This window comes from Dendrobates tinctorius, unplaced genomic scaffold, assembly GCF_039654945.1.
Source record: "Dendrobates tinctorius isolate UK_male_01 unplaced genomic scaffold, ASM3965494v1 ptg000015l, whole genome shotgun sequence".
Classification (NCBI taxonomy): Eukaryota; Metazoa; Chordata; class Amphibia; order Anura; family Dendrobatidae; genus Dendrobates; species Dendrobates tinctorius.
The window spans coordinates 20,250,434-20,394,612 of NW_027361683.1; the positions used below are offsets into that span (position 1 = coordinate 20,250,434).

A 144,179-nucleotide genomic window follows, 5' to 3' on the forward strand; every position below is an offset into this window, starting at 1 on the left:
GCCAGAGAGAGGCAAACAGCATGTTGAGCGGTGACACAAATAATGCGACCGTTCAGCACACCAGCTGAAACACAGTGACAGTAGAATGAAAACGCACCTGCAGTTGTAAGGGGCTGATATTGCTATGGACAGCAGAGACACACTGCCCCTCTAAGAGACAGCACCCCCTTGGCTGATGTGATGGTACATTCGATTCTACCCTTCAAAAGACTGCTTTGGTTTGCTTTTCCAGCTATGGAGAGTGGAGGGGCTGTTTTTCCCAGTGAGTGTTTGGAGCTGGGAGTCTGCAGGAGACTGACGCGAGGAGAAAAAAGTGCAGCTTAGAACTGACTGAACTTGTGGGATTGTGTATACCCTTCTGGGGATAACAAAGGTGGTTTTCCTGTGTTACTGCGAGGAGCCATGAAGATCTACAAGGAAGGAATTCAGAGGAGAGAATTCACCGCTTCTAGGAGCAGGCTTGAAATCTTCACACAAGGACAAGACCACTTTGCACAGAGCTTCCAGGGAGGACATTGCATCATCTTGCAGAGAACTGCAGGGGGCCTCCAGGAAGGAACTGAGACACCAACTTTACCGTGAGTGTTAAGCCCGTGTGCACACATGTTTATGGCTTAGGATAGGCTGCAATAGACAGCGCACAGTAGCCGTGCGGCCAGTGTAGCAGCGGCCAGTCAGGCTATAGTTAGAGTAGCAGCATAGTGTATTTTATGGTATTGTTTTGCCTTTTGAAAGAATACACTGATCTGTAATAGTTGGTGCACCGTGCCATTTGTATGGCCCAGCTAGAGAATATCACTTTTGTAAATTGTTTTAGGTCATTGCATATCCCTGTTTACACTTTCCTAACATTGCATTGCTTGCCTGTAAATAAATTAACCCTTTGTTGTTTGCACCTCATCTTGTGTACCATAGTCTCCCTGCATTGTGGTGGTCCCCCAGCCATCGCTTCAAGCGGCGCTGCGAGCAGGGTGACTATCACCAGTAGAGTTGAGCGAAACGGGTCGAAAAATTTCAAAAGTCGCCGACTTTTGGTAAAGTCGGATTTCATGAAACGAAACCCGACCCTAGGGTGAGGTCGGCCACGAGGTCAGCGACTTTAGCGCCAAAATCGCGTTTCAAAAGTTTGTTTTCCGCCCTTTTTCAGCCAATCAGGATCCACGGTCACTGTGGGCAACGTGATGACATAGGCAGGGGTCACCACCATCTTTGAGAAGGGCATGCAAGTGATTGGCTTGTGTGTGCAGTGCAAGTGGAGGCTATATTTTGCTGGATCAGCTGTGTTGGTTGTTAGGCTGCCTTATAAGGCTTCCTGATAGCTGCATTGCTGTTTTCCCACTGCTCTGCAAACTGCTTTTTTAAAAGCAATCCAAATTTTTTTTTTTTTGCCCTGGTGAGGTACTGAGCGTGCATTTTTTCACACCATACAGCGGTGTACGCTCCTCACACAGTACCGTGTAACGGCTGTTATCACGACCACAGTGAAGCTATCTGTGTGTGACTCTGTAAGGATAAGTCGAGGACCTGTTCCGTTCTTACAGACCTCCACCTTCTAGTTTTGTCTGGTTTTCAAACAGTTAAGTATATTTGCTGTTTGATCACATTCAAAACTATAGAGAGACAGCGTGTGTCAGTCCGTATACTTAAAAAACACGGAGCTTGACAATTTTATGGACACCGGACAGTGGTGTACGTGCACGCTCCTCTCTCAGTACCGTGTAACGGCTGTTATCACGGCCACAGTGAAGCTTTGTGTGACTCTGTAAGGATAAGTCGAGGACATGTTCCGTTCTTACAGACCTCCACCTTCTAGTTTTGTTTGGTTTTCAAACAGTTAAGTATATTTGCTGTTTGATCACATTCAAAACTATAGAGAGACAGCGTGTGTCAGTCCGTATACTTAAAAAACACGGAGCTTGACAATTTTATGGACACCGGACAGCGGTGTACGTGCACGCTCCTCTCTCCTTACCGTGTAACGGCTGTTATCACGGCCACAGTGAAGCTATCTGTGTCACTCTGTAGGGATAAGTCGAGGACTTGTTCCGTTCTTACAGACATACACTCTAGGGAGATTCCTATTCTGCCCAATTCTATATACACCTTGTAGTTTGTCATACACTAGCCAATTTCTGCCTGTGACATAGCGGTGTGATATTCACTGGGCCTCACACAATCCAACAGTGTCCACAAGTGTGTTCAGAAATTCTACATCTCCCCTGTCCTATAGTGACATTTTTCACAGCTGCGACATTGAGCCTGTGACATAGCGGTGTGATATTCACTGGGCCTCACACAATCCAACAGTGTCCACAAGTGTGTTCAGAAATTCTACATCTCCCCTGTCCTATAGTGACATTTTTCACACCTGTGACATTGAGCCTGTGACATAGCGGTGTGATATTCACTGGGCCTCACACAATCCAACAGTGTCCACAAGTGTGTTCAGAAATTCTACATCTCCCCTGTCCTATAGTGACATTTTTCACACCTGTGACATTGAGACTGTGACATAGCGGTGTGATGTTCACTGGGCCTCACACAATCCAACAGTGTCCACAAGTGTGTTCAGAAATTCTACATCTCCCCTGTCCTATATACACCTTGTACCTTGTTTTACATTACTATATAGTTTGTGGGATTTTGTGTACATTTTTAACAAAAATGAGGAAGGCTGGTGGAAGAGGCCGTGGAATTGGGCGGGGGGTGCCAGCTGGTAATGATGGTGTTGGTGGTGGGGTGGTGGATCTAATGGTAATGGCAAATGCAAAATAGGACCGAATGCAGGAGGTGTTGAGCCTGCGTCATCGTCTGGCTCCACAAGGCCTCAAAGGCTTAGTTTACTAGGAGTTGCCAAACCGCTTTTAAAGCCAGAGCTGCAGGAAAAAGTTTTGTCTTACATTGTTGACTCAGCCTTCGGCTCTATCTCCTCCTCTTCTGAAGTTGTAAAAAATAAAAGCACTGAGTCGTCATTGGAGGCTCATGTTCATGAACCACACCTTTTCTTGTGTCCTTCACCCCAACCAAGATTGAAGGATGACGCAGGCCATACTACTGATTACTCCATGGAGCTGTTTTCACATACCATGCCTGGATTATCAAGTGAAATGGTGAATTACCCAGGCCAAGATGAATCTGACATGGAGTGCACTGATGCACAGCCACTGATAGATGATTCTGCTGGTACATTCACTCAGAGCACTACATTGTCCTTGCAGTTATAATTCAAAAGGAAAAATAGAGTAACCATAAACCACAATAGAATATAAGACAAATATATAAATCTTTATTAAAACAATTTAAAAACAATATCACACATATGTCAACACATAATAGAGGTAGATATGAAAGGAAAAATCCCAGTATAGCACAGAATAAAACCCCCTTACATATAAAGTGGCAGCGGGCAAAAAAATCTTATACCGCCAATATAAAGCATAAACTGGATCATCAGTTAATGTACATGCCACTTACCCATAAGGGATATAAATTGCTCAAGCGCAGTATCCTCCCTGCAATTTATATCCCTTATGGGTAAGTGGCATGTACATTACAGGTACTGGGTATGATCCCAGTTCTGATTGATGCAGTATTTGTCCGATTTTTGAATTATTCATTACACTTTGAGCTTTATGCTTCATTTTACACTCGGATGCCTCAGGCGTATAAGGACTTTGGTCTCTGATATTAACTGATGATCCAGTTTATGCTTTATATTGGCGGTATAAGATTTTTTTGCCCGCTGCCACTTTATATGTAAGGGGGTTTTATTCTGTGCTATACTGGGATTTTTCCTTTCATATCTACCTCTATTATGTGTTGACATATGTGTGATATTGTTTTTAAATTGTATTAATAAAGATTTATATATTTGTCTTATATTCTATTGTGGTTTATGGTTACTCTATTTTTCCTTTTGAATTATATGTTACTTTGAGTACTCCACTATTATTTAATCTGTCCTTATCAATGGGTGGGGGAATTATGATGGTTATTTATCTATCTCCCGACCACATTTAATAGCTATGAAGGTTTTGAATTGTTTTTCAATATTGTCCTTGCAGTGTACAGAGCCAGATTCTGACCCTGATGAGACTCAGGTGCCCCTTCCCGCACACTATACCACCATACACGGTGACACAGAGGAAGGTGCACATGACATTGAAGAGGAGGTGATGGATGACCCAGTTGTTGACCCAGATTGGCATCCATTGGGGGAAGAGGGTGCTGCTTCCAATAGCTCAGATGAGGAGGAGGAGCATCCACAGCAGACATCGACATCGCAACAGCTGTTATCTGGCAGGCCCGGAGCACTCCAAAGACAGGTTCCAAAAATCAAAAGAGTTACTGGACAGCTTGTCCAGAGGGTCAAAATATCACAGCGTGCTAGGCCGCAAAATGTCTTCCAAAGTAGGAAGAGTGCAGTGTGGCACTTTTTTGAACAAAATCCTCATGATCAGGCCAAGGTTATCTGTAAGAAGTGCGCAAAGACCTTTAGCTTTAGGGAAAAATCTGAAAAATTTGAATACCAGTTGCATGCTTAGACATTTAACCAGCATGCACTTGCAAGCGTGGACACAACACCAAACCTCAAGTACCACATGTGCAACTGATCACAAAGAAGGTAGTAAGCAACGCTACATTGTTTCCCCCACTGTAAGCCCACCGGTTAGCACAGCAGCAAATGTTGAGGTGTCGTTGCAAGGCCAAAGCAGTCAGGGAATCCCACTGTTATATCAACGAAAGACTGAATCTAGGCCAACAGAAAGAACACCAACTCCATCACCATCATCAACCCTCTCTCAGTCCGCCCTGTCCACCACTACTTCCACCATATGCAGCTCTCAAGTCCAGCTCACCCTCCCAGACACTATGAGTAGGTCAAGAAAGTACTCAGTCTCTCATCCGCGTACACTGGGTTTGAACGCCCACATTGCCAAACTAATCTCGTTAGAAATGATGCCCTATCGGTTGGTGGAAAGCGCAGCTTTCCGCGAACTCATGGCCTATGCAGTACCACGCTATGACCTACCCAGTCGCCACTTCTTCTCTCGCAAAGCCATCCCAGCCCTCCACCATCATGTGAAAGACCACATTGTCCATGCACTCAAGCAGTCAGTGAGTGGAAAGGTGCACCTCACAACTGATGCATGGTCCAGTCGGCATGGCCAGGGCCGTTACGTGTCCATCACTGCGCACTGGGTTAATGTGGTGGATGCAGGGTCCACAGGGGACAGCGGTGGTGGGACAGTGCTGCCTAGCCCACGGTATAGGAAACAGTTGGCTGTAGGCGTTCGACCCTCCTCCTCCTCCTCCAGAAGCGAAAGCTCGTCCACAGAGCGCAGTCGTACGAGCACTCCATCTGCAGCTGCCACTGTTGCATACAAGGTGTCCCCCTATCGAGCAGCTAGTGGAAAGCGTCAGCAGGCTGTGTTGCAGATGATGTGTTTGGGCGACAGACACACCGCGGAGGTGCTGGCCGAGTACTTTCAGCGACAAACTGAGTAATGGCTGGGCAGTGTACATCTTGAGGCAGGCAAGGTAGTTAGTGATAACGGCCGTAATTTTGTGGCAGCCATAGCCCTTTCAAAACTCAGCCACATACCTTGCTTGGCTCACACCTTGAACCTGGTGGTGCAGTGCTTCCTCAATAATTATCCGGAGTTAACAGCCCTGCTCCAGAAGGTGCGAAGACTGTGCGCACACATCCGCCGGTCGCCTGTACACTCCATTCGTATGCAGAAGCTGCAGCGATTGCTCCACCTTCCCAACCACCGCCTCATTATCGACATTGCAACAAGGTGGAACTCCACCCTGCACATGGTTGAGCGGCTGTGCGAGCAGAGGCAGGCCATAATGCATTTGTGGGAGGATACACGGCCAGGCACTTTGAGAGCAGACATGGAGTTGACAGGTGTGCAGTGGTCAAAGCTGAAAGACCTCTGTAAAGTCCTTCAGTGCTTTGAGGAATGCACACGGCTGGTAAGCGCAGATGACGCCATCCTAAGCATGAGCATCCCACTTATGCGTCTGCTCATGCAAACTTTGACGCACCTTAAGGGGCAGGCGTCTGCAGCCAATGTTGACGAGGAGGAAGAGGTGGAGGGAATCCTTGATGACATTCAGCCATTGTCTTGCTCAGGGACCTCTCCTGGACGAGGTGGAGGAAGAAGAGGAGGAGGATGATGATGGGGATGATTACTTAGGGGAGGAGGATGCATCTCGTGGGGCAAGTGAAAATGTTGGCGTGGCAAGGTCTGGTACAGGGTTTGTGCATGACTGGAGGGATGTGGATTTGCCAGAAAGTGCTCCTCCACCCAGCACTCGCAGTGCATCATTGACACCGGGAACATTGGCCCACATGTCAGATTATGCCTTGCAGATCCTAAAAAGGGACCCACGCATTGCCAAAATGATGAACGATGATGACTACTGGTTGGCCAGCATCCTGGATCCACGCTATAAAGGCAAATTACAAAACATCATGCCACAGGAGAACCTTGACCTAATATTGGCTACTAAACAAGCAACTCTGGTTAACCGGTTGGTTGAGGCATTCCCAGCACACAGCAGCGGTGATGGTTCTCACACGAGCCGTATGGGCCGGGGGAAGCTTGGCAGAGGTGTTCGTGGTGCACACAGCAGAAGTGGCGTTGGAGACAGGGGTTTCATGACAATGTTGTGGACTGATTTTTCACGGACCGCTCACACAACTGGTAATACTGCATCGATGGAAAGTGACAGGAGACAGCAGTTGTCAACTATGGTTAACAACTACTTTTCCTCCCATATCGATGTTCTCCCACACAGGTCATTCCCCTTTGACTATTGGGCCGCTAAACTTGACACCTGGCCTGAATTGGCACAATATGCCTTACAGGAGCTCGCTTGCCCAGCTGCAAGTGTGCTATCGGAAAGAGTCTTCAGTGCAGCTGGATCAATCCTGACAGAAAAAAGGACCCGTCTGTCAACCCAAAATGTGGATGATCTAACCTTCATTAAAATGAACCATGCATGGGTTTCCAAGGATTTTGTCCCACCTTCCCTTGATGACACATAGGTTGCCAGAAAAATGGCTTGCTTTGGTCCTCCTCCTATTCCGCGAACTTGACCTATTTCGCCTTTTGCAGCAGCTGAATGACCCACATCTACATATGCCACTTTGTAAACCTCCCTAAGTGGGCGGCCCCCCCCATGGCCGGGGTCACCACCTAGCGCACAAAACCGTGCGAGTACCGTTGCCCTGGACATGTGGGTAGGCCGACTCTTGGGCGTGGGCACTGGTATAGGGTCCCTCATAGTGCAATCAAGTGTCTCAGGCAGTGGTGGTGCACACCCGCCGTCAGACACACCGCCATACTTTGAGGGGCCCAGTGCCAGTACCGATGCCCACGAGTGTGCCCCCCTTGCTTGGGCAGGGCCCCAGCATTTGCAATGTTTACCTCTCCCTGCTCCTCCGCTGTGTAGTCTGGGCTGTCAAATCCTTCACTGGGACTGCCACTACAAATTGATTGAACTAAAAGATGATAGTTAAGATGTAGCTATGCCCTGTCCTGCTGGCCGGGCTCTAGCTCCAGATGATCAGTGGCTTCTATTTCTTATGGACGTCGACTCACAATTACATGCAGTGGTGGTTTATCATCAGCTTTCACAGTTTTCCTACTCACAAATGTGTGACATTCCGGCGCACATTTCAAAATGTGCAATCTCATGCCAATCAAATAGAATCACCTACGGCCTGTGGCTTCTGTCTTTTGCACTGCAAAGTTACGTGACAGATCATGATAGCCAGTGAGTACCATGTTTACGTCGCTCCCTGTGATAAAAATTGGATTGAAATGAGTAACAGTGATGGAATCAACGGAAGTGTGATACAGCAAGACTTTATTCACAAAAAAATGTTTTCACTGTCTCAACACACAAATTAATTGAGGGTCAGCATCGCCTATGAGAATTGTGACGGAAGTTTTTCCCGTGAATAATAATTCCTAGATTTCTGCAATCAATAGCCTTTATGTCACTAATTGTATGCATCTCATTTCCTATTGCGGAGAGGCTGGACTGTATTACTGAGACAGAAATATATATGAAGATTTAAAAATAACACCAAAGTATATAGTTGTGTACGCCTCAAATGCATTTCCTTTTTTCCACTTTTTAGATTGCTGTGTAATCCATACTGAGAACACGGAGATTTTACATGTTTAAACTATGCTATATATACCTGCTATCCAGTGATAAAGTACCCTTTCTCAACTTTGTACAATCTGGTCCAGTCCATACTGGGCCTGAGACCATCTGAGTCTGCCTCCTGATCTATAGACATATATTTTTAATGTGTAAACTAGGCTACATATATACGTGTTATCCGGTGAAACTGTACCCTTTATCAACTTTCTACAATGTTGTTGAATCCATACTGGGCCTGAGAACGGCTGCCGAGCTGTTAAGCAAGCTACAGCACCTGTGGTTTGGACACGTAATTTTTTCAGGAATGACGGTTAGGCCTAACTCCGGAATTGCGGTTGACCTGAACTTACTGGGAAATCATCGTTTGCGGGGAATAATCTGAATCCCAGATCCCCATCACTAACGGAGTTCAGCAGGTTATCTGCACTTGTAAGCGACAAAAGCTGGTCCTTTCAGTGTAGCGTGCATGCAGCCCCGGACATGTACTGGAATGCTAGACCTGTTATTGCTCGATCTCACGTGCCACAGCCTTGCGTATCCCTCTAGTAAGCTTGACGCGTATTGCGGGGCCATGCCGGAGTCTCGGTCGTTAACGGAATAAAGCTGAGAAATCGCTAGCACAACTACAAACGGACATACCACACCACACACAGAATCGACAAAGCTTGCAATCTGTCCATCTTTTCTGTAGCTTGTATGGTAGTGGTTTCCCGGGTGCAGTCCAATTAAGCCACAGGCTCCACTCCTGGTGGTGTCCTTTTGGACATTCCTTTAAGGTTCAGCTTTGCAATCATACTGCCCCCGGAAACCAAAAACTTTGCCTTCAGGGACGCTGTTTGGAGGTTCGTGGGAATAACGCCGCCCGATCAGCAGTCGGCGTATGGGTCACCCTCCCAGGGCTGTGGGGTACTCAGTACCGGGCCGGTGTCAGTGGGATGTGTCACAGCAGCGGTGACCCAGACAGTGGCCCTGGGTGCCCATGTAAATGGCGTGGTATAATGGTAAAGAGTTTATATAGATAGTTTGACGCCACCTGTGGTGTTCGGCAACATAGATGTTAGGCCGACGCTGCATGCAGATCCTCTGGGACTGATGGTGTTGTGCAGGAAAGATGGTGAAGCTCCCCACAGGTGGAGCTGGAGTCCAAGGGAAGTGTAGATGTAGTGATGGGGGAAAGGCACAGGCGGTGTAGGTGCTAGTACCCAGATGTAGCGGTGCTGGAATAACTGTAGGACACCAGAGCGTGCAGTTCCAAAGCTTTACTCACAGTCTGCAGGTTACACAGATGCCTGCCTCCGTGCTGTGTCCTCCGGGTCAGGACCTCTGCCAACCTCCGGGACCAGAATGGAAAGCTCCCTTCCAACACTCCGCCAACATGTACCTTCCTGAACGTCTCCTTTCTAGCACTTGTGGGGGAAGCACTCACAGGACCGTGGTTCACTGAAATGCCTCCTGTCTAACAGATGTTCCTCAGACTTTACTTGTATGGCAGACAGCTGTAGCCTTTTCCTTCTGCCTCGCACACGTCGATGCTGGGGCCTCCGAGCCTTAGTTGGGTACAGAGCATTTATAGCTGCTACTTCCCCCGGTTTCTGCTGCAGGAACGTCAGTGTCCCTACAAACTCGGAGACCGGAATCTGGACCATGCGCTCCAGCTAGGAGTGAGCCTTAACTCTGCTCATCCTCCAGCTCCCCTTCTGACATTCCACACACTTCCCCTTCCCTACACAGAGTGCCCTAACTTACCTCCTCCTGACCACAGAGAGCAGCTCCTCAGCAGTCAGGTTCAGAGGTCTCCCTGCTGGCCTGGAGTGGGAAATGTGTTGTGTGTTGGTTTCACTGCTAGAGAGATCCTTCGTTGCTCCCAAGCTTGACAACACACTCCCTAGGAGGAAGGCAATACCACAGTGGCGACTGTACTCTTGGGGACGCCACAAGTGTGCTGAGGCCCAGCCACTGCTGGATGATGCTGCTGGTACATTGACCCAGACCACTACATTCCCCTCGCACTCTACACAGCCAGAATCTGACCCAGAGGAAACTCAGGTTCCCCTTCCCGCATACTATACCACCTTACACGGTGACAAAGAGGAAAGTGCAGATGAAAGTGCAGGTTCCTTGAGCAGGTGGGGAGCATACTCATGGGCGATGGCACTGGCACAGGGCACCGCATAGTACTCAAAAGTGTCTCTGCCGGTGGGAGGGCCTAAACAGCCAAGTGCAGTGAGATGGAAGATGGGGACGACAAGGAGTTCAGAGTAGTGCAGGGATTCCCTAGCAAGGAGACTTATGTAATTGTTTTCAATGTTGCGACAGTAATTTTTGGGGAGCACTATACTCTGGTGAATGATATATGGGGCCCACCATACACTGGAGCATTCCAAAGGTGGACATCAGACACTGGAGCAGCATTTACAGGGCCCATTATACACTAGAGCAGTAGAAATGGGGCCCATTATATATGGAGCATTATTTGGGCCCATAAGACAGTGGAGCTTCATCCATTGGGACCAACATATACTGTAGCATTATGTGGAGGTCATCATATACGGTTTGAAACATTATATGGGAATAATGATTCCGTATGGAGAAATATATGGGCCTCATTACTCTGCATAGCGCACTAAGCGCTGGCCATAATACTGTATGGAGTAATATACTGTCTGTTTTTGGAGCTATTGGAGAATTTAAAATGGATATCAGTCATGAGATGTAAGAAGTGAAGTATTTTTCATTGTACTATACTGCTATTTCTCTGCCGTATCGGAGCATCATGAGTTGTGGTATGTGTTAAAGGGGCACTCTTTGGCCCTGGGCCCACGAAAACCTGGAGCCAGCCCCCCCCCCACAACTGTAGCCAAATAACCCCCATTTTTCAGTGCGTAACTAGTATTATGAAGTTAATTAAGGTTGACAAGCTTCAGTAACAAGAATTTATGCTTTTGGCATTCAAATGGGCACTGTTGGTGTGTTTCCTGTCCTCCTCTCACTGCCGACTTTAATTCTCCATTGACTTACATTGGGTTTCGTGTTTCGGGACGACCCCGACTTTTCCCTATAGTCGGCCGATTTTGCTCGACCCGACTTTTGGAAAAGTCGGGTTTCATGAAACGAAACTCGACCCTAAAAAACCAAAAGCCGCTCAACACTAATGATTAGTGATATCTCATAAGAACTAATTGGCAGCATCGAGGTTGGTAGTCTTGTTGGAGTAGAGATTACTGTAGAAGTCGCTGATGACCCTAATCACATCCTTCTTCAAATATCATATGTTTCCGTTCTCGTCTGGCAGTTCATTTAGGGGCGTGTGGTCGGCATGGAGTTTCCTGAAAAGGAACAAGTTACATTTCTCAACCTTCTCCAGGTTCTCCATCTTGGAACAGAAGATGATTTGCTTGGACTCCTCCTCAAAGTGCCTTTTCAGGCTCCTCTTGGTCTCCTCCAGCTCGTCACAACTGCAGTGAAGAAGGTCCTGCTGTGACTGCAGCTTGCGCTGCAGTCCTCTGAAGACCCTCCTTTTCTCACACACCTGCTGTCGACTCTTGGCCTGAAAGAGACAGTGAACCTCAAGTTTAAAATACTCCCACCAGTCACAAACAGTTCAGAAGTTAACTTTGTAGGACCGCCACGTTGCGTAGGAGACTCTAAATTCCTCCACAACCTCAATCTGAGCCTGCAGAGCACAATACAGCTTCCAAGAGCCAGGGCCAGATGGGAAACCGTGGTCAGGGACACCTTGTAAGTGAATGGCTCTGTGGTCAGAGAAGAAGCAGGGGATCATAGAGTGCCAAATCTGCCTGACTGCTCAAGATGAACACAAAGTCAATCCTGGAATGAAGCAAGCCATTGTGTCGGCTCCATGAATAGTTCACGGAGCCGCTCCCCATGGAGCCCACCATGTCCTCAAAAGAGGCCTCGGTCACCATCTCGATGAGCAGCTTGGACGTAACGTCAAACTTTGAAGATGTACCAGAACTACAACCGTTCTCCTCAAGGGGGCAGTTGAAATCCCTGGCCATCACTAAGATCCTCGTGGTTGCAATCTGAAGCCACAAGGTCTGTAAAAGCTCCAAGCACTTTCTTCAGAGGGAACGCATACACATTGATGAACCTGACAGGCTCCCTCGCACAGTTGCTGTCTAGGACAAGAAGTCTGCTGCAGATGAGCTTCTGGACAGATTCAAGTGTGTAAGCGCCCTTATATTGATACTACGTAAATGCTCACCTTCAAAGTACCTTTCTATAACTTCCCATTCACACACGCACACTGGAGCTCTGCTACATCCATTAGGTCTGTTCAAGACACGCTGGGGGTTTTCGACCCACTTCTTCTCCCCCCCACTGTTGCAGTTACAGCTCCTTCTCTCCCCCTGCCTGCATGTAACCCAAAACCCCTCCTGCCCCTCCCTCAGGAATGTGTTAATTAACAGAGGCCAGTTCTTTGCGTAGAAACATGTGCTCTGTGTCTAAGATAACGTTGATGTAAGATCTAACTATTAGGGCATATCTTGACCCCAGTTAGTGTTACAAGTAAGAAAGTTACATATTTGGGATGTGTTTTGATAGAGCTACCCGCCCTGTAGTTTTCTAGACTGCAGCTTCAGCAGAATCCAAGAAACGGATTCCTACTTAGCCGATTCATGCTGGTACCTCGAGTTTAGACTTAAATGAATACCAATGTCATGCTGAGTAAGATGATACTCTGTTAGTCACTATACGAGGTACCCTCCCCGAGATATGATACATATGAGCTATTAGGCATTTGTAAAAAAAAAAAGGAGGGCTTCCATAACTCAGCCTCTTCAGTGATGTCACGACGAGGGGGTATAAGATTGTGTAAGCCCATAATGCATCAGTCTTTTGCCTGGGAAAGCTGAGATACAGAGAGGCTGTGATGCACTGTGATGTATCACCCATTCCACGCACCGCATGGTCTGCCTGAAATGGCTTAAGCAAATGTAAGTGTTTCCTCTTCTTTTAATCCCTGCTATTTTGTAATTGTCTTGTACATATTTCAGTTGTCTCCCTTTGTAATATCTTTTATACCTTTTGTAAACACTGCCTACCTTTTGGAGTAAAATATATAAAATTACTAGTTTCATTTCTCCTTGCTCTATAACGTATCTGCACGCCCTCTGAAGTGAATTACGCTAATTTGGGTTTGCTCCGGACCCATGATTAATTATGAATCAGAGCTGGTGGCAGCGAAGTGTGTTCTGGGCTTGTTGGGTAAAGCTGGCAGTGACGGAACGGGTTTTATAAGCTTCTTGTCTGGCTGCGGCTGGGAGTAGTTATATTTCCCTCACTGCAGCTCACCTAGCAGCCAGTACACATCCAGGCAGCCCGTCCGGTGATTACTTATCCTAGGTGCAGTTCCCTGACTGACCTGAGGGTAAGGGGGCGCTAGAGAGCTGTGAGTTCCCAACCGGAACTGGAAAGCGGGATATACATAAATCCCTGCAGTTGGTGACATATTGGTGGCAGAGGTGGGATAACTAAAATAAGCCTCCCCTGTGATAGATATACAGTATATATCAGTATTTTCATCTCACCCTCCCTGAAGAATGGCGACCCCTGCAGACTTGCAGTCACCCCCTCTGGACCATTAGGATGGATAAACCACCTATATTTTGTATATACCTCATCAATAGGAGGAACAAAAATTTTTTTGACGTGACAAAGAAAAATCTTTTTTTTTTAAATACTAAATTTATTAATCCATAATTAAAATTAAGGAAAACTGTACTGGAATAAATAGAAGCTGCTAATGAAATCCAAAAATTGACTACTTATGGTAACATATCTTTCAAAATTTACAATAGATGGTAAAAAAGTCATTAAAAAATAATAAAAAATAATGATTGATCAATAATATTAAAGTGCTATCGTGCTGTAATTATTCTCCAGTAAATAAAAATCAGTACAAAAAGTGCACGGTGTCAAGCTAAATTGCTATTCATAATAAATTATAATGAATTTGAAAAATAATTTACAATTTCACAAACAAACCACTAGATGGTGCTATTATATTGTGTAACTACATGAAGATTTCTTAATGCTACCAATTGCGAGCACTGACAAAGCAGGTATTGATATGCCAGACAGTGTATATATTATCATCTGTCACTGATACATTGCAATCGGCATCATATTAACCACCAGGGTCTTCATATTGCCATAACCATGAATCAAAGGTGAGCAGAAGAAAGGCATGCAAAGTTGTTCAAAATGATTACATCTTGTGAAAACACATCAATTAGGTCATATACTGGATTTACAGCTTCCTCCTATTAATGAGTTACATACAAAAAATAGGTGGTCTATCTCTTGTTAAGAAAGTGCAACCCGTGATAAACGGGGAATTGATATTTGCAAGGACCTTGCTGTATAAACCATTGGGATGGACCATGGGGCCACTCCCTGGCCAAATGTTTGAAGGACCCAGAGGAGGGGAGAGAACATTCCTGTAATATATAGGCATCACACAAGTGAGCTGTAAGAAAAGTGTAAATGGCCTGACGTCTGACCTTGTCCTTGATGCTCCTAACATTAATGGAAAATTAGCCATCATTTAGGGAAAAAGGAAAAAGTTAGTGCAGGCAATACACCTTAGTTACCAATCAGGTTGCGTGAGTCCTCTTCTATGGCCTCTGCTGGTGATGGAATCCTCCATCTTATTAAGCAACGTGGCCTTTAACGCAGCGACCACCCGCTTCTCCTCCTCCGAGTCAGCCACCAGGGTTTCAATCACATGCTCCATCTTCTCTAGCTCAGGAAGGATGTTTGATAAGAACAGATTTTTTTTTTTAGTTCTCTTTTCGTAAGCTCGAATTTGTGTCTAAACCCGGGACTGCACTTAAAAAAGTGACTAAGTGCCACAAAAAAAGTGCACTAGGATGCTAGTCATCTTGAAAACCTCTCCAAAAGGAGAAGGGTCCCCCAAACCATTCCCGTCCCTCCGAGCCAGAAGGCCACAGCGAGGAACAGGGACAAATAGCCTCTTCCAGCCGAAGTCAGAGAAGACCGAATCTTACCCCCCAGCATCTGCCCAAGTTCTCACACAAGCAAGACATTGGGATCCTAAGACTGTGCTCCCCTTCCAGAAGAGGGGAGCCAACAACGCTCTCATCCCAAAAGAGAAGAGCCAAGGGGGTCAGGAAGGATTGGAACCTGATGGCCACACACTTCCCCTAGACCTGTCAAGAAGGGAAGCCATGAGGGAACCGCATCCTAACAAAAGTTCTATTGACAAGTGGACACACATGAATAGGTGACAGTGACAAAAATATAATAAATAAAAATAAATAGTGAAGGTTTTTCAGTGTTGTAAAGAGGAAGACAGGGTTGCGGGTACCTGCCTGGAGCCGGGTCCGGAACTGTCAGGCTGCATCTCATGTTGCCTGGGGGAAGGAAAAGGGGACCGGACAGGTCCCATGACCTGGGAAGATGGGGCGTGTTTAAGCCGGAAGCAGAGCTGGAAGCGCGCAAAGCGGCAGTTTTTCCCGCCATCAGGGAGAGTGCAGCAGGGTGAGCAGCATGCTCCGCAACCAGCGCAGCAGACCCGAGATAGGCCGCGACAATGCTTACCCGCATGCTCCAGCGGGACTGCAGCTGAGGAGAGCACCGTGCGCACGGATAGACGTCGGGCAGCGCTCGTACGGAGAAGTGTGGGCCGGCTACAGAACACTGAGGCATGTTTCCCTCTGCTGACCAGTGCGCATCAGCTCACGCTTGTTACAGGGACTCCTGCAGCTTCCCTCACTTTCTCTGCTCAGGCTTATGGACTAGGGGCTCAGTGGGTAAAATTGGAGACCGCCTGCAGCTGCCTGAAGTTGGACTGTTGACAGAGGACCCCATCTGAGGACTCCATGCCGGCCATTGCTGGTTCTACAACCCCCATCAGAATGTATATCAAGGAGGACCAGCAGGAGTCACGCTAAGTGCTGTTTAAACCTCAGACTGTCGCATTAATTCTTACTATTCCTTTAATTCTTGTTCACTGTTTATTAACTCCCTGCGACGAGATTACTTTATTCTTTCCTGTTAAATAATATTGTTATACCACATTGCTCTGCTATCCTTGCGTACTGCATCCCAGTGTGGCGCCCCTGAGGCTCAGTCGCCACAGAGGTACTGCACCTTCTCCTAAGGTGTAGTGCCCCACCACTTAGGTAAGTTGGGAACTCCTTTCCACACTCCAACACCTTCACCCCACACACAGGATAGTTCAGCAGGACCACATTGCGGCTCCATGCTTAGAGGGTAGCAGAGCACCTTTCGTGGGTCCTTGCTTCGTAACACAAGAAGTGCTGGGAGGTGGGTGGAGTTGAGATCATATAAAAGTTTTGGAAGGTTTGGAATTACAGATCAGTCTGGGAGGTGAGTCTGATGGGAGGTCAGGCGGGAGAAGGACAGTCAGTCAGGAGAGACTGAGGACGGGTCCGAGAAAGAAGAAGGGGTGTTGCAGCTGCCTCAGTGATCTGAGCCAGCTGGCACAGGAAAGGAACAGAAGGAGAAAGACGTAGAACTGCAACGTAAGCTTCCATAAGAGAGAGAAGGAACAGTGCGGAACGAAGGAGTAGGAGAACAGAGAGGAGTTGTGGGTTGGAAGAGGAACCCTGCCTATAGGTTCTCAGCGCAAGGCCGGGGCCCGGTCCCCGAGGTTGTATGGACACTTATGGTTCTGCAGCAGACACCGGTGGAGTAGTTGGCTGTAAATGCACTACTCCCATCTAAGACTTGGGGCACAACAGCAACTGAATAGAGAGCCAGTATTCCGGAGAAGGGAGTCCCCGAGAGAGGCTACAGCTGTCTGTCATACAAGTAGAGTTGTTAGGAACATCTGACAGGAGGAACTTCAGAGTACCACGGTACTAGGAGCTCTTCACACTAAAAGGCGCAATAGAGGAGTCGTTCGGGAGAGGTACATGTTGGCGGAGTGTTGGAGAGGAGAATCCTGACTTGCCCGGGAGGTTGATTGAGTCTCTACCCCGGAGGACATGGCATGGATGCAGGCACCAGTGTGTACCGCGAACTGTGAGTAAAGCTTTGGAACTGCAAGCCCTGGTGTCCTCCATTCATTTGTGCGCCAACACCGTCAGCACTGCTACATCTGGGTACCAAAATTCCTCTCACTGCCTGCGCCTATACACTGCCCTGGGGTTACAGCTTCACCTGTGGGGTGCTATATCATCTATGCTGCAACACACCATCAGCCCCAGAGGATCTGCACGCAGCGTTGGCTTAACATCTTGCTTGCCAAACACCACAGGTGGCGTCACGAACTATTCCATTCCATTAACTACAAACCACCATTGATTTGGGCACCCAGGGCCATGGACCAGGTCACTGCTGCTGTGACACATTCCCCTGACACCGGCCCGGTACCGAGTACCCCACAGCCCTGGGAAGGCGTCCCACCAGCACCTGCTTATATTTGGTGTAGTCAGCGGGGGGCAGTCTACGAGCGCAGAGGCAGCAGACCAAACGGTCATGGGTGCCTCGAGGGCCAGCTTACCCCTGGGGCCATGCTCCGCACTCTCGCAAAAATTACAGGGATTAATTCACTGGTGTGGGACTGGACTGAGTGGGTTAAAGGCATGCTGAGGATGCACCCTATGACCCCCGCTATGCAAGCAGAGATTGCTGTGATGGCCCTGGACGGGGAGGCTAGATGTTCTGTAATGTTTTGGCCCCCTCATTGAATGGAACACCTTCACCAAGGTGTTGGAAATTTTATAAGAGATGCATGAGGATCCCACTGATGTCGAAGAGTTGTGGATGCGATTGTTTAGCCGTGTTCTGAGAGAGGGAGAATCCATGACTCAATAAAAGAATGCGCTTCAAGAGGTGCATGCAGCAATTGCCAAGCGAGATGATGTGGGCGTGGGACCCCGTGATGTGATCTTGCAGGATAAATTTGTAGCGGGCCTAAGAGACCCGTCACTTAAATGTAAGAAAATGGATCGGACCTGGGGTACCTCTCTTCCGCTGGTTCCTGAACTGTCGGAGCTGTCACCATTGTTACCCAGGGGAAAGCTTTCCAACCCGGACCGACCTTTGCACTTGACAGCAGGGGTCGTGACTGAGATAAAAGGGCTGGTGCGCGGGATAGGGAGAAGTGACTTGGTGGGAAGACAGAGCGCACAGCAGGGGAAGTTTGGTGCTCTGTATTTGAGCACCGTTACAGCGCAGGTCCGTGCTATAGATCCCCTGCATCCAGGTTCAGTGACTATGGACAGAGATTTACCATGGGCCCATTGGCTCCCGCAAAAGAAAGTGCCAAGCGCTCTGGACCAGTTGTTACCGCACGCGAGCTGCCTAAGACTGACCGGGTGACTCATCCTGAACTGTGCCCTTCTTCACCCGCATACTACTGTCAAGCTGAGTCAATCTCTGGCAGTGTTACAGACTGCACTGTACTATGCCCGACGAACCTAGAACACAGGACCCTGCACAAGTTAACAAGGACTCATCGCCATCGCTGGGAACCGGACCTTCCACTTCTCCAGGACGACATCTGACTCATCACGCGCCAGTTGCGTAGGCACCACCGTTGGAACCTAAGACTCTGCAGTCAGGAAGCCGTCGAACTGATAACTTAACTCTTTCATGGACAGTTACTTTACCTTTTACAATTATTACTTTACTCCGCACCCATACTGTGCTAACATCACTTGCCACATCCGTGCTAAACGCAATACCTCCCTGCATGGAGTATAAGAGTATGTGTCCACGCTGCATACTGGCAGCACTTTGGACGGAGCAGAAACCCCGCTCCGCCCAAAGCACCACCCTCTGTTGTACGCGCGGTGATTCCGGATGTGTTCATTGAACACATCTGGAATCATAACATCGTATCCATAGACTGGGTTATTTATCTTGCGGAGATGGTGCGTCTCCGCCAGATAAATAATTATGCTGCGGTCTGGAAAGAAGAACCACATTTCCGGATACACAGGGCCGCCGGATGCGGCCCTGCACGCATAGTGGAGACGGGATTTCATAAAATCCCCTCCACTATGCTGTAACATCTGGACACTGCAGATTGGACGTGGCGTCTGTACACAGCATCCAATCCGCAGCTGTTGAACAGAGTGGTGACAGTTGCGGGGAGCGGTGATCAGCAGCCTGGTACTGGTATTGTACTACTACTGTCGGGCTGCAAATATCCCTCACTGCTGCTGGAACTCATCTCACTCCGAACCTCTACGTTACTCGCATCCTGACATCTGCTGTGACTGACTGCTCACACTGAACACTGTGGGTGGTAGCAGGTGGAAAGAGTAGCTTGCAACTTGGCAGCAGGCTTAAAAAATAAAATATTGCCCACCTCCTCCCATAGCTGTAACCTGGACAGCCCAGAGGGCATGCCCAGGTAACAGCTGGAGGCAGCCACAATGGAGATGAGGTCAGACACTGACCACAGTCTCCTGTGTACAGGGGCTGTCATATTTAATGTGTGTAAGGCAGGGGTCACACTTGTGAGAAACTTGCACGGGTCTTGCGTCTCAATACCCAGCACTGCCGCTGGCACTCGGGACCGGAGTGTGTGGCTGCATGTAGTTCTATGCAGCTGAGCGCTCCGGTCCGAGTGCCAGCGCCAGTGTCGGGTATTGAAACGCAAGACCTGTGCAAGTTTCTCGCAAGTGTGACCCCAGACTAAGTGTTCTGCTCAGACAGTTTAACCCCTTTACTCCCAAGGGTGGTTTGCATGTTAATGCCCGGGCCAATTTTTACAATTCTGACCACGGTCCCTTTATGAGGTAATAACTCTGGAACGCTTCCATGGATCCTGGTGATTCTGACACTGTTTTCTCGTGACACATTGTACTTCATGTTAGTGGTAAAATTTAATTCATATAACTTGTGTTTGTGGAAAGAATGGAAATTTGGCGAAAATTTAGAAAATTTCACAATTTTCCAACTTTAACATTTCCCACATGCTTACTTTACATCAGCACAATTTGGGAACCAAATTTTTTTTTTGTTAGGAAGTTATAAGGGTTAAAAGTTGACCAGCGATTTCTCATTTTTACAACACCATTTTATTTTTACGGACCACATCACATTTGAAGTCACTTTGAGGGGTCTATATGATAGAAAATACCCAAATGTGACACCATTCTAAAAACTTCACCCCTCAAGGTGCTCAAAACCAGATTCAAGAAGTTTATTAACCCTTCAGGTGCTTCACAGGAATTTTTTGAATGTTTAAAAAAATGAACATTTAACTTTTTTTCACAAAAAAAATATTTCAGGTTCAATTTTTTTTATTTTACCAAGGGTAACAGGAGAAATTGGACTGGAAAAGTTATTGTGCAATTTGTCCTGAGTACGCCGATAACTGATATGTGGCGGGGAACCACTGTTTGGGCGCATGGCAGAGCTCGGAAGGGAAGGAGCGCCGTTTGACTTTTTCACTGCAAAATTGGCTGGAATTCAGATCGGATGCCATGTCAAGTTTGGAGAGCTCCTGATGTGCCTAAACAGTGGAAACCCCCACAAGTGACCCCATTTTGGAAACTAGACCCCCCAAGGAACTTATCTAGATATGTGGTGAGCACTTTGAACCCCCAAGGGCTTCACAAAAGTTTATAACGTACAGCGGTACAATTAAAAAATCATTTTTTCCACAAAAATGATCCACCCCCAATTATTTTCCCAAGAGTAACAGGACCCCAAAAGTTATTTTGCAATTTGTCCTGAGTACACTGATACCCCACATGTGGGGGTAAACCACTATTTGGGCGCATGGCAAAGCTCGGAAGGGAAGCAGCGCCATTTGACTTTTTTGGCTGGAATTGAGATCAGATGCCATGTCGCGTTTGGAAAGCCCCTGATGTGCCAAAACAGTGGAACCCCCCCAATTCTAACTCCAACCCTAACCCTAGCCCTAATGGGTAAATAGAAATAAATACATTTTTTTTTATTTTATTATTTTTCCCTAACTAAGGGGGTGATAAAGATATTTTTAGCGGGTTTTTATTTTTGGCAGCTGTCATACGCTAAAAGACGCTTTCTATTGTAAAAATAGTTTTTGCATCACCACATTTTGAGAGCTATAATTTTTCCAAATTTTGACCCACCGAGTCATGTGAGGTCTTTTTTTTTGCGGGACGAGTTGACGTTTTTATTGTTATCATTTTCGGGTACGTGACTTTTTTGATCGCTTTTTATTCCGATTTTTGGGACGCAGAATGAACAAAAACCAGCGTTTCATGAATTTCTTTTGGGGGGTGCATTTACACCATTCCGCCTGCGGTAAAATTGATAAAGCAGTTTTATCTTCGGGTCAGTACGGTTACAGCGATACCTCATTTATGTCTTTTTTATGTTTTGGCGCTTTTATGCAATGAAAACAATTTTATTTAAAAAATAATTTTTTTGCATCTCTTTATTCTGCGAGCTATAACTTTTTTATTTTTTCACTGATGATGCTGTGTGGCAGCTCATTTTTTGAGGGACAAGATGACATTTTCAGCGGTACCATGGTTATTTATATCCGTCTTTTTGATCGCGCGTTATTGCACTTTTTGTTCGGCGGTATGATGATAAAGCTTTATTTTTTGCTTCTTTTTTTATTTTTTAAGGATTTCAATAAAGGGGTTAACTAGTGGGACAGTTTTATAGGGCGGGTCGTTACGGATACGGCGATACCAAATATGTGTACTTTTATTACTTTTTTTATTTTCAAAAAATGAATTTATTAGGGAATATTCTTTTTTTCATTTATTTAGCGATTTTTTATAAATTATTTTTAAAACTTTTTTTTTAACTATTACATTGTCACAGGGGGGACATCACTGTCATGTGACAGATCGCTGATCTGTCACATCACAGATCGCTGTGACAGATCAGCGATGCTGTGGGGGTCTCAGGGAAGCATGGAGGAAGCCCCCTCCCTCCCGATGCTTCCCTAAAGTCCCGGTACACTGCGATTGTGATTGATCGCAGTGTGCCAGGGGTTAACGTGTCGAGGGCGGTCCGTGACCGCCCCTGACACATAGTGCCGGGTGTCAGCTGTGATAATCAGCTGACACCCGGCCGCGATCAGCTGCACTCCCCCCGTGAGTGCCGCTGATCGCTGTGACGCACTATTCCATCCTTGGGACTTAGGTCCCAGGTCACATGGACGGAATAGTACGTCTAATGTAGGAAAGGGGTTAAATACCAGCAAATGGCAGCTCCCAGTGGCTGAAAAAGTTAATAAATAAAAAAGTTAAATGAGTGAATTTAATTTTTTATTAAAAGTAACTGATTGTTTAATCAAAAAATATTAATACAAAAATAAAAATTGCAGCACCTTCCCTGTATAGAATAACTATTTTTTAAAATAATTTTGTGCAGTCTGGAAAGTGTATAACACTTTTCAAATAATTTTATTAGGGATTTTGTCTTCATTCCTGGAAAAAATTGCATGCAAGTGGCTTCCAAACCCCTGCTTTTCCCCAGTCTGTTTGCCTGCCTTCAGCTGGCACTGATATCAGAACGTACTCATGTGGAGTACTGATGCTGGCAGTGAAAGTGTCAGCACCCGCCTCCTCCTCTGTGTGTCCTGCTTATCAGGACAATCTCCTGCAGCAAGCATGTTTGTCCCCAGAGCTAGGGAGACACAAGTGTTGACCCTCCCACTGCCAGCATCTGTACTCCAAACTTTCCATGCTGGACAATATTATCAAAAATAATTTAACATTTGCTCACACTTTACACTATTAAAACTTCTTTATCTTGTTGTGTCTTGTTGTGCATTAACCAGTGTGGCCACAATGCATCTTCTGCATGTTAATGTGACAATTTTTTAAGCTATAACAAAACATTTTTACAAAAGGTTTTATTTTTTTACAAAAAATAGAATTAAAAAAATTGACGAAATCACACCAAAAGACACCTTTTTTATTTCTCAATTAGCTTCAACACAATGAAATTAAGTAGTATCGGTATTTCTTTTAAGATATCGCCATCTGTAAAAGGAGTAAAAGAGCAATCAGCAGGTATTTAAAGGGCGAGCTTCTCCCTGGACTGTGAAGCTAGCCTGCAAAACATTGGATGGAACTTTTGTGACTTGAAAAGGTTGCTGGCCTCCGACATAAAGGCTGAATTTTCCTGGTTCAAGAATCCAGTAATTTGTCCAAATAGCTCGCTGTCGAGGCAAAACTGACCAAGAAAACTTAACAGAACCATTCTGCGGAATTGTTACTCGTTGAACACCTACTAACTGCCAGTGGGGAACTGGCACAGATGCATTGGACCAGCTCATGTACACTTGTATTACCTGGAGAAAAGATGTAGAAGTTAGGCAGCCTTCAAGGTCCTGCGTAATGCATCTGTCTGCTTATGTTCTATAGACATTATTGTGGATAGCGTCAACACCATTTCCACTCCCTAGAATCGTCAACGTTCTAGAATATCATCTAAGTCTTGGCATTTAATATTTCCTACTATTTTAGGTCTCATAAGGAATTTGTAAAGGTGTACTAATATGTATGTCACGACCCTCTGCTGGTCCTGTTATCTTTATCTTCCCCCTGGGCCGTGGCAGAGCCGAAGACCCTAACCACAGTCCTGCCCCAATGCACGAAGCTATGATTATTAGAAAACTTCAAACGTTGATCACACAAGAACCACAAAACAGATTTCTTCACCCCATGTCATGTTTTCATCAGTATCAAAGGGCCAATATGGCCATGAGAGTTCTTTACACAAATCTGAGCACTTTGGGCAAGTGTAAATTCAGTTCCCGTACCGTGCTCTCGTGGCTGGGACACTTCTGTGCAGTCAGACTTTCTGTTTCACTCAGTAGCTTTTCATAACTGTTCTCAATTCTCTACTCCATTTTGAATGCTTTTCACTATATTTTTTTTTATCTATGTGTTACTTAGCAATCGGGTTACAAGATACGCACATTGTGCTAAACCTATTGCTCCTGATTATATAAATCTGTGTTTTAAGAAATAAATGATGAAGGTTGTTTTATTCTCACCTCATCTCCGGACCTTAATCCTGAATTTTTCACCTGTACAGATAAATCAAGGGTTTCACAAAGCTTAAGGATTGGGGTGACCACCAAATCGCTGTACTGAAATGTAGTATAGGAAAGCCCATACCCAAATGGGTAAAGAGGGATCTGATTCCCATAATAGCGGTATGTCCGACCATACATGGTGTAATTTTCCATTGCTGACACCTTAAATAGAGAGGAAACATTTAGGCACTTTTACCTTCTAGTCCTAACGCTACTGAAAGGCATCCATTTGATACATACTTGGTCCATCCCTGCTGGCCATGTGGCTGGAAGTCTGCCACCTGGATTGGCGCCTTCTGCTCCAGTTAAGACTTTAGCAATTGCAGTCCCGGCAGCTTGGGCAGGGAAGAAACACTCTAAGATAGCATGGACACCGGCACTGTTCTGAGCCCAGGAAACATCCAGAGGTCCGGCATTAAACAGCAAGAGGACGGCCTGCCGCTGGGAGGTTGTACAAGAGCAATAAATTCACTGACAACTGAATATACACATTAAAACATGGACACCAGCTACCATGATGTCAATACTAAACTAACCAACAGTGCTCTTCACTATTCATTCCCAATGCCAGCCTAATAGCAGATCAATACAAAGAAAATGGGAACACCAAAAAGATTCAGCTAATGTAGTCATGGAATAGGAATAGATAGGAATAAGGGATGAAAACCCCACTGCCAATCTCATGACTGTTCATATATATCTCAACTAAATGCAGACAAAGCCTTTAAGAAGCTTTATGGTCTTTATAATGTATATTGAGAGTTAATAATGATAAATTATAAGACAATGGCTACATTAACTGGTCTATTTGGATTTTTTTTGTATAATGGCTCGATCAGACGAGCAAATTATATGTACAGTGGTAAGCAAAAGTTTGAGCAACCTTGGTCAGAATTACTATTATTGAGAACAGTTAAGCAAGTTAAAGATGAAATGGTCTCTAAAAGGCCTAAAATTAAAGAAGACACATTTCCTTTGCATTTTAAGCAAAAAAAAAAATCTATATCTATATACAGAGCAAAAAATTGGAACAGCACACAATATTAGTGTAAAAGTACTATGGGTGCAGGGCCTCTCAGCAAGGAGTCCCCTCTGTGCAAAAGGATATAAATTCAGAAAAAAAGAGGCAGCACTCCAGTATTTTCAAAAATACAAAAGGGACTTTAATAGCCCTGGTGGCATGGCAACCAGGGCTATTAAAGTCCCTTTTGTATTTTTGAAAATACTGGAATGCTGCCTCTTTTTTCTGAATTTCTCTCTCTCTCTATATATATATATATATATATATATATATATATATATATATATATACACACACACACACACACACACACACATATATATATATATATATATATATATATATATATATATATATATATACATACATACATACACACACGTTCTTGAAAAATTACAAAAAGGAAAATGGGCTAATGCAAAAGTTTGGGCACCATACATGGTTAGTACCTAGTAGCACCCCTGTTACAAGTATCACAGCTTTTAAACACTTTTTGAATTTTCATTTATTTTTCCTTGAAAAATTCTTCCAGTTCTCTGAGATTCCTGGGTCATCTTGCATGCACTGCTATTTTGAGATCTAGCCACAGATTTTCAACGATGTTCAGATCAGGGGACTGTGAGATCATTGTATAACCCTCAGCTTGCACCTTTTGAGGTAGTCTATTGTTGATTTTGATGCGTGTTTAGGATCATTATCCATTTGTAGAAGCCATCTTCTTTTCAACTTCAGATTTTTTACAGATGGTGTTATGATTGCATTAAGAATTTGTTGAAATTTCATTGAATCCTTTCTTCCCTCAACCTGTGGCTGCAACACAACCCCGGAGCATGATTCATCAATCATTCTTAATTGTTTGCAAGATGTTTTTTTTCTTAAATTTTGGGCCCTTTTTTCTCCACACATGCTTTTGATCACAGCAACCATAGAGTTCTATTTCAACCTCATTGGTCTACAGGACTTGTTTCCAAAAAGCATCAATCTTGTTTATATGTTCTTTTGCATACCTCTGATGCTGAATTTTATGGTGAGGAAGCAGGAGAAGTTTTCTTCTGATGACTCTTCCATGAAGGCCATATTTGTTCAGGTGTCACTGAACAGTAGAACAATGTACCACAACTCCAAAGTCTGCTAAATCTTTCCGTAGATTGTTTGCAGTCAAGTGAGGTTCTGATTTGCCTCGCTATCAATCCTACAAGCAGCTACAAGCAGCTGAAATTTTGCTTGGTCTTCCACACCTTATCTTGACTTCCACTGTTCCCGTTTATTGCCATTTCTTAATTACATTTCGAACTGAGGAAAGCACAACTTGAAAATACTTTGCTCTCTTCTTATATCCTTCTCCTGCTTTGTGGACCTCCTCCATTTTCATTTTCAGAATGCTAGGCAGCTTCTTAGAAGAACTAACACATGCACTTTTTTGGCAAAAGGTTAGAGGAGGGTGGATCTTTACAGAGCTACAAAACTTTCATCACCTGATCTTTCCTAAGGATGATAGTGAACAAGCCATAACCCTAACAGGCCTGTCTGAAACATTCGTCAAAGCTATCGGAGTACACAATTCTCCAAGGGTGCCCAAAATTTTGTATCGGCCCATTTTCGATTTTGTAGTTTAAAATGTAAAAAATGACAACATACTTTGCCTAAAATACAAAGTATATGAGTCATCTCTAACTTTAGGCCTTTTATAGATCATTTCATCTTCAACTTGCTTAACTGTTCACAATAGTAATTTTGACCAGGGGTGCGCAAACTTTTACATGCCACTGTAGGTGTGCTGTCAGTGGATAGCACACAGATCAAGGTTATTCAATATACACTAGCTGTTCAGATGATAGTTTTATGACAGAATGAGTGTCCGTGTAGAAAAAAAATGAATGCAGCATGTACTAGTCTGTCTTTTGGACGACACTCGCCTATAGGTGTGGAAAAAAAAAATTAGATCCGATACAATATACGTATCATACTTACTGCATCTTATTTTTAACAATAGATTGCAAATATTAACACAGGAAACTGTATTTGATCAAGTACATGTAAGGGCTTGCTCAGACGAGCGCTATACAGATGTGGGATATCTCAGTGCATCATTCATAGAACACATAGGCGTTATAGCCGGTGTTCCAGTGCACTTGGCTGATTTTCCACATTGACCATAGGTATTTGTGGAAAAAAACCACACAGTATGCACTATTATGGTCAAATATATGGCCTAGACTAATACATATAAACAGCCCCTGCGCTCATCCGCTATGTAGACATGTACGCAGAGCCAGTTATGGTCTCAATTATGGAACATGACTGACCCCGGCCTTAAACTGTTGATGTATAAAAAGATACACTACAGATATAAAAAACGGCTGCATGATATGCGGCTACTTTGACAGCCTGAATACATGGGGGGATTTCCTAACAAACAGGCATTCCTCACATGTATTCAGGCTGTCAAGTAGCCGTAAATCATGCAGCTGCGGCGACAGAAACTAAATCTCTGAGCACTTTCAAATACTCGGGAGACCACCCAAGCATGCTCGGAAACCCCGAGCAAAGAGTATACTTGCTCATCACTAGATACGACCAGTTTGAGCACAATTGTTGTGTAAGTGGGACAGAAAGTGAATACTGAAGTGGTCCAAAAAACTGGATCACTGAGCAGCGAGTTCCCACCCGCTGACCATAACTAGAAAGCCTTTGCTTGCGTGCGTGTAAAGGCAGGGGCTTGCCATTTAGTGTCGGAAGGTAGAGACATGCCACCAGCTAGTCAATACCGTGGCTCAGTACCCAGCAATTAAAAAAGGAAATTAGACCTACCGGTAATTCTGTTTCCAGTAGTCCCTCAGGACAGCACCATGGAGGAAGTCCTCCCTTGACCTATAGCGGGACAGGATCACAGAGAGGTTAAAAGGTCCCTCCACCCTCCAGTGTTTTTTCAAAGTACCACCGAGGATGGATGGAAATGGTCTAAATGTGCCCTTACAAACGCATCTATAAGAGACCATTTAACAGCTTCATCTTAGTCTGGAGCCATGGCGACCTGACGGACGAACAATCTGCCGGAAGATTGATCCCGTGCAAGCCTAAAGACAAACATAAGGGAGGGAATTAAGGGTGCTGTTCTGAGGGACTACTGGAAACAGAATTACCGGTAGGTCTAATTCCCTATTTCCATTTCGTCCCTCCGGACAGCACCATGGAGAATACCAAAGGAAAGATCCCAGGGTGGGTACAGAAACCCAAGGACCAAAGTCCCAGGCAAGAACCAGGCCAGATATAGAAATGATCTGCAAGATCAAAGAAATATAGATATCTAAAGAAAAGCACAAAGATAAACACCGTAGTGAGTGTCTGATCTATGTCTATAATGGCCAATTTCAGTATGAATGTGGTAAACAAGGTATGCAGCAGAAACAGAGAGTGAAACATACTCTTCTGCTCCCGCCGTCTACTAACCTCCCTAAATCTGACATTTCCTTCTCCGTGGGTGGTACCACAATAACACCCCGGCAGCAGGTGCGCTGTCTGGGTGTTATGTTTGACACCAATCTCTCCTTTACATCCCATATACAATCTCTTGCCCGCTCTTGCCGCTTACACCTAAAGAACATCTCTAGAATCCGCCCTTTTCTCACTATGGAAACAACAAAAACCCTCACTGTTGCATTGATCCACTCTCGCCTGGATTACTGCAACGCTCTATTAATTGGCCTCCCCGTCACTCGACTATCCCCTCTCCAGTCCATACTCAATGCAGCAGCCAGGATCGTCCATCTGGGTAATCGGTACTCGGACGCGTCCGCTCTTCGCCAGTCCTTACATTGGCTGCCCATTCATTATAGGATCCAATTCAAAGTACTTGTTCTCACCCACAAAGCTCTCCACAGTGCGGCACCCCCTTACATCTCTTCTCTCATTTCTATCGGCCTAGCCGATCGCTGCGCTCTGCAAACGACTTTCGACTAACCTCTGCACTAATCCGTACCTCCCACTCCCGACTCCAAGACTTCTCCCGTGCTGCTCCTATCCTCTGGAATGCTCTACCCCAAGAAATCAGGACTATCCACAATTTGCATAGTTTTAGGCGCTCCCTCAAAACACACCTGTTCAGAGCGGCCTATCACATTCACTAATCAAAGTCATTCTCTGTGTAAGTGTGCGTGCGTAGCCCATTCACTATCTCCATCCATCCGTCACTCCTGCAAGATGGCTGGACCTTCATTGTAAATACACCATTGTAAATACACACCTGTACTCTGTATCTCCCTCACCTCATTGTAGATTGTACGCTCTCACGAGCAGGGTCGTCTTATTTCGTCTTATTTTGCTTTAATTATTGTATTGTTAGTGTTGTTATTTATGACTTGTGTTTTGAAACTGTTAAACTGTAAAGCGCTGCGGAATATGTTGGCGCTATATAAATAAAGATTATTATTATTATTATTATTATTATTATACCCGCCGTACCCCAATACCAATAACGAACAGCCGTGAATTATAGTTGTTGTGATAGATACTTATAAAACCCCGCAGCCACAGAATAGGTTTAAAAACCTTATTGCCCAGCAAAGTATGGTGATAGCCACAGCCACAACACCATGAGGACTGTACAGACCAGTAATCCGCTGCATGTGGTTAACGATAAAAGACTGTTCCTTCGTTGGTCCTCCTGGGCTCAGGTTAAACCCTGGTTAGAGATCAGCTTACCAAAGTACAAGGAAACCTGCAAGACAGAGACCCTGGACTGCGGGAAGATCAAACCAATAACAGTTAGTACATGGATAATGGGCAGAGCATTGGGATGCACGTACACTACTCATCCAGGAGATCACGTCTATTCCAAACCCTTTGATGTCTAAACCCCCAAGTAAGGGTTGATTATTATTGAAACTAAGGAAATATGCTATCTGGCAGGTAATATCTCCTGCCATTACCAACATAGGGCTTCTTATTAGAAGCACTGAAAGGGAAACGTGGATCACGCCTGTTTTACCTACAGTATGTTAGACACAGGGTGTCTGGACTCTGGAATCGATGAAAGTGGTGTTGGTGGGGGGGGTTGTTGGTAAAAAACCTGTGATACGAGAGATCATTTCGAACTGCCTCTATACGAGTCATTAGTCCAGACATTATATATAAGTCAACTTATCTATATATAAACACATATATACACGAGTAGCCTAAATGCAATTTTCTCAGTGATATTTATACACCCAGACTGCCATGGTGGGAGTAACCATACCCTATAGCTAGATAGAGTAGTTTTCTCCCCATCACAGAGGGGGATTACCTACTGTGAGGCAATGGGACTATGGGTTCTCAACTCTAAGCGTCCAGGTTACAGATTCTTTATCTCAGGAGCCCTGTCTGCTGTAAGGACAGTGTGTGTGGTATCCTCTGCCACCTGACGCAGTGCTGCTGTTTCGCCACAAGGTAATGAAAAAACAATGTTCAAGAGCCGTGTTGCTCGAAACGCATATGGTCTCATTACACACCACCCCCTGTCATTGCTGTGACATCTGAGATGTCTGTTTCATCATTTTGAATTTTTTAAGGATCATCCAATACAATTTTTTTAATTTTTAAATAAGCCTTGTGATTGAGCTGGATCCACTTCTATTTTCCCTACTGCCTGGGACGCTGTGCAGCAGTGAGGAAGCCGTGCTCCTTCTTGTGCTTGGAATTATATCTCGCGGGTGAGCTGAATGTTCTCTTTTGTTTTTACAAAGGCAGTGATGCAGTCCCTGGTAAACATAATTCAACAGACTTATGTGACAAAAATCTGTCTACTGGATGTTGATCAAGGCAACTAGTCTGATTGCCGTATGTGGAGCTGGGAAAGATTCTTTCCTTCCACCTCATGGGATTTACTGCTCCCAGGACCGTAGTATGTCCTTTGTAGGATGAACCCAAAGATGTACATCTCCCTTTAAAGCTAATTACGAAAGAGACTTGCCCTTAGCACTCAAGGCATTAGCTCCTTGAGAGTTCTGTTCCAGACGGAAGAAATGCTATTTTACTAGGCCAATTCAAGCGTAGGTGTTTTTTTTTTTTGGCTAAGCTCGGATGCCAAGAATGAAGCAACAGAAGTTGGATCTCGGTCCAAACTGAAGGACTCTGGGCCTGAGACAAAACGTGAAGTGGTAGACCAACAATACAGGGTGCGGCCACACCACAAGGCCCAAGTCAGATGGTCTAAGCCAGTGGCCCACAGCCAGCGGCAGAAAGCCACAACGTCCGAAGTGCTATGAGGCACCATGATGTACTATGAAGCCTTATGAAACAATAATGATACACCCTGAGGCACAGGGGCACCAAAGCACTATGATGACATATGATGCACCAAAGCATTATGACGCGATATGATGTATAGAGACGCTATGAAGCACTATGATGCCATATGAAGCAAAAAGGCACTTATGAAGCGCTATGATGCACGAAGGCACTCTGAAACACTGATGCAATATGATGCATAAAGGTACTATGTTCCAATATGAAGCAATATGAAGCAATATGATGCGGGCAATGTGAAGCAGTATGATGCAATATGCACAGAGGCCTATGAAGCACTATGATGCAATATGATGCCTAAAGGCAATATGATGCACTATAATGCGATATGATGCAGCGTTGCTGTGAAACACTATGATGCAATATGATGTCGAGTTACTGTGAAGTACTATGGTTCAATATGCAGAGGCACTATAAAGCACTATGCCATATGGTGCAACCTGATGCACTCAATATAATTCCTAGAGGCACTATGATGCAATATGACATGCATAGGTATTATGATGCACTATGATGCAATATGATGCAATATGATGCACAAAGGCACTATGACATAGAGGTACTATGATGCAATCTGGTGCAACGTGATGCACTCCATAAAATGCATAGAGGTACTATGATGTAATATTATGTACAGAGGCATTATGATGCCATCTGATGCCCCGGACACTATGGATGCAATATGATGCACTATGATGTAATACGATGCAGAGGCATCCTGAAGCAATATGATCCATAGAGGCACTCAATAAAAAGCATAGAAGCACTATAATGCAATATGACGCGTAGAGGCACTCAATATAGCGCAGAGAGGCAATATGATGCATAGAGATACTCAATGTGATGCTATGATGAAATGATATGCACAGAGACACTTCCATATAAAGCATAAAAGCACTATAATGCAATATGAAGCATAGAGGCACTCAATGCATAGAAGCAACCTGATGCATAGAGATACTCAGTGCCATGCATAGAGGCACCCTGATGCAATATGATGCACAGAGGCCCTCAATATAAAACATAGAAGCACTCTAATGCGATATGAAGCATAGAGGCACCCAATATAATGCATAGAAGCTATATGTTGTAGAGAAACACTCAATGTAATGCATAGAGGCAATATGGTGCACAGAGACACTCAATGTAATGCGTAGAGGCAGTATGATGCAATATGATGTCCGGAGGCACTCAATATAAAGCATAGAAGCACTATAATGTAATATGAAGCATAGAGGCACTCAATGCATAGAAGCAACATGATGCATAGAGATACTCAGTGCCATGCATAAAGGCACCATGATGCAGTATGCCGCACAGAGGCCCTCAATATAAAACATAGAAGCACTCTAATGCGATATGAAGCATAGAGGCACCCAATATATTGCATAGAAGCTATAGTTGCACAGAAACACTCAATGTAATGCATAGAGGCAGTCTGATGCAATATGATGCACAGAGGCCCACAATATAAAGCATAGAAGCGCTATAATGCAATCTGAAGCATAGAGGCTCAATATAATCCGTAGACCCAGCCATTGGTCTCAATCCTGTTGAGTGGTGTGATTTCCTTTCCCTCTGTGGCTCTACGGCTAGGGCCATGAGCTGCCATTCTGAACGTAACATCTCATTTGTCACCCAAAGGAGCTAATTACTGAGCTGCAGCTGGAGGGCCTTCATGGAGACACTGTGCTGCATTAACTCCCTGTGTCCTCCTATGGATGGAGTAGTTAAGTCAAACCATGAGATGTAACCTGGACATATGGCCTTATTATAGCCTAGAGGTCCAAGGCTTAGCTGCATATATGTGAACAAATACTTCATCACCTGAGCAGCTTTCGGCACAAAGGCATGAGACTAGCATCCGTCCACAGACCTAGGCCATCAACAGCATTCCACCATGCACTTACCTGTGCTGGCTCCATACCTGCTAGAAAACAGGGGGAGCTGGTAACGCCGAGAGCCCACCATGGAGGGAAGCGGAGTCCCGTCAGGTATGCTGCATTACTGCCAATGATTTCCTCTCCTGTACCACACGAGATCCAGGAAACTCGCCTGTTGCCTGTCTCGTTCTGCACAACTGCGTTCTACAGTGGAACGCACGCTGACCTGCTCTGGCATCATCGGAGGAGTGACGCCTTCTTCTCCACCCAATTTCCGTAAGTAGCAGTGGCTTGCAGGCCGGTGTCGGAGCCGAGAGCCTCCACTGTGGGAGGAAGCGGTTCTACCCAGGAGCCTCGTCTGCACCCTGGTCTCTGTGGCTGAGGGACCCCCCTAGGAGGGTTTCAGCCCCGGGCTGCTTGACAGGGGGAAGGTTTGGCCAAGCCGCCTGATCCCCCTGGGCCCCGTCAAACGTTCACCTTCTATCTTCACTCCTCCTGGAGCAACCTCTCCTTCGACCGTCCCCTTTGGGACAGGAAAACCACTGGAGGGTGGAGGGGGGAGGGACCTTTTAACCTCTCTGTGATCCTGTCCCGCTATAGGTCAAGGGAGGACTTCCTCCATGGTGCTGTCTGAAATGCCGCAGCGTCTCAGAGACAAACATACATGGCTGTGGTCATACAGCCAGTGGCTGACACAAGCTGCCCGTGGTTTAGGCAGCATGTATCATCTGACAGGTTTCCTTTAGCTAATCAATGTGGCCAACCAAGTTCTTCTCTTTATGGCAGCTGGACATTTTCAGTAGGGCAGAGCACCATACTACAAGAGGTACAGTGGGGAAAAAAAGTATTTAGTCAGTCAGCAATAGTGCAAGTTCCACCACTTAAAAAGATGAGAGGCGTCTGTAATTTACATCATAGGTAGACCTCCACTATGGGAGACAAACTGAGAAAAAAAAATCCAGAAAATCACATTGTCTGCTTTTTTTCATTTTATTTGCATATTATGGTGGAAAATAAGTATTTGGTCAGAAACAAAATTTCATCTCAATACTTTGTGATATATCCTTTGTTGGCAATGACAGAGGTCAAACGTTTTCTGTAAGTCTTTACAAGGTTGCCACACACTGTTGTTGGTATGTTGGCCCATTCCTCCATGCAGATCTCCTCTAGAGCAGTGATGTTTTTGGCTTTTCGCTTGGCAACACGGACTTTCAACTCCCTCCAAAGGTTTTCTATAGGGTTGAGATCTGGACACTAGCTAGGCCACTCCAGGACCTTGAAATGCTTCTTACGAAGCCACTCCTTCGTTGCCCTGGCGGTGTGCTTTGGATCATTGTCATGTTGAAAGACCCAGCCACGTTTCATCTTCAATGCCCTTGCTGATGGAAGGAGGTTTGCACTCAAAATCTCACGATACATGGCCCCATTCATTCTTTCATGTACCCGGATCAGTCGTCCTGGCCCCTTTGCAGAGAAACAGCCCCAAAGCATGATGTTTCCACCACCATGCTTTACAGTAGGTATGGTGTTTGATGGATGCAACTCAGTATTCTTTTTCCTCCAAACACGACAAGTTGTGTTTCTACCAAACAGTTCCAGTTTGGTTTCATCAGACCATAGGACATTGTCCCAAAACTCCTCTGGATCATCCAAATGCTCTCTAGCAAACTTCAGACGGGCCCGGACATGCACAGGCTTAAGCAGTGGGACACGTCTGGCACTGCAGGATCTGAGTCCATGGTGGCGTAGTGTGTTACTTATGGTAGGCCTTGTTACATTGGTCCCAGCTCTCTGCAGTTCATTCACTAGGTCCCCCCGCGTGGTTCTGGGATTTTTGCTCACCGTTCTTGTGATCATTCTGACCCCACGGGGTGGGATTTTGCGTGGAGCACCAGATCGAGGGAGATTATCAGTGGTCTTGTATGTCTTCCATTTTCTAATTATTGCTCCCACAGTTGATTTCTTCACTCCAAGCTGGTTGGCTATTGCAGATTCAGTCTTCCCAGCCTGGTGCAGGGCTACAATTTTGTTTCTGGTGTCCTTTGACAGCTCTTTGGTCTTCACCATAGTGGAGTTTGGAGTCAGACTGTTTGAGGGTGTGCACAGGTGTCTTTTTATACTGATAACAAGTTTAAACAGGTGCCATTACTACAGGTAATGAGTGGAGGAAAGAGGAGACTCTTAAAGAAGAAGTTACAGGTCTGTGAGAGCCAGAAATCTTGATTGCTTGTTTCTGACCAAATACTTATTTTCCACCATAATATGCAAATAAAATGAAAAAAAAACAGACAATGTGATTTTCTGGATTTTTTTTTCTCAGTTTGTCTCCCATAGTTGAGGTCTACCTATGATGTAAATTACAGACGCCTCTCATCTTTTTAAGTGGTGGAACTTGCACTATTGCTGACTGACTAAATACTTTTTTTCCCCACTGTATGTCTAAACCAGCAGCATCCAATAAGACAAAACTCTCGATTATAGTAGTATCAGCTGATCATCAAATGTGCATTGGCGTTTCCTGACTCTCCTCCAACAGCAGATGTTAGGAGAGCATAAAACGATTCTTGATGTCCATATGGTTCGATGTTTTGTCCACATGAAAGCTATGTGGTAGTGACTTATTCTCATGTCTCCATTAAAATAATCAAGCATGCTGATTTATAGTAGACCTGGGAATAATAGCCATCAGCTGAAGTTACTTCATGCTTTACCAGGTTTTCTTCCATTCACCGTCTATTTACTGTATTCAACTATTTTCCGTATAGAGGCTATTGCACGATTTCATTCTGTGTGACCTATGCAGCGTCGGACTGGAACACCTTGGGCCCACCAGAGAAAATCATTCTTGGGGCCCACTATGTAGCTGCATAGAGTTAAATACCAGACCACCAATTATGCGGTAAAACACGCTAATATCCGGGTATAATATAAGGTTGTACATGTCTTAATTATGTAGCAGGAGTTGGGGTAGCCCCCTCATAGAATATAAAGCAGCCCCCTCACATAGTATAATGCAGCCATCTCATAGAATATAATGCAGCCATCTCATAGAATATAATACTGCCCCCCTCATAGGGTATAATACTGCCCCCCTCATAGGGAATAATGCACCCCCTCATAGGGTATAATGCACCCCCTCATAGGGTATAATACTGCCCCCCTCATAGGGTATAATACTGCCCCCCTCATAGGGAATAATGCACCCCCTCATAGGGTATAATACTGCCCCCCTCATAGGGTATAATACTGCCCCCCTCATAGGGTATAATACTGCCCCCCTCATAGGGAATAATGCACCCCCTCATAGGGAATAATGCACCCCCTCATAGGGTATAATGCACCCCCTCATAGGGTATAATACTGCCCCCCTCATAGGGTATAATACTGCCCCCCTCATAGGGTATAATACTGCCCCCCTCATAGGGTATAATACTGCCCCCCTCATAGGGAATAATGCACCCCCTCATAGGGTATAATGCTATATAGATATATAGATATAGAGTTAGATAGATATAGATAGAAAGATAGATGTAGAAATAGATAGATATAGAGATAGATAGTAGATAATGGATAGAAAGTAGATAATGGATAGATATAGATAGATAGATATAGATATAAAGATAGATAGAGATAGAGAGAGCGGTAGATAGAGAGAGATAGATATAGAGAGAGATAGATACAGAGATCGATAAATAGATAGAGAGATAGATATAGATAATATATAGAGATAGATAAAGATAGATAATAAATATAGAGATAACAGATAGATATAGAGATAGAGTAAGATAGAAAGATATAGAGATAGGTAGATATAGATAATAGAGATAGCTAGATAGATAGACATAATAGATAGATATAGATATAGATAGAGATAGATAGCAAGATAGATATAGAGATAGATAGAGATAGAAAGATAGATATAGAGATAGAGCGATAGATAGAGATAGATATAGATAATAGATAGAGATAAATAGATAGATAGATAGATAAAGATAGATAGATATAGAGATAGATATAGAGATAGAAAGATAGATAGATATACAGAGAGATAGATATAGAGATAGAGATAAATAGATAGATAGATATAGAGAGAGATATAGAGAGAAATAGATATAGATATAGAGATAATAGATATATATAGAGATAGATAGATATAGATATAGAGATAGATACAGAGAAAAGATATAGAGATAAATAGATAGAGAAAGATAGATAGATAGATATATATATATATAGAGATAGAAAGATATAGATAGACCGATAGATAGATATACAGAGAGATAGATATAGAGATAGATAGATATATAGATAGATAGCTAGAGAGAGATAGAGATAGAGCGATAGATAGCGAGATATATAGATATAGAGATAGATAGATACAGAGAAAAGATATAGAGATAGATAATGGATAGATAAATAGATAGATAGGTATAGAGATAGATAGATAGATATAGATATTAGATAGAGATATATATATAGATAAAGATAGATAGATATAGATGGTAGCTAGATAGATAATAAATATAGAGATAATAGATATAGAGATAGATAGAGTAAGATAGATAGATATAGAGATAGATAGATAGACATAATAGAAAGATATAGAGATAGATAGATAGATAGATATAGAGATAGATGTAGAGATAGAAAGATAGATATAAAGATAGAGAGATAGATAGATAGAGATAGAAATAGATAGATATAGATAATAGATAGAGATAGATATAGAGATAGATAGATATAGATAATAGATAGAGATAGAAAGATAGATAGATATAAGAGAGATAGATAGATAGAGACAGATAGAGAGAGTGAGAGAGATATAAAAAAAACAAAACAAAACACGATACTCACCTCTCCTCCTCGCTCCCACGCTGATCCCGGCCTCAGTGTCAGGAGCTGTCCCCTCTGCCAGACACACAGCGGGTGCGCGATGTAGTGACGTCATCGCGCACTGGCTGTGAGTCAGGAGCAGAGAGGACTGAGGGCGGCGCCGGCCCTGATGCAGAGCAGCTTACTGGGCTGGGGGCGGGGCCTCTGGGGGTGGAGACCTGAAATGATATTCACTGCTTCACAGTGAATATTCATTTCTCTTTAGCAGCGGGGACAGGGGCTCCTGCCTCCTCACACCCGCTGCTGCTCCGCTGGCAGGGGCCCCCATAGCAGCTGCATGGTGTGCGACACACCATTGGCTGGGGGCCCCTGGAGCAGCGGGGGCCCTAGGCAACTGCTGGCCCTGTATGCCAGCAGGTGCCAGGGCCCACCAGATGCCAGGGCCCACCGGAGAATCCTCCGGTTCTCCGGTGGGCCAGTCCGACGCTGGACCTATGCATTGCTAATTTAATAAGTACAAATGTATATGATGATTTACCTGAAGCAACAGCATCTTTTAGTAATGTAGCCTGGAGACCAGGGAGTAACAGATTCTCCCTGTCATTGCTCTCCATCTCCACAGATGTACCTAAGAGACAAGAGTGAAGATACTGAAATCATTTTATTACCACTGTTCTCTTTTTTCCAGTTAATCAAAATTACTAATTTAGTTCAGAAATTCCTTGCAAAAAGAAAGAGGCAAGCTGTCTATGTTAAGAAACTAACTTAAAATGACTATGTATTTTTGCTCCTGACTTCAATGTTTGGTATTGTATTCTCGTTCTCACACTCAATAAGCATATGCACATAATATAAATGAGCTCACACTATCATCCCAGTATGACACTGCCCAATCATGAAAAGAAAAACAACAAGGGTACAGTAAGTATAACTGACCTCTGTAATCCTCCCAATAAGTAAAGCAGAGTTCAGTAAGGCAAAGGAGATTAATAAAGTATAATTTTTATTGCCATAAAATGTACAGTATATAGCCAATAATAACTCATAGACAACCAAGACAATACATAAAGTGCTAGTGCTCAATGTTTCCAGTGCTCATCGTAAAAAATTGATTTGATCTCACCAATGTAGTGCTTTGTGTCATAGGTTCACAAGACTGGAGCAGGAAAGGAACAATGGTAGTTGGAGGGGGAGAGGAGAAGTTACCTTTTTCCTTTAAAACTCCGAGGCATGCCCCTGCATGGCTCCTTCCCTTACAATGGCAGTCCCCAAGTATATAACTGCTCACAATTTACTCAAAAGGATTGTATAGCCTCCCAACACATTTCCTCCTCTGTTAGAGGAGTTCATCATGAGGGTTTAATAGTGTATGGGAATATTGAAATAGATTGTATTACTTGCCACTGCATGAGTCCAGATTAAGTCTGACCAGTTGTGTCAGTGCCCCTACATATTTTACTACCATTCATGTAAACCCACCTCATAAGACAAAAAGGCACTCCCTCCAACTGGAGAGAAAAAAAACATTCAATCTCTATGGAGGCAAGACTTCTTTACCATGAGAAATATTAGTGGCACAGCGTACCTCAGGAGCTGGTCACAGCAGTAACCAGGACCGCCATCAGGGCATTACAGCCCTTACTGCTTTATGGGGCCTAGCGAGCAGAAGTCCGCCCCCTTGTGCTTCTGCTCACCGGGCCCCAGGGTATCAAGATATCATGCGCCGGCGCACTGCCATAGGAGACGCACATCTTGCCACAGAAAGCCTTCCTAGTGCTGCACAGCTGTTAAAAACTAAATGGCCATGCAGCTCCATTCTGTGACACGCGGGTGACGGCAAATGATGAAGAATAGTGTTAGTTGTCAGGTTTCTGCGTCTGCTCTGCAGGAATCCAGAGCCTCACATTCTGCGGTCTCCTGCTGTCTTTCTACTGCCAAGATTACTTTGCAGCAGACCGTTCCAGAGACTAAGTCCCTCTGTATTCCTACTGGGCATGCTCACGAGACGATCTCCCATTGGAGATCGGGAGTCATGTGCCCAGGTCCTGTTCTAGATCTCATTGGTCCATCTCGAAGTTCTGGAAGTTCCCGCACGGCTATAAAAAGCGCGCATGGCCGTTCCGCCATGCGCTAGTATAGACTATACTTGCTATGTGTGAATGGTGACGGATGTATGTTTCTGGTGACTGACTCATTATAAAAACCCCTTCCCTCTGATATTACGCATGTGGATAGGGAATTAGTTTAGCAGTCAGCGCCAGTCAGTGGCAAGTCTTAGGCCACTGTGCACACCTCACCTCTACGCTAGCGTCCGACATTGCGCGTGCTTTCTAGCTTTGTCGTCGAGCGGCAGTCTCCTACGCCGCGCTGCAGTTGCAGTCCTTCTTGGCGCTCGTAGCAGCGACGCCACACACACGGTAGGTCTAGATGGACGCAGCACCTCTGTCTTAGGTCCTGCTCCTGTGACCAGATACCTTGTGTGCATTTTCCTGAGGCCTGTGACACTAACAGGCTCAGCGTTTTTGCATGTTTATGTTGCAGCGCCTCTGTGTGTGAACAGAGCCCGCTCTGCGCACTTCGTGTGAAGTCTAACCCGTGCGCATTATACCGCCATATTGCTCCTCTATCATTACCTAGCAGCGGTGTAACACCTACTGCACGGTGGACCCCGAGCGGCGAACGCACTTTCCAAAGACATATTGATAGGGAATTTAGATTGTGAGCCCCATCGGGGACAATGATGATAATGTGTGCAAACTGTAAAGCGCTGCGGAATATGTTAGCGCTATATAAAAATAAAGATTATTATTATTATTTATTTTTATTTAGTGCTTTCCGCCGTTCCTGACGGAATAGAGGATAGGGGTAGGAGAGAGAAAGGACATGACATAATGAATTGGGGCAGGGGGGGCATGTCAATGTAATGAATTGGGGGGAGCAGGAGGTACAGAGTTGGAGTGGGCACAGTTTTGGATTACAATTTATATTTAGAATGGTAAGTTGCATAATAACTAATAATATATTAATGGTGGACATCTGTATTCAGTTGTGTAGTGTAGAAGAAAGGGAAAAAGTGGGGAATGTGCTCTGGAAGCAGTACTCTAGATAACTGTGTGTTATTTTATACAGAGACGAGTCCTGGCTGGAATAATTGATGGCAGTCTGTGCTGGATGAAGAAGAAAAGTGAAGATGAAGGATTTCAACTAGAGACATCACCGGTGAGTCAGTGTGTTACCTGTACACTGACACTAAACACTGAATACTATGTACAGAGCTCCTGAGTATAATGGTACTTATGGTAATATTAGCATTGTGGTTTTTTAATAATGATCAGTATTGTAGTATTGTCTGATTATGTTGTGGTGGTATTTGTCCCTTCTATGTGGTATTGTTCGGTCACTATGTGGTGGTAATACATGGTGGTATTTGTTCCTTGTATGTGGTATTATTGGTCACTATTTGGTGGTAATATGTGGTCTGGTCATGGTTTGTTGGTGTAACTGAGCTGTGTGTGTGTGTGTGTGTGTATGTAGCAGTTATGTGTGTGCATATGCAGCAGAGCTAAATGTGGTTGTACTGTGCTCAGTTACACCAACATATGCTACATCAACACACACAGCTCTGCTATACCAACACACACACACATAGCTCTGGTACAATAACACACACATATCTCTGCTGCACACTGTGTAAACACTGCTACATTTTGAAACTCCTTTCAGACACGTGACTGATCATATGACCTGAAAGGTCCTTCAGCTACTCAGAACTTGAAGCATCCTTGCAGCTTTAGTGATGTGACAGTTCTGCGAATGAACCAAGTCCTGGTTGCTATCTCCCCTGCCTGGCACATATCATAGATCAGTGTAGGGTAGAAGGGGTGAACAGTGGATAAGTGATCAGTATAGATGCTATACCAGCATTCTCCTTGATCACAGGAAGCTGACTCAGGACTATAAGATGCTCACACTTTTTAGCAAGATGTTTTCTTGCTAAAAAGTGAGTCTCATGGTAAAAAAAAACAATATACATTTATAGAATTTTTCTAAAAAAATTATCCTGTATCAAATATACTTTTTTTGTACTGTCTGCACCTACCAGTCCCAAGGCATACAATGGTTACATCAACAGTCTCGACCAATCCTTTAATCTCTTCGGAGGAGTACGTCTTACATTTTGCATCACTGCATCCTGCAGCAAAGCTCACCTTCATTGGAAGCTGCGCAATGCCATCTCTGAGAATCAGAATGGATAACACTGATGTTACTGGTGTCTTAATAACTTCATGAAAGACAGAATTTGCAGTTGTATTGATATCCCGTAAAAGTTAGTGACTGCTTAAAACTAACAGTAATATAGCCCACCAGTGGGAAATGTTGTCACTTATGGTGGACTTTAGCACAACATGGCCGTGCAGTGAATAAGTATTCAAACAATGAATGGTTTATGTAAGAACAAAATAATACCTGAACTGATATTACAAGAACAGCATGTTTCATTCTAGTGGAAGTCCAATCTTACCAGTGACTAACTCACACATAAAAAGGGGCACCATAGCAAAGAATATCAGTGGCCGTCATATACCGTGCAGGACAGAACGGCTTACTGTTTGTTTCATTTATTTTGCCTTTGTACCCTACAATATATATTTCTATTAAAATATAAAAACAATGGTACCTAGAATCATGAGATTTATATGTTACAACAATCTTTATATTTTCAGAATTTTTCTCTTCCTACCTGGGAGTAGAAATGTATTGAGGATCAGGATGTGGCTCATAGTCTCCAAACAGCTCATGTGCATTATCAGCGAAAGGACCAATTACCTGGAGGTATAAGGTTAGGACTGTCAGGTTTGTGCAAAGGAACAGTAGGAGTCGCTAAGGCACCATATGTTGCAGCGACTGACACTCCATGTGACTGTGGCACCACACGCTGAGCCATGGACTCTTCACGTGACTGCGTCATGCCATACAGTGCAGCTATAGACCCTACATGTGACTCTGTATGTCACCATACAGTGCAGCCATGGACACTTCACGTGACTCTGTATGGCACCATATGGTGCAGCCATGAAAACTCCACGTGACTCTGTATGGCACCATATGCTGCAGCCATGGACTCTCCACGTGACTCTGTATGGCACCATATGCTGCAGCCATGGACACTCCACGTGACTCTGTGTGGCACAATACATTGCAGTCATGAACGCTCCATGTGACTCTGCCACCATAAATAGCAGCCATGGACACTCCATGTGATACTATATGGCACCATACAGTGCAGTCATGGACACTTCATGTGACTCTATATAGCACCATACGTACCAGCCATGGACACTCCACGTGACTCTGTATGACACCATATGGCAGATCTTCATACGCAATCTGTCCTACCTATCTTCTAGTTGACATTAATCAAAGTCATGCTTAGTTAAAACTTTTCAGACCCAGGGAATCCAAATACTCTGTTCACTGAATTACAGGGTTTATCGTAGAATCCACTATTTTTGTCAAATTCCCTGTATGTACTTTAATAACCCCTCTAAAGTAAACCATTTAAGGCTTCAGATACTGGTGATTTTTTTTCAGCTTCTCCATAATTGTGTCTGTGCACAGTGTGAAGTACGGTAGGTGGTCTTTCAGTGTTGACCATATGACCACTATAAACTACATTTCCTGCAACCACCTTACTCCTCTGCTATCTAGTGATGCCACAGGGCAGCGCTGACAGGAGATGCACAGTTTCTAATATTATACCAATAAATATACGGCAATTCTTGTCCATCCTATAGTGCGGTGGTGTTCACACTGTGAAGTAATGAGGCAGTGACCCTGTAAGGTTCAAAGCAAATGTATTTAATGTCCAAAAGAACTCACTCACAAACTGAACAGCACACGTTATCCTCCGGATCTCAGCCGAGGAGTCAAAACAGTCCATATCCGAGACCGGTTGCCATGGGCGACTACACCACCATGCTACGTTGAGGGGCGCCAGGCGTTCGCTTCCTCTGTGTCAGGATCCTGTCACCGCCGGCGTGCAGCCTCCGCTGAGCAGGCTCACCCGCACTGTAGGGGGACCCGGGGCCCAGAAAGTACAGATACACAGGACCTGTGGATGCTGAAGTTTAGCAAGCAGTCACAGGACCTACGGTCCTGTGACTGCAAGGGGGCGGGGCTTAGCGTCCTGCTTTCAGAGATGGCAGGACACTATACAGAAATACACAGAGTCAGGCAAAATGGAGGTCATACACAGAGATATCAGTAAAGTACCAGGGATGAGACAGAACGGATAGTCAGGGCCAAGCAGAAGTCAAAACCAAACAGACATAGAAGGTACCAAGCAGAATCCAAAGCAATATCCAGAGAACAGACCGAGTCGTACACAGAGAATCAAGCAACCAGAAAGCAGCACAAACACACTCAGGGGTCACCAGACAATGCCAAGGGCAAAAGTATAACTGACGGGGATGGGAGCGTCCTGAGGCTATAAGAAGCCTCTCCCAGAACCAGGGAGAGGCCACAATCATAGCCCCAGGTGTGCAGGTAAGCCTGCACTGGGATCACAAGCTTTAACCCCAGAAATGCCAGTCATCAGCACTGGTTCCAGACATTAACCCCACGTGTGCGAGTCAAACCCGCACTGAGATCATGACAGTACCCCCCTCTCAACAGGGGCCTCTGGACCCCCAGGCTTGCCCGGGTACTTAGCATGGAAAGCCCGCATCAGGCGATCAGCATGCATCAACCGGGCCAGTACCCTGGACCTGTCTTCCGGTCCATACCCCTTCCAATGAACCAGGTACTGTATCGACCGCCGCACCAACCTGGAATCTACGATATGACTAACCTAGTACTCCACCTGCCCCTCGACCAAAACAGGAGGAGCAGCGGACTCGGAGTCTCCCCAGACTGATTCAAAAGGTTTCACTAGAGATTTGTGGAAGACGTTAGGGATCTTGAAAGAGGGTGGAAGGCACAGCCTATACGCCACTGGATTGATTTTTTCCACAATCTTGTATGGGCCAATGAATTTGGGCCCCAACTTGGCTGAAGGAACCTTCAATTTAATTTTTCGCGTGGAGAGCCAAACCTTGTCTCCAACCTGAAACGTGGGCCTTGGTGTTCGTTTCCTGTCCGCGAAAAACTTATACCTGCCCTGAGACCTAGATATACTCCGCTGAACTTCTGCCCACGTATTCTGTAATCGCTGAACAGAGCCCTCAGCCCTGGGACACCCCGAGTCCAGACGAAAAAACTCACCAAAATGAGGACTGAACCCATAATTGATCAAAAAAGGTGTGACGAGTGTCAGCTTACGCTGAGTCGTTCTTCTTAGAAAGAGTGGACCCTCTGGACCGTGGCACCCACCCACCTAGGGCGAGCTGACCTAGTGAGAACCCACCCCCTGTACAGGGAGTGTCAGGGGCAAGACCAAGGGGGTGAGCCACCACGGCAGCTGGACCAGACGGCCGGCTCAAGGAGACACTATTGAGTGTCTGTCAACAAGACGGACTGGATACCAAACATAAAGTGAAGTCACACAGTTTCTTCCTCAAACGTGGATTCACACTTTATTCAGGTGCAAGGCATAACAAGGAATCAGGTGCAGGGCACAAACAGTGAAACACGGCAGGATACGTGCAAGGGCACGCCAAATGTTCCAGGCATAACACGTGCATGAAAACATACCAGGGTCCAGGACAGGATACGTGATAGGGATCACACAAGAGTTCCTAGAAGGAATGCATGCTAGGACACGCCAGGATCCAAGACGGGGTGCGATGGCATCGGACTCCGGACTACTGGCAACGACCGACAGGGTCCAGGCATCAGGCTGCGGACATCAGCTCTGGACATCAGGCCGCAGTCATCTGGTTCCGGACCTCTGGCAACGGTCGGCAGGTTACGGGAATCCGGCAGGCAAACCAGGTTTCAGGCAAGGAGGCAAGACAGATCTCCAGGCTTGGTGCATGTTAGGGAACACGCCGAGGTCCAAGGCTAGGTGCGAGACAAAGGTGCGTGTGTAGGGGACACGCCAAGGCACAAGACAGGGTGCGTGTAGAGACACGCCAAGGCACGAGACAGAGTGCGTGTGTAGAGACACGCCAAGGCACAAGGTACGAGATAGAGTCCTGAGCGTGCAAAGGGGCACACCAGGGTCCAGGCGAGACAGAGGCCTGCGCGTGCAGAGAGGCACGCCAGGGACAGCGTTCAAGGACCAGGTTAGGACCTGTGCGTGCAAGAGGGCACGACAGGGTACATGGCCAAACCTGCGCGTACTATAATAGAAGCACGGGGAGGTATGCCATGAGCAGGCAAGGGCCTGCGCATGCTTTAGAGAGCACGCAGAGCACAGTGCGGAAACAGCGTGAGGTGCAAGAGAGCACAGAGAGCACAGCTGGGGCACTGGCTAGCTGATCGGGCTGCGGCACTGACAGACGGGCAAGACTCCAGCGAACCCGGCTGAGGCATGGCAGGCGACACAGCTGTCACTGACCGACGAGCACGGCTGAGGCACAAGCAGGCGGGCACGGCTAGGGCGGGCACAGCTGAGGCACAGACAGGAGGCTAAGAAGGCCAGGAGCATGCAAGAGCATACGAAGAAAGAGCAAGGGAAGACAAGACGAGAAACAAGGCAGAGCTTATGCAGAGTAAAGAACCAGGAACGGAAGCATAGGCAGAAACACGGAATCAGATCAGAGCAAGAACAGAGCTAGCAGCGGAGCGTAGGCCGAAGCCCAGAGCCGGGCCAAGGGAGAACCTTGGGACTAGCCTAGAAACGTGCAAGAGAGCATAATAGGAAAGAGTCTAGCAGCGGAGCGTAGGCCGAAGCCCAGAGCCGGGCCAAGGGAGAGCCTTGGGACTAGACATGGAAAAGAGCACAAGAGGAAAGAGAGAAGGAATGGTGCGTGTGCCAGGGAGCACTACAGAGCACCATAGGAGAGAGAGAGAGGCAGAGCAAGCAAAGGCAGAGACCATAGGGAGGAACAAGGCAGAGCATAGCAAAGGCAAGGCAGAGAATAACAGAAGGACTACAAGTCCAAGCAGGACAAGGACGAACATGGCACAACGGACAAACATAAGACAAGGCACGGGACAAGAGATGGAGTACGAGCACGGAGCGTGTGCAGAGATGCACGACAGGGCAGAGTGCAAGGGCACAGAATAGAGGGAGCGCCCCACAGATCAAGCAGCCATGCAGGGACACTACACAATAATCAGGCCCTGAGCAAAGGAAGGGGCGGCCTGATATAGGGCATAGCACCTCCTCTTCCAGGTCAGGACCAGGGGAGCACTTCCGGGTTCAGATCCACAGGATAACAGAGCACAGTCACATGATCAGAGTTCCAGACACGACGAGACGACTGCAGATCCAGTGCTGAAACCTAGACAGGTCACATGATCATAGTTCCAGACATGACGAGATGATTACCGAACCAGACAGTGCAGGATCTTTAGGAAACGTCACATGATAAGCGTTCCAGACATGACGAGATGATTGCAGAACCAGACAGTGCAGGATCCAGGCAGGGACACATGATCAGGGACTCCTAGACATGATGAGAAGATCACAGAAGGCAGAGCAGAAACGCAGGCATCCTGCAGCTCAGACATGAGGTGAGTGTGCACACTGCTCTAGTGAACATGCAGGACAGCAGACAAGATATGCACATCGCTCCAGGAGTTCTTGAGACAAAACAGACATGACAAACATGGCGGACATGACAAAAGGAGTCATACCCGTGGATTGACTCACCCGACTATTGAAGGCAAATTCAGCCAACGGCAGTGCATCGCACCAGTCATTCTGTCTAGCAGAGGTTAGACACCTGAGGATCTGTTCCAGGGACTGGTTAGTGCGCTCCATCTGAACATTGCTCTCAGGATGGTATGCAGACGAAAAGGACAGAGACATCCCTAATTTTTTTGCAGAAAGCACGCCAAAATTTAGCCACAAACTGCACACCACGATCAGACACCACATTCAGGGGTACCCCATGCAACCGGATCACATGCTGCACAAACAACCTGGACAACGTCTCAGCAGAAGGTAGTGCGGACAGGGGTACAAAATGAGCCTGCTTAGAAAACCTGTCCACCACTGCCCATACCACTGTATTACCCTTAGATGGAGGGAGATTGGTAACAAAAACCATGGATAAGTGAGTCCATCGTCTTTCGGGCACTGCCAAGCGCATCAGCTCCCCTGCCGGCCGGCTATGAGAGCTTTTAGAACGAGCGCAGACCCCACAACCAGCAATGAATTTTTTTATGTCCGAACCAAGGGTAGGCCACCAAAAGATCCTAGCCACCGCCAGATGCGTGTCTGAAATACCAGGGTGAGCACTCAGCTTGGATTCATGGAACTCCTGCAAGAGTTTCAGGCGAAGTTGCTCTGGGACAAGCAACTTCCCCTCTGGCTTGGCTGCCGGGGCCCGCGACTGGGCCCCCTGAATCTCCTGTTCAAATTCAGACGAGACCTCTGCTATCACAACCCCAGGGTGAAGAATGGAGGACGGTGGCTCAGAGGGTGATACCGGCTTAAAACTGCGCGATAAGGCGTCAGCCTTGACATTCTTAGACCCTGGACGAAATGTAATCGTAAACTGAAAGCGGGAAAAAAAAAGTGACCAACGGGCCTGTCTGGGCATTAGTCTTTTAGCAGACTCTACGTATGACAAATTTTTGTGATCCGTGATCACCGTAACCGGGTGACTGGCCCCCTCCAAAAAGTGTCTCCATTCTTCAAACGCCAATATGACCGCAAGAAGCTCTCTATTGCCTATGTCGTAATTTCTTTCCGCAGCAGAGAACTTCTTAGAAAAGAAAGCACATGGCCTGAGGTTGGTTAGAGTGGCAGGCCCTTGGGACAACACCGCCCCCACCCCCACCTCAGAGGCGTCCACTTCCACGACGAATGGTTTGGACGGATCTGGCTGTACTAACACGGGAGCAGACATAAAGCTTCTTTTCAGGGTCGCAAAGGCTTCTTTTGCGAGCGAGGATCAGTTTCTCACATCCGCACCTTTACAAGTAAGATCTGTGAGTGGTTTGACCACCTGTGAAAACCCCCGAATAAATTTGCGGTAATAATTGGCGAACCCCAAGAAGCGCTGGAGACCCTTAAGGTCTCGGGGTTGCACCCAACCCGCAATGGCCTGCACCTTCTTGGGGTCCATGCGAAAACCCTCACAGGACACAATTAATCCCAAAAAAGACAATTCTTGAACAAAAAACACACATTTCTCCAATTTGGCATACAGATGATTTTCCCTCAGTCTTTGGAGAACGGTTCGTACATGATTCAGATGAGATTGACTGTCGGGAGAGTATATCAGAATATCGTCTAAGTAAATAACAACAAAACGACCAATGAGATCCGAGAATACAACGTTGATGAAATTCTGAAATATGGCTGGGGCATTGGTAAGACCAAACGGCATGACTAAATTTTCAAACAGTCCCTCGGTCGTGAGGAGCGCGGTTTTCCATTCATCCCCCTCCCGGACCCTTATCAAATTATATGCCCCCCCGAAGATCCAGTTTGGAGAACCATTTTGCCCCTGAAAGTTGGATACACAAATCGGGAATCAACAGAAGGGGGTACTTATTTCGTACAGTAATCTTGTTGAGCTCACGAAAATTGAGGCAGTGACGTAAACCACCATCTTTTTTCTTTACAACAAAAAACCCTACCGCCACAGGTGAGACTGAGGGACTTATGTGTCCTTTGCGAAGACTCTCAGCAATGTAATCTTTCATGGCTAAGCACTCAGGGCCAGATAAATTAAACAGATGGGCTTTAGGCAATTTAGCCCCCAGGACTAACTCGATAGCGCAGTCAAAGGGTCTATGTGGCGGCAACATCTCGGCCTCGCTTTCATAGAACACATCTTCTAATTCTTTCAGGTACTCCGGAATACCTTCCAGCTCGACAGATGACACAGATACAGATTTAACAGGTTCAACCAATAGTGCAGACTTATCACATAACATCGAATCATTAAACCCCCACTGAACAATCTTCCCCGTTTTCCAGTTAATGACTGGGTTATGGCGTTGTAACCAGGGCATGCCCAACACCAATCCTGCTGGTAGATTGTCCAGAACCAAGCAACTTAATTTTTTCCACATGGGTAGTGCCCACTTTGAGCGAAAACAAGTCAGACATAAAGAGAATTCCCTCTTTAGTGAGGGGGGAGGAGTCAATGGCCACCACTTTGATCAGAACCTTAAGTCTAACTGTCCCTATCTTAAAGCGTGTGACCAATTGGGAGTCAATGAGATTGATGGATGATCCGCAGTCCACGAAAGCTGTAGAGGGAAAACAACAATCGTCCACTAACAGTTCCACATGAAGCAACACCTTAGAAAATGAGGAAAAGGGTACCTGAGGGTCTGAGTAGTCTCCCCGCTGACTACCCAGACCTAGTCGTTTCCCATCGACCGGGTTGAGGATGGACAATCAGGACACTCCCTTTTCCAATGTCCCGTTTTACCACAGTAGAAGCATAACTGCTTTTCTCTCCGGCGTTGTCTCTCCTTTTCCTTCAGGGAGAGAGCCCCTACATCCATGGGCACAGAAACAGTCTCTTTTCCACTAGGGAACTATGGAGTCTCCACCTGCATCACCCACCTGGCCCGCAGCCTGCGGTCCATCCGGACGGCCTGGGTCATGGCGTCCTCGAGTGAATTAGGTGGGGGATGTAATGCCAAGGCATCCTGTAACCGCTTCGACAAGCCTCTGCGAAAGAGTCCTCGGAGTGAGGCGTCGTCCCAAGAGACACTCAGCCGAGTGTTTCTCCTGACAGACACTCATCACCATGTCCTCTGCCAATCGCACTCGGTCCGGCTCATCATATATGTGCCCGAGGGCCTCAAAAAACGCATTCACAGAAACTCTCTCAGGGGCAGTGGGAGGAAGGGAGAAAGCCCAAGCTTGTGGGGACCCTCTTAACAGAGACATAATGACCCCAACCTTCTGACTTTCGTCCCCAGAGGAACGTGGCCTCAAACTAAAGAAAAGTTTGCACCCCTCCATGAAGACCCTGAACTCCTTTTTGTTCCCAGAAAAGAAATCAGGCAGTTTAACAGGTGGTTCTGGGAACACCAAAACAACATCACTCGCCCCAGCCCCCAGAGACCCAGCAGCTAAAGCCCCCCGCACTTTCTCAGAAACCTGCTGCTGAGAACGAGCCAGAGCTTGCTGCTCCAGAGATAAACCCTGAAACATCTGACTCAGATTTTTCATTTGCTCAGCAAGAGATTGTATGGGATCCATATTTCTCAGCAGAGAGAGAAAAAAGAACCCAAAAACTTAACGGTCAGTTATAATGTCAGGATCCTGTCAGCGCCGGTGTACAGCCTCCGCTGAGCAGAGATTCACCCGCACTGTAGGGAGGCCCGGGGTCAGGTACAGCTGGACAGTACAGATACACAGGACCTGTGGACGCTGAAGTTTAGCATGCAGTCACAGGACCTACAGTCATGCGTCAAGCGTCCTGCTTTCAGAGATGGCAGGACACTATACAGAAATAATCAGAGTCAGGCAAAACGGAGGTCATACACAGAGATATCAGTATAGTACCAGGGATGAGACAGAACGGATAGTCAGGGCCAAGCAGAAGTCAAAACCAAACAGACATAGAAGGTACCAAGCAGAATCCAAAGCAATATCCAGAGAACAGACCGAGTCATACACAGAGAATCAAGCAACCAGAACACAGCACAAACACACTCAGGGGTCACCACACAATGCCAAGGGCGAAAGTATAACTGACGGGGATGGGAGCATCCTGAGGCTATAAGAAGCCTCTCCCACAACCAGGGAGAGGCCACAATCATAGCCCCAGGTGTGCAGGTAAGCCTGCACTGGGATCACAACTTTTAACCCCAGAAATGCCAGTCATCAGCACTGGTTCCAGACATTAACCCCATGTGTGCGAGTCAAACCCACACTGAGATCATGACACTCTGGCTCTGTTTTACCTCACGCAAGCCAGCTGTTGCAGAGCCACCTGCTCTGCAGTTTGCAAACACACACTGACACACCCATACCCTTTACTGCAGGGTTTTTAAATGGAATTTGTGACCATGGACCACTTGTAAGACCTGACTGGAGAGAGCGAACCGCCACATTACAATCCTGTAGTTTTCTCCAAAAATTAAAGGCCATGCCGAGTTTTCTTAAATCTGCCTTGGGCAAATAGCTTGTCCAAGACAAAACTTACTTTTATTCTGCATTGCAACCACAGCTATATCTGTGACTGCAATGTACACCAGCGGCCTTAATATGTTTTTATGAGCATCCTGGGGGATACATAGCGTCACTCACATATAATACCCGTCACTGCCTCACAATCCCTACTTTCCTAAGTTTCTAACCCTCAAAATCTGTACATGAATCAGATATATTTCCCATTTTTATACTCTTCTAGCTCTAAAACCTGTATTTTATGCCCATAGCAACCAATCACAAAGCAGCTTTCATTTTACTAAAGCAGTTTAAAACATTTAAAGTTGAGCTGTGATTGGTTGGTTGCTGTGGGCAGTAAAGACGATATTTCTTTAATAGAATATAAGTAAAGGTCCAGTCACAGTTATAGATCAGAGATGTCTATTATAATAAGAATGTTCATGCTTTTAAAGTGAGAAACCACCAGTGGTGTATTGACTGGTGCTCTTGGTCTACTTCGTCTATCACTCAGTTAGGGCACAGTTGGGGAGGAGGATAGCTGTTCCTCTTTTAACTGGAGCTGGCGCCCTGTTCCCATGTCTACCCTCTGGAGGAAAAATGGAGCAGTCAAGCATGTGGTGTCTCACTGCAAAGTAAGAAGAGGATACTGACTATAGAAAAATAGCAACTATCTATTGCGCATGTGTAAGCTGTCATGAACAAACTAAAGGACATGTCCATGGCCAACCAAGCAGGCCAAAGCCTCTGACAGGTTGTATATGAGGGGAGATATATTCAGAGCAGCGAGTATTTTTGGAAATTGCTTGCATTTGACACCTTTATTTTAGGATTTTAAGCCACTAAGATAAAATTGATATTGAGGGAATAACTATTTATTTGGGGTACATACTTTGTAATGCAGATAGAATAAAGTATCAAAACAATATTTATTGGTAGAGCAAATAGGCCAGACATAGTGTCAAAAATAACGCACAATATAAGAAGGCTTCTCACCCCAAACTTTTTCCCTTTGATGGTCTGTAAGTCCATAGGCAAGGTGTCCCCAATGTTCTTGAGCAGTATGAAGCTCTTAATAGCAGCCTCCACAGCGAGGTCTCTGTGTTCTTGACTCTGAACAGAACTAAGGTCTAAAGAGCTGTAAGGATTCATATCTGGAGGATCAAATTCTCCCAACCGCATTCGGGTGTAGAACAGGGGGTACAGGCGTTGTTTCACCGTCTAGTGGATCACAAAGGCAGGAGACAGGTTACTGTCTATTTTCTGGCACTTAGAATCTATATACAATTTGAACAGTAAGAAATAGTATCATAGTGTTCAGTGGAATATGATTATGTGATAGATCACCAGCCATGACATATTCTGTCATTTTTTTTAACAAGCAAACAGTAAAAATGTCTTCCAATAAAAATATTGAAGCACTTCTATAAGGCACATGGCGTATGTGGATTCAGAGAAGGTTTGGGTAATAACTGAATTCTACACATAATCTAATAAAGCAGAGTAATTCTTGGTTGAATATATTGGTGCAAAAAGGGCTTTTCATTCTGAGCTAGAAATAATTTTCTTTCCTTATGCCATTCTTTACCTCCAGCGTGATGTTGCCCAAATTCACTGCATCTTGTATTTTCATGAAAACATTGTCTGTCAGATTGAAAGACAGCTCCAAATTGCATCCAGAGGTCACAGAAGCTAAAGACAAATAGCAGTAATTAAAATGCTGCACTTCCTCCAACTTTGTGTTTTTACATAAAGTCAGCAAGTGATTACAAGCACCTATCACCAATCTGAGGCTGTCCCTTTATTTGAAGAAGCACTCAAATCAAAGTCTTTATCCTCTCTCAGAGAGTCTCTTTTCCCTGCATTTATCATTCCCCTCTTCAACTCCTGACCCAGGTGCTCCCACCTCCCCCTGCCAAGGACTTTTGCAGTGACTCATGACTCAAGGGAAAATTTACCCCCAGCTTCTACACATAGCAAAGAAAGATTCAGCTAGTCAGTTTTTTTTTATCACATGATGTCAAACCTAATGGAAGATAGAAGAATTAGCTAGCTGAGTAAAAGGGCAAAATGAGCAACTAAGTACACAGTGCTGTATAATATGATGATTTCAATATATAATAAGGATAAAAATAGAATTAGACTTACCAGTAAATCGGTTTCTAGTAACCCAATACGACAGCACACCGGAGGATGTTACCCCTTTCCTAACAGGAAATGCCAAAGAGGTTAAATAACCCCTCCCACATCCTCCCCCTCAGAGTTATTATAAAGGACCATGGCAGAAGGAATGCTTCAAATTATATTTATTCTCTTTAACCTCTTTACCCCCAAGGGTGGTTTGCATGTTGACCAATCCAATTATTACAATTCTGACCACTGTCCCTTTATGAGGTAACTAGATGTGGGCCCGATGCTATCGCATCGGGAGGCCAGTGGCAGGAAAGACGGTTTGCAGCCTGTGCTGGAGATGGGGTGTGGTGCCACCAGAGGGCGCCTGCACCACATCTCCAGCACAGGCCGCAAGCCACGATCTTTCCTGCCGGCAAAGTGGGTGGGCAGGCAGAGTTGGGATCCGGGGCGTGTAATCACACGGCGGCAGGTCCTGGCAGCGATCCAGCGGCGGGTCCTGGCTGGGGTCCAGCGGCGGGTCTTGGCGGGGTCCGGCAGGGGTCCGGCGGGAGCGTCAGGGGTCCAGTGTGGGTGTCCTGGCAGTGTCCCGCTGGTGATGCTGCGCAAGGGCCTGGTACCACCAGCGGGTGCCATATTGGAATTCCCATCACTTGGGTATTCCATATGGCGGTTAACGTACTTCTGTTGTGGCACGGTGAATTGTGGGATTCGAGGACGTCCGGACAGAAGTGAATGATGGACAATTTTAGCTAAGTATATAATAGATAACTCTGGGACGCTTCCATGGATCACGGTGATTCTGACAAAGTTTTCTCATGACATATTGTACTTCATGACAGTGGTAAAATTTCTTTGATATGACTTGTGTTTGTGAAAAAAATGGAAATTTGGCGAAAATTTCGCAATTTTCCAACTTTGAATTTTCATGCCCTTAAAGGGAATCTGTCACTTTTTTTTGCCTATCAGCTGCCGGCATTGACATCAGGGGCTTATGTACAGCAGTGGGCGGTCCGGTCCGATGGGTGTTGCATTCCTGTGCCTCTCATCTTCATGTGATGCCGTCTTTTTCCCATTCCTGTAGTGGCTCTGGTGCAGGCGCACTGCTCTGAGGGCAGAGCAGAATACTGCAGGGCGCAGGCGCCGGACCTCTCTGACCTTTCCCAGCGCCTGCGCACTGCAGTACTCTGAGGGCAGAGCAGTGGGCCTGCACCGGAGCCACTACAGGAATGGGAAGAAGAGGACGGCATCGCATTAAGATGGGAGGCGCCGGACCGGACCGCAACACCCATCGGACCGGACTGTCCACTCCGGTGAGTATAATCTAATGTGTTTTTCTTATCTTTCAGGTTACATCGAGGGCTTATCTATAGCATTACAGAATGGTGTAGATAAGCCCCTGATGTCAATGCCGGCAGCTGAAAAAAAAAGGGTGACAGATTCCCTTTAAATCACAGAGATATGTCACACAAAATACTTAATAAGTAACATTTCCCACATGTTTACTTTACATCAACACAATTTTGGAACCCAAATTTTTTTGTTACGAAGTTATAAGGGTTAAAAGTTGACCAGTGATTTCTCATTTTTACAACACCATTTTTTTTTAGGGACCACATCACATTTGAAGCCACTTTGAAGGGTCTATATGATGGAAGATTACCCAAAAGTGACACCATTCTAAAAACTGCACCCCTCAAAGTGCTCAAAACCACATTCAAGAAGTTTATTAACCCTTCAAGTGCTTCACGGGAATTTTTGGAATGTTTAAAAAAATGAACATTTAATTTTTTTTTCACAAAAAATTTACTTCAGATCCAATTTTTTTTATTTTACCAAGGGTCACAGGAGAAACTGGACCCGAAAGTTGTTGTACAATTTATCCTGAGTACGCTGATACCCCATATGTGGGGGTAAACCACTGTTTGGGCGCACAGCACAGCTCGGAAGGGAAGGTGCGCCGCTTAACTTTTCAAAGCAAAATTGGCTGGAATTGAGATTGGAAGCCATGTTGCGTTTGGAGAGCCCCTGATGTGCCTAAACAGTGGAAACCCCCCATTATAACTCCAACCATAACCCCAACACACCCCTAACCCTAACACTAGTCCCAACCGTAATCCTACCTTTAGCCCCAACCCTAACTTTAGCCCCAGAGCATACTTTAGCCCCAACCCTAACTTTAGCCCCAACCCTAACCCTAATGGGAAAATGGAAATAAATACTTTTTTTAATTTTATTATTTTTCCCTAACTAAGGGGGTGATAAAGGGGGATTTGATTTACTATTTATAGCGGGTTTTTATGTTTGGCAGCTGTCACATACTAAAAGACGCTTTTTATTGCAAAAAATAGTTTCTGCATCACCACATTTTGAAAGCTATAATTTTTCCATATTTTGGTCCACAGAGTCATGCAAGGTCTTGTTTTTTGCAGGACGAGTTGACATTTTTATTGGTACCATTTTTGGGCACATGATATTTTTTGATCGCTTTTCATTCCAATTTTTGTGAGGCAGAATGAACAAAAACCAGCAATTCATTAATTTCTTTGGGGTGGAGGGGTTTATATCGTTCCGTGTGTCGTAAAATTGATAAAGCAGTTTTTTTCTTTGGGTTAGTACGATTACAGCAATACCTCATTTATATCTTTCTTTGTGTTTTTCCACTTTTATACAATAAAAACTATTTTATATAAAATATACGGTAGTTATTTTTGCATCACTTTATTCTGAGAGCTATAACTTTTGTATTTTTCCAGTGATGGAGCTATATGGCAGCTTTCATTTTGCGGGTCAAGATGACGTTTTCAACGGTACCATGTTTATTTGTAACCATCTTTTTGATCACGTGTTATTCCACTTTTGTTCAGCGGTATGATGATAAAGAGTTGTTTTTTTGCCTTGTTTTTTTTTTAATGGTGTTCACTAAAGGTGTTAACTAGTGGTACAGTTTTATAGTTGGGTCATTACGGACGCGGCGATACTAAATATGTGTACTTTTATTGTTTAGATTTTTTTATTGCAATATTTATTTATTGATGGAATAAATATTGATTTTTTATTATTATTTTTTAAAATAATTTTACAATTAAATATATTTTTTATTTCATTCTTACTTTTACACTTTGTCCCATTATGGGACACTTATTTTGTGAAGGCTGATCGCTTATATGGCATGCAGATCTGGGTTGTCATTTTTAGATGTTCCTGTAGCATGGGTACTGAAGGAGCCACCAACAAGAGGTCAATGAGGTATGGAAGAAGCATATGTGCTGATCTCTGATGTATGCCATGACCTCAGACATGCTTTTTGCGAAGATCCGTGGGACCGAGGATAGACCGAATGGGAGGACATTGAACTGATGTGTGCTCTCCCTGGGCAGTTGCGAATCTTAAGAATCTCTGATAAGTTGGATGGATCGGAATGTGATAATCTGATGAAATCCTGCCCAATCAGAGGTACTGTTGACCTGACAGATTCCATCTTGAATCTTCTGTATGTTACATAGTGATTCAGGGGTTTCGGATTGATTATAACCAGATGAGACCCGTTTGGTTTCTTTATGAGGAAGAAGTTTGAGAAATGTCCCCTGTTCCTTTCCCTTTCCGGGACTGTGGAGACTACCTTTGTGGATAATAGGTTTTTTACTCCCGCTATCAAATTGGATTGTAGCTCTGGAGAGGAGAGTTGTGTTGTCTTTATCGTTTCTGGAGTGTCTTGTCTTATCCTTATGGGGTTATTCAATCCCCTATATATCGAAGAGACAAGACACTGTTAGTTTAGTTTATATTTTCCATCCCTACCCTTCCTTTTGTTTTACCCCTTGTATGTCTTAATAAAGCAACATAAACCTATTCCGAACCCCTTATCCTTCCCTCCCCTTTGTCATATGTATAAATGTAACCGCTACATTTAAATGTCAATGCAAAATATTACTGTTATTTTTAAAATTTCAATAAAGTTATTTGGAAAATGGAGTATAAGAGGCAAACTCTATCCTTATTCATTCCCTGACTGATGTTAGAGTCCATTGTTCTGAACAGATCTTGTGTCACTGTTGAAAGAAGTCTGAGATGCGACCTCCTACCATGTTGGTGTCATGGCTTCTTTTGTCTCTGGGAGTGGGGAAGAAAAAGATTTCTGTCTTTTCCCCCTTTCAAGTAGCTCCAGTGACCTGGCTTGCCCTTCCCCCTTTACTGAGGTGTATACTCTTGCTGGGGGCGTAAGGGTCTTTTCCTAGTATTCCTAGGTTCCAGTAAGGTCTTCTTTTTGTCCAAAGCCTTCTCTTAGGCTAGTTTCACACTAGCGTTTTTGAGCGCAGCGATGGCCTGCGCACGGCCGCCGCTAAGCCCCGCCCCCTGCCGCGCCTCCGCCGGTAGCTCCGCCTGCCGGCGCATGACGCTGCATGCGCCCTGCGTCCCCTATCTTTATCACTGGGGGTGCAGGCCGTGCGCAGTATGCGTTTGGCGGCGCATGCGCCTTTTTGACGGTGCGCCGGTGCAACCAAACTACAGCAGGTTGCGTTTGGCGCAGGTCGGCGCACCGTCAAAAGTACGCATGCGCCGCCAAACGCATACTGCGCACGGCCTGCGCCCCCAGTGATAAAGATAGGGGACAAAGGGCGCATGCAGCGTAATGCGCCGGTAGGCGGAGCTACCGGCGGAGGCGCGGCAGAACTTAGCGGCGGCCGTGCGCAGGCCGTCGCTGCGCTCAAAAACGCTAGTGTGAAACTAGCAGCTCACGAGGGCAGGACCAAACTTGTATTTCCCTTTGAAGGGGATAGAACACAGCTTCATTTTTTAAGTCATGTCCCCACTCCAAGATCTCAGCCAGAGTGCTCGCCTCACAGAGTTTGACAACCCTGACGATCTTGCTGCCACTCTCATGGATTCTGCAGAGGCATCAATTGGGCCACCCAGGTAGATATGGTGTTGGTACTCAGTAAAGAGGTAGAGGTTTCTTATGATTTCCTCAGTTGCCCATCCATCTTGCGTTCAAGAGGGTCCTTCAACTGTGAGGCATCCTCAAATGGTAGTGTAGGGAAAGTGACCTGACGGACGGACGGACTAGTCAGAGAGAAGAAGGAAAGGTTTGCACAGTGTAGGTAGGTGTCAGTTATTACAGTGGGGAAACAGCTAGGAAAGTGTAGTGGACGTGCAGTACCTTGGGTTGACCATTAGATGGCAGGGAGGAGTGTGAGCAAAGGACTTGACATCAGCTTAGGGCTTTAGAAACCGTTGGTCATGGGGGGCGTGGTGACAGTGACAGTTTCAAGGAACCGGGTTAGCTATAAATACTGAGGGAGGGTTCCAGAAAGTTCCAGTCCCCAGGGGGAGCCGCAGTGACAGGAGGACTGCGACGGTCTGTGCGCTGTGAGGTGAAACCAGACCAGGGGGACTGAGAGAGAACAACAGGGGGGTGGTCCTGACAGATAGACCGCAACAGAGACGAGATAAAGAGAATAGGCACACCGTGTAAAGTACGACGTCTGACCAGTGATCGGACTGTTGGTGATTTGGCTTAGGGCAGCCACAGTGTCGGAAGCTGTAACTACGTCAGGAAAGGAGAAAGGACAGGACGTATATATACGTCCCCGGCGAGAAACACGGTGTGTGAAGCGGCTCTGGATATAGAGGGCCATGAGTGAGGTACTGTGCTGTGTCGTGAAGCGGCTCTGGATGCGGAGGGCCAAGAGAGGGATATGGCGATGTGTTGCGAGGGCCGTCAGACGGACGGCGCGCAGAAATAAACTTGGACCTGTTGTATCCAGTACCTGCCTCCATCTTGTCTCTGTTTCGTCTCTGCGCGGTAAGAAGAGGGACCACCCCCCCAGCTCGCCCCACCAACCCTACATTTGGCGTAGTCGGCAGGATCGCCGCCGCTAATACATCATCTTCTGCGGTAGACCAGCCTCAAATAATGGAAAAGGACTTGGACTACTCTGTTTGGATTACAATTACCTGTGGATTACAAATTACCTACCTGTGGAATACAAATGGGGAGCGCTGTGGCGGATCTGTGTGGCCAGCAGAGGATCTGGGGCGGTACCAGGTACTGTGCAGTATGGCGGTGTGGCTTCAGCGCAGAGGAGAGGTCCGGGTGTTTGCAGTTGTTCAGAATGGACTGGGACCCCCTCCAACGTACCCCAAAAGGAAGCAGTATGTGCCTGGAGATCGACGCTTCAATATATTGGACCCTGACAGGTGGGTGGAGAGGCCTGCCGACACCCCACCTCACAGCGGGAGTGGTACAGAAGAAAAACTTGGCTGCGGCTGTCTGATGCCATTCGAGTGCTGCCCAATGGACGGTATGAGACGCTGCGGGTGTCTGGGCATCGGCCGCCTAGAGTGGCAATGGCGGCGGGAGATGGAGATGTGCCAGAAGTCGCCCTCAGGACCACGGGCAGGTAGCGGGATGCTGAGCTGGGGAGCGGAGCCTGAGCGGAGTCAGCGAGAGCGGCTGCCACAAATATCGGCAGAGGACTACTCAGCAGAGCCCCCGAGTCTGAGGGAAAGGCCCGCAGGACAGTGGAGCGAGGAACGGAGGCTGCGGGGAAAGCCGCGTGATGGTGAGACGGAGGCTGCAGCGCCGGGGAAGGTGAGAGAACTCCCGGCCCTATCAGTGCCTCCGCAGGCGGCCCCCACCATTCTGCTGCAGCACGCGGCCCCCTGCGCACCGGAAGGCCTAGTTACATTGAGCCCTGTGGTGTATGCAGAACTGAGCGAGGCCCCCGCTCATGTCCCCGAACTACCCCGCCCGGAGTCACCAGTGCAGAGCTCACCCAAAGAAGACGCTGCTGCGCTTCCCCTGCTAATAGCAGCTGCATTGTTGAACTCGGCCGTTACTCCGGCTCCGTTGGAAGTAGTGGATGCGGCCTGTCCTGAGGCCGCGGTTATGCCGCTGCTGGAGTCGGCTGCGGCCGGCTTAGCAGGCCCTGTGATTCCAGCCCCCGAGGACCCGGTTGTCCCCATTTGCCACCTGACTCCAGCGGCTGCTGGGCCGCAGAAATCTTCGGACGTTTCTGTCTTGCGGTCTTGCTCAGTGGAGTCCCGCCCACCGGACTCCAGGGCCCGTGCTGTTCCCTCCGTGTGGGTAGCGGAGAAGATCAGGAAGAAGAAGGCCCGGGAGCAGGAAGTGTGGAACTTCCTCCACACTCAAGGAAGAGGACTTGAATGGACATCCTCAGTATCCCCGGGGGCTCCACGGCTGTGGGGTCCCTCACTACTAGCCACTGCGTAGTGAAGTAGACTGTCGAGAGTTCGGTGCACTGTAGTGCAGGTTCTGGAGAACAGTTCTAGTTTAAAAAAAAAAAAATGTTTGATGTGCTGAGTTTGTTTTTAGAATGTTCCTCTTACAGGATGTTATTTACTGATTTGAAACTTGACAGAACGTGGATACGGAGAAATGGAGGAGTGTTCAGGTCCAAGGAAGGGGGGGGAAAGAAGACATGCAATATTTTTGTTATATGTTGGTTTTAAAAGCAAGAGAAAATGAAAAAAAAAATTATAAAAATGGGTACTTGTGCTATTATAAAGTTGTTTGATGTATAATATGCCAAGGTAATATGCAACAGGTCCGGGTAAGGGAAGGTCTACGGGACCAAAGGAAAGTGTGAGATCCGGTAGGGATCTAAGAGTTGAGGACGTCTGGGAGACCGGGACGCTGACCATGACATGTTATTGAAAGAAAGGAAAATGAGTTGGAAGATGTGAGGAAGACAGCCGTCCTAGGTCAGGTCCCCAACACCACGGACACCCCTGAAGGAGGAAGGTAATGATCTGGAAGGTAAGAGACCTCGATCATGGCGTACCGAATAGTGGAAGGTGACAGTAAGGGAGAGTAGGGGAAGGTACACGCCATAGAGAGAGTATGGGTGTACCTAGCCCAATTTGAAAGACGTTGTCATGTGGCGTGCGCGCTGGTGAGTAGCAGTAGGCTGCTCAGAGCATAGTGCTCCCAGTATGGTTCGGCCCCCGCAGATAGTGGGTTTGGCTCAACAGCTGGTCCGACAACAGAATGTAGGTGTAGCTTCAGAGCGACGAAGGCAGGGATGACGATTGTCGAGGATGACAATGGACAAAGGAAGGGGGAGTGTAGGGAAGGTGACCTGACGGACGGACTAGTCAGAGAGAAGAAGGAAAGGTTTGCACAGTGTAGGTAGGTGTCAGTTATTACAGTGGGGAAACAGCTAGGAAAGTGTAGTGGACGTGCAGTACCTTGGGTTGACCATTAGATGGCAGGGAGGAGTGTGAGCAAAGGACTTGACATCAGCTTAGGGCTTTAGAAACCGTTGGTCATGGGGGGCGTGGTGACAGTGACAGTTTCAAGGAAACGGGTTAGCCATAAATACTGAGGGAGGGTTCCAGAAAGTTCCAATCCCCAGGGGGAGCCGCAGTGACAGGAGGACTGCGACGGTCTGTGCGCTGTGAGGTGAATCCAGACCAGGGGGACTGAGGAGAGAGAACAACAGGGGGTGGTCCTGACAGATAGACCGCAACAGAGACGAGATAAAGGGAATAGGCACACCGTGTAAAGTACGACGTCTGACCAGTGATCGGACTGTTGGTGATTTGGCTTAGGGCAGCCACAGTGTCGGAAGCTGTAACTACGTCAGGAAAGGAGAAAGGACAGGACGTATATATACGTCCCCGGCGAGAAACACGGTGTGTGAAGCGGCTCTGGATATAGAGGGCCATGAGTGAGGTACTGTGCTGTGTCGTGAAGCGGCTCTGGATGCGGAGGGCAGAGAGAGCGATATGTCGATGTGTTGCGAGGGCCGTCAGACGGACGGCGCGCAGAAATAAACTTGGACCTGTTGTACCCAGTACCTGCCTCCATCTTGTCTCTGTTTCGTCTCTGCGCGGTAAGAAGAGGGACCACCCCCCAAGCTCGCCCCACCAACCCTACAGTAGTGTAGTCTTTTTAGCTACCAAAGCAATCTGCACGTCAACCTTTGGAAACTCTGACCAGCATGATGCCGTCTTGTCATCCACAGGGAACCTGTCCTTCATCTCCGCTGGAATGGTAAGCCTCTTTTCTGGGGATTCCGACTCTGCTAGTACCAGGTCTTGGATGTTTTTATGAATGGGAAATACCTGAACATTTCTTCCTGCACTGTCTGGGCAGTCCTCAATCTCTATGGTCCTCCTTGCTGCCATGAGGAGTTCCTCTATATCACCGGAGGAGAAATAATCTCTCCTGTTGGGAGACCTCTGGTCCAGGATTAATTTGCCTTCTTCCAGAGGTTTGTCTCGGATCAAAGATTCATCCTGACAGTCATCATACCTTTCCTCCTCTAAATTAAGCTTCCTCCTTTTAGCTTCTGGAGGGACACTGGGAGAGGGTATGGGCTGGGAAAAAGCAGCTAGAGGAGGTCTTTATCTCCTGTTGGATTAGGCCCTTAGTTTCTTCCATCAAGGATGGTTGATCTTCCCTGATGACTTTCTCAGTGCACTCTTTGCATAATGTCGTGTTATGCGAAGAGGTCAGCTTCTTTGTACAGACTGCATATCTCCATGAAATCTTGGACTTGCTTCCCAGTGCAGGTTCCTTGTCCCCCTACAAGAAAGGTGAGAAGGAATAATAAGGCTCTAAATCTGCACACAGGGAATAAATAGCCCGTGCCAGAGTACTCACTGGGACTGGGAGGGTTCTGGGATCTGCAGACTCAGAGCGAGAGGAACCTGACATCTCCATGCTGTTTACCACACAGTGGTCTTACCTTAGACGTCTTCCTTGTCCGGGGCTCTTATATGGGCGACTGGACTCCAGCACCTGTCCTCTGATTAGAGGCCCTCCTCCTTCCGATGTCCTGGTGTGGGGGGTGGGGAGAAGCCCGCCGACACCATCTGCACTATAATTTGCCTATGTGTTCCAGCAAGGAATGCAAAAATCCTCTCTGTATGTTGAAGCTGGCCAGCGTGTGACGTCACTTCCTGACGCCGACTTCAGACTCAGAAGTCTTCGTGCAACACGCAGCTCTGGATCCACCACGCCAGAGAAGGAGAGGGGGCTGGAGAGCTCAGAGAGGCCTCCAGCCGAAGAATCCCCCACAAACCTTACCCAAAGGTGAGGACTGGAGGGGGGGGTCCCGAGTTCAGAATGGAGATGGAAGCAGCACTTGGGAAGGAGAGGTAAGTCTGCTCCTCTGCTGCCTGGCCTGAACTGTTGCTGGCACAGCACACTGTGGATGATCTCTTCATCCCTAGTAGGAAAGAACACTGAGGGGGAGGATGTGGGAGGGGTTATTTAACCTCTCTGGCATTTCCTGTCCCTATTAGGAAAGGGGTAACATCCTCCGGTGTGCTGTTGTGGGGGGGTTACTAGAGAAAACTTTGTTGGAAGTACTTCTTTACTAAAAACGTGGGTAGCCCCAGAGTGACGATTTATCTAAAATTTCCAGTCCTTTCATCTTTACATGACCAATGAGAGCTCAAAACTAAAGAACTTTCTTTGCAGTAATCTTTGTTTCCGATGACCTCATTAAATATATTAGACTGCATTAACATCAGGGGCCATCCAGGTAGATGATTATTCTGAGGACTCACCAATGGCTGTTTCCAGAAAGCTACTGGTGTACTTGTGTTCCCACATAATAAATTCAACTGCGCCCTCGTCACTTACAACATAACCTTTAAAGCCCCACTCTGACCGCAGGATGTCAGATAGCAGCTTTTTATTAGCACAAGCGGGAACTCCATTTACTCTGCAAAACACAAAGAAATTTTAATCACGTCATCAGCAGGAAAATAAAGCCTTTATGGAGTTGATCAGGACTTTGTTTATTGCTTATCCTTTAGAAAGGATATCAATATTAGACCTGTGTGGGTGCCACACCTAGCATTCCCAAAGATCAACTGTTCTTGGTGCTGGCCGGAAGTGATCAGCATCGGAGTGGAACTGCACATCTCCGTCAAGTATTTTGTGGCCCCATCATGGTACTGCAGATTCACCCCTATTCAGTCAAAAAGGGGTGGACGTATAGTACTCGGCCACGGACACTGTGCAGTTGACAGTTGTGTAGTTCTCTTCTGCAGGTATTCACTTCCGTCTGTTACCAGCACCAAGAAAACCTTGTCGGTGGGGTTGCCGGGTTTCACACTCCCATCAATGTGAAATTGATGACCTATCCTAAGAACAACCCCTAATTCCTATTCAAACCCTTTAATGGTTCTAGCTGGAAGTTATATTATAGGGAAACCAAACCAAGACCACATTACGGGGGAGTTTCCAGCACAATACATTCATGGCATATCAGAATGATGCAATAAATATCTAAATGGTGGTCTGACTGCTGAGATGACCCCACTAATACTGAAAATAGATGTGCCAGATTACTAGTCTCTGGTGGAGAAGAAACTGTGAAAGTGAAGAGACACAGAAACAACTAGGTGTGTTGACCAACCTGTTTCTATATCTTCTACACACATTAAAGGGGTACTCCGAGAAATGCAATAAAAATAATTAAAATAAAAGTACATTTAAATTTTTCAAATTGTACTCGGTTCCTCTATTTAGCAAAAAATTAGCTAAAAGGTAATCTTTAGCTAGTGCAATATCATGAGTTCAAATATGTCAGTTCCCAACAGTTTCACAACTGTGATGTTGTAAAGAGGGGCTGCGTAAAGATGTCTGCTCGAGACAATTGGGTAAGGGCAACGTGCTGACAGGCATCATTAACACGCATTCATCTGTTCACCGAACCTGACAAGACAAGCAGAGGAGCCAGTGCGGACTAAAGCAGGAGATAAATGTAGAACCTCAGTCATCTAGAAAGGTTATCTCCTTCTGCAGTCTGCACTTGCTCCTCCGCTTGTCTTGTCAGGTTTGGTGAACAGATGAATGCACGTTCACGAGACTGTTGCACTGTACTTTTAAGTCAATATTTTTTGCATTTATTTGTAAAAATATTGGAATTTTGGAGAACATTTTGAAAATTTCACAGTTTTCAAACTTTTAATTTTTATGCCCTTAAACCAGATATTTACAAACTATTTTGTGTGATAACCAACATATACCAGATATCTACTTTACATCTGCCTCATTTTTAAATTTTTTTTTTTCTTATTAGGAAGTTAGAAGTATTAAAAGTTTATGAGCAATCTCTCATTTTTTCCAACAAAATTTACAAAACCATTTTTTTTAGGCACCACATCACATTTGAAGTGACTTTGAAGGGCAAATGTGACAGAAAATACCCAAAAGTGACAACATTTTAAAAAGCGCACCCCTCAAGGTACTCAAAACCACAATAAAGACGTTTATTAACCCTTTAGGTGCTTCACAGGAATTAAAGCACTGTGCAAAGAAAAAATTAAAACAAAAATGTTCCTTTAGCCCTAAATTTTTAATTTTCGCAAGGGTAACAGAAGAAAATGGACTATAACATTTGTTGTGCAATTTCTCCTGAGTACATCAATACTACTGTTTGGGGCCATGGCAGGGCTCAGAAGGGAAGGAGCACCATTTGATTCCGGAGCACAAAATTTTCTGGAATAGATAAAACAGGACGCACATGATGAAGGTGCAGGAGCACTCAGGAACACAAGCCAGATAAGGTGCCATTTACCCCCAGACATGCTTCCTAGTATCAACAATTGAACTTGCCAGTCATTTGTCTCCAATGACAGTATGAATAAGACTCTGGCAGGGTTGAAACATTTTTTGTCGCTAAATTTCCTGCACCTTCTTCAATATCAGTGCTTTTGTTTTACTCACTACATGTGAAATAAACTTTCTGCAAATGTTCATCAAGAGTGTGCTATTACACACCCCTCAAAAGCGACCCTATTTTGGAAAGTACACCCCTCAAGAAATTTATGTAGAGATGCATTGAGCATTTTCAACCCTCAGGCGATTCACAGGATTGTATAACATTGGGCTAAGTAAATGAATTTTTTTTCCACTAAAATTTTGCTTTAGCATCAAACTTTTTAATTTTCAAAATGGAAAATAGGAAAAAACGAACAGTGCAATGTGTTACACAATTTCTTCTGAGTACACCGATACCCCATATGCGGTCAAAAACTACTTTTGAGGCACAGTACAAAGTTGAGAGGGGAAGGAGCACCGTATTGCAGTGCAGATTTTGTTGCTATGGTGTGCGGGTGCCAGTCATATTGGCAGAGCCCCTGAGGTGCCAGAACAGCACAACCCATCCATAAGTGACCATTTTACAAACTACATCTCTCAATAAATTCATTTAAGGATGCAGTGATCATATTGAATCCACAGGTGTGTCACAGAATTTTATAGCATTGGGCAGTGAAGAAAAAAAATACTTTTTACTACAAAAATGTTGTTTTAGCCCCAGATTTTACATTTTCACATGGGAAAATGGGTAAAATGGCACCCAAATGTGTCATTCAATTTTTGCTGCATGTGACAATACTCCATATGTGGCTGTACATGTGTGCTTAGCCATACGGAGAGAGTCGGGAGGGACGGAGTGCTATTTGACTCTTGGAGCTCAGATTTTCCTATAATAGTTTGCAAACTCCATATAGAGAGCCCCTAAGTGCTAGAAAAGCAGATTACTGCTTCAAGTGTCTCCATTTTAGAAATTACACCCCCCCGGGAATTTATCTACAGGTGTAGTGACAATTTTTACTCCATGGGTGTTTTCCAGAAACAAGCAGTAGTGTATGTTGATGAGTTAGGGTGTGTGCACGCTGCGGATTTAACAAAATCCGCAGGTAAATCCGCAGGTCAAAAGACCTGCGTTTTTTCTGCGGATTAGCCTGCGGTTTATCACCTCTACAATGGAGGAGATTGTGAATCCGCAGAAAGATTTGACATGCACGCACCCTTAAAATTACAAATCTGCCATTGTAGTGCCCATACATTGTAGCCAGCTGGTGCTTCTGGAGACACTAATGCCAACCATGTGGACACTAAATGTGGTTTAGGCACAACAAGGCTTAGTAGGAGGGGTCATTTGGATTTGTGAGTGCAGAATTTGCTGGATGTCTTTTGGGATGAGCCATTTTGCGATACCAGATTCATACTTTAACTTTTTTTAAAAACCTTTTGCATATCCATATTTTGAGTTCTATAATTTTTCTAAATTTCTGTCAACAGTCATTTGAGGGCTTCTTTTTTGCACGATGAGTTAAGTTTTTGTACCATTTTTGGGTAACAACATTTTTTGATTGCTTTCTATTCCAATTTTTGGGAAGCAGAATGAACAAAAAACAGCAATTCATGAATTTTTATCTTTCTTACGCTGTTCACCATGTGGTAAAAGTGATAAAGCAGCTTTATTCCTTGGGTCAGTACGAATATAGCGATACCACATTTATGTTGTATTTTTATGTTTTGTCCCTTTTACACAATAAAAACCATTTTATAAGAAAATTTTGTTTTTGCATTGCTATATTCAAAGAGCTATAACTAGCTATTTTTTCACTTATGTAGATGTATGGCGAGTTGCTTTTTTGCAGGAAAAGGTTTTTATTTAAATTTGACTTTTTGATTGTGTTTTATTCTATTTTTATCCGGTCGTATGATGAAAAAGCACAGGTCTTTTTGCCACATTTTTATATCATTTTTTAATGGTGTTCACTGAAGGGGTTAACTAGTCTGACAGTTTTATAGATCGGCTCGTTCTGAACGTAGCAACACCAAATATGTGTACGGTTTTTGTTTTTTACACCAATATATGTATTTTTTATTGGCCCAATAGTTTTTTTAATTTTTGTGTTTATATTCAGTGATTTAAAAAAATATTTTAAAACTTTTATCTAGTTACTCCATGTGATATCAACTTTCCCTTAGATAGATAATTGAATCGCACAAAGGCATGAGGTGTGTCAGGTCCTGCTCTCGGTAGGACCTTACAGGCTGGGTGACCCCACGGCAATCTTCCAGCAGGGGGTCACCAGCGTGTTGTGCCAATCAGATCAGAGAGGGAGCTTCCTCCCTCTGCAAGCCGATCTATGTCACTGTCGAAATTGACAGCTACATCAGAGGGGTTAAATGCCTGCTAGTGAGCTAGTGCGAATTTCGCGCCATACATGCACAGCTTGTTAGGGGAACACACTTCCATACATGTACGGCAGTTGTCATGAAGGGGTTAAACATGTGACTAATCCCTAGCGATCTCATGGTTACTGAGACCAATGGAAGAATGTGCACTACCACTGCTTCATAGGCGGAGTATAGAAAGATGAGGAAGGCAGAAATGATAAAATATAGTTTCTGCCTTATGTTGAGGGTGCATGTTTATGTGACGGCTAGAGAATCGACCAAGGATAGATCTTATTTCCAGACGTTTTTCTAAAGCACCTTGAGGCCATGCCATAACTGCATTTTTTTGTGCTTAAAATATACTGCTTTAACAGTTCAGAAGATGAAGATGATACAATTTCATGAATTTTGAAGATGCTGCAGAATGGTCTGTTTTTTTTCCCCCCCCATATACTTCTATTCTGAAAAGGTGCATGAAAACTAAAGATTGCATTTTAACCCCTTCCTGACATAAAAAGTAATTAGTAAGTCTTATGTCGATTCCTCATGTATGGAGCAGGCTCAGGAGATGAACCCGCACCATATCAAATAGACGCCAGCTATAATATATAGCTGGGATCTGCCTGAAACTACAGCGACTGGAGTGCACTCCAATCACTGTAGTTTTTTTTTTTTAAATCAAGAAACGTTTATTAACACAAGTGTCTAAATTTCCAAAAGAACAATTGGTAATAAGATAATTATAATTCTATAATGCCCATACATATGAGTAGCAAACATAAATTACCAATGTTCATACATGTATTTGAACCTTATTTTTTTCACCTTTAAACTCTGCCTTCTTCCAAACACCCCCCTTTAAGGTGTGCCATATACATTACTGAACAAGATAAAGAAAAGACCAGTACATGAAGTTAAAATACCAATTGTTGTGCAATCTGGCTGGTAAACCAACTTAAGACTAATCATAGTGTAAGGGTGTGACAGGAGACATCATACTCCTCTTCCCCTAAAGACAACGTTAGCAATATATGTATGTATGCTTAACCCCTTAACCCCCAATGGTGGTTTGCACGTTCATGACCGGGCCAATTTTTACAATTCTGACCACTGTCCCTTTATGAGGTAATAACTCTGAAACACTTCCATGGATCCCGGTGATTCTGACACTGTTTTCTCGTGACATATTGTACTTCATGCTAGTGGTAAAATTTCATTCATATAACTTGCGTTTATTTGTGAAAAAAAACGGAAATTTGGCGAAAATGTCGCAATTTTCCAACTTTGAATTTTTATGCCCTTAAATCAGAGATACGGCACACAAAATACTTAATAAGTAACATTTCCCACATGTTTGCTTTACATTAGCACAATTTTGGAACCCAAATTTTTTTTCTTAGGAAGTTATAAGGGTTAAAAGTTGACCAGCAATTTCTCATTTTTGCAACACCATTTTATTTTTACGGACCACATCACATTTGAAGCCACTTTGAGGGGTCTATGTGATAGAAAATACCCAAAAGTGACACCATTCTAAAAACTGCACCCCTTAAGGTGCTCAAAACCACATTCAAGAAGTTTATTAACCCTTCAGGTGCTTCACAGGAATTTTTTGAATATTTAAAAAAAAAATCAACATTTAACTTTTTTTCACAAAAAAAATACTTCAGGTTCAATTTTTCTTATTTTACCAAGGGTAACAGGAGAAATTGGACTGCAAAAGTTATTGTGCAGTTTGTCCTGAGTATGCGGATACCTGATATGTGGGGGGAACCACTGTTTCGGCGCATGGCAGAGCTCAGAAGGGAAGGAGCGCCGCTTGACTTTTTCAATGCAAAATTGACTAGAATTCAGATCGGACGCCATGTCGCGATTGGAAAACCCCTGATGTACCTAAACAGTGGAAACCCCCCCCACAAGTGACCCCATTTTGGAAACTAGACCCCCCAAGGAACTTATCTAGATATGTGGTGAGAACTTTGAACCAACAAGGGCTTCACAGAAGTTTATAACGTACAGCGGTAGAATTAAAAAATCATACTTTTTCCACAAAAATGATCTTTTCACCCCCAATTTTTATTTTCCCAAGGGTAACAGGACCCTAAAAGTTATTGTTCAATTTGTCCTGAGTACGCTGATACCCCACATGTGGGGTAAACCACTATTTGGGCGCATGGCAGAGCTCGGAAGGGAGGCAGCGTCATTTGACGTTTTTGGCTGGAATTGAGATCGGACACCATGTCGCGTTTGGAAAGCCCCTGATGTACCAAAACAGTAAAAACCCCCCACAAATGACACCATTTTGGAATCTAGACCCCCCAAGGAACTTATCTAGATGTGTGGTGAGCACTTTGAACCCCCCAGTGCTTCACAGAAGTTTATAATGCCCGGGCGTGAAAATAAAAAAATCGTATTTTTTCTACAAACATGATCATTTAGTCCCCAATTTTTTTACTTTCCCAAGGGTAACAGGAGAAATTGGCCCCAAAAGTTGTTGTCCAATTTGTCCTGAGTACGCTGATACCTCATATATGGGAGAAAACTACTGTATGGGCACACGTCAGGGCTCGGAAAAGGAAGTAGTGACGTTTTGGAATGCAGACTTTGATGGAATGTTCTGCGGGTATCATGTGCGTTTGGAGAGCCTCTGATGTACCTAAACTATTGAAACTCCCCACAAGTGACCCCATTTTGGAAACTAGAACCCCCACGGAACTTATCTACATATGTAGTGAGCACTTTGAACCCCCAAGTGCTTCACAGAAGTTTATAACGCCCGGGCGTGAAAATAAAAAAAACATTTTTTTCCACAAAAATGATATTTTTGCCCCCAATTTTTTATTTTCCTAAGGGTAACAGGAGAAATTGGACCCCAAAAGTTGTTTTGCAATTTGTCCTGAGTACGCTGATACCCTATATGTGGGGGTAAAACACTGTTTGGGCGCATGGCAGAGCTTGGAAGGGAAGGAGCACCATTTGACTTTTTCAATGCAGAATTGGCTGGAATTGAGATCAGACGCCATGTTGCATTTGGAGCGCACCTGATGTGCCCAAACAGTGGAAACCCCCCAATTCTAACTCCAACTCTAACCCCAACACACCCCTAACCCTAATCTCAGCCCTAGCCCTAGCCCTAGGCCTAACCCTAATGGGAAAATGGAAATAAATACATGTTTTTATTTTATTATTTTTCCCTAACTAAGGGGGTGATAACGGGGGGTTTGATTTACTATTTATGGCGGTTTTTATATTTGGCAGCTGTCACACGCTAAAAGACGCTTTTTATTGTAAAAATAGTTTTTGCATCACCACATATTGAGAGCTATAATTTTTCCATATTTTGACCCACTGAGTCATGTGAGGTCTTTTTTGCGGGACGAATTGATGCTTTTATTGGTATCATGATCGGGTATGTGACATTTTTTGATCGCTTTTTATTCCGATTTTTGGGACATAGAATGAACAAAAACCAGCGTTTCATGAATTTCTTTTGGGGGGTGCTTTTACACCGTTCCGCGTGCGGTAAAATTGATAAAGCGGTTTTATTCTTCGGGTCAGTACGGTTACAGCGATACCTCATTTAGGTCTTTTTTTATGTTTTGGCGCTTTTATGCAATGAAAACAATTTTATATAAAAAATAATTATTTTTGCATCACTTTATTCTGAGAGCTATAACTTTTTTATTTTTTCGCTGATGATGCTGTATGGTGGCTCGTTTTTTGTGGGACAAGATGACGTTTTCAGCGGTTCCATGCATATTTATATGCGTCTTTTTGATTGCGCATTATTGCACTTTTTGTTCAGCGGTATGATAATAAATCATTATTTTTTGCTTCGTTTTTTATTTTTATTTTTTAAGGGGTTCACTTAAGGGGTTAACTAATGCAACAATTTTATAGGGCGGGTCGCTATGGATGCGGCGATACCAAATATGTGTACTTTTATTGGTTTTTTTTTTTCCAAAAAATGAATTTATTAGGACATTTTTTTTTTTTTTAATTTAGCGATTTTTTTAAAATTATTTTTACACTTTCTTTTTTTTTAACTTTATTACATTGTCCCAGGTGGGACATCACTGTCCTGTGACAGATTGCTGATCTGTCACATCACAAATCACTGTGACAGATCAGCGATCTGTCACAGGCACTGCACAAGGCTTTCTCCTTGCCTGCCATGAGGAAGCCAGCTCCCTGCAGGCCCCCGAAGGTCCCCGTCGCCATCTTGGATTCGGGGACCTGCAGGGATGGAGCCCCCCGCAGCAGCGCTGCACACTGCGCTGCTGTGGGGGGCTCAGGGAAGCACAGAGGGAGCCCCCTCCCTGCCGATGCTTCCCTTTAACCCCCGGTACACCGCGATCATGTTTGATCGCGGTGTGCAAGGGTTAACGTGTCGGGGGTGGTCCGTGATAATCAGCTGACACCCGGCCGCGATCAGCAGCGCTCACCACGTGGGCGCCGCTGATCGCTGTGACGTACTATCCCGTCCCTGGGAATTGAGTCCCAGGGCACATGGACGGGATAGTACGTCACGTGACAGAAAGGGGTTAAATACGTGTTGTGATGTGGTTTGATTGTATTACATGAGTATTGCGAATTGTGACTCTGCATAGAGTTCTATAGGCACTAAGTCAGGATTCCCTAACTCCTGTCCACAAGGCCCACCAACAGATCATGTTTTCAGGATTTCCTTAGTATTGCCCAGGTGATAATTGCATCACTTGTACAATACAAGGGAAATCCTGAAAACATGACCTGTTGGTGAGCCTTGAGGACTGGAGTTGGGGAACCCTGCAATAAGTGATATGGTTAATGTAATGTATTGTAACTAGTTTATAGTATTGTAAGGTACTAAAGCTGCTGTATAAATACGGTTAGGCTATGTGCCCACGTATGCAGAAAAAAACTGCACTTCTTCCCAGGAAAAATGTGCGGTTTTTTTGCGTATTTGGCTAGCTTCAGACTAGCGTTTTGGCCTGCAGCGCACGGCCGTTGCTAAGCCCCGCCCCCTGCCGCACCCCCTCCGGTCATCTCCTCCTAGTGTCGCACATCGCTGCATGCGATCTGCACACCCTATCTTTAGCATAGGGTGCGCAGACCGTGCGCTGGCCGTGCGCTAGTAGGATTTTTAGTGCGCTGCGCCCTTTTGACTATTTCTTTCGTCAAAGAATGCTCCCTTGGCAGCAATTACAGCATTGCAGACCTTTGGCATTCTAGCAATTAATTTGCTGAAGTTATCTGGAGAAATTTCACCCCATGCTTACAGAAGCCCCTCCCACAAGTTGGTTTGGCTTGATGGGCACTTTTTGAGTAATATACGGTCAAGCTGCATCAAACAACAGCTCATTGGGGTTGAGATCTGGTGACTGCACTGGCCACTCCATTACAGATAGAATGCCAGCTGCCTGCGTCTTCCCTAAATAGTTCTTGCATAATTTGGAGGTGTGCTTTGGGTCATTGTCCTGTTGTAGGATGAAATTGGCTCCAATCAAGCGCTGTCCACAGGGTATGGCATGGAGTTGCAAAATGGAGTGATAGCCTTCCTTATTCAATATCCCTTTTACCTTGTACAAATCTCCGACTTTACCAGCACCAAAACAACCCCAGACCAACACATTACCTCCACCATGCTTGACAGATGGTGTCAGGCACTCTTCCAGCATCTTTTCAGTTGTTCTGTGTCTCACAAATGTTCTTCTGTGTAATCCAAACACCTCAAACTTGGATTCGTCTGTCCATAACACTTTTTTCCAATCTTCCTCTGTTCAATGTCTGTGTTCTTTTTCCCATATTAATCTTTTCCTTTTATTAGCCAGTCTCAGATATGGCTTTTTATTTACCACTCTGCCCTGAAGGCCAGCATCCAGGAGTCACCTCTTCACTGTCAACATCGACACTGGCGTAGTACACACCGTTATAGGAAATTCAGTTTCTTGGCAATCTCTTGCATGGAATAGCCTTCATTTCTAAGAACTAGAACAGACTGTCGAGTTTCACATGAAAGTTCTTTTTTTCTGGCCATTTTGAGAGTTTAATGGAACCAACAAATGTAATGGTCCAGGTTCTCAACTAGCTCAAGGGAAGGTCAGGTTTATAGCTTCTTTAATCAGCCAAACTTTTCAGCTGTGCTAACAAACTTGCACAAGGGATTTCAAGGGTATTCTAACCATCCGTTAGCCTTCTTACACAGTTAGCAAACACAAAGTACCATAAGAACACTGGAGTGATGGTTGTTGGAAATGGACCTCTATACACCTATGAAGATATTGCATTACAAACCAGACGTTTGCACATTATACAATGTATAGAGTGTATTTCTGAATCATTTAATGTTAGCTTCATTGGGAAAAACTGCTTTTCTCTCAAAAATAAGGAAATTTCTAAATGACCCTAAACTTTTACACAGTAGCGTATATTTAGAGCAATCTTGCATTCCCAACCACTTTTTGTAGGTCCACCAAATTTTGTGTATAAGGGGAAGAGTAGGGTAGCCTCTCGAGTTGACCTTAAATTTGTTAGATTCTAAAGATTCTAGCAAATTATTACCACCTCCCCAAATATTTTAATACTAGTGCCCCAGCCTCCTAAATCCCCTCCAAACCCATTCTCTAAAATGCTGAAATTGGGAAGCTAAAAATTACCTCCAAATATGAGGCAATCCTAGTCCTCCCAGTTCTTCAGGTGGCTGTAACTTTTCCAATTTTATTCTGGGGACACCCCTTCTATTAAAATATTATGCCTTTTCCGGAACCAATATTTAGATATCCAAATGAAGGCGTTATGAAGAATATAAAGGATGCATGGGATAGGACATATTACAATGAGATTTGTTCTACCCAGGGCCGACTGGGACGGCATCTTCCAAGCACTCACTTTATTCTTCATCTTGATTACCAAAGGACTTATATGTAGAATTATATATCCTGTGACTTTCTTGTAATGTAGATGCCTAGTCATTTAAATTTCTACACCACTGAAATATTTGACAAACCATCCCAAACCAAGGTATCTCTATTATCTATGAGAAGTATTACAGACCTTGACCTGTTTATAGTTAAGCCTGAGAAGGTCCAAAATCTTTCAATTGTTTCCAGTAAAGTTGGAAGTGGGAGATTAAATTTATTGACAAATAAATCAGCAATTTCAATTGCTGCAGCTTGATTAAAAGACTCAATCGCTGTTGCATGTGGTCCTCAACTTCCCCTGTTCACCACAATCGAATTTGTGGGAAAAAAATGGATTGTAATGGCAGTCAAGAGAGTGCCGAAGGCACCATGTGGCCATCATCTTGGTCCTCCTATGAAGCCCAGCCACTGGATGGACTTCATAAGAGAATGTTTTGTACTGCAATACCATGGTGCTGCTGTATATTGTACATCAATCAAACTTTTTTTTACCACTTTAAGGGAATCTGTCACTGGAAGTTGGCGGCCTATGTAAATGGCCTGTGTCCGGTCCAACGGGCGGCGTTTCTTCTTTTCTCCACCCCATCCATGGCCCCCGTCCATGATCTTTTCCGGAATTCTAGTAGTTCTACTCCATAGTTCGCGCGTGCGCAAAGTATTTTGCTGTGTTCCGGGACATAGTGTACTGGCGCATGCGCAGTAATGATTTTCGGCTTTGCCCGTAGTTGGGCAAAGCATACTGCGCATGCGTGAGGCAAGATTGCTTTGCACACGCACGAACTATGGAGTAGAACTACTAGAATTCCGGAAAAGATCGCGGACGGGGAGAAAAAAAGAAGAAACACCGCCCATTGGACCGGACACAGGCCATTTACATAGGCTGCCAACTTCCGGTGACAGATTCCCTTTAAAAACTAAACCGATACAGTACAATTCCTCATCATTTTTACAGCACAATATACTTTGTAAAAACAAAACCCAAAAAACTATTGTGGTATCGTTTTTTTTTGCGCTGCAGTTGGAAATTTTCCCAGTTTTGCAGCAAAATATATGGTCAAATGGATAGTGCCATACAAAACTACATCTTATCCACCCAAAAATTAGCACTCAAAGGGTGAATAAAAAATATGGAAACTCTTGGGAAAAGAGGGAAGAGAAAAACAAAAGTTCAAAAATGGAAAATTGCTTGATAAGGAAAATTTAAGTAAAGAATTTCATCTTTTTTGCAGTAAGAAAAACACATTAAAAAAGGTAGCATCAATTCTCCACAAAAAAAGAATTAATAATAAATAAATAATTTTTATATAGCACTAACATATTCCGCAGCGCTTTAGAGTTTGCACACATTATCATCGCTGTCCCCGATGGGGCTCACAATCTAAATTCCCTATCAGTATGTCTTTGGAATGTGGGAGGAAACCGGAGTACCCGGAGGAAACCCACACAAACACGGGGAGAACATAAAAACTCCTTGCAGATGTTGTCCTTGGTGGGATTTGAACCCAGGACTCCAGTGCTGCAAGGCTGCAGTGCTATCCACTGAGCCATTGTACTAAAAGAGAAAACATATAAAAAAAATCAACAGACATGTAATAAACAGTAGCTTGGTATTACAAATTTTACTGTGGACATCTACGGAAAACCAGCAGTGAAAAAGCAGTGTCCTAAAATCTTGGATCTAGAGTAAAGCCCAGTAATGACTGACAATGGTGTGTGTCTGAAAACTTGCCTGTTATAACTGCACATAATGCTGTAGGTTCCAGCTTCAACACAAGCCTGAAATTGTGGTAAAAATGTCATTCGCAAGTCTCTCTCCTCCACCTGTGGGAAAAACAAAAGATGAGTAACTTGGACTAAACACTTAGGACTCTAATAACATATATTTGTGAAATGGAAGATGGGGGATGAAATGTTCTCCACAACTACTCTCTGTATGTAAGGAAACACTATGACCAGTGTCACCATCAGGGCTTATATCAGAACTCCACAAAACGGGATTTGGGTGTAAGAGCTGACAGGACCATCTATATATATAATCGCCTTATTCTGTCTGTCTGTCTGTCTGTAACCAAAACTCCGCGTCGCCGACCGGTTGCGGCCGCCAGGCCTCAACGAATCAGGGACAGGCGCAGTGCGCAGGCTGGAATTCGAAGGATGCACGCCACCACTACCGTTGGGAGATCAGCAGCGCTAGCCGCTGATCTCCCGACGGTTGCCACGGGTCATCTCCGGCCACACGCACGTCAGCGGCGACGCAGCCGGGAGATGACCGGCGGTAGCCGGTACCCAGGGTCCGGAGGAGAGGAGACTCCTCTGGACCCTGGGTACCATCAACCTGTAAAAATAGAATTAAAATAAAAAAGAGTGATATACTCACCTTCCAACGGACGCCGGACTCTTTCCCTCCTCTCACCATATGCCCGGCACCTTCCGGTCCCAGTAATGCTTTGCGCGAAACACCGCTGATGACATCACGTTCTCACGAGAGTGACGTCATCTCCGGTCCTTTGCACTAAGCATTACTGGGACCGGAAGATGCCGGGAGTGTGGTGAGAGGAGGGAAAGAGTCCGGAGGCCGTCGGAAAGTGAGTATATCACTTTATTTTAATCTCCCGCTGGCCATATTCTAGAGTACCCAATGCTTTAGAATCGGGCCACCATCTAGTTGTCTATAATGATGCAGACGGAGTCAGTGTGCTTTGTTGTATATGCCTAATCTGAATCTCTATGTTTTCCCCATGTAAAACGACAACACTTAATCTGAATGTTTGGCGCCCATAAAATATAAATACTTATACTCACCGATGCAGGCACTGGTTGTCCCGGGGATTGTGTGACACTGTTATGTCAAGTAATTTCTGCAGCCAATCAGCGCTGGGTGCTGGTCTCACTTTCACCAGATGTTATGTGATCTCTGGGAGAGCCAGTGCCAACAAGGCTTTAACGGGGAAGGTACTGGAGATAAGTATGAATATGAGTAGAGATGTAATTATTTTAGAAAGGGGAAAAACAGGGATTCAAAATGGGTTGTCTGAATATTGGACAACCCCTTTAAGTCACGCAGAAAGACATAGTCTAGGGCATCGAGAGCCTTATGTGGCTACCGAGCCTCAGGTTGTGCACCCATAGTCAAGATGCATGGGGTACCTGGAACTAAAATGTTAACCTAAGTGGAAATTATCAATAAGTTACTCTTGGACTTAATATATTAGCATCAATCATTGATACATAAAACAAAATCCATAAGCCAGACTGCATTACCTTGGCATCAAAGCTAAACCTGGAAACAGGAATATTTTCAGGCCCACCGTGGACGTCAAAGTGTTTGCAGCCAGCATTGGCTTTGATATAACGAGGGTGGTCTCCCTGTAATCCTTTGACAAAAGCTCTGGCTAGAAGTCCACTAAGGTAAGGATCTTCCCCATAAGTTTCCTGCAGATAAAACCTTACAAGATGTAATAGTTGAAAGCACATTGCATATACATTGTTGGTAGAAGGCCATGAATGAGCATCAGCCTGGAAGCTTTACACTACCAAGAACAATGCCAAGTGTCAGACAGAGTGTTGTGAAGCTGCCAGTACTAGGCTCTGGAGCTATGGATATGTGACAAATCACACTTCTTTATATGGCAGTATAATCGACGATACCGACTTTGGCAAAAGCCAAGAGAACGTTACCTGCTTGACTTCATTGGGTGGAGGACAGATAATTCTATGGACTTATTTTTCAGCATGGACAGTGGTAAGCTTCTAAATTTATAGAAAATTGTATGCTTCCATTTTGTTGGCATACTTCTGGTAAGGTCTTTTTTGTTCCAGTATTACTGTGATTTAATGCAAAAACATGGTTCATAAAGTCAAGGTTGGGCGAGTCTGGTTTGGAAGAATAGAGCCTTGGCCTGAACCCCATCAAACACTATGAGTTTAACTAGAATTCAGATTGTGAGCCAGGTCTTCCCCTTCAACATCTGACTTCACAACTACTCTTCTGGATTATTGGGGAAAAAAATTCTCACATTCATTCTAAAATCTTCTAGAAAGCCTTCCAAGATAAATGTAGGGGGAGGAGTATATTTAGAATTGAGAGTCCTCAGTGGTTGATACCTTTTAATGGCTAACAGAAAAGATGGTAACAAATTGCAAGCTTTCCTGTATCAAAAAGGGGGAGGAGTATGGATTTGGAATGAAATGTCAGAAGTTCCTGTAGCTGTAATGTGCAGGTGTCCACTACTCTTCTCCTTACAGTGAATCTGCTTCCCTACCTGATTCCTGCCCCATAGAGGGTGTCTCATAATGTTGATCACTGGACTGAAGCAGCTGAGACCAGTGTGGTCCTCATAGTTCCCGATTGACATGAAGTAGTTGTGTTTTGCTCTGACTTCAGTGGCTGTGGCATTAGCCACCTTCAATATCAATTCAGGGCTGCAGATAAAAGCACAATATGAGATCTAAGCCATGAAGAATAGCCCAAAAGCAAAAGATAAGAGCAGATCAACAGTGACAGGATTTAGAAGATTTCTGTTGTGATCTGTGTATGTGGTGAGTGTTCTTTTTTTACAATACCTGAATGATGCAGCCAGACCCAAAGCCTGAGGGTAAGAAGTGGCATAACCCTGTGCCTGGACATCTCCCCTCAAACATTCTGTATTCCAGTTATAGGGCTTGATGCCCAACTTAGGGATAGCAGGAGCAGGACCATTGTTTATTGCACCGCCCCTCGCCATCTGTGAGAGATCAAAGGAATTAAAATGATACCTGCAACAGTATAAATAATAAGACCAGATACAGCATCATGTATGGTAGCGCAAAGTACACAAAGCTCTACAAAATGCTTCATGACGCTTCTTCCATCACAGCCCGAAAACTACAGAATGTTTCCAGTCCTGTCATAAATTCACTGACTAGAATAGGATTAAATGGTAGAAAAATAACATGTTCAGCATGTATTTACTCAGAACCATGAAGCTTACCTGTAACACCATTTCTTCAAGGCTAAGCCGATCGATCAGGTCCTTCACACGTACATCCCACGACAGTGAGGGATTCCTGAAGGGAAAATCCTGTCCTAGACAAGCTGAGACTTGTAGGAAAAGAATGGCCAGAGACACAATGTTGGCTTTAGCCATTGATAAAGAGATGGACTTCATGCCTTAGAGTTCTTATACAAGGCTAGACTTTAAGGAAGATGAAATGTAAAGTTTCACTATTACGAGCAGTCATGAGCTGAAAAGAGGAAATTCCATTTGATATTTTATTTTGTCATCTGCAATGAGGAACAAAAAAAAGTTACAAATAAAGTCACATGGTTTTCAAATATGTTCACACCAAACGTTCTGCATCTTCATGTTCACACCGGGAAAATATTCTAACCACACTTAGTACCGTCTAGATGTGATACCATCAATCATTCGCAGACACAGAAAGAAAAGGGCCCCTGTGCAAGTACAGTATATAGGTCCCTTGCAGTCCAATAACTCATCATAATGCACAACTTAACCTGTATTAGAGATGGAAAAGATACCTCCTGTGCTGCACAGGTTTCACCAATGATATTTCAATATCTGTACACCAGAGCAATATATATATACTAGATTAAGGCCCGATGCTATCGCATCAAGAGGATAGTGATGTAGCGTTGACCATGTGTTGTGAGGCACTGTGAGCAGCACACCTTGAGAAGGAGATGTGGTGAACAGCCATCCCGCCCATCTCTTTAGCTGTTCACAAAAACCCGGCCCTGCTAAAAGAGGAAATAACAAATCTCAGCAGCAAATATGATGCTGGACCTTGACATCCGGGTTCATATCACCAAATGAAAGAATTTTGATGATACACATCTCCCCTTTTATACTTAATGTGTGTTACAGTAATATTGAGAATTATGTGTAAATGTATCACACCTATGTTTTTATGTGGATAGGATATAGTGAGTCTCAAGAGGGACAGTATTACTGATGTATGCAAAGTGCTATTGAAATAATAGTACTCTACTGTATAAATAAATAAAATATTAATTATTATTACCTAAGTTATGTAGGTATGTGTTAGCTATGTAGTTGAAATCTACGTATGTGTGCCTAAATTTTTTTTGTTTTTGTTTTTGTATTTTTATTTATTTATTTTTAATCTATATATAACTATACCTATGTATGTTTTTATGGATTTAAATATGTCTATGACATATATGTGAAAGAGATAATTAGTGTATGATATATCTATCTGCTTAGAATATCTATATATAACATATATGAAGCTATGCATAGAAGTCTTAGAAGTCTATTATCTATATCTATTTAGAATGTAACTATCATTTATATATCTATATATCTATCCATTCCAGGACCAACTTAAATAGTTTAAAGTAAGACATTTTTGTAAACGACATTTCTAGTGAAGATTTTTGGGCTATTAGGTAGCAATTGTCCTTGAAGTGGTGTATCCACCACTTTGACCCTAACGTTGCTGCGTTGCTTTACTCGGGAGAATGCAACATACAATTGTCCATGGGCAAATACAGGTTCGGGCAAAAAAAATGCCAACTCGATTGAGGGTCTGTCCTTGGGATTTGTTAATGGTCATAGCAAAAGCAGGTTTTAGAGGAAACTGTCGACGTTTTAATTTAAAAGGTATCCGAGTTTCTGAAGGAAACAAATCGATGCGTGGAATAAATACAATGTCTCCTTCAGCTGAGCCAGTAATCACTTTAGCCTGTATGATGTTGCGGAGTAAGGCAATGACAATGAGGCGAGTGCCATTGCAGAGACCTTTCTTGGTGTTTAGGTTTCTTAATAGCATCACAATGGTGCCAATTTTAAGTTTTAAGAGATGTGATGGCATTCCTGATGGTGTCAGAGAGTTTAAAAATTCAACTGGGTAGTTTTCACATTTCTCTGCCTCATTAGCATCGACTTAATCATGGCTTGTATATACAGTATACTCACCACTGATGCGATCCATTACTTTACAGTTCAGAAAATCTACGTCATCATTTTTTGGACATAGTATAGCATGTGATGCAGCAGTGTCGAGGCTTTGTTGGTCATTAACATCAATGCAAATATGGTCTCCAAAGATCTCGGTTACTATAGAGCCAGTGCAAAGCATGTCTGGAGGAATTTCAATGACATCCTCTCCAAGGTTATGTTCATTAGACAGCTCACCATTTCCAAGTCTAAGCAACCAAGTGCTGTATTCAGGATCAGTGGAGCGCATGTTGTTAATTAGCGGTAGTCTGGTAAAATGTTGCCAATGTTCTGAATATTTAATGCAGGAATCTACAATGTCTATTCTTGTTCCATGAGCGATGACGGGAAGACATTGTCTGAAGTCTCCTCCAAGAACAATAACTTTACCTCCAAACGGTGTTTTATTTTTTTCAGCAACATTTGTTGTCATGATGTCACGTAGAAGTCTATCTATCACATTCAATGCATGTTTTTGGACCACAGTGCACTCATCAATAATAAAAAGTTTTGTACTCTGTAAATGTTTTCCTGCATTTGTATCATTTTTAATCCTTGAAACGGATGTTTCGTTGATCGGAATAGGTATGCCATATAGAGAGTGGATTGTTCGGCCTCCTTGTATCAATTTAGCTGCTATTCCTGTAGTCGCTGCAGGTGACACAATTTCTCCTTGTCCTCTTAAATGATGTGTAAGTAGATGGTATAGGTAGGTCTTTCCACTGCCACCAGGTCCGTCGAGAAAAAAGCACTTTGGTGTTAAACTGCTATTTTGTAAAGCTTCAGTAATGACATCGTAGGCAAAAAGTTGCTCCTGGTTAAGAGTTTCTTTAATCTCTGCAGCTTTTTTTAATTCATAATCCTTATCATATTGTTTAAGGAGGTGTTTAATATTTTTTGCTGGGCGTGGTAAATTGAAATCAGCAAAATTTTTTCCATGGACTATGAGGACATCTTGGACATCTTTCATAGCATATCCTTCACAATCGATACACTCTTCAGTGTCGCTTTGGTATGTATGACAGTAGTCTTGTAAAAAATGGTCCTTAAATTCATTCCACAATTCAAGTGGATTACTGGGGGGGCCAAAAATACAGATATAAGCAAACATGTCTCTATGTTGTGAAGGCATGTTAAGAATGCAAGCATCTCTTAAAGTATGTCTCCAGAGGCTATCATCGAATAATAATCCGAGTGCTAACGCAGCATCCTTAAAGGTTTCATGCATAACTCCATTGACGGTTTTAATGCTGTCAAAACTGGTAGCAGCTTTTACATCCAGTAACAACAAACGTAAATAATAGCGTTCTTGGTCTTTCACACTAACAGTATACATTCTTCCAATAACTGTGAGACCCCCTCGTTTTCTTTGTTCCCATATGCCTTGTTTCCAAACGTAGTGTTCTGGAATTTCGCGGTAGAAATAGTTATGTGCATTGTGGTCGATCTTATTAAGGTTGAAATACGCCATAAGTGTAGAATTTGAATTGCGCTTTTGATGGATGTTGTCGGCAGAGTCATTCTCATGAAAATAGAGTGGTTGAGAATGAGGCAGATGTACGGCTAGGCGAATGATGGCATGAGATTCTTTATGCATAGGAAAAGCAAATATCCGCCACGCAGCCTTAGTTGCAGTAACATATCTGGTATCCGTAAATTGGTGTGTTTCATCATGTTGGATGTTATTTTGGGAAATTTCAAGGTTGGTTTTGTCATGTCCTTTGTAAACTTATTTAAATAAATATTTTACACTTTGAATGGAAGCACATACTTCTACATTAATATGACACTTGTATTTGGCGAGTAAAAATGGGTTATATGGAACTACCCATGAATTGTCAATCGTCTTAGAATGGTGTTCGTATGTTTTGCCAATGGGTCTGCTGTAAGTGGGATAGCCGTCCTTTTCTTTGATGGTATATGGCTGGTATTGTTTAGGGAAACTTTTGCTACACTTTCCAAGATCCATACAGGAAGAATAAGGATTGTGTTCTCCACAGGGACCATGAATCATGTGTTGAAGAACAATGTTATGGAGCTGAGGGTAGATTGTTTCATCAGGTATTTCAGTCCAGACTATATTGTCTATGTCCGCCTCAGTCCGTAATTTAGACAGGCTGTCAAGAATAATTAAAATATGAGCGTGTGGGAGACCACGCTTCTGAAATTCAATGACATGGACCATTGCAGTGACATTTCCAAATAATCCACTGCTAATGTCTTTTAAGAGGGATTCCAGTTTAATTTTAACCCCTTCACTACCAAGGGTGGTTTGCACGTTAACTCCCGGGCCAATTTTTTCAATTCTGACCACTGTCCCTTTATGAGGTAATAACTCCGAAACGCTTCCATGGATCGCGGTGATTCTGGCACTGTTTTCTCGTGACATATTGTACTTCATGTTAGTGGTAAAATTTCATTCAAATAACTTGCGTTTATTTGTGAAAAAAATGGAAATTTGGCAAAAAATTGTAAAATTTTGCAATTTTCCAACTTTGAATTTTTATGCCCTTAAATCACAGAGATAAGGCGCACAAAAAAACTTAATAAGTAACATTTCCCACATGTTTACTTTACATCAGCACAATTTTGGAACCAAATTTTTTTTTGTTAGGAAGTTATAAGTGTTAAAAGTTGACCAGCGATTTCTCATTTTTGCAACACCATTTTATTTTTACGGACAACATCACATTTGAAGCCACTTTGAGGGGTCTATATGATAGAATATACCCAAAAGTGACACCATTCTAAAAACGGCACCCCTTAAGGTGCTCAAAACCACATTCAAGAAGTTTATTAACCCTTCAGGTGCGTCACAGGAATTTTTTTGAATATTTAAAAAAATGAACATTTAATGTTTTTTCACAATAAAAAATACTTCAGGTACAATTTTTTTTATTTTACCAAGGGTAACAGGAGAAATTGGACTGGAAAAGTTATTGTGCAATTTGTCCTGAGTACGCTGATACCTGATATGTGGAGGGTAACCACTGTTTCGGCGCATGGCAGAGCTCAGAATGGAAGGAGCGCCGTTTGACTTTTTCAATGCAAAATTGGCTGGAATTCAGATCGGACGCCATGTCACGTTTGGAGAGCCCCTGATGTACCTAAGCAGTGGAAAACACCCACAAGTGACCCCATTTTGGAAACTAGTCCCCCCAAGGAACTTATCTAGATATGTGGTGAGAACTTTGAACCCACAAGGGCTTCACAGAAGTTTATAATGTACAGCAGTACAATTAAAAAATCATATTTTTTCCACACAAATTATCTTTTCACCCCCAATTTTTATTTTCCCAAGGGTAACAGGACCCTAAAAGTTATTGTGCAATTTGTCCTGAGTACGCTGATACCCCATATGTGGGTGTAAACGACTATTTGGGTGCATGGCAGAGCTCAGAAGGGAAGCAGCGCCATTTGACTTTTTTAGCTGGAATTGAGATCGGACACGATGTCGCGATTGGAAAACCCCTGATGTACCAAAACAGTGGAAACCCCCCACAAATGACACAATTTTGGAAACTAGACCCCCCAAGGAACTGATCTAGATGTGTGGTGAGCACTTTGAACCCCCAGTGCTTCACAGAAGTTTATAATGCCTGGGCGTGAAAATAAAAAAATCGTATTTTTTCCACAAACATGATCATTTAGTCACCAATTTTTTTATTTTCCCAAGGGTACCAGGAGAAATTGGCCCCCAAAAGTTGTTGTCCAATTTGTTCTGAGTACGCTGATACCCCATATGTGGGAGAAAACTACTGTATGGGCACACGTCGGGGCTCGGAAGGGAAGTAGTGACGTTTTGGAATGCAGACTTTGATGGAATGATCTGCGGGTGTCATGTGCGTTTGGAGGGCCCCTGATGTACCTAAACTATTGAAACTCCCCACAAGTGACCCCATTTTGGATACTAGACCCCCCAACGGAACTTATCTAGATGTGTGGTGAGCACTTTGAACCCCCAAATGCTTCACAGAAGTCTATAATGCCCGAGCGTGAAAATAAAGAAATCATTTTTTTTCCACAAAATGATATTATTGCCCCCAATTTTTTTTTTCCTAAGGGTAACAGGAGAAATTGGACCCCAAAAGTTGTTTTGCAATTTGTCCTGAGTAGGCTGATACCCCATATGTGGGGGTAAAACACTGGGCGCATAGCAGAGCTTGGAAGGGAAGGAGCACCATTAGACTTTTTCAACACAGAATTGGCTGGAATTGAGATCAGACGCCATGTTGCATTTGGACAGCACCTGATGTGCCCAAACAGTGGAAACCCCCCAATTCTAACTCCAACCCTAACCCCAACACACCCCTAACCCCAACACACCCCTAACCCTAATCTCAGCCCTAACCCTAGCTCTAGCCCCAACCCTAGCCCTAGCCCTAACCCTAGCCCTAACGGCAAAATGGAAATAAATACATTTTCTTTTAATTTTATTAATTTTCCCTAACTAAGGGGGTGATAACGGGGGGTTTGATTTACTATTTATGGCGGTTTTTATATTTGGCAGCTGTCATACGCTAAAAGACGCTTTTTATTGTAAAAATAGTTTTTGCATCACCACATATTGAGAGCTATAATTTTTCCATATTTTGACCCACCGAGTCATGTGAGGTCTTATTTTTTGCGGGACGAGTTGACACTTTTATTGGTATCAACCAGCGTTTCATGAATTTCTTTTGGGGGGTGCGTTTACACCGTTCCGCCTGCAGTAAAATTGATAAAGCCGTTTTATTCTTCGGGTCAGTACGGTTACAGCGATCGCTCATTTAGGTCTTTTTTTATGTTTTGGCGCTTTTATGCAATGAAAACAATTTTATGTAAAAAATAATTATTTTTGCATCGCTTTATTCTGCGAGCTATAACTTTTTTATTTTTTCACTGATGACGCTGTACGCTGTATTGCAGCTCGTTTTTTGCGGGACAAGATGACGTTTTCAGCGGTGCTATGGATATTTATATGCCTCTTTTTGATCGCGCGTTATTTCACTTTTTGTTCGGCAGTATGATAATAAATCATTATTTTTTATTCCGTTTTTTATTTTTTAAGAGGTTCACTAAGGGGGTTAACTAATGGGACAGTTTTATAGGGCGGGTTGTTACGGACGCGGCGATACCAAATATGTGTACTTTTATTGTTTTTTTAAATTTTTTTCCAAAAAATGAATTAGGGAATATTTTTTTTTAATCTATTTAGCGATTTTTTTAAAATTATTTTTACACTTTTTTTTTTTAACTTTATTACATTGTCCCAGGGGGGACATCACTGTCCTGTGACAGATCGCTGATCTGTCACATCACAGATCACTGTGACAGATCAGCGATCTGTCACAGGCACTGCTGCAGGCTTCCTCCTTGCTTGCGCTTAGCAGGCACTGAGGAAGCCAGCTCTCTGCAGGCCCCCGAAGGTCCCCGTCGCCATCTTGGATCCGGGGACCTGCAGGGAAGGAGGCCCCCGCAGCAGCGCTGCACATTGCGCTGCTGGGGGGGCTCAGGGAAGCACGGAGGGAGCCCCCTCCCTGCCGATGCTTCCCTTTAACCCCCGATACACCGCGATCATGTTTGATCGCGGTGTGCAAGGGGTTAACGTGTCGGGTGTCAGCTGTGATAATCAGCTGACACCCGGCCGCGATCAGCGGCGCTCACTACGTGGGTGCCGCTGATCGCTATGATGTAATATTCCATCCATGGGAATTAGGTCCAGGGTCACATGGACGGAATATTACATCCATTGTAGATAAGGGGTTAAAAACGCGTGCAACCAAGTCTGGTCTGTGTTCAACACGCTGCCATTGTTCTAAATGTGTAGTAATCTCACTCCACTTAGGATTACATGTCATGGTGATAAATAGATCTGGTCGACCATACTTCGTAACAATAGCCATAGCATCCTGGTAGCGCTGCTGCATGTTTCTTGGACTGCCTTCAAAAGAAGATGGTAAAATGACGGTTTTCCCAATAGGGATGCCCTTTTGAACCGATTTTTTGAGTAGATGTTCTTGAAGGAGGCAGTAATCCTCCACTTTTAAATATTTTTGGTGGTTGCGGATGTAATGTAGGCGATTAGCTTCGATTTTGACATAAGCATCTACTAAATATTGCTGTGTTAGCTTACCACCATTGAGGAGTGGATTAAAGTAATTTCTGACAGATAACATATAGCAATAGTATTGGAGTTGAGTGATCCTCCTCGGACTTTTGCCTTGTTGTTTGAGTCCATCATGCCATCCTTGGTCTCCATAAGGGAAAAATATTGGATAGAGGAGGGCATCCAAATTGCTATGGAGAATGCTAATTTGTTGTGGTTTTGGAGCTAAAGGGTTGTGGGGATCAGGTTTTAAATGAATTAATATGTCTCTATTGAAAGGTGGCTCACCATTGTCATTTTGAAACACGACTGCTACTTCACTGACAATGGGATTATTGTAGCGTCGAGGGTCTTGAGTACGATCTTGTTTAATAGCCATAGTGATGTTTGGCATGACAGTTCCGTTTTGTAGAGATTTAATTTTTTCTTGTTCTTCCACATCACGTAACATTTGATAAGCTGCCACAAAAGGATTAATAGTTTAGATTTGAAGGGCAATAATGTTCATCAATGTAGGATGGCATTTTTAATTTTCTTTACATCGTAAGCGTTGTTCGTTTGCGGTAGCGATATCGAGAATGTAAAGTAGGGCAAATGCGCGTTGTTGGTCATCTGAGGGATGTAGTGTTCCAGTTCTATGATTGATCTGCCCATGTATGCGGAAACAGTATGGGCCATATCTAGGAGGTGGTGAAATATTTGCACCCATGGAAGCAAAAGCAAAGGAACTGTTAATACTTCGAATATTATCCATGACATTTTTGCTAAATTCACTTTGCCCTTTCAGCAAACGTGGAAAGACATCAGGATATTGTAGTATGGGTACATGGACTTTACCCTTTTGACAGCAGAGCGTAAAGTTGTCATCAGAAGGTATCTCTGCTACAAAATGCAAAGCTTGGCAATGCTCACATACATGGGTCATGTCACCACAGCTGTGTTCAGTAATACTATTTTCATCATTAGTGAAAATGTGAGGTTGTAGTAGAAGTGCATGTCCAACCGGGGGGGTGCGCCTAGTTTTGAGACCAACGTATATTTGTCTTGGTTGCACTTTCTGCGGGGTAACTGTTGCAGCTTGTTTGTAAAGAAACTGTGCGTCGGTATTGACTAATGGTGGTATTGATAGGGCAGAAGCAGATTGCTGATTAGTTATGTCAGTAAATGGCATAGAGGATGAAGTGTGGTAGTAACTTGTTCCACATGCTGATGTGGAAGCATCCTGTTGTGAGTCTACTAATAATGATGAGGAAGAAGCCGTCTGTTGTTGGCGGTGATGGCGTGCAGAGGCTTCTTCAGCCAATCTAATGGATTTAGAGTTAGGGGATTCGTGTGTGAGGCGACGGCATTTATAAGCCTTAATCTTGTCAAGGCGATGCTGTTTTTCCTCAGGAGTCTCATTAGCACGGCGTTGTTTTTGACGTAGTGCTAAAGCGGCTTTCCTTTCACTGGCATTGCCATACTGTGCGTTGGTATTGACTAATGGTGGTATTGATAGGGCAGAAACAGATTGCTGATTAGTTATGTCAGTGAACGGCATATAGGATGAAGTGTGGTAGTAACTTGTTCCACATGCTGATGTGTAAGCATCCTGTTGTGAGTCTACTAATAATGATGAAGAAGAAGCTGTCTGTTGTTGGCGGTGATGGCGTGCAGAGGCTTCTTCAGCCAATCTAATGGATTTAGAGTTAGGAGATTTGTGTGTGAGGTGACGGCATTTATAAGCCTTAATCTTGTCAAGGCGATGGTGTTTTTCCTCAGGAGTCTCATTAGCACGGTGTTGTTTTTGTCGTAGTGCTAAAGCTGCTTTCCTTTCACTGGCATTGGCATACTTTTTGTTAAGACTCATGTTGGCACAGGTAAAGGAGTCTATTTGGCAGTTATCTGGCAGTGAAGAAGGCGTCCTGGAGTATTTTAGTGTAAACAGATACTATTTGGCCCTGTAATTGCCCAGCAGTAGTTATGAAGTGGTAGCGGCAAACTGGCCCTGTAATTGCCCACCAGTAGTTATGAAGTTTTAGCGGCAAATTGGCCCTGTAATTGCCCAGCAGTAGTTATGAAGTATGTGAACCTACATAGAAAACGGAGTATAACGCCATAGAGTCAATAAACATAAATAGTTATAATATCAAAAATTATTCGCTCTTTATTAGTACAGGTGCATAAAAGGTGTACATTACAAAATACAATCATATGATCAGATGTCGGACATGACACTAAGAAAGAGAGGGGATGGATACACCGCACATGTATGGTAAATGCAATGGTACAAAAAATGATAATACATAGCCCCAAAAACCTGCATGAAGACTGATACCCATGCTGAAGAGTCTCACACTTGGCCGTCTAGTGTTACTACCAAAGTGAAGTACATACCAAAAGACATGGGGAATTCATACAGGACCTTCCAGTAAAGTGCTATGTGCAAAATAGGTGTGGGGAAAATTATGGAAAAGTAACCATGCTTACCCATAAGGAAAGTGCATGTGCGTGGTGTCCAGCCCCAGAGCCCCTACGCACGTTTCGCGCTGGGCTTCACATATTTATAAGGGAGTTGCCCTCTTGTTTATGCCATTATGAACGTTCTTTTTTCTAGATAGGAAAAAGTATCATGTTCATTGCTATGTTGGATTATGTTAAATTGAGTAGTTATGAAGTGTTAGTGGCAAATTGGACCTGTAATTGCCCAGCAGTAGTTATGAAGTGGTAGTGGCAAATTGGCCCTGTAATTGCCCAGCAGTAGTTATGAAGTGGTAGCTGCAAAGTGGACCTGTAATTGCCCAGCAGTAGTTAAGAAGTGGTAATGGCAAATTGGCCCTGTAATTGCCCAGCAGTAGTTATGACGTGGTAGCGGCAAATTGGCCCTGTAATTGCCCAGCAGTAGTTATGAAGTGGTAGCAGCAAATTGGCCCTGTAATTGCCCAGCAGTAGTTAAGAAGTGGTAATGGCAAATTGGCCCTGTGTCAGGAACACCGCACTGCAATTGCTCTCTGAGCCAGTGCGGGTGTCCTGAGTACAAAGACAGTACTCACAGATACCTGTGGAGCAGGGCAGCAGCGGTGACGATGCGTGCTTCAGAGTATCAGGACCTGAAGCACATGACTGCTGGGGGCGTGGTCTAAGCTCCACAGATCTAGGAGCTGCAGGGAAACTCCTAGAAAGGTAACTACGGGGCAATGTTACCAAGGGGCATAGACAGAGACAGAAACCAGACGAAGCCAGGGTCAAAGCACCATATAACAATACAGTACCACAGGGTTTAGACAGAAAGAATAGTCAGGATCTAGCAATAGGTCAGAAAACCAGAACGGGCAATAGATGGTACAATAGGGACAAACTGTAACGGAGTAACGATAGCCAAGCCAGGAGGTCAGAACCAGAAAAGACAATGGTACCAAAAACGAGAGACGGAGTACAGAGTGAAGGAACAAGCCGGGTCATACACGGGAAGCAAACAAACAATGCAGAATACACGCACACCAGGGGTCAGACACACCAGAACAACAGTATAGCTGACAGAGAACCCTGGTAAAGAGTGAGTATAAATACCCCTCCCAGATCCAGAAAGAGGCCACGAACACTTAACCCTGTGAGTGCAGGGCAAGAACCCTGTTCAAACCATGACACCCTGTAATTGCCCAGCAGTAGTTATGAAGTGGTAGCGGCAAATTGGCCCTGTAATTGCCCAGCAGTAGTTATGAAGTGGTAGCGGCAAATTGGCCCTGTAATTGCCCAGCAGTAGTTATGAAGTGGTAATGGCAAATTGGCCCTGTAATTGCCCAGCAGTAGTTATGATGTGGTAGCGGCAAATTGGCCCTGTAATTGCCCAGCAGTAGTTATGAAGTGGTAGCGGCAAATTGGCCCTGTAATTGCCCAGCTGTAGTTATGAAGTGGTAGCGGCAAATTGGCCCTGTAATTGCCCAGAAGTAGTTATGAAGTGGTAGCGGCAAATTGGCCCTGTAATTGCCCAGCAGTAGTTATGAAGTGGTAGCGGCAAATTGGCCCTGTAATTGCCCAGCAGTAGTTATGAAGTGGTAGAGGCAAACTGGCCCTGTAATTGCCCAGCAGTAGTTATAAAGTGTTAGAGGCAAATTGGCCCTGTAATTGCCCAGCAGTAGTTATGAAGTGGTAATGGCAAATTGGCCCTGTAATTGCCCAGCAATAGTTATGAAGTGGTAGCGGCAAATTGGCCCTGTAATTGCCCAGCAGTAGTTATGAAGGGGTAATGGCAAATTGGCCCTGTAATTGCCCAGCAGTAGTTATGAAGTGGTAGCGGCAAATTGGCCCTGTAATTGCCCAGCAGTAGTTATGAAGTGGTAGCGGCAAACTGGCCCTGTAATTGCCCACCAGTAGTTATGAAGTTTTAGCGGCAAATTGGCCCTGTAATTGCCCAGCAGTAGTTATGAAGTATGTGAACCTACATAGAAAACGGAGTATAACGCCATAGAGTCAATAAACATAAATAGTTATAATATCAAAAATTATTCGCTCTTTATTAGTACAGGTGCATAAAAGGTGTACATTACAAAATACAATCATATGATCAGATGTCGGACATGACACTAAGAAAGAGAGGGGATGGATACACCGCACATGTATGGTAAATGCAATGGTACAAAAAATGATAATACATAGCCCCAAAAACCTGCATGAAGACTGATACCCATGCTGAAGAGTCTCACACTTGGCCGTCTAGTGTTACTACCAAAGTGAAGTACATACCAAAAGACATGGGGAATTCATACAGGACCTTCCAGTAAAGTGCTATGTGCAAAATAGGTGTGGGGAAAATTATGGAAAAGTAACCATGCTTACCCATAAGGAAAGTGCATGTGCGTGGTGTCCAGCCCCAGAGCCCCTACGCACGTTTCGCGCTGGGCTTCACATATTTATAAGGGAGTTGCCCTCTTGTTTATGCCATTATGAACGTTCTTTTTTCTAGATAGGAAAAAGTATCATGTTCATTGCTATGTTGGATTATGTTAAATTGAGTAGTTATGAAGTGTTAGTGGCAAATTGGACCTGTAATTGCCCAGCAGTAGTTATGAAGTGGTAGTGGCAAATTGGCCCTGTAATTGCCCAGCAGTAGTTATGAAGTGGTAGCTGCAAAGTGGACCTGTAATTGCCCAGCAGTAGTTAAGAAGTGGTAATGGCAAATTGGCCCTGTAATTGCCCAGCAGTAGTTATGACGTGGTAGCGGCAAATTGGCCCTGTAATTGCCCAGCAGTAGTTATGAAGTGGTAGCAGCAAATTGGCCCTGTAATTGCCCAGCAGTAGTTAAGAAGTGGTAATGGCAAATTGGCCCTATGTCAGGAACACCGCACTGCACTTGCTCACTGAGCCAGTGCGGGTGTCCTGAGTACAAAGACAGTACTCACAGATACCTGTGGAGCAGGGCAGCAGCGGTGACGATGCATGCTTCAGAGTATCAGGACCTGAAGCACATGACTGCTGGGGGCGTGGTCTAAGTTCCACAGATCTAGGAGCTGCAGGGAAACTCCTAGAAAGGTAACTACGGGGCAATGTTACCAAGGGGCATAGACAGAGACAGAAACCAGACGAAGCCAGGGTCAAAGCACCAGATAGCAATACAGTACCACGGGGTTTAGACAGAAAGAATAGTCAGGACGTAGCAATAGGTCAGAAAACCAGAACGGGCAATAGATGGTACAATAGGGACAAACTGTAACGGAGTAACGATAGCCAAGCCAGGAGGTCAGAACCAGAAAAGACAATGGTACCAAAAACGAGAGACGGAGTACAGAGTGAAGGAACAAGCCGGGTCATACACGGGAAGCAAACAAACAATGCAGAATACACGCACACCAGGGGTCAGACACACCAGAACAACAGTATAGCTGACAGAGAACCCTGGTAAAGAGTCAGTATAAATACCCCTCCCAGATCCAGAAAGAGGCCACGAACACTTAACCCTGTGAGTGCAGGGCAAGAACCCTGTTCAAACCATGACACCCTGTAATTGCCCAGCAGTAGTTATGAAGTGGTAGCGGCAAATTGGCCCTGTAATTGCCCAGCAGTAGTTATGAAGTGGTAGCGGCAAATTGGCCCTGTAATTGCCCAGCAGTAGTTATGAAGTGGTAATGGCAAATTGGCCCTGTAATTGCCCAGCAGTAGTTATGATGTGGTAGCGGCAAATTGGCCCTGTAATTGCCCAGCAGTAGTTATGAAGTGGTAGCGGCAAATTGGCCCTGTAATTGCCCAGCTGTAGTTATGAAGTGGTAGCGGCAAATTGGCCCTGTAATTGCCCAGAAGTAGTTATGAAGTGGTAGCGGCAAATTGGCCCTGTAATTGCCCAGCAGTAGTTATGAAGTGGTAGCGGCAAATTGGCCCTGTAATTGCCCAGCAGTAGTTATGAAGTGGTAGAGGCAAACTGGCCCTGTAATTGCCCAGCAGTAGTTATAAAGTGGTAGAGGCAAATTGGCCCTGTAATTGCCCAGCAGTAGTTATGAAGTGGTAATGGCAAATTGGCCCTGTAATTGCCCAGCAATAGTTATGAAGTGGTAGCGGCAAATTGGCCCTGTAATTGCCCAGCAGTAGTTATGAAGGGGTAATGGCAAATTGGCCCGGTAATTGCCCAGCAGTAGTTATGAAGTGGTAGCGGCAAATTAGCCTAATTGCCCAGCAGTAGTTATGAAGTGGTAGCGGCAAATTGGTCCTGTAATTGCCCAGCAGTAGTTATGAAGTGGTAGCGGCAAATTGGCCCTGTAATTGCCCAGCAGTAGTTATGAAGTGGTAGCGGCAAATTAGCCCTGTAATTGCCCAGCAGTAGTTATGAAGTGGTAGCGGCAAATTGGCCCTGTAATTGCCCAGCAGTAGTTATGAAGTGGTAGCGGCAAATTGGCCCTGTAATTGCCCAGCAGTAGTTATGAAGTGGTAGAGGCAAACTGGCCCTGTAATTGCCCAGCAGTAGTTATAAAGTGGTAGAGGCAAATTGGCCCTGTAATTGCCCAGCAGTAGTTATGAAGTGGTAATGGCAAATTGGCCCTGTAATTGCCCAGCAGTAGTTATGAAGTGGTAGCGGCAAATTGGCCCTGTAATTGCCCAGCAGTAGTTATGAAGTGGTAGAGGCAAATTAGCCCTGTAATTGCCCAGTAGTAGTTATGAAGTGGTAGCGGCAAATTGGCCCTGTAATTGCCCAGCAGTAGTTATGAAGTGGTAGCGGCAAATTAGCCCTGTAATTGCCCAGCAGTAGTTATGAAGTGGTAGCGGCAAATTGGCCCTGTAATTGCCCAGCAGTAGTTATGAAGTGGTAATGGCAAATTAGCCCTGTAATTGCCCAGCAGTAGTTATGAAGTGGTAGCGGCAAATTAGCCCTGTAATTGCCCAGCAGTAGTTATGAAGTGGTAGCGGCAAATTGGCCCTGTAATTGCCCAGCAGTAGTTATGAAGTAGTAGCGGCAAATTAGCCCTGTAATTGCCCAGCAGTAGTTATGAAGTGGTAGCGGCAAATTGGCCCTGTAATTGCCCAGCAGTAGTTATGATGTGGTAGCGGCAAATTGGCCCTGTAATTGCCCAGCAGTAGTTATGAAGTGTTAGCTGCAAATTGGCCCTGTAATTGCCCAGCAGTAGTTATGAAGTGGTAGCGGCAAATTGGCCCTGTAATTGCCCAGCTGTAGTTATGAAGTGTTAGCGGCAAATTGCCCCTGTAATTGCCCAGCAGTAGTTAAGAAGTGGTAGCGGCAAATTGGCCCTGTAATTGCCCAGCAGTAGTTATGAAGTGGTAGCAGCAAATTGGCCCTGTAATTGCCCAGCAGTAGTTATGAAGTGGTAGCGGCAAATTAGCCCTGTAATTGCCCAGCAGTAGTTATGAAGTGGTAGCGGCAAATTGGCCCTGTAATTGCCCGGCAGTAGTTATGAAGTGGTAGCGGCAAATTGGCCCTGTATTTGCCCAGCAGTAGTTATGAAGTGGTAGAGGCAAACTGGCCCTGTAATTGCCCAGCAGTAGTTATGAAGTGGTAGAGGCAAATTGGCCCTGTAATTGCCCAGCAGTAGTTATGAAGTGGTAGAGGTAAATTGGCCCTGTAATTGCCCAGCAGTAGTTATGAAGTGGTAGAGGCAAATGGGCCCTGTAATTAGACACTGGCAGTGAACAGGCAGAGGAGCAAGGCAGCAGTAGTTATGAAGTGGTAGAGGCAAATTGGCCCTGTAATTAGACACCGGCAGTGAACAGGCAGAGGAGCAAGGCAGCAGTAGTTATGAAGTGGTAGAGGCAAATTGGCCCTGTAATTAGACACCGGCAGTGAACAGGCAGAGGAGCAAGGCAATACGTCTGCACAGCAAGTCGGCGTGAGGTAAATGACGAAATTCCGCGGGATCCAAGACGCCATCCTGGATCCCGACGTCGTCCACGCCGGTGACATGTTCTTGCGGCGACGCCATCTCGAGTATCGCGGGATTTTGCCGTTCCAAGATGGCGTCGCCGCAAGAACATGTCGCCGGCGTGGACAGCATCTGGATCCAAGATGGCGTCGGCGAAATCTCACGAGATTTCGCTGACGCCATCTTGGATCCCGATGTCGTCCACGGCGGCGACATGTTCTTGCAGCGATGCCATCTTGAGTATCGCGGGATTTTGCCGATCCAAGATGGTGTCGCCGCAAGAACATGTCGCCGGCGTGGACGACATCGGGATCCAAGATGGCGCCGGCGGAAGAAGATGTCGGGGATCGTGGAGCAGTGGTGATGACGGCGTGGGTATGAGAGACGGAGTGAGAGAAAGGGTCATATGTGGAATGAAAGAGGGGGGGACGTGAGAGGAGATGGTGAAAGGTGAGAGGAGTGTGTGTTGAGGAGGTGTGTGTGTTGAGGAGGAGTGTGTGTTTAGGGTTAACATGGCAAGAGGTGTGCGGTGGATGTGACGTCACCAAGTTACAACCGGACGGAAGCTGCATTACAACCGGACGGAAGCTGCTTAGCGCATTTATTATTATAGATATTTCAGAGATGGACACAGACTGGAGAGGGCACCTGTGCAAGAACTATGTGTACTCATTGTGCAGCTGTCATGATCTGACAGTTTTAAATTGCACTGGGTGAACTTTTTTTACTTTGGAAAGTTCCAAGGTGTCTTGACTGTCCCCGGTGGTGGTTAGTGGTATTGCACTTTAGGTTTTTGTGCACTTAATTATGGATCAGGTGTGACACCCTATAAAGGTGTGCTAGGGGTGTGCAATCACTGCCTGTGATATTGTGAGATTGTTTTCACTCTGATTTTGAGAGCCTGGAGGAAGGATGGAGCTGGTGAGGAGTCCTGCGCAGCTTAGCCAGGGGGGACGTGTTTCAGCTATGGTGTCTGGACGAAGGGCTGGCATGGCGTGGTGGGGTCGCAGTGATGGTGTCAGCGGGAAGTGTCTGCATGATCTGGTGGAGTGGCTACTATGGAGAGTGGCACTCACCATGTGGGACTTGGCTGCTGAGCTGGACTCAAGCATGCTTGACTTCGTGTCAGAAGCTGAACTCATCCTTGGGACTCTGTTACTAAGCAGCTGCAACTGGTGGTGGACTCTGCTCCAAGGCTGCACTAAGGTGAAGGATCCTGTTATGGTGATGGATCCAGGTGGAGGAGAAGATGCACGCAGGTGGTGGGCTCTGTTGCTAGGAGCGTACGCAACAGAGCAAAGCTACGTGGTGTTTCCCCTGTATTGTCTTTTTTCCTCATGTGTGTTGTTAGTGCAGTGGTGGGATTAGTCTCCACACCGCCCAATTCCCTAGTGAGGGTTTAGGGTCAGGGCGAGCAAGGGTTAAAGGTTCGCGTGCGGCGACAGGTGCGGAGCCTGTATAGGGAATGTGAGGAGTGCAGGGACACTGGCTCAGGGGAGCGTAGGAGGTCTCCACATTCCCCATTCCCTATCGCAGGGCCCACCATTGTTAAAGTTTCCCAGGTTCCCCCTTTATTATTTAAATTCGCCTTACTGGAGGCGGGGTTTCCAGAATTATTGTATAACGTGTAATACCTAAATTCGCCAGGTGGATGCGGCGTATCCACCTGCACGTTTTATTATTTAAATGCGCCCCACTGGAGGCGGTGTATCCAGGGTCACGTGTGTTATGGGTTCGCCTTGCGGTAACATCTGCGTCCGGACACACGTGACCATGACATTATCACAGGCCCTACAGTTTTTTTTTTTTCTGGTGAGCCTTGGCCATGTGGAGACCTATGGTATTTGCTGTCGGGCCTCACTGAGGTGTGGAGAGCGGCAAGGTGTGTTAGTGCCGCTGCAGCAGCAGTTATCAGGGTCTGGGGCCTCTGCTCAGCTAACCAGAAAATGAAAAAAAAAATGGCGGCTGCGGTCTGGCTAAAAGCCCCCTAGAGTCGCTGCTGGGGAGCGGGACTGGTTCATTCATGCGGGCGCACCCAGGCAGGTGGGAGGAATGGTGCCCCATGGAGCTGCCTGGTATTCCCCGAGGTGAAGGGGTACGCCCCTGTGGTGAGCTGACTGGTGTGATAGTCCGCGGGGTTTACGCCAAATCTTCTATACCATCGAAGAAGCCGCCCCTCCTGGTCGTATGGAGGCGACCAGCGAGTGTATATATTTTCCTCCATATTCCTGCGGCTCTGGTACTAAAGCCCCCTAGAGTCGCTGCTGGGGAGCGGGACTGGTTCATGCATGCAGGCGCACCCAGGCAGGTGGGAGGAATGGTGCCCCACGGAGCTGCCTGGTATTCCCCGAGGTGAAGGGGTACGCCCCTGTGGTGAGCTGACTGGTGTGATAGTCTGCGGGGTTTACGCCAAATCTTCTATACCATCGAAGAAGCCGCCCCTCCTGGTCGTATGGAGGCGACCAGCGAGTGTATATATTTTCCTCCATATTCCTGCGGCTCTGGTACTAAAGCCCCCTAGAGTCGCTGCTGGGGAGCGGGACTGGTTCATGCATGCGGGCGCACCCAGGCAGGTGGGAGGAATGGTGCCCCACGGAGCTGCCTGGTATTCCCCGAGGTGAAGGGGTACGCCCCTGTGGTGAGCTGACTGGTGTGATAGTCCGCGGGGTTTACGCCAAATCTTCTATACCACCGAAGAAGCCACCCTCCTGGTCGCTTGGAGGAAGGCGACCAGCGAGTGTATATTTCATCCATATTCCTGTCCCCTTCTCCTCCTGGTGTGTGCAGCAGGTGCGCTGCGGGGGAGTAGGGACAAGTCTCAACCCTCGCCATTGACCAGCCCTGGGAGGCGTAGACCTCATGGTAAAGAGGGTTGGAGGGTGGTGTCCCGTGGTGAATAGCGGGGGTGTGAGTGTGGTGACTCAGGGGGACGCCTCTGTTAGAGTCCAGAATGAGTTCACCAAATTTATGACAAATGAATGTGTGCATTAAACGTTCAGGTCCGGACCTGTGTGTGAACGAGCATGTATGTGTGCCATCAAAAAACATCCTGTGGAAGTGTGTTGTGGAGCCTGATCAGCTCATAACAAACAAACATACACATACATAAACTCGTTCCCCAGGTCGGCGCTGTGGAGATGAGTGGTGCCTCCAAAATGAACTTTATTGCCAATACCAGCGGTGCGTTTGTCATAAACCTGAAGTGTCAGGTAATGGTGGGGTGAACTCAGGGTCTGGGCGTCCCCGCTGTAGGTGTTTCCCTAATGAGGGGTGGTCTTGAGGGTCCAGAGGCCCCTCATTAAGGAGGGGGTACTGTCATGATCTGACAGTTTTAAATTGCACTGGGTGAACTTTTTTTACTTTGGAAAGTTCCAAGGTGTCTTGACTGTCCCCGGTGGTGGTTTGTGGTATTGCACTTTAGGTTTTTGTGCACTTAATTATGGATCAGGTGTGACACCCTATAAAGGTGTGCTAGGGGTGTGCAATCACTGCCTGTGATATTGTGAGATTGTTTTCACTCTGATTTTGAGAGCCTGGAGGAAGGATGGAGCTGGGGAGGAGTCCTGCGCAGCTTAGCCAGGGGGGACGTGTTTCAGCTATGGTGTCTGGACGAAGGGCTGGCATGGTGTGGTGGGGTCGCAGTGATAGTGTCAGCGGGAAGTGTCTGCATGGTCTGGTGGAGTGGCTACTCTGGACAGTGGCACTCACCATGTGGGACTTGGCTGCTGAGCTGGACTCAAGCATGCTTGACTTCGTGTCAGAAGCTGAACTCATCCTTGGGACTCTGTTACTAAGCAGCTGCAACTGGTGGTGGACTCTGCTCCAAGGCTGCACTAAGGTGAAGGATCCTGTTATGGTGATGGATCCAGGTGGAGGAGAAGATGCACGCAGGTGGGCTCTGTTGCTAGGAGCGTACGCAACAGAGCAAAGCTAAGTGGTGTTTCCCCTGTATTGTCTTCTTTCCTCATGTGTGTTGTTAGTGCAGTGGTGGGATTAGTCTCCGCACCGCCCAATTCCCTAGTGAGGGTTTAGGGTCAGGGCGAGCAAGGGTTAAAGGTTCGCGTGCGGCGACAGGTGCGGAGCCTGTATAGGGAATGTGAGGAGTGCAGGGACACTGGCTCAGGGGAGCGTAGGAGGTCTCCACATTCCCCATTCCCTATCGCAGGGCCCACCATTGTTAAAGTTTCCCAGGTTCCCCCTTTATTATTTAAATTCGCCTTACTGGAGGCGGGGTTTCCAGAATTATTGTATAACGTGTAATACCTAAATTCGCCAGGTGGAGGCGGCGTATCCACCTGCACGTTTTATTATTTAAATGCGCCCCACTGGAGGCGGTGTATCCAGGGTCACGTGTGTTATGGGTTCGCCTTGCGGTAACATTTGCGTCCGGACACACGTGACCATGACATCAGCATGGTGGCTCAGTGGTTAGCAATGTTATTTTGCAGCACTGGGGTCCTTGGTTCCAATCCCACCAAGGACAACATCTGCAAGGAGTTTGTATGTTCTCCCTGTGTTTGCGTGGGTTTCCTCCGGGTCTCCCTATTCCTCCCACACTCCATAGACATACTGATAATATAAAATCCCAGCAGCAGAGATCATTACAGATAGTGGTGAATATTTAATGCTCTACACCACAAACAGGCATTAGCCAGTGGAAAACTCGAATACATGTATAATCACACCAGAAGAAAGGAGTCTAAATCCACCAATAAAATTACTTCATTATTTAAATAGTACTCAACAAGATTGTATAAAATACATAGACACAAATGAACAACCATACATATGACAATGTGTTACAAGGAGACTAAAGGGCCTGTCACACTAAGCAATATCGCTAGCAATATCGCTGTAACGTCACTGGTTTTTGTGACTTAGCAGCGATATTGCTAGCGATATCGCTACATGTGATACTTACCTCCGACCGGCTCCCCCGCTGATTATCGCTGACCGCGCGAGAAGGTCCTGGATCATTTCTTGTCGGGCGCTTCCTGCTGTGCTTCCTGTGGCGCCGACGAGCGACGCATGGACGCGGGCGGGAGGACGTCAGGAACGCCGCGTCTGACAGGTAAGTAGCGACCCCCGACCCCAGCGATGTCGCTGGTGAGATCTGCCTGTGTGGCAGCTCACTAGCGACCACTTAGCGATGCACCAGCGATCCATATCGTTGTCGGGATCGCTGGTGCATCGCTATGTGTAATGGTACCCTTAGTCTCTTTGCAACACATTGTCATACGTATGGTTGTTCATTTGTGTCTATGTATTTTATACAATCTTGTTGAGTACTATTAACCCCTTAGCCCCAAGGGTGGTTTGCACGTTCATGACCGGGCCAATTTTTACAATTCTGACCACTGTCCCTTTATGAGGTAATAACTCTGAAACGCTTCCATGGATCCTGGTGATTCTGACACTGTTTTCTCGTGACACATTGTACTTCATGTTAGTGGTAAAATTTCATTCAAATAACTTGCGTTTATTTGTGAAAAAAAAGGAAATTTGGCAAAAATGTTTAAAATTTCGCAATTTTCCAACTTTGAATTTTTATGCCCTTAAATCACAGAGATACGGCACACTTAATAAGTAACATTTCCCACACGTTTACTTTACATCAGCACAATTTTGGAACCAAAATTTTTTTTTGTTAGGAAGTTATAAGGGTTAAAAGTTGACCAGCGATTTCTCATTTTTGCAACACCATTTTATTTTTACGGACCACATCACATTTGAAGCCACTTTGAGGGGTCTATATGATAGAAAATACCCAAAAGTGGCACCATTCTAAAAACTGCACCCCTTAAGGTGCTCAAAACCACATTCAAGAAGTTTATTAATCCTTCAGGTGCGTCACAGGAATTTTTTGAATATTTTAAAAAAATGAACATTTAACTTTTTTTCACAAAAAAAATACTTCAGGTTCAATTTTTTTTATTTTACCAAGGGTATCAGGTAATTGTGCAGTTTGTCTTGAGTACGCTGATACCTGATATGTGGGGGGGGAACCACTGTTTCGGTGCATGGCAGAGCTCAGAAGGGAAGGAGCGTTGTTTGACTTTTTCAATGCAAAATTGGCTGGAATTCAGATCGGACGCCATGTCACGTTTGGAGAGCCCCTGATGTACCTAAACAGTGGAAACCCCCCACAAGTGACCCCATTTTGGAAACTAGTCCCCCCAAGGAACTTATCTAGATATGTGGTGAGAACTTTGAACCCACAAGGGCTTCACAGAAGTTTATAACGTACAGCGGTACAATTAAAAAATCATATTTTTTCCAAAAAAATGATCTTTTCACCCCCAATTTTTATTTTTCCAAGGGTAACAGGACCATAACAGTTATTGTGCAATTTGTCCTGAGTACGCTGAAACCCCATATGTGGGTGTAAATGACTATTTGGGCGCATGGCAGAGCTCAGAAGGGAAGCAGCGCCATTTGACTTTTTTGGCTGGAATTGAGATCTGACACCATGTCGCGATTGGAAAACCCCTGATGTACCAAAACAGTGGAAACCCCCCACAAATGACACCATTTGGGAAACTAGACACCCCAAGGAACTTATCTAGATGTGTGGTGAGCACTTTGAACCCCTAAGGGCTTCACAGAAGTTTATAACGCCCGGGCGTGAAAATAAAAAAATTATATTTTTTCAACAAACATGATCATTTAGTCCCCATTTTTTTATTTTCCCAAGGGTAGCAGGAGAATTTGAACCCCAAAAGTTGTTGTCCAATTTGTCCTGAGTACGCTGATACCCCATATGTGGGAGAAAACTACTGTATGGGCACATGTCGGGGCTCGGAAGGGAAGTAGTGACATTTTGGAATGCAGACTTTGATGGAATGCTCTGCGGGTGTCATGTTGCCTTTGGAGAGCCCCTAATGTACCTAAACAGTGGAAACCCCACACAAATGACACCATTTTGGAAACTAGACCCCCTAAGGAATTTATCTAGATGTGTGGTGAGCACATTGAACCCCCAAGGGCTTCACAGAAGTTTATAATGCCTGGGCATGAAAATAAAAAAATCATATTTTTTCCACAAACCTGATCATTTAGTCTCCAATTTTTTTATTTTTCCAAGGGTAACAGGAGAAATTGGACCCCAAAAGTTGTTGTCCAATTTGTCCTGAGTACGCTGATACCTCATATGTGGGAGAAAACTACTGTATGGGCACACGTCGGGGCTCGGAAGGGAAGTAGTGATGTTTTGGAATGCAGACTTTGATGGATTGGTCTGCGGGTGTCATGTGCATTTGGAGAGCCTCTGATGTACCTAAACTATTCAAACTCCCCACAAGTGACCCCATTTTGGAAACTAGACCCCCCACGGAACTTATCTAGATGTGTGGTGAGCACTTTAAACCCCCAAGTGCTTCACAGAAGTTTATAACGCCCGGGCGTGAAAATAAAAAAAATAATTTTTTTCCACAAAAATGATATTTTTGCCCCCAATTTTTTATTTTCCTAAGGGTAACAGGAGAAATTGGACCCCAAAAGTTGTTTTGAAATTTGTCCTGAGTAGGCTGATACCCTATATGTGGGGGTAAAGCACTGTTTGGGCGCATGGCAGAGCTTGGAAGGGAAGGAGCACCATTTGACTTTTTCAACGCAGAATTGGCTGGAATTGAGATCAGATGCCATGTTGCATTTGGAGAGCCCCTGATGTGCCCAAACAGTGGAAACCCCCCAATTATAACTCCAACCCTAACCCCAACACACCCCTAACCCTAATCTCAGCCCTAACTCTAGCCCTAACCCTAACCCTAGCCCTAGCCCTAACCCTAACCCTAATGGGAAAATGGAAATAAATGCATTTTCTTTTAATTTTATTATTTTTCCCTAACTAAAGGGGTGATAAAGTGGGGTTTGATTTACTATTTATGGCGGTTTTTATTTTTGGCAGCTGTCACACGCTAAAAGACGCTTTTTATTGTAAAAATAGTTTTTGCATCACCACATATTGAGAGCTATAATTTTTCCATTTTTTGACCCACCAAGTCATGTGAGGTCTTATTTTTTGCGGGACTAGCTGATGTTTTTATTGGTATCATTTTCAGGCACGTGACATTTTTTGATCGCTTTTTATTCCGATATTTGGGACGCAGAATGAACAAAAACCAGCGTTTCATGAATTTCTTCTGGGGGGTGCGTTTACACCATTCCGCCTGCGGTAAAATTGATAAAGCGGTTTTAGTCTTCGGGTCGGTACGGTTACAGCGATACCTCATTTATGTCTTGGCGCTTTTATGCAATGAAAACAATTTTATATAAAAAATAATTATTTTTGCATCGCTTTATTCTGCGAGCTATAACTTTTTTATTTTTTTGCTGTGTGGCAGCTCGTTTTTTGCGGGACAAGATGACGTTTTAAATGCGTCTTTTTGATCGTGCGTTATTGCACTTTTTGTTCGGTGGTATGATAATAAGTCATAATTTTTTGCTTCGTTTTTTATTTTTTAACGGGTTCGCTAAAGTGGTTAACTAATGGGACAGTTTTATAGGGCGGGTCGTTACGGACGCGGCGATACCAAATATGTGTTCTTTTATATTGGTTTTTTTTATTTGCAAAAAATGAATTTATTAGGGAATATATATATATTTTTTTTATTTACTTAGCGATTTTTTTTAAAAATTATTTTTACACTTTTTTTTTAATTTTTTTAACTTTATTACATTGTCCCAGGTGGGACATCACTGTCCTGTGACAGATCGCTGATCTGTCACATCACAGATCACTGAGACAGATCAGCAATCTGTCACAGGCACTACACAGGCTCCCTCCTTGCGCTTTGCAGGCATGAGGAAGCCAGCTCCCTGCAGGCCCCCGAAGGTCCCCGTCGCCATCTTGGATTCGGGGACCTGCAGGGATGGAGCCCACCCGCAGCAGCGTTGCACATTGCGCTGCTGTGGGGGGCTCAGGGAAGCACGGAGGGAGCCCCCTCCCTGCTGATGCTTCCCTTTAACCCCCAGTACACCGAGATCGTGTTTGATCGTGGTGTGCAAGGGGTTAATGTGTCGGGGGTGGTCTTTGACCGCCCCTGACACATTGTGCCGGGTGTCAGCTGTGATAATCAGCTGACACCCGGCCGCGATCAGCGGTGCTCACCACGTGAGCGCCGCTGATCGCTGTGACGTACTATCCTGTCCCTGGGAATTAAGTCCCAGGGCACATGGACGGGATAGTACGTCACATGGCAGTAAGGGGTTAAAATAATGAAGTAATTTTATTGGTGGATTTAGACTCCTTTCTTCTGGTGTGTTTATCCATAGACATACTGATAGGGAATCTGGATTGTGAGACCCAATGGGTCCAGTGATGACAAGGTCTGTAAATCACTGTGGAAAATGATAGCACTATATAAGCAAAGCATTATATAGCATCTATTTCACCAGTATTTCAGAGATAAGCAGTTTGTCAGCTTATGCCCTTATGTGCAATCTAATAGATATTAGTGACAAAGCCCCCACACCTATTGACCCCTTGATGGAACATATCAAATACATGTATGTGTGTTTTTATACTCCTACAGACACCATTTTGTAGATCGTGCTAAATCTCTTCCGCAGTCATTTGCATTATACATCACTTGAAAGTTATCTGCTCCTGGGCTGGTGGGCGGAGAAAGTTGTGTTCCAGGACGAGGATGTCACATGGAGCCTCTGGATTCAGTTCTGGGGGCGGTACATTAATGACATCCTTGTAATGTGGTTAGGTGATAAAAATTTATTTGAGGCATTTGCCTTACACCTGAATGTTAATGATATAGGTCTAAAATTCACATGTGAAGTGGAGGGGACAGAATAGCATTTCTGAACATCATGATCACAAGAGGGGTGGGGAGAATCATTAAGACATCAATTTATCGTAAACCGATAGCAACCAATAGTCTCCTTAGATGCAACAGATACCATCCTCCCAGCCTCAGGAGGGGGATCCCCAAGGGACAGTTCCTGAGGCAGAGGAGGAATTGATCAACTCTGGATGAATTTGAGACCCAGTTGGTCAACCTGAAAAGAAGATTTATCAATAGGGGGTACCCTACACGGGTGGTTGATGTGGGCTATAAGCATGCACTAGGCAGCAAAACCATGGGCCTGCTCCTTCCGATTACTAGAAATACATCAGATGACATTACCCACCTGATTGGCAATTTTTAAGACCAGAATCACAAGATCATGCCAACCTTAAGTAAGCATTGGGACATCTTATTGGCGGACTCAGATATTTCAAATCAAATTACACCAAGGCCTTCAATCACCTATAGGAGAGGCAGGATCGTGTGGGACTATGTGGTGCATAGTCACAATAGCACCCCCGAAACTAATAGGTATCTAGCTGTATAAGAGGCAAAATGGTACATACAGATGTGGCAAATGTAGCTTCTGCCGGTATATCAATGTATCAAGGTCATTCTCCAGAGCAGTTACAGGAAGAGTATTCACAAATCGGAACTCTGCTAATTGCAAGACGACGGGAGTTGTTTATGTCTGCACCTGTACTAAAAATTATGTAGGGAAAAACAAAAGGTCCCTTAAGGTGAGGATAGAGGAGCATATTGGTGATATAAATCATGGTAGGGATACACCTTTGGCCCGGCATATAAATGACATTCATCAGGGGAGCTTGGAGTCGTTTTCGTTCAAGGTGATTGAGACAATACCCCAGTCAGTAAGATTAGGTGACTGGGATAAAAAGGGAAACACGTTGGATATTCATAATGGAGTCCATGAGTCCAAGGAGGATCAATGAACAGCTCCGCTTCGCTAGCTATATTTAGGTGGATTTTGACTGGCCTGACTAGCTTTGGTATATTGATCTTTAGGAGATCATACAATATTATACTAAGTGTTGTTCCTCACTCAGGACCTTACATTTTTTTATTTTTTTCTGTTTAGTGAAACCATACCTTGGGAGTGCAGTTTGACTATATATGTAATGTTGTATGGACTCTGGATATTTTGCTGCCACAATTTTTTCATAGAAGTAGCTCATTACTATTCATTGTGCGTGGAATGGAGCCGAGGATATAATGATATTACTATTTTTTAATCTGACCCCTAATGGTTATTTTGACAATTAAGGATATTGATTATATTGTTGCGGTGGATATAAAATTATGACATGCATTCCACTATACCAGATATGGAACGTAATACACATTCCATCATAATATCATAGGAGGCCCGTGATGACTATGTGATGGGTGGACCATATCTGGTTAATTAGTTTAAGTACTGTCATGCCCGCTTCCGAGTGGAACGCAGTACAATCCATCGCATGAGCACATCTGGCCGATGGCGCACTTTTACTGGCACATTACTTCCCGGTGGTGTGGAGAGTACATTGCATTCCACTGGGTGCTTCCGGTCCAAAGCAAACATGTGACCGACACATACAGTAGTTTCCGGTCTTGTGGAGACATGGCTTTATAAAATGTGAGCCATTGCAATGCTAGAGTCCAAACATTGGCAGAAATCTTTCTATGTGGTCCGGGTGATAGGGAGCTGATCCGAGCCCCTCAATCATTGAATCCCCTGATGAAACCCTGTATTCATCTAAGACAGTGGGGAAACGCGTCTGTGGCGCCCCTGAGGCTCAGTCGCCACAGAGGTACTGCACCTCCTCCTGAGGTGTGGTATCCCACCATCTAGGTAAGGTGGAGACTCCTGACCACACTCCAACACCTGCACCCCACACCACAAAGTAGTGTAGCAAAGCACCTTCGGCGGCTCCCTGCTTGGAGTATAGCAAAGCACCCATTGGTGGCTCCCTGCTTGGAACACGAAAGGTGCTGGGAGGTGGGTGGAGTTAGTTTACATTACAAGGAGCGGGAGGAGTTTAGGATGAGGGGTCAGTTGGTTAGAGAGCTGGAGAGAAGATCCCCGGAGAGAGGGATGGATGGATGGATGGAGGTGCTGCAGCAGATTCCAGTGACCTGGGTCTGCTGGCATGGGAGAGGAAGAGAGAGAGCAACGTAGCCTGAAAGCCTGATTCTCCATAGAAGGAAAGATTAGTACGGAACATGAGGAGTAAAAGGGAACAGAGGACGTGGGTTAGAAGAGAACCCTTCCTAGGAGTTCTAAGCGCAAGGCCGGTGCCCGGTCCCCGAGGTTGTATGGATACTAATGGCCCTGCAGCAGACACTGGAGGAATAGAAGTAGTGACCACTTTATTCCCACCCAAGACTTGGGGGCACAGCAGCAACTGGATAGTGAGCCGGGACTTGGTAGCAAGGAGTCCCCGAAGCAGGCTACAGCTGTCTGCCGTACAAGTAGAGTTCATAAGAACATTGGACAGGAGGAACTCCAGTGTAACTCAGTACTAGGAGTACTTCACTTAAAGGCGCTATAAGAGGAGACGTTCAGAAAGACACATGTTGGCAGAGTGTTGGAAAGGAGCATTCCATCTTGCCTGGAGGTTGACTGAGTCCCTGACCCAGAGGACAGGGCACGGAGGCAGGCACCTGTTTGTACAACAGACTGTGAGTAAAGCTTTGGAACTACATGCCCTGGTGTCCTCCACTTATTCCTGCGCCAACCTGCCCAGCACTACTGCATCCTCTGCGCCTGACACTACACCAGCTACGTGTCACTTCACCTACACTGCCCTGGGACTACAGCCCTGCCTGTGGAGGGTTATAACATCATTGCTGCACTACACCATCTGTCCCAGAGGATCTGTCTGCAGCGTCGGCTTACATCCATATTGCCGAATACCACAGGTGGCGTCACGAATCACTTCTAAACTTTCACTACCACAAGCATACTGAAACAACCCCTTTTATAATGGGCGCCCAGGGCCACGGGCCGGGTCACCGCTGCCGTGACATCTCCCATTGAAGCTCATCGGGCCCGGTACCGAGTACCCCACCGCCCTGGGTGTGAGGGCGTCCCACGTCGGGATGGCACGCATTCATCTAGAAGCTAAGTTATAATCTGCTATGTTTTTACATGTTGATGAACCTGGCTGTAATGCCCAATGAGAGTTATATAATGGTATATTAACGAATATCTCTAATGTGTCATTGAGACATAGTGCGCTCTGATATTGGATTTGGGGTGTATTTTTCTCTGAGAGATCGTGTATTAAGGGATATGATGTCCCTAATTCTATACATGTAAATGATACTTCTTATATGTCATTGAGACATTTTTTGTCCTAATATCGGATTGGGAGTGTTTCCTCCTGAAAGGTGTTCTAAAAAATACCCTTCGTTCACTAATATTTCTGATGTGTCACTGAGACATGGTCTGCTCTAACATGGCATATCCCCCTTTTGAGGTGACCTACTAAGGCTGGTTTCACATTAGCGTTTGGAGGCGCAGCGGGCGCTCGCCGTGACGCTCCGCCCCTGCCATGCCACCTCCGGTCAGCTCCGCCTATGGGCGCATGTGGCCTGTGTACCCTATCTTAAGCATTGGGTATGCAGGCCGTGTGCAGGCATGCTTTTGCCACCGCATGCGTCCTTTTGACAGTGCGGCGACCTGCGCCAAACGCAACGTGTTGCATTTTGGTGCAATCGCCGCACCGTCAAAAGGACGCAATGCTAAAGATAGGGTACGCAGGCTGCATGCAGCGGCATGCGCCCATAGGCGGTGCTGACCGGAGAAGGCGTGGCAGGGGGCGGAGCTTCACGGCGAGTGTCCGCTGCACCTCCAAACGCTAATATGAAACTAGCCTAAGCGGTATAGTGCTCCCAACTTAATACATGTAAAAATATCCCTCATGTGTCACGGAGACACGGTTTTCTCTCATTTCTGATTTTGAGTGTCCTCTCTTGAGAGGTGGTTTATCAAGGGACAAAGTGTCCTTAATCTAACACCAGTACAAATGATCTCTTATGTGTCACTGGGACATAGCTTACTCTAACATCTGTTGTTGTGTGTATTCTCGTGGAAGGTGATCTATTATCAGATATTTTCATGATCACCCCAAATTGTGATTGGATGTATTATATATAGTATATTGACATAAAGTCATTGGACTTAAGTACTATATCAAATCATTAGAGATATGTGTGTTATCTATACCCTATAGCTTATACCAACTTTATGAGTGACGATGATGGCTTGGTGAGGGACTCCCTAGAGTCAGACAGGGCTAGCTGACATTGAGCGGGGGCGCCACAATGCTTCCCCCTAGCGTGCCAACCTCCACTGCCAGGTAGGGAGACAGAGTATTGTGGATCTTTTTTCTAGATTACTTTCTAATTGTAAATTCATTACGTGGCTGTATTATCTTTCAGGGACCTGTGTCTGACCTACTCACCATGTTATGTCTGAAAATATCTTTTTTATGAGAGTATTAATAAAAGTTATATTTTAGGTCTGTTTTTGGAAGGTGTTCTACATCACTTGAGAGGCCTGAAATGAAATATTCTAATAACAGTTCACAACAATCAATATAGTAAATATGTGCATTACCGGCACTGTAGCCCCCCACTACATTGATCACTGGGGGTCAGACCCAGACTGATCAGCCACACTCTGGCTTCTCCTAGCATTGTGCCATGACTTCTGGTATACTTTGCCTTGTTACACATGTGTTGACACTTGAACTGAAGGGGGCACCAGTATGTCAGGATTCGCATGTCCATAGAGGCCAAGGAACATAATGTAAAAACGATTACTCACAACTCTACGGAAGATAAGCCAAGTAGCCTTCGCCGACAGTCACAAGCCAGACTCTGACTTCCCCTAGTCAGCTGCTTCCTATCCTGCACTAATAAGGCGGAGCTGGTTCATTTCTACTCACCTTGCTGTTCAGATTTCCACCACAAGAGAGCAAAAATAACAAAACTGATACATCTCCCTGAAGCTTGCTGTCTCTGCCACTAGGTGGCGATGTTGTATAAGGCTGATGTACTATATAGCCCTGTTCATGGATCCTGACTACTTGTAGTAGGGAAGAAACAGCCCCTTCTGTCTCTTCCATACTATAAAAAGATAGAAAGGCAATTGACACAATCCGAATATATTCGCTATATGCAGAACTGGAAGCGAGGAAAGAAAAAGGGTAAGTGCACACGTTGCGGATTGTGCTGCGGATTTTTCCACGCGGATTTGGCAAAATCCGCAGGTAAATCCGCAGGTCAAAAGACCTGCAGTTTATCTGCGGATTAGCCTGCTGTTTTCCCCTGACACCTGTACAACAGAGCAAGTGTAAAATCGCTGTAGATTCCGCAAAAAGAATTGACATGCTGCGGATTTGAAACTGCAGCAAATCCGCGTGGAAAAGTCCGCAGCATGTTCACTGCTGTTTTCATTTTCCATAGAAAATAAAGGTACTGTACAACGCAGCAGAAACTGCTGCGGATCCGCAGGGCCAAATCTGCAGCGGATACGCAGCAGAATCCGCAGCGTGTGCACTAGGGTGACTGGATCTCATATGGGGGGGAAAAAATGTCAGAATCTTGTCCGTCTGGACCCCACAAAACGATTCCCCTTTCCAGATATTGAGATAGCCAAAATTTGAGCTCGATCAAACGACGTTAACCCGTGCCGCTCGTCGCTCAAAGTTTGAAAAAATCCAAATTGAGGTATTTTAAGATTTAGGTATTTTGCATAGTCTGTTAGACTATAAAGAATGTGACAACAACATTGCAGAAATAGCCCTGACCAAATTTTCGAACCATTTGTGGTATTTGAATGCAGAGTTGGTGGGATTATCGTTTTTTGATCCCACCATTACAGACAATGAAAAGTTGTTAATGGCTAATAAACTGCTCAGTAGCACAGATGAACCATCAGAGCACGCTAACCTACATGAGTTGATAATTTTACAGAGTTATCTAATCTATTCTAGAGCTTTTGTTAAAGTAGTTTTTGAAACGTCAGAATATAATGCTCGGCATTTGCTTACAACTTGCAGGACATATTGCTTTTGTTCTTCATCTTTTGTCAGAAGGTCGTTAAAGTCGGTTACTTCCTACCTCTTTTAATTTTTCTTTCCTAACTTTTGGATTTACAACCCTAGCGTGCTCCGATGGTTCATCTGTGCTACTGAGCAATTTATTAGCCATTAACAACTTTTCATTGTCTGTAATGGTGGGATCAAAAAACGATAATCCCACCAACTCTGCATTCAAATACCACAAATGGTTCGAAAATTTGGTCAGGGCTATTTCTGCAATGTTGTTGTCACATTCTTTATAGTCTAACAGACTATGCAAAATACCTAAATCTTAAAATACCTCAATTTGGATTTTTTCAAACTTTGAGCGACGAGCGGCACGGGTTAACGTCGTTTGATCGAGCTCAAATTTTGGCTATCTCAATATCTGGAAAGGGGAATCGTTTTGTGGGGTCCAGACGGACAAAATTTCGACATTGATTTTTTGCGGTCACCCTAGTGTGCACAGACCCAAAAGAATACATTAGCTACAATAGGCTGCAAATGCATACTAAGTTACCATGTTAGAACAGTCTCCTTTTATGCCAGTCCTACATAGCTATGAAATATTAGCTCTCTTGCTAGAGCATAGATGATAATCTATCTGGCCCTATGTGTAATTACATTAGTCTTGCCCGAAAATACCAATTGTCTACTAGAACTGGCCCACCGGTAGACAGTACATACACTGGTAATACTAGATATCCCGCGTTTGCTATCCGGCACACTCTCTGGTTACTACAAGGCTGTTTCCAACACGCGCTATAATAATGGCTCCCCTGCTATGTCTCACGTCCTGATGGGTATTCACCTGAGCTGGAACTTCCCTCCTCTTCTGCCTACCTCACTGCGCACTCCCCTTGTGCTCTCCCATATATCTTAGGGCGCATAGCACCTGCTGCCCGCTATCTCCTCCACATGCCGGGCACAGGTCTGCTATTGATCTGCTGTAATCATGATATGATTTAATACAGGTTTAAATAACCCAAAAAGGAGATGAAGGACCTGGGGAGGGTATGTTGTCTGATCCAAAAAGGCCTACGGGTTCAAAACCCCACTAGAAATGAATCATGACCCCTCTCTAGCAGGTCAGTAAAACTTGGCTTTTATTGTACTACATTAAAATAGTTATTTTATGGAGCATTGAATTAAAATGATAATCCTAATTTGCCATAAATAGACTAGATTATACGCATATATTGAATAATTTTTTTACGGCAAATTAATAGATTATTATTATTATTATTTATGTAGCACCATTGATTCCATGGTGCTGTATATGAGAAGGGATTACATACAAATTACACATATCACTTACAGTAAACAAACTTACAATGACAGACTGATACAGAGGGGAGAGGACCCTGCCCTTTCGGGCTTACATTCTACAGGATGGTGGGGAAGGAGACAGTAGGTTGGTGGGTTGCAGCAGTTCCGGTGTTGGTTGAGGTGATATCTCCAGTAGTGGTGAGAAGGTAGCGGGGTCACTGCAGACTGTAGGCTTTCTTGAAGAGGTGGGGTTTTCAGGTTCCATCTGAAGGATCTGAATGTGGTTGATAGTCGGACTTGTTGGGGCAAAGAATGGATAGGGCTATTCGGGAGAAGTCTTGGAGGCGGTTGGGTGAGGAGCGAATAAGTGTGGAGGAGAGAAGGAGGTCTTGGGATGACCGGAGATTACGTGAGGGAAGGTAACAGGAGATTAGTTCAGAGACATATGGGGGAGACAGGTTATAGATGGTCTTGTAGGTCAGTATTAGTAATTTGAACTGGATACGCTGAGGGAAGAGATTTGCAGAGGGGAGACGCGGAGAAGTAGCAAGGAGAGAGATGAATTAGTTGGGCAGCAGAGTTACGGATGGACTGAAGAGGTGCAAGGGTGTTGGCAGGTAGACCACAGAAAAGGATGTTGCAGTAGTTGAGGTGGGAGATGATGAGGGTGTGCACAAGCATTTTAGTAGATTGAGGGTTGAGGAAAGGACGGATTCTGGAAATATTTTTGAGCTGGAGGCGACAGGAGGTAGAAAGAGCTTGGATGTGCGGTTTGAAGGACAGGGCAGAGTCAAGGGTTACTCTGAGGCAGCGAACTTCCGGTACTGGGGAAAGCGTGATGTCATTAATTGTGATAGATAGGTCAAGTAAGGAAGATCTGTGAGATGGAGGAAAGATGATGAGTTCAGATTTGTCCACATTGAGCATGAGGAAGCGAGAGGAGAAGAAGGAGGATATGGCTGATAGACACTCCAGGATTCTGGGCAGCAGAGAGGTGACGTCTGGGCCAGAGAGGTAGATCTGAGTGTCGTCAGCATAAACGTGGTACTGGAATCCATGGGACTTTATGAGTTGCCCCAGGCCAAGGGTATAAATTGAGAAGAGTAGGGGTCCTAGAACAGAGCCTTGGGGGACTCCAACAGAGAGAGGGTGGGCTGAGGAGGTGGTGTGGGAGTGGGAGACACCGAATGTGCGGTTGGAAAGGTATGAGGAGATCCAGGATAGGGCGAGGTCTTTGGTGCCTAAGGAGGAGAGGATCTGTAGTAGGAGGCAGTGGTCAGCTGTGTTGAATGCAGAGGACATATCTAGAAGCAGGAGTATAGAGTATTGTCCGTTTGCTTTGGCTGTAAGTAGGTCGTTAGTAATTTTGGTCAGGGCTGTCTCAGTGGAGTGATGGGGGCGGAAACTTGATTGTAGATTGTCAAAGATTATCATTTTAGTTCATTACTCCATAAAATAACTATTTTAATGCAGTACAATAAAAGCTAAATTTTATTGACCTGCTAGAGAGGGGTCACTTCTTGTGGGACTTTGCCCCATTAGACCTTTTTAGATCATGCCATGATTTATTTTAACATATTGTCCATTTTGTTTTGTTTTTACATTGTTATCCTTACCCTATGTATTGAAATCTTACCAGAGAAGTAGCTAGGGGTTCAGCTCAGATGGGGTCCCCTAATTCCTGATTACAACTATGGTGGTGTACTGTAATCATGTGTATAGGGGAACCTCAACAGATGACACATCTCCACAACTACCAATACTGATATTACCATCATGTGATGATATACAGTGGTAGATACCACTCATGCAGAACATATAAGTGATCACAGTACAGTTACAGATAGTGACATACAGATGACGTTCTTTCTGATGGAATCGTTCACTTTTCCATCTGGCCCAGACTGACATGGCAACTTTTCCAACCAGGGCTCGGCTGCAGAGATTACAGCACAGACACGTATGACTTCTCATATTTTCAGCACTGTCCCCATCTATCCCCAACCTGCACAAAGTCCTCATCCTGCTGATACCCCAATGCTGAGCCGTTGTGTGTCCCTATTACTGCACCTGCTCTGTGGTACAATTTAAACAGTGTTCCTCATACTGCGTCACATACTAATGCCACTACTGTGCCCCTTACTTGGTAAAAATGTCTCCTTTGTACCCACACTGTATAAAGACCCCCACACTGCGTAATGCTCCCCACAGTTTATGACAGCATCCCACAGTTGCTTCCACGCTGTATGATGGCCTCCACACTGAATGATGGCCCCCACAGTAGTCTCCAGACTGTATAATGGTCCCTTCATTAGCTCCCACTCTGTATAATAACCCAGACATTAGCTCCCACATTAGATATAGGGCCCCCACATTAGCTCCCACGCCTCGCCTATCATTCTGCTCTATGTCTGTCCCTGTCAAGTGGGCGGCTATTTGCACAGTCCTGATATAAATGACAAAACGCTAAATAGAAGAAAATAGAAACAGCCAGTGTGTGCATATAGAGGCCAGCATATGGGAATAGCTCCCTGAATGTATCCAGGTAACCCTAAAAGGAATACTCTTGTCTGGACAAGACGACAAAGAGGGAAACGGAAAGGACAGAAAGAAACAGGGAATTAGAAGAAGTGTGTGTGTGTGTGGGGGGGGGGTAGAATATTACACTTGCAAAGAAGAAAGTGTACCCCCTGGTACATCTTCTCCCTCTCTTTTATTCCCCTTTGGGGGTCTTGTTGTAAAGACTGACCATGCATTCAGGGGCCTGCACCCGTATGTGATCATCTATACGCACCTATTGGTAGTTCCTATTTTCTTCTATTTGGCCCTGTATCATATATAGTCATCCTCAACTTTGTGTGAATTTATTTTTTTTGTAGGCTTTATAGTGGGGTTTTCATAATTGGCAACTTGGATTTACTGATAAGAGATGGCACAACACAGACACTGGACTGATAGTAGGCACCAGCTACAGAAATCTAATATATAAAGCTCAAGTGTGTGTGTGTATGTATGTGTGTGTGTGTGTGTATGTGTGTGTACGTATGTATGTGTGTGTATGTCCGGGATAGGCATCCGCACCGTCGCAGCTACAGCCACAAAATTTGGCACAGTCACATGTCTGGACCCCGAGAGCGTCCTAAGCTATGTTGTGAGGTGAAATTTTAACCCCGCGCGGTCCAATTCACCAAACAATTTTGCCCCTGTCTACATACTGGGGAAAAAGTGTGTGCGTGTCAAGCCCCGCCCCTCAATATGATGTCATAATGGTTGCCATGGCGACACTGATGTCATCATAGGTTGCAAGCCCCGCCGCTCATTATGATGTCATAATGGTTGACTATGGAATGGAGGATGTGTGATGGGTATATGGGCACTGGATTATGGAATGGAGGATATGTATGACGGGTATATGGGCACGGGACTAAGGGATGGCGGATACTGTATGTATGATGGGTATATGGGCATGGGACTATGGGATGGTGGATATGTATGATGGGTATATGGGCACGGGACTATGGGATGGATGATGTGTGATGGGTATATGGGCACTGGACTATGGGATGTAGGATATGTATGATGGGTATATTGGCATGGGCCTATGGGATGAAGGATGTGTGATGGGTATATGGGCATGGGACTATGGGATGGAGGATATGTGTGATAGGTATATGGGCACTCGACTATGGGATGGAGGATATGTATGATGGGTATATGGGCACGGGCCTATGGGATCGTGGATATGTATGATGGGTATTTGGGCACGGGACTATGGGATGGAGGATAATTATAATTTGCTATAACTAACCACAGTTAGTTACTATGCCCGGACAGTGCCGGGCTCTTCAGCTATATATATATATATCTAATATATAAAGCTCAAAGTGTGTATGTATGTATGTATGTGTGTGTGTGTGTGTGTGTGTGTATGTCGGGGATAGGCATCCGCACCGTTGCAGCTACAGCCACAAAATTTGGTACAGTCACACGTCTGGACCACGAGAACGTCCTAAAGGCCCCGTCACACTAAGCGATCTCGGTAGCGAGATCGCTGCTGAGTCGCAACTTTTGTGACGTAATAGCGATTTCACCAGCGAGATCGCTGTGTGTGACAGCGATCAGCGAGCGGCCCCCCTGCCGGTATCGCTGATCGCTGGAAGAAACCTCTGGACATTTCTTTGGTCGCTGGTCTCCCGCTGGCCAGCACTCATCGCTGTGTGTGACAGGCGGGAGACCAGCGATCAGGTGTAAAAAATAATAAAAAAAATAGTTATTCTCACCTTCCGACGTCCTGTTCAGCCATCCTGCCTCTCTCCACGCTCCGGTCCCAGTGATCCTTTGCACGAATGACCGCGAGACTTTGTTATCCCTCGAGACCGTGACATCTTGCGGTCATTCTCGCAAAGGATCACTGGGACCGGAGCGTGGAGAGAGGCAGGATGGCTGAACAGGACGTCGGAAGGTGAGAATAACTATATTCTTTATTTTGATTCTATTTTTTACAGGGATGGCCAGCGATGCCGGGCGCTCGGCATCTCTGTGCTGATCGCTGGTGAAGCTGTCTGTGTGACAGCTCACCAGCGATCACATAGCGACTTACTAGCGATCCTGACACCTTGATATCGGTGTCGGGATCGCTGGTAAGTCGCTTAGTGTGACGGGGCCTTAAGCTATGTTGTGAGGCGAGATTTTAACCCCGCGCGTTCCAATTCACCAAACAATTTTGCCCCTATCTACATACTGGGGAAAAAGTGTGTGTGCGTCAAGCCCCGCCCCTAATTAGGATGTTATAATGCCCCTATCTACATAATGGGGAAACAGTGTGTGCGTATCAAGCCCCGCCCCTCATTATGATGTCACAATGGTTGCCATGGTGACGCTGATGTCATCATAGGTTGCAAGCCCCGCCACTCATTATGATGTCATAATGGTTGACTATGGAATGGAGGATGTGTGATGGGTATATGGGCACTGGACTATGGGATGGAGGATATGTATGACGGGTATATGGGCACGGGACTAAAGGATGGCGGATATGTATGATGGGTTTATGGGCATGGGACTATGAGATGGCGGATATGTATGATGGGTATATGGGCACGGGACTATGGGATGGAGGATGTGGGATGGGTATATGGGCACTGGACTATGGGATGTAGGTTATGTATGATGGGTATATGGGCACGGGACTATGGGATGGCGGATATGTATGATGGGTATATGGGCACGGGACTATGGGATGGAGGATATGTATGATGGGTTATGGGCACGGGACTATGGGGTGGAGGATGTGTGATGGGTATATGGGCACGGGACTATGGGATGGAGGCTTTTTTTTTTTTTTTTGGAAGTGCATTGAACAGCAAGGTGGTGTGCTGGTAAAAAGGGAAAAAGAAAAAAAAAAAATCTTTTAAATCTTCTGCCTGAGCGAGTGTGAACGAGCTGAGTGTGACCTGAGCGTAAGTGCGAACTGTGGTAAGTGTGTGACTTGAGATTCAGTGAAGAGGTGTTTGGAAAACCTATAACAAATACCTGTGTGAGTTGCTGAATTGTAGGTTGCTGAGTGCTTTCTACCTGTTCAATTTTTGGGGGGCTTGGGGGCTTGTTTAACCTATTTTTTTTTTCTCTCTAATCTTTAATCTCTTATTTTACTATCTGTGTTTTTAAGGGTTAACTATATTGCATTTAAATCTTGAGGTGTAACTATATTCACAAGGGGTTAATTAAGGGTGGGAGTTCATACAGTAATTAAGGGTTTATAAGGGGCAGCTGGTTGGGGCTTAACTCCTTTTGGAAGTGCATTGAGCAGCAAGGTGGTGTGCTGGTAAAAGGGGAAAAAGAAAAAAAAAAAAAAATCTTTTAAATCTTCTGCCTGAGCGAATGTGAACGAGCTGAGTGTGACCTGAGCGTAAGTGCGAACTGTGGTAAGTGTGTGACTTGAGATTCAGTGAAGAGGTGTTTGGAAAACCTATAACAAATACCTGTGTGAGTTGCTGAATTGTAGGTTGCTGAGTGCTTTCTACCTGTTCAATTTTTGGGGGGCTTGTTTAACCTATTTTTTTTTTTCTCTCTAATCTTTAATCTCTTATTTTACTATCTGTGTTTTTAAGGGTTAACTATATTGCATTTAAATCTTGAGGTGTAACTATATTCACAAGGGGTTAATTAAGGGTGGGAGTTCATACAGTAATTAAGGGTTTATAAGGGGCAGCTGGTTGGGGCTTAACTCCTTTTGGAAGTGCATTGAGCAGCAAGGTGGTATGCTAGTAAAAGGGGAAAAAGAAAAAAAAAATCTTTTAAATCTTCTGCCTGAGCGAGTGTGAACGAGCTGAGTGTGACCTGAGTGTAAGTGCGAACTGTGGTAAGTGTGTGACTTGAGATTCAGTGACTTTGGATTCAGGGAGTTTCCAAGGGAGGTATTATTGAATTACTGTTATATTTTATTAATACTTTTTATTTTATTTTTGCTTATCTTTCCTGTCTGGTGCAATCCCCATTAGGATGTGCTCCACTATTGCCAATGCCATCCAGTGCACGTCTTGCCGCATGTATGAAATCCTTGAACAGCCTGTCGAGGGTGCATACTGCTGTGCGAGATGTGAGCACGTTGTGCATTTGGAAGCCCAGATACTGTATCTAAATGTGTAGCTGGCAACACTGCGATCCATAGACAATATGGAAAGGAGTCTTCTGCTCACTGAGCAGACGCTCAATGGGATAGATGAGGGGGGGGATGCTAGGTTGGAGCTGCAGGACAATGAAGCAGCTAGCTGGGTGACAGTTAGAAGGCGGGGTAGAGGGAAGAGTACCAGGGAGGCTAGTCCTGATCTGGCACACCCCAGTAAGTTTGATAAGTTGGCAGATGAGGGGAGTTAGTGCAGGAGTAGCACTGCTGCAGCAAGGCATGTCCTCTGAAAGCTGGAGGAGTGTTTGCTCCAGCAAGGGGGAAAATAGGAGAGCAGGGCAGGCCAGACAGGTTCTGGTAGTGGGAGACTCAATTATTAGGGGAACAGATAGGGCAATCTGTCACAAAGACAGGGATCGTCGAACGGTGTGCTGCCTACCTGGCGCTCGAGTCCGACACATCGCTGATCGGGTTGACAGATTACTGGGAGGGGCTGGTGAGGATCCAGCGGTCATGGTGCACATTGGCACAAATGACAAAGTTAGAAGTAGGTGGAAGGTCCTTAAAGATGATTTCAGGGAATTAGGCTGTAAACTTAAAGCAAGGACCTCCAAGGTGGTATTTTCGGAAATACTTCCTGTACCATGTGCCAAGCTAGAGGCGCAACAGGAGATTAGGGAGGTTAATAAGTGGCTCAGGAATTGGTGTAGGAAGGAGGGGTTTGGGTTCCTGCAGAACTGGGCCGACTTCTCAGTTGGCTACAGGCTCTACGCTAGGGACGGGCTGCACCTCAATGGGGAGGGTGCCGCTGTGCTGGGGGAGAAAATGGCTAGAAGGTTGGAGGAGTGTTTAAACTAGGGACGGGGGGAGGGTATTCCTTTTATAGGAGGGGAAGACAGTGCAGATAGAGACCTGGGCACAAATAATGAGATTGGGGGTGGGGGTGGCATGGGGGTGGGGTTAGAACAGTTAATAATTTAAGAAAGAATAGAGGTACAGAGAGATACATAAAGTGCATGTATACTAATGCCAGAAGCCTCGCCAACAAGATGGAGGAATTGGAGTTAATGTTGTTGGAGCATAATTATGACATGGTGGGGATATCTGAGACATGGCTGGATGAGAACCATGACTGGGCGGTTAATTTACAGGGCTATAGTCTGTTCAGAAATGACCGTACTAATAAACGAGGGGGAGGCGTGTGTTTATATGTAAAATCATCCTTAAAACCCATCCTTCGTGATAATATATATGAATCTAATGAAAATGTAGAGTCCCTGTAGGTAGAGATAAGGGGAGGGGGGAAAAATAATAAATTATTGATAGGGGTTTGTTATAAGTCTCCAAAAATAATGGAAGCAACAGAGAATATCCTCATAAAGCAAATAGATGAAGCAGCGACTCAAGGAGAAGTCATTATTATGGGGGACTTCAACTACCCTGAAATACATTGGGGAACCGAAACCTGCAGTTCCAGCAAAGGTAATAGGTTTTTGACAACTATGAGAGACAATTACCTTTCACAACTGGTTCAGGACCCAACAAGAGTGGGGCACTGCTAGATAACCAACAGGCCAGACCGCATATCAAATGTAAGGGTTGGGGGTCACTTGGGTAATAGTGATCACAAATTAATAAATTTTCATGTATCCTTTAATAAGATGTGTAGTAGAGGGGTTACAAGGACACTGAACTTCAGGAAAGCAAATTTCCAACGGATGAGAGATGATCTTGGTGCAATTAACTGGGACGATATCCTGAGTCATAAAAATACACAAAGAAAATGGGAGACGTTTATTAACATTCTGAATAGGACCTGTGCACAATATATACCATATGGGAATAAATATGTGAGAAATAGGAGGAAACCACTATGGCTAAATAGTGCTGTAAGGGATGCAATAAGAGATAAAAATAAAGCATTTAGAGAATTAAAGCAAGTAGGTAGTAATGAGGCATTAAATAAATACAGAAAATTAAATAAATTCTGTAAAAAGCAAATCAAGACAGCAAAGATTGAGACAGAGAGATTCATTGCCAGAGAAAGTAAAAATAATCCCAAAATATTATTTAACTACATAAATAGTAAGAAGCTAAAAAATGATAATGTTGGCCCCCTTAAAAATAGTCTGGGTGAAATGGTGGAGGTGGATGAGGAAAAAGCCAATATGCTAAATGACTTTTTTTCAACAGTGTTTACACAAGAAAATCCCATGACGGATAACATGATCAGGGATAAAAATTCTCCATTAAATGTCACCTGCTTAACCCAGCAGGAAGTACGGCGGTGTCTAAAAATCACTAAAATTGACAAGTCCCCGCGCCCGGATGGGATACACCCCCGAGTACTGCAGGAATTAAGCACAGTCATAGATAGACCATTATTTGTAATCTTTAAAGATTCCATAATAACAGGGTCTGTACCACAGGACTGGCGTATAGCAAATGTGGTGCCAATATTCAAAAAGGGGACAAAAACTGAACTTGGAAATTATAGGCCAGGGAGTTTAACCTCAACTGTTGGTAAAATCCTGGAGGGTTTTCTAAGAGATACTAAACTGGAGTATCTGGAGAAGAATAAACTTATGACCCAATATCAACATGGGTTTACAAGGGACCGTTCCTGTCAGACTAATCTGATAAGCTTTTATGAAGAGGTAAGTTCCGGACTGGACCAAGGGAATGCAGTGGACGTGGTGTATGTGGACTTTTCAAAAGCTTTTGATATGGTGCCACACAAAAGGTTGATACATAAAATGAGAACAATGGGGATAGGGGAAAATATGTGTAGGTGGGTTAAGAGCTGGCTCAGGGATAGGAAACAAAGGGTGGTTATTAATGGAGCACACTCAGACTGGGTCACGGTTAGCAGTGGGGTACCACAGGGGTCAGTTTTGGGCCCGCTTCTTTTTAACATATTTATTAATGACCTTGTAAGGGGCATAGAGAGTAGAATTTTAATATTTGCAGATGACACTAAACTCTGCAGGGTAATCAATTCAGAGGAGGACAATTTTATATTACAGGAGGATTTATGTAAACTAGAAGCTTGGGCTGATAAATGGCAAATGAGCTTTAATAGGGATAAATGTAAGGTCATGCACTTGGGTAGAACGAACAAGATGTATAATTATGTGCTTAATTGTAAAACAATGGGCAAAACTGTCACTGAAAAAGACCTGGGTGTATGGGTGGACGACAAACTCACATTTAGTGGCCAGTGTCAGGCAGCTGCTGCAAAGGCAAATAAAATAATGGGATGCATTAAAAGAGGCATAGATGCTCATGAGGAGAACATAATTTTACCTCTATATAAGTCACTAGTGCGACCACACTTAGAATACTGTGTACAGTTCTGGTCTCCGGTGTATAAGAAAGACATAGCTGAACTGGAGCAGGTGCAGAGAAGAGCGACCAAGGTTATTAGGGAACTGGGGGGTCTGCAATACCAAGACAGGTTATTACACTTGGGGTTATTTAGTTTGGTGAATCGAAGGCTTAGGGGTGATCTTATTACAATGTATAAATATATGAGGGGACAATACCAAGACCTATCTAATGATCTTTTTACTCTTAGACCTGTGACTGGGACAAGGGGGCATCCTCTACGTCTGGAGGAAAGAAGGTTTAAGCATACTAACAGACGCGGATTCTTTACTGTAAGAGCAGTGAGACTATGGAACTCTGCCATATGATGTTGTAATGAGTGATTCCCTACTAAAATTTAAGAAGGGACTGGATGCCTTTCTTGAAAAGTATAATATTACAGGGTATATACACTAGTTTCCTTAGTGTTGCGTTGATCCAGGGAGCTAGTCTGATTGCCGTATGTGGAGTCGGGAAGGAATTTTTTCCCCCAATGTGAAGCTTACTGTTTGCCACATGGGTTTTTTTTGCCTTCCTCTGGATCAACATGTTAGGTCAAGTTAGGATAGGATGGGTTGAACTAGGTGGACTTAAAGTCTCCCTTCAACCTTAATTACTGTGCTACTATGTTACTATGTATGATGGGTATATGGGCACGGGACTATGGGGTGGAGGATGTGTGATGGGTATATGGGCACGGGACTATGGGATGGAGGATATGTATGATGGGTATATGGGCACGGGACTATGGGATGGAGGATATGTATGATGGGTATATGGGCACTCGACTATGGGATGGAGAATATGTATGATGGGTATATGGGCACGGGCATATGGGATCGTGGATATGTATGATGGGTATATGGGCACGGGACTATGGGATGGAGGATAATTATAATTTGTTATAACTAACCACAGTTAGTTACTATGCCCGGGCAGCGCCGGGCTCTTCAGCTAGTATATATATACAGTGGGGAAAAAAAGTATTTAGTCAGTCAGCAATAGTGCAAGTTCCACCACTTAAAAAGATGAGAGGCGTCTGTAATTTACATCATAGGTAGACCTCAACTATGGGAGACAAACTGAGAAAAAAAAATCCAGAAAATTACATTGTCTGTTTTTTTTTTCATTTTATTTGCATATTATGGTGGAAAATAAGTATTTGGTCAGAAACAAAATTTCATCTCAATACTTTGTGATATATCCTTTGTTGGCAATGACAGAGGTCAAACGTTTTCTGTAAGTCTTCACAAGGTTGCCACACACTGTTGTTGGTATGTTGGCCCATTCCTCCATGCAGATCTCCTCTACAGCAGTGATGTTTTTGGCTTTTCGCTTGGCAACACGGACTTTCAACTCCCTCCAAAGGTTTTCTATAGGGTTGAGATCTGGAGACTGGCTAGGCCACTCCAGGACCTTGAAATGCTTCTTACGAAGCCACTCCTTCGTTGCCCTGGCGGTGTGCTTTGGATCATTGTCATGTTGAAAGACCCAGCCATGTTTCATCTTCAATGCCCTTGCTGATGGAAGGAGGTTTGCACTCAAAATCTCACGATTCATGGCCCCATTCATTCTTTCATGTACCCGGATCAGTCGTCCTGGCCCCTTTGCAGAGAAACAGCCCCAAAGCATGATGTTTCCACCACCATGCTTTACAGTAGGTATGGTGTTTGATGGATGCAACTCAGTATTCTTTTTCCTCCAAACACGACAAGTTGTGTTTCTACCAAACAGTTCCAGTTTGGTTTCATCAGACCATAGGACATTCTCCCAAAACTCCTCTGGATCATCCAAATGCTCTCTAGCAAACTTCAGACGGGCCCGGACATGTACAGGCTTAAGCAGTGGGACATGTCTGGCACTGCAGGATCTGAGTCCATGGTGGCGTAGTGTGTTACTTATGGTAGGCCTTGTTACATTGGTCCCAGCTCTCTGCAGTTCATTCACTAGGTCCCCCCGCGTGGTTCTGGGATTTTTGCTCACCGTTCTTGTGATCATTCTGACCCCACGGAGTGGGATTTTGCATGGAGCACCAGATCGAGGGAGATTATCAGTGGTCTTGTATGTCTTCCATTTTCTAATTATTGCTCCCACAGTTGATTTCTTCACTCCAAGCTGGTTGGCTATTGCAGATTCAGTCTTCCCAGCCTGGTGCAGGGCTACAATTTTGTTTCTGGTGTCCTTTGACAGCTCTTTGGTCTTCACCATAGTGGAGTTTGGAGTCAGACTGTTTGAGGGTGTGCACAGGTGTCTTTTTATACTGATAACAAGTTTAAACAGGTGCTATTACTACAGGTAATGAGTGGAGGAAAGAGGAGACTCTTAAAGAAGAATTTACAGGTCTGTGAGAGCCAGAAATCTTGATTGCTTGTTTCTGACCAAATACTTATTTTCCACCATAATATGCAAATAAAATGAAAAAAAACCAGACAATGTGATTTTCTGGATTTTTTTTTCTCAGTTTGTCTCCCATAGTTGAGGTCTACCTATGATGTAAATTACAGACGCCTCTCATCTTTTTAAGTGGTGGAACTTGCACTATTGCTGACTGACTAAATACTTTTTTCCCCCACTGTATATATATATATATATATATATATATATATATATTAGATGGTGGCCCGATTCTAACGCATCGGGTATTCTATAATATGTATGTAGTTTATTTAAGAATAATGCAATGACTACACAGGATTTTCCAGGTAAATTGGTCGCTGGGTGCGACCAATCAGAAAAGTGTGGTTCAAATCTCACGGCAATTCACGGGCGGACTGCACCTGTCGCTGATTGGTCGTGCCCAGCCGGCCGCGACCAATCGGGCTAGTGCCGATCATCTCCCGGGTGCATCGCCGCTGACCTCCGTGTGGCAGGAGATGACCCGCGGCAACTGTTGGAAGATCAGCAGCTAGCACCGCATATCTCCCTACGGTAGGGGTGGCGTGTGTCGTTCGAATTCCGCGACAATTCGTGGTCGGACTTCTGCTGTTGCTGATTGGTCGCGGCCGGCGGGCGCGACCAATCAGCGCAGCGGGATTTCTGTTACAAGCAGAGAGACAGACAGAATTGGACGATTATATAGTATATATATACTGTATATATATATATACAGTATATTCAGTATATATATATTGGTACAGCAAAGGGTGTTTTACTCAATGGGAGATACATTTCTCCCAGCAGGTTAATGTTTGGTTGGGATTTTTCGTAAAGACAAGGACCTGCGATGATGTCATGGTCACGTGATCAGCCCATGTGATGTCTACCTCACCTGTAGCAGGGGTTATGGGCTATGTAATGGAGGTTGGTATTTGGCACATGGTGTAATGATGTGTGGAAGATACAGGAACTTGGCTGGAGTTAGCCTGAATCTGTTTGTTGGACTGCAAGTGCTGCAGAGCTATAGCAGCAAGACTCCAAACAAACCCTGGGAATGGCACCTGGCGGATGCTGCTGACCTGGCAGCCGCTTAGTTAAGCCAGTCCCTTGCAAGGGTGAGTCTGGGATCAGTGGTTCTCCAAGCTGGAGTATATTTGTGTTTTTCCATTGCTTTCTGTTAACCTGCTGTTTCAAAGTGACATTAAACCACTGAAGTTGGACCTGTGTGTGGCCTCATTACTGTGTCCCTGCCATTGCCTACCAGAGCAAATCCCTACAATATATATACTGCATATATATATATATATATATATTGTGTATATATATATATATATACTGTATATACTGTATACATACATATCTACTTAATGTGCTTCTGATTAGGTGATCACCTGAACCAGGTCTTATTTAATTATATGTATAAAAGAACACCAAGATGGCTGCGCCTGCGCAATAGCAGCTATCAAATTACTTCTATATACACAGATAGCTGCTACTGTGCAGGCAGGCGCCATTTTCAAATTGATTTTTTATTATTATCAGGATAACCTCAATCATAATAAACGCAGTACGCATGCGATTATGCTTCAGCGCAGGTGCCACGGTTGGCACCTGCCTGCAGAAGGTTTTTTTTTCAGTATGTATATACTGTATAATATTCTTTATGTAACCTAGGGGACAGGTCAGTGAGGGATCAGTGAGCTGTCAGCAGTCTTCATTATGAATACCTAATCAGAGCACCACATGAAGACCCACCCCACAGGACGCCCCAGAGCACGAGCATATAATTAACTAAAAACTGAAAATAAAGATTAAACAACAACCACAAGACAGATTTTATCACTCAAGGTATCATTGTAATCAGTATAATGGCACCGACCTGAAGCTGTCTGTAGTTTACTGTGCACAATCCTGCTGACAGGTTTACTTTAAAGCTTGGGCGGAAATGGATCTTCCAAATGGACAATGACCTGAAGCATACTGCCAAAATGGTAACAAAGTGGCTTAAGGATACCAAAGTCAATGTTTTGGAGGGGCATCACAGAGCCCTGATCTCAATCCTATTGAAAATGTATGAGCAAAGCTGAAAAGGCCGGTGTGAGCAAGGCGACCTACAAACCTGGAGCAGTTACACCAGCTTTGTCAGGAGGAATGGCCCAAATTCCGACCAACTACTGTGAGAAGCTTGTGAAAGGTTATCCCAAATGTTTGACCCAAGTCATTCAGTTTAAGGGCAATGGTACCAAATACTAATGAAATGTATGTAAACTTTTGACTTTGCAGTAAGTAAGAAAAATGCGTTAAAATATTCTCCCTCTCTCATTATTCTGGCATTTGGCAAATATTAATAATTATGGTAATCCTAATTGACCTAAAACAGGAAAGGTTTATTCTTATTTCATGTCAGATATTGAGAAAAACATGCATGGGTGTCTTTTTATAACGTGAATGTGCATTTTGGCACTGTCCAGGTTGAAAAATGTTTATCCCCCAGGCATGGATTACGGCGTGGGACAAAATGACGGACAGGTATGGTATATTGTTTTTTTTTTTTATTTCTGATTTATTACTGGAGATCAAGGGCTTCGGTGGAATTAGGCGAGGTTGTACGTATGGTTTAATTAAGATTATTAACCCCTTTCCTACAATGGACGTAATATTCCGTCCATGTGACCCTGGACCTAATTCGACATCGCGACTTAAATCGCGGTGATTGCATTAAAATGCCGATCGATACTATCTTACCTCAGGATAGATGGCCTCGGCATCCCGGGCAGTCTCCGCCCTGGCCCGCCCCTCTGTGAGCTGTGATTGGCTGTTCAATTCAGAACAGCCAATCACAGCGCTTCTCTTTGTTTCAGCCAATCAGATTGGGTGAAACAACAGGATCCTAGGCTAGGATCGAGTACTGATGTACTCGATCCCAGGACCAGTGCCTGGCAACGCCAGGCACCATAGAAAAGCCCCCAGATTGGCGCGATCGCCGATCTAATGGATCACGCCAATCGCAGCGCACAATGGCGCAATATCGCCGCTGTGCACTGCCAGTACCGTCCCGGATCAGTGCTGTAATAGCACCGATCCCAGGCCGGAGCCTAGGACAGGCCCAACAGGGCCTGCAAGAAGTGGTTGGCGCGATCGATTAGATTGGCGATCGCGCCAGCCACAGGGCACAACTGCGGTCACGCTGTGACCGCTCTGTGCCCTGCTGATAACCTGACCATGACCTGCCTAGGAATCGGAGCTGTGAGCTCCGATCCTAGGAAGTTTCCATGGTCACCAGGCAGAGCAGGGATTGGTGGGATTGATGTAATCATTCGATCCCACCAATGACAGGTCACAGCAGAGATGTGACCGCTCTGTGACCTGCCCCTGACCTGCCTCTGACCTGTCTGCAGGGGTCCTCACTCTAGCTGAGGATTCCTGCAGAGAGGTCGGATGCAGCAAGAGCTCCTGTGCTGGCTATTGTGGTGCCACAGCTTGTAGCATCACAATCCCTGCAGAAGAAAGAAGAAAGAACACTACAACTGTAAGTGTTAATTGATCCCTGATCGCCTGCCCAATCTATCTTCACCCCCCAATCTATCTTCACCACCCCATCCCCCCTCCGCCCCCCTTTTACCCCCATTCACCCCCCTCCACCCCACCTTTTGCGCCACCTCCGTGCGCAGCCGCCGAGCGTTGGTCGGTGACGCAGTTCACCGATCAACACTCGTGCTTGCTTTTTTTCACTCAGCCCCCTTTGCGCCACCTCCTCCTACACATCCCGCAGCCGCAAAACTTTGATAAGTGACGCGCATCACTTATCAGAGCTTGTGCCTGCCGTTTTTCATTTTTCACCCCCCTTTGTGCCACCTAACTACAACCCTAACTGATCCCTGCCCAATCTCTCTTTTTCCACCCCAATCCCCCATCCCCCTTCCCCCTTCCCCCTATTTTTACCCCCCTCCACCCCACTTTTGCGCCACCTCCTTGCGCAGTCGCCGAGCGTTGATTGGTGACGCAGTTCACCGATCAACACTCCTGCTTGCTTTTTTCCTTAGCCCCCTTTGCGCCACCTCTGCACACACATCCCGCAGCCGCAAAACTTTGATAAGTAACGCACATCACTTATCAGAGCTTGTGCCTGCCGTTTTAAATTTTTTTCACCCCTTTTTGTGCCACCTAACTACAACCCTTACTGTTGATCGCTGCTCGATCTCTATTCATCCACCCCAATCCCCCAGCCCCCTCTTTTTACCCCCCTTTGTGCCGTTTCCGTGTGCACAATTAGCAGCGGCCGAATTTTGATAAGTGACGCAATTCACTTATCATAGTTCGTGCCGGCTGTTTTCCATTTTTCTTTTTCAGCTCCCCCTTTGAGCCACTCCTGTGCACACATCCAGCAGCCACTAAATTTTGATAAGTGATGCCGTTCACTTATCATATCTAGGACCTGCTGTTTTAGACTTTTTTTTCACAGGTATTTTGCTCCCCATTTCCTTTTAGCTTTTTCTTACAGGATAGTGTGCACCAATCACTGCCCCCCACCACATACACAGCTATATAAAAAGTACACCCAAGCACCATATTTACACAAAAAAGTCCCGCCCATCACATTCCTCCCAACAGCACCATTCAATGGAGGAAGCATATTCTTACCTTGCCTCCGACACTGATAGCGAGGATGACGATCCGACTTTTCTTTATTTTTCGGATTCTTCATCCTCTTCCCCCTTCTCATCTTCATCCTCGGGTCCTGTGGAACCGCCACGCAGATTCTCCAGGACAGAAGATGAGGCAGCGCCCACCATGCCCGCAGCTGATTCAGCAGACCCTGTGTGGACCTCGCCCCCCGAAAATTACGAGCCACTGATTCCTGATTTTGTGGCAGAATCAGGAATCAAATTTGACACCACCTGCCTCACAGAAATTGACTTTTTCAAAGTCTTTTTCTCTGAGGATTTTGTTAATCACATGGTGGAGCAAACTAATTTGTACGCTGGGCAATTTTTGGAGCAAAACCCGCGTTCATCCTATACTAACTGGTCTCCTGTGGACACAGTTGAAATGAGGCAGTTTTGGGGCCTGGTCTTCCACATGGGTATCCTGAAGAAGCCTGAAATTCTGCAATATTGGAGTGTTGATATTTTATACAACACTCCAGTGTTCCGAATGGTCATGGTCCGGGCGCGTTTTCAGGCCATCCACAAGTTTCTGCATTGTAACGATAATGCACAGTGCCCCACATGAGATGACCCCAACTTTGACCGTCTGTTCAAAGTTCGGCCGGTCATCGAACACGTCAACAAAAAGTTTGCTGAAGTGTACATGCCCCAAAGGAACATCTGCGTGGATGAGTCCTTGGTCCATTTTAAGGGCAGGCTCGGATTCCCGCAATACCTGCCCAGTAAGAGGGCCAGGTTCGGAATCAAACTCTATAAGCTGTGTGAGAGTACCTCAGGGTACACCCACAGGTTTAGAGTGTACGAAGGAAAGGACACCAGGATTGAACCCCTTGAGTGTCCTCCTGACCTGGGAGTGAGTGGGAAAATTGTGTGGGATTTGGTGCACCCACTGCTGGATAAAGGTTATCACCTCTACACTGATAACTTTTATACCAGTGTCCCACTCTACAAATCCCTCTCTGCGTGAAGTACCGCCTGCGGTACTGTCCGCAAAAATCAGAGAGGCCTCCCGAAGACGCTACTTGGGCAGATGCTCCGAAATGGTGAGAGCAGGGCCCAATGCAGCGACCACCTGCTGGTGGTCAAGTACAAGGACAAGTGGGATGTCCTTCTCTTGACCACCATACATGGTGATGGCAGCGCCCTAAAAACTGTACGGGGTACCTCTGCATAGGTCAGCAAACCTGAATGTGTGCTGGGGTACAATAAAAACATGGGGGGCGTTGATCAACTCCTCCAACCGTACAATGCTTTGAGAAAGGCCAACAAAAGCTGGCCGTGCACATCGTCCAATTGTCAATGCTCAACACATTCCTGCTGTCACAATGTGCACACCACACCGATACATCGTACCTTGAGTTCCAGGAGGTAGTGGTTAAGGCCGTGATGTTTGGCACTCTGGAAGGAACGGGCCCCTGAACTTCTGGAACAGAAGGTGCTCGTATTGTACCAGGTCAGCATTTCCTGGGGGAGGTCCCACAAACTGGAAAAAAAGGTAAATCGCAAAGAGGTGCCGAGTGTGTTACAAAAACGGAATACGCAAGGACACCATTTATCAATGTGACTCCTGCCCCGAAAAACCTGGCCTGTGTATGAAGGATTGCTTCAAATTGTACCACACCTCAATGCACTACTAAATTACTTTACCGAAAACATTAGATTAGTTTGGGCACATCTAGATAAGTTCCTTGGGGGTCTAGTTTCCAAAACAATGTCACTTGTGGGTTTTTTTTTTACTGTTTAGGCACATCAGGGGCTCTGCAAATGGAAAATGATGCCCGCAGACCATTCCATCTAAGTCTGCATTCAAAAACGTCACTCCCTTCCGATCCCCGACGTGTGCCAAAACAGTTTTTCCCACATATGGAGACCAGCAAGCATACTCAGGACAAATTGGACAACAACTTTTGGAGTCCAATTTCTCCTGTTACCCTTGGGAAAATTAAAAATTGGGGACTAAACGATCATTTTTGTGGGCACAAAATAGGATTTTTTATTTTCACGCCTGGGCAGTATAAACTTTAGTGAAACGCTTGGGGGTTCAAAGTTCTCACCACATATCTAGATAAGTTCCTTAGGGGGTCTAGTTTCCAAAATGGGGTCACTTGTGGGGTTCTACTGTTTGGGCACATTGGGGGCTCGTCAAACGCAACATGGCGTCCAATCTCAATTCCAGCCAATTTTAGGTTGAAAAAGTCAAATGGCGGTGTTTCCCTTCCGAGCCCTGCCGTGCGCCCAAACAGTGGTCCCCCCCACATATAGGGTGTCAGCGTACTCAGGACAAATTGGACAACAACTTTTGGGGTCCAATTTCTCCTGCTACCTTTGGGAGAATAAAAAATTGGGGACTAAACGATCAGGTTTGTGGAAAAAATATGATTTTTTATTTTCACGCCCAGGCGTTATAAACTCCTGTGAAGCCCTAGGGGGTTCAAGGTGCTCACCACACATCTAGATAAGTTCCTTATGGGGTTTAGTTTCCAAAATAGGTTCACTTGTGGGGGGTTTCCACTGTTTGGGCACATTGGGAGCTCGTCAAACGCAACATGGTGTCCAATCTCAATTCCAGCCAATTTTAGGTTGAAAAAGTCAAACAGCGCTGCTTCCCTTCCGAGCCCTGTCGTGCCCCCAAACAGTGGTCCCCCCCACATATAGGGTATCAGCGTTACCAGGACAAATTGGACAACATCTTTTGTGGTCCAATTTCTCCTGTTACCCTTGGGAAAATTAAAAAATTGTTGCTAACATATCATTTTTGTGACTAAAAAGTTAAATGTTAATTTTTTCCTTCCATGCTGCTTCTGCTCCTGTGCAGCGCCTGAATGGTTAATAATCTTCTTGAATGTAGTTTTGAGTAGCTTGAGAGGTGCAGTTTTTAGAATGGTGTCACTTTTGGGTATTTTCTGCCATATAGACCCCTCAAAGTGACTTCAAATGTGAGGTGGTCCCTAAAAACAATGGTTTTGTAAATTTTGTTGTAAAAATGAGAAATCGCTGGTCAACTTTTAACCCTTACAACTTCCTAACAAAAAAAAAAATTTTGTTTCCAAAATTGTTCTGATGTAAAGTAGACATGTGGGAAATGTGATTTATTAACTATTTTGTGTCACGTAACTCTCTGGTTTTAGGTGCATAAAAATTCAAATTTTGTAAATCGCAACATTTTCTAAATTTTCGCCATATTTCCGTTTTTTTCATAAATAAACGCAAGTTATAGCGAATAAATTTTATCACTAAAGTGAAGTACAATATGTCACGAGAAAACAATGTCAGAATCGCCTAGATCCGTTGAAGCGTTCCAGAGTTATTACCTCATAAAGGGACAGTGGTCAGAATTGTAAAAATTGGCCAGGGAGTTAATGTGCAAACCTGGCGTCCTTCGGTGTCGCTGGTGTGTCCGCTTCGCGGTCGCTGATGCGGCTGTTTTGGCGTCGCAACCACTGGGCACAGCTGCTGAAGATCGGTCGTGACTAGAGTTGAGCGACTTTTGGTTTTTTAGGGTCGCGTTTCGTTTCGTGAAACCCGACTTTTCCAAAAGTCGGGTCGAGCAAGATCGTCCGATTATAGGGAAAAGTCGGGGTCGTCCCGAAACACGAAACCCAATGTAAGTCAATGGGGAATAAAAGTCGGCAGTGAGAGGAGGACAGGAAACACACCTACAGTGCCCATTTGAATGCCAAAAGCATCAATTCTTCTTACTTAAGCTTGTCAACCTTAATTAACTTCATAATACAAGTTACGCACTGAAAAATGGGGGTTATTTGGCTGAAGTTGTGGGGGGTAGGGCTGGCTCCAGGTTTTCATGTGCCCTGGGCGAAATAGTGCCCCTTTAACACATACCACAACTCATCATGCTCCGATACGGCAGAGAAATAGCGGTATAGTACAATGAAAAATACTTCACTTTTTACATCTCATGACGAGGCCCATCTATTTCTCCATACAGAATCATTGGTCCCATATAATGTTTGAAACAGTATATGATGAGCTCCACATAATGCTACATTATATGTTGGTCCCCATGGATGAAGCTCCACTGTCTTATGGGCCCAAATAATGCTCCAAACATAATGGGCCCCATTTCTAATGCTCTAGTGTATAATGGGCCCTGTAAATGCTGCTCCAGTGTCTGATGTCCACCTTTGGAATGTTCCAGTGTATGGTGGGCCCCATCTATCATTCTCCAGAGTATAGTGCTCCCCAAAAATTGCTGTCCCAACATTGAAAACAATCAAATAAGTCTCCTCGCTAGGGAATCCCTGTACTTGTCTGGACTCCTCGTCGTCCCCATCTTCCATCTCACTGCACAGTATTTCAACTTTGCAAGTGCTGTGATCCTGAGCAAGCGGGGGGGGGCCCACTCGTTGGCGACGGCACTGGCACAGGGCCCCTGATAGTACGGTGGTGTGTCTGATGGCGGGTGGGCCGAACCTGCACTTTCATCTGCAGCTTCCTCTTTGTCACCGTGAAAGATGGAACTGTATATGGGAAGGGTAACCTGAGTTTCATCAGGGTCAGATTCAGGCCGTGTAGCGTGCGAGGGGAATGTAGTGGTCTGGGTCAATGTACCAGCAGATTCATCGAGCAGTGGCTGGGCATCAGTGCACTTGTGTCGCCCCCAGGAGTACGGTCGCCACAGTGGCATTACCTTCTTCCTAGGGAGTGTGATGTCATGCTTGGGAGCAATGAACGATCTCTCTAGCAGGTTAACTGATTGGGCGGCGTTATTCCCACGAGTCATGACCCTCCAAACAGCGTTCATGAAGGCAAAGTGTTTGTTTTACATGGGCAGTATGGTTGCAAAGCTGAACCTTAAAGGAATGTCCAGAAGGGCACCACCAGGAGTGGAGCCTACGGTTAAATTCGACTCCACCTGGGAAACCTCAACCATGCCAGCTACAGAACAGATGCACACATTGCAAGCTTAATTCCGTTAACGAACGAGACTCCGTCATGCCCCGCGGTCCGAGTCCGGCTTACTAGAGGGACACATGAGGCTCTGGCACATGAGATTGGCCAATAACTGGTGTGTCATGCCCTTACATGTCCGTGGCTGCATGTGCGCTACACTGAAAAGGCCAGCGTTTGTCGCTTACAGGTGCAGATAACCCGCTGAACAACGTTAGTGATGGGGATCACTGATGACAATTATTACCCGCGAACAATGATTTCCCAGTAAGTGCAGGTCAACCGCAGTTCTGGAATTAGGCCTAACCGTCATTCCTGAAAAAATGAAAAACTTACGAGTGCAAACCACAGGTGCTGTAGCTTGCTTAACAGCTCGCCAGCCGTTCTCACGCCCAGTATGGATTGCACGTGATTGCACAAAGGTTAGAAAGGGTACCGTATCCCCGGATAACATGTATGGATAGCGTACACATTCAAAATATATGTCTGTACATCAGGAGGCAGGCTCAGATGGTGTTAGGCCCAGTATGGATTGCACGTGATTGCACAAAGGTTAGAAAGGGTACCGTATCCCCGGATAACATGTATGAATAGCGTACACATTCAAAATATATGTCTGTACATCAGGAGGCAGGCTCAGATGGTGTTAGGCCCAGTATGGATTGCACATGATTGCACAAAGGTTAGAAAGGGTACCGTATCCCCGAATAACATGTATGGATAGCGTACACATTCAAAATATATGTCTGTACATCAGGAGGCAGGCTCAGACGGTGTTAGGCACAGTATGGATTGCACGTGATTGCACAAAGGTTAGAAAGGGTACCGTATCCCCGGATAACATGTATGAATAGCGTACACATTCAAAATATATGTCTGTACATCAGGAGGCAGGCTCAGACGGTGTCAGGCACAGTATGGATTTGACGGCCCAGATTACACAGCGGAGGAGCAGGGAGAGGTAAAGATTGCAAATGCTGGGGCCCTGCCCAAGCAAGGGGGGCCCACTCGTGGGCGTCGGTACTGGCACTGTGCCCCTCATAGTACGGCGGTGTGTCTGACGGCGGGTGTGCACCACCACCGTCAGAGACACTTGATTGCACTATGAGGGACCCTGTGCCAGTGCCCGCGCCCAAGAGTCGGCCTACCCACCTGTCCAGGGCAACGGCACTCGCACGGTGTCGTGCGCTAGGTGGTGACCCCGGCCATGGGGGGGAGGCAGCACAGTTAGGGAGTTTTAGAAAGTGGCATATGTTGATGTTGGACATTCAGCTGATGCAAAAGGCGAAATAGGTCAAGTCCCAGGAAGAGGTGGACCAAAGCAAGCCATTTTTCTGTCACCCTATGTGTCATTAGGGGAAGGTGGGACAAAATCCTTGGAAACCCATGCATGGTTCATTTTAATGAAGGTTAGATCATCCACATTTTGGGTTGACAGATGGGTCCTTTTTTCTGTCAGGATTGATCCAGCTGCACTGAAGACTCTTTCCGATAGCACACTTGCAGCTGGGCAAGCGAGCTCCTGTAAGGCATATTGGGCCAATTCAGGACAGGTGTCCAGTTTAGCGGCCCAATAGTCAAAGGGGAATGACCTGTGTGGGAGAACATCGATATGGGAGGAAAAGTAGTTTGTAACCATAGTTGACAACTGCTGTCTCCTGTCACTTTCCATCGATGCAGTATTACCAGTTGTGTGAGCGGTATTTGAAAAATCAGTCCACAACATTGTCATGAAACCCCTGTCTGCAACGCCACTTCTGCTGTGTGCACCACGAACACTTCTGCCAAGCTGCCCCCAGCCCGTACGGCTCGTGTGAGAACCATCACCGTTGCTGTGTGCTGGGAATGCCTCAAGCAACCGATTTACCAGAGTTGCTTGTTTATTAGCCAATATTAGGTCAAGGTTCTCCTGTGGCATTATGTTTTGTAATTTGCCTTTATAGCGTGGATCCAGGATGCTGGCCAACCAGTAGTCGTCATCGTTCATCATTTTGGCAATGCGTGGGTACCTTTTTAGGATCTGCAAGGCATAATCTGACATGTGGGCCAATGTTCCCGGTGTCAATGATGCACTGCGAGTGCTGGTTGGAGGAGCACTTTCTGGCAAATCCACATCCCTCCAGTCACGCACAAACCCTGTACCAGACCTTGCCACGCCAACATTTTCACTTGCCCCACGAGATGCATCCTCCTCCCCTAAGTAATCATCCCCATCATCCTCCTCCTCCTCCTCTTCTTCCTCCACCTCGTCCAGGAGAGGTCCCTGAGCAGACAATGGCTGAATGTCATCAAGGATTCCCTCCTCCTCTTCCTCCTCATCAACATTGGCTGCAGACGCCTGCTCCTTAAGGTGCGTCAAAGTTTGCATGAGCAGACGCATAAGTGGGATGCTCATGCTTAGGATGGCGTCGTCTGCGCTTACCAGCTGTGTGCATTCCTCAAAACACTGAAGGACTTTACAGAGGTCTTTCAGCTTCGACCACTGCACACCTGTCAACTCCATGTCTGCTCTCAAAGTGCCTGTCCGTGTATCCTCCCACAAATGCATTATGGCCTGCCTCTGCTCGCACAGCCGCTCCACCATGTGCAGGGTGGAGTTCCACCTTGTTGCAATGTCGATAATGAGGCGGTGGTTGGGAAGGTGGAGCAATCGCTGCAGCTTCTGCATACGAACGGAGTGTACAGGCGACCGGCGGATGTGCGCGCACAGTCTTCGCACCTTTTGGAGCAGGGCTGTTAACTCTGGATAATTTTTGAGGAAGCACTGCACCACCAGGTTCAAGGTGTGAGCCAAGCAAGGTATATGGCTGAGTTTTGAAAGGGCTATGGCTGCCACAAAATTACGGCCGTTATCACTAACTACCTTGCCTGCCTCAAGATGTACACTGCCCAGCCATGACTCAGTTTGTCGCTTCAAGTACTCGGCCAGCACCTCGGCGGTGTGTCTGTTGCCCAAACTCATCATCTGCAACACAGCCTGCTGACGCTTTCCACTAGCTGCTCGATAGGGGGACACATCGTGTGCAACAGTGGCAGCTGCAGATGGAGTGCTCGTATGACTGCGCTCTGTGGACGAGCTTTCGCTTCTGGAGGAGGAGGAGGGTCGAACGCCTACAGCCAACTGTTTCCTATACCGTGGGCTAGGCAGCACTGTCCCACCACCGCTGTCCCCTGTGGACCCTGCATCCACCACATTAACCCAGTGCGCAGTGATGGACACGTAACGGCCCTGGCCATGCCGACTGGACCATGCATCAGTTGTGAGGTGCACCTTTCCGCTCACTGACTGCTTGAGTGCATGGACAATGCGGTCTTTCACATGATGGTGGAGGGCTGGGATGGCTTTGAGAGAGAAGAAGTGGCGACTGGGTAGGTCATAGCGTGGTACTGCATAGGCCATGAGTTCGCGGAAAGCTGCGCTTTCCACCAACCGAAAGGGCATCATCTCAAACGAGATTAGTTTGGCAATGTGGGCGTTCAAACCCAGTGTACGCGGATGAGAGACTGAGTACTTTCTTGACCTACTCATAGTGTCTGGGAGGGTGAGCTGGACTTGAGAGCTGCATATGGTGGAAGTAGCGGTGGACAGGGCGGACTGAGAGAGGGTTGATGATGGTGATGGAGTTGGTGTTCTTTCTGATGGCCAAGAATCAGTCTTTCGTTGATATAACAGTGGGATTCCCTGACTGCTGTGGCCTTGCAACGACACCTCAACATTTGCTGCTGTGCTAACCGGTGGGCTTACAGTGGGGGAAACAATGTAGCGTTGCTGACTACCTTCGCTGTGATCAGTTGCACATGTGGCACTTGAGGTTTGGTGTTGTGTCCACGCTTGCAAGTGCATGCCGGTTAAATGTCTAAGCATGCAACTGGTATTCAAATTTTTCAGATTTTTCCCTCGGCTAAAGGTCTTTGCGCACTTCTTACAGATAACCTTGGCCTGATCATGAGGATTTTGGTCAAAAAAGTGCCACACTGCACTCTTCCTACTTTGGCAGACATTTTGCGGCCTAGCACGCTGTGATCTTTTGACCCTCTGGACAAGCTGTCCAGCAACTCTTTTGATGTTTGGAACCTGTCTTTGGAGTGCTCCGGGCCTGCCAGATAACAGCTGTTGCGATGTCGATGTCTGCTGTGGATGCTCCTCATCTGAGCTATTGGAAGCAGCACCCTCTTCCCCCAATGGATGCCAATCTGGGTCAACAACTGGGTCATCCATCACCTCCTATGTCATGTGCACCTTCCTCTGTGTCACCGTGTATGGTGGTATAGTGTGCGGGAAGGGGCACCTGAGTCTCATCAGGGTCAGAATCTGGCTCTGTACACTGCGAGGACAATGTAGTGCTCTGAGTGAATGTACCAGCAGAATCATCCATCAGCGGCTGTGCATCAGTGCACTCCATGTCAGATTCATCTTGGCCTGGGTAAGTCACCATTTGACTTGATAATCCAGGCATGTATGTGAAAACAGCTCCATGGAGTAATCAGTAGTATGGCCTGCGTCATCCTTCAATCTTGGTTGGGGTGAAGGACACAAGGAAAGGTGTGGTTCATGAACATGAGCCTCCAATGACGACTCAGTGCTTTTACTTTTTACAACTGAAGAAGAGGAGGCGATAGAGCTGGAGGCTGAGTCAGCAATGTAAGACAAAACTTTTTCCTGATGCTCTGGCTTTAAAAGCGGTTTGCCAACTCCTAGAAAACTAAGCGTTCGAGGCCTTATGTAGCCAGACGATGACGCAGGCTCAACACCTCCTGCATTCGGTCCTATTTTGCTCTTGCCACTACCATCAGATCCACCACCAACACCATCATTACCAGCTGCCAACGCCCGCCCAATTCCACGGCCTCTTCCACCAGCCTTCCTCATTTTTGGTAGAAATGTTGACAAAATCCAACAAACTATATAGTAATGTAAAACAAGGTACAAGGTGTCTATAGGACAGGGGAGATTTTGAATTTCTGCAGACACTTGTGGACACTGGACACTTTTGGATTGTGTGAGGGCCACTGATATCTGAGCGTTATGTGACAGGCTCGATGGCACAGCTGTGACCAAAGTGACTAGAGGATAAAGGAGATTTTGAATTTCTGCACACACTTGTGGACACTGGACACTTTTGGATTGTGTGAGGCCCAATGAATATCTGAGCGCTATGTGACAGGCTCAATGGCACAGCTGTGACAAAAGTGACAAGAGGATAAGGGAGATTTTGAATTTCTGCACACACTTGTGGACACTGGACACTTTTGGATTGTGTGAGGCCCAATGAGTATCTGAGCGCTATGTGACAGGCTCGATGGCACAGCTGTGACCAAAGTGACTAGAGGATAAAGGAGATTTTGAATTTCTGCACACACTTGTGGACACTGGACACTTTTGGATTGTGTGAGGCCCAATGAATATCTGAGCGCTATGTGACAGGCTCGATGGCACAGCTGTGACAAAAGTGACGAGAGGATAAGGGAGATTTTGAATTTCTGCAGACACTTGTGGACACTGGACACTTTTGGATTGTGTGAGGCCCAATGAGTATCTGAGCGCTATGTGACAGGCTCGATGGCACAGCTGTGACCAAAGTGACTAGAGGATAAAGGAGATTTTGAATTTCTGCACACACTTGTGGACACTGGACACTTTTGGATTGTGTGAGGCCCAATGAATATCTGAGCGCTATGTGACAGGCTCGATGGCACAGCTGTGACCAAAGTGACTAGAGGATAAAGGAGATTTTGAATTTCTGCACACACTTGTGGACACTGGACACTTTTGGATTGTGTGAGGCCCAATGAATATCTGAGCGCTATGTCACAGGCTCGATGGCACAGCTGTGACCAAAGTGACTAGAGGATAAGGGAGATTTTGAATTTCTGCAGACACTTGTGGACACTGGACACTTTTGGATTGTGTGAGGCCCAATGAATATCTGAGCGCTATGTCACAGGCTCGATGGCACAGCTGTGACAAAAGTGACGAGAGGATAAGGGAGATTTTGAATTTCTGCAGACACTTGTGGACACTGGACACTTTTGGATTGTGTGAGGCCCAATGAATATCTGAGCGCTATGTGACAGGCTCGATGGCACAGCTGTGACAAAAGTGACGAGAGGATAAGGGAGATTTTGAATTTCTGCACACACTTGTGGACACTTTTGGATTGTGTGAGGCCCAATGAATATCTGAGCGCTATGTCACAGGCTCGATGGCACAGCTGTGACCAAAGTGACTAGAGGATAAAGGAGATTTTGAATTTCTGCACACACTTGTGGACACTGGACACTTTTGGATTGTGTGAGGCCCAATGAATATCTGAGCGCTATGTCACAGGCTCGATGGCACAGCTGTGACCAAAGTGACTAGAGGATAAAGGAGATTTTGAATTTCTGCACACACTTGTGGACACTTTTGGATTGTGTGAGGCCCAATGAATATCTGAGCGCTATGTCACAGGCTCGATGGCACAGCTGTGACAAAAGTGACGAGAGGATAAGGGAGATTTTGAATTTCTGCAGACACTTGTGGACACTGGACACTTTTGGATTGTGTGAGGCCCAATGAATATCTGAGCGCTATGTGACAGGCTCGATGGCACAGCTGTGACAAAAGTGACGAGAGGATAAGGGAGATTTTGAATTTCTGCACACACTTGTGGACACTGGACACTTTTGGATTGTGTGAGGCCCAATGAATATCTGAGCGCTATGTGACCGGCTCGATGGCACAGCTGTGGCAAAAGTGACGAGAGGATAAGGGAGATTTTGAATTTCTGCAGACACTTGTGGACACTGGACACTTTTGGATTGTGTGAGGCCCAATGAATATCTGAGCGCTATGTGACAGGCTCGATGGCACAGCTGTGACTAGAGGATAAAGGAGATTTTGAATTTCTGCACACACTTGTGGACACTGGACACTTTTGGATTGTGTGAGGCCCAATGAATATCTGAGCGCTATGTGACAGGCTCGATGGCACAGCTGTGACAAAAGTGACGAGAGGATAAGGGAGATTTTGAATTTCTGCACACACTTGTGGACACTGGACACTTTTGGATTGTGTGAGGCCCAATGAATATCTGAGCGCTATGTGACAGGCTCGATGGCACAGCTGTGACCAAAGTGACTAGAGGATAAAGGAGATTTTGAATTTCTGCACACACTTGTGGACACTGGACACTTTTGGATTGTGTGAGGCCCAATGAATATCTGAGCGCTATGTGACAGGCTCGATGGCACAGCTGTGACAAAAGTGACGA

The 144,179-nt window shown here is 45.2% G+C and overlaps 1 protein-coding gene across 1 annotated transcript; it reads right to left on the bottom strand.

Moving 5' to 3' along the window:
- Positions 1-23,064: 23,064 nt before the first annotated feature.
- LOC141075672 (uncharacterized) lies at positions 23,065-112,537 on the bottom strand. Its single transcript, XM_073562775.1, has 16 exons — positions 112,457-112,537; positions 81,401-81,693; positions 80,994-81,154; positions 80,693-80,852; positions 79,692-79,862; positions 78,160-78,251; positions 65,109-65,266; positions 54,022-54,125; positions 53,430-53,654; positions 42,978-43,063; positions 42,336-42,472; positions 38,775-38,864; positions 38,532-38,539; positions 24,455-24,655; positions 24,173-24,376; positions 23,065-23,464 (listed from the first exon to the last, which is right to left on the bottom strand). Exons 2-16 carry the CDS (start codon positions 81,575-81,577, stop codon positions 23,177-23,179), a joined length of 2,262 nt encoding a protein of 753 aa, XP_073418876.1. The 5' UTR covers positions 81,578-81,693; positions 112,457-112,537; the 3' UTR covers positions 23,065-23,176.
- Positions 112,538-144,179: the final 31,642 nt, after the last annotated feature.

Coding starts and splice junctions, on each gene's coding strand:
- LOC141075672 (XM_073562775.1), bottom strand. CDS start 81,577: ATGAAGTCCATCTCTTTATCAATGGCTAAAGCCAACATTGTGTCTCTG. Junction 65,267..78,159: donor ATTATGTGCAGTTATAACAG/GCAAGTTTTCAG, acceptor TGTGTTTTGCAG/AGTAAATGGAGTTCCCGCTT. Junction 38,865..42,335: donor CATTGTATGCCTTGGGACTG/GTAGGTGCAGAC, acceptor CTTGTCTCTTAG/GTACATCTGTGGAGATGGAG.